Source organism: Sciurus vulgaris (assembly GCF_902686455.1).
Source record: "Sciurus vulgaris genome assembly, chromosome: 8".
Taxonomy (NCBI): Eukaryota; Metazoa; Chordata; class Mammalia; order Rodentia; family Sciuridae; genus Sciurus; species Sciurus vulgaris.
The window spans coordinates 60,746,243-60,890,421 of record NC_136468.1 but is presented as its reverse complement, the minus strand read 5'-3'; the positions used below and the strand labels follow the sequence as shown (position 1 = coordinate 60,890,421).

At 34.8% G+C, this 144,179-nt stretch overlaps 2 protein-coding genes across 3 annotated transcripts; one reads left to right on the top strand and one right to left on the bottom strand.

The window, feature by feature from the left end:
• Positions 1-40,979: 40,979 nt before the first annotated feature.
• HGF (hepatocyte growth factor) lies at positions 40,980-129,081 on the bottom strand. Of its 2 annotated transcripts, XM_079150558.1 has the most exons (19): positions 128,943-129,081; positions 128,563-128,724; positions 121,579-121,744; positions 117,520-117,632; positions 115,838-115,952; positions 110,655-110,797; positions 104,221-104,341; positions 102,627-102,745; positions 79,458-79,632; positions 77,237-77,364; positions 68,012-68,114; positions 60,016-60,149; positions 53,885-53,923; positions 52,590-52,686; positions 49,469-49,543; positions 48,375-48,521; positions 47,774-47,880; positions 47,505-47,650; positions 40,980-44,748 (listed from the first exon to the last, which is right to left on the bottom strand). In XM_079150558.1, the coding sequence occupies exons 2-19, from the start codon at positions 128,648-128,650 to the stop codon at positions 44,572-44,574; spliced, it is 2,193 nt and encodes a 730-aa protein (XP_079006684.1). In that variant the 5' UTR covers positions 128,651-128,724; positions 128,943-129,081; the 3' UTR covers positions 40,980-44,571. The 2 variants fall into 2 exon arrangements, with proteins under 2 accessions (XP_079006684.1, XP_079006685.1); XM_079150559.1 differs by lacking the exon at positions 128,943-129,081 and having other exon boundaries at positions 110,655-110,782; positions 128,563-128,818.
• LOC306667790 (casein kinase II subunit alpha-like) lies at positions 62,554-65,230 on the top strand. Its single transcript, XM_079150570.1, has one exon. It carries the CDS (start codon positions 62,776-62,778, stop codon positions 63,949-63,951), a length of 1,176 nt encoding a protein of 391 aa, XP_079006696.1. The 5' UTR covers positions 62,554-62,775; the 3' UTR covers positions 63,952-65,230.
• Positions 129,082-144,179: the final 15,098 nt, after the last annotated feature.

The window sequence follows — 144,179 nt, the reverse complement described above, 5'->3', positions numbered from 1 at the left end:
ATATTAGGATGTTGGAAGAACAATATCTAACAATTGGAGAACACATACACATATTTTCAGGCTTATTTAATTGTATACATAATATAGTTTCATAAAGTAAATAAAAAAATAGATGCATGCATAGATACATATCATTGATGACTCTTGGTGATTGCATCATAATATGTTAATAGAATTTGCCTCCAGGTGACAAATATCAGTGATAAAAATTCTGACATTTTTGGTTTGTTTTCTGATAATTCAAGATATATAGAAAAGTAATAAAGAATTAAGGCCAAAATATGAATTGTTTGGGGAGGATTGTATATTCTGTCTGCTAAAAAAAGATTTTAAATATTAATTCTTTTATTTTTGTTTTTCTTCCTGCCTACTTTTGATAGAGATGAACAGGATGAAACAAATTTATTCCCTTCTGAAAGATTACCAACTCAACCCCTTTGTTTTTCCAGTGTTTCCCTGGCACAAACTTAGAAAAGGAAAGAAAGCTGACTGAAAATTAATTTGATAAAAACAATACTAATAATACTAGCTAAGATTTTTAATAACACTAACTTAAGTGCCAGGTGCTGTCCTAAGAATTTTCAAGTACAATTTAATCCTCATCACACCAACATGAGGTTTTACTCTATTGAATGAGTTAAGTACTTTGCTCCAGGCCATGCAGCTGTTACTGAGAAAATTATTATTAGAGTTGGGACATCATTGTGCTATGCACAGAACTTGATAAAAGACTTTTCAATTTGCAGGACACAGCTGGGCATTTTTGACAATGTTGTTATATGGTTTTGGTTGTACTTTCTATTGTATTGTTACAAAAGAAAAAAAAAAAAAAAGAAAAGAAAAGTTTTCTAGGATGATTTGAACTTGCACCTAGTCTAACAAATTACTAGTGGTGAGATCTTCCGCAAGTTCATGAATTGATATTCACTCATTCAATAAAGTTATCTGGCACTGAAGATATGATCAAAACAGAGCAAGGTCTCTGCTCTCCTGAGGACCACATTCTAGCAAGGAAGATGTATAATAATTGAACAAACAAAATGCTAAGTGAGATCACTTTAGGTACTAAATACTCCTTAGCCTCAATTTTCTTTTCTATGAATTAATGCTACCTACTTCATTGCCGTTGCTGAGATTTAATAAGATAATACTTGGAAAGCTTCTAATGCAGCAAAAAATTATAGTTCTCCTATGGCTACAAGAGAAAACCTTTATTTAACTTTTGTTTGAATCCTCTCTGTATATATAAGTTTTCTTTTTCTACTTGTAAACACAAACACACACACATATTTAACAAAATTTAAACAGCATAAATGACTTTCTTAAGTATTTTATAATAAGAATCTCAATTTATCCTTGAAAATGTAGCCCCCCCATGCCTTGTCCAGTGTCTACAGTGTTAACAATATTCCATTGTCTGTTTGAAATCTTTGCCTTCATTAGTAGCTTTAAGGAATTTAAGATAAATATTTGCATAAGAAAGAGTTTTTTATTGAAATGATCCCAAATCAACATATGCTTTGTCATTTGCCATATTCCCCCTAGGAAGCAGAATGAATAATAAATGGCCAACCAGATGTTGGACTTATTTAAGTACTTAATAGAGAGTTTATATTTGAGGCATTTAGCCGTAACCAAACTTCAGCTGTGTTTTTGTCTTAAAACACATATTTTCTCTAACTTCATGAATACAGAGAGCTTCAAACATCTACTTGACTCTCTTTTTTTTGGCTCAAATAGCATTCAGTAGTAAGAGTGTACATAGTTAAAGTATAGTAAAGAAAACTCAATAAATTTTGCTTTAATCTGACATGATAAATGGCATTGCTCCTATGGAACTAGCTATAGGTCAATGGTTGGTTTATTGCAAATATGAAAACAGTGAATAATAAATTATGCCCAGAGGCATTTAATCCTAGTCATAATCATACAAGTATTATAATTTTATATATAATAAAAAAGCAGGTAAGTTCACTGTATATTTTTAAAAACAAATATACCAAAGTTTCTATTAACAGTTTCAAAGAACTTAGTGTATATCAGACCCTGTTTTTAGCAATTTACAAATATTAATTTACTTAATATATTATAAAAAGACTAATGAGAAATATTCTAAGACAACCCTTATTTTATAGAAAACTGAAGCCAGAGAAATAGAGGAAATTTCCCAAGGTTGTATAGATGATAAGGGGCTCCAAGCTGGACTTAGCACCAGCCCATGACCTTGAGTCAAAGCTCTCGATGGTAGCCTCTTGGTTGCCTCTTACTGAAAAGCAGGTAGACAAGCTAGCTTTTGGATAGTAGAAGAAAAATCAAAACTAGTTGTTAAATACTATGAATCCCTGAACTTTTGCTATCCTATTAAAACCATTATTTCCAGTAATAATAGTATTCTAAATAAGTATCTTATTTTTCAATAACTGTCATTTGATCCACTTGAACTTGCCATGACTGTGCAAAAGGGAATGAATTGCTACTTTCTAGGAGACAAAAGATACAGCCACATTAATCCCAATATTGAGGTATTTTTTTATCAGGTATATTTATATTTTGAGAATATAAGGATTTAAGGATTTTATATAACACCAGAAACAAAATTCATTTTGAGTCTTGGCAATCAATAACAGTCACAAATAACTGCAAAAAAAATGTTCTCAAAGGCTGAGTGTACTTAGATATCAACTTTTAAAGTTCAGGTCTGTTTGTTCCCTTTGTGACTCAATGTAGTTTCTTAGTAGATTTTAACTATGATGTTTATCAGCAAAAACATAATGAGAACCATCAGTTTGATAGCCCTAGTTCATACAATAATTTATTAAAATGTCTGGAAAAGGAGAAGAGAAATTGTGTAATAGAAAAGAAAGCATATTTTTAACTAATTTATAAAGAAAGGAAAAGTCAAGAACCACTGAACAAATTACATTTCACGCTATCTCTGGATAATTTTGCCATTGCAAAGAAGAATTAAATTGCTATTAACTACTAATACTTTTCCACTATCAACCATAGTAATTTAGATAAATCACCAATCAATTCCTCTTCAGGTCACCTGCTCTAATTATAACATATGTAATTACAACATAAATAACTGGCCCTCAATCCAGGTCAACAACTTGTCAAAGCACAGAGCTTTCCGACTTGACCATATTTGATTCAGACAAAACCCAAAGACTCACATAGATACTTGGAAGTTTAATCTCGAGTTCCCTTTATTTAATGTCCTTCAAAACTTCATAATTGAACAGTAGCTGATGAATCTGCACCCCATTCCCTTTTTAAGTCTGTCCCTCAGGTAATCTAGATAATCAAGGAGCAGCCTACCCAGACATTTTTAGGGACATACTCTCCTTGGAAAAGCTTCCCTGAAATGTTTTTTTATGCAATGGTATTAGTTAAATTTTTTAATGTTGTAACAAATAAAATCATGAACAGTCACTAAAAGGACATTGAAAAGGACATTGTTCATTACTTTAAACAATGCCTCTTTTATTGGAACACAGAAAATTTGTTTCCAGAACTGGCATCAAGAAGAGCTGTGACTCTTCTGAGTAATCTGTGACACTATAAACTGTGCAGTTACCTGTATTTTCCTCTTCAATTTGTTTAATAAGATGCTTTAGAAAATAGCTGGCTCCATTTATCAAGCTAGTGTGATTTGAGGTACAGTTTTGTATGCTGGACTCACCTTTGTTCCCTTTGTGTTCCCATCATTGCTTTCCTTTTGTCTTCTCTCTGTTGCCACTTTTAATTCACTTTCTTGTGTCATTCCTGGGCCTCTCACACATACCTTTTATCATCTTCTCCTGCTCTGGGTTCCCAGGCAGTCTGTCCCCTCCAGGATCACTTCCATCTCTCTTCCACTGATTGCCCGCTGGGTTCAGTCAAAAGTGAGCACTCTGAGGAGGCTGGAGACCAGAGGATTCGAGAAGCCAGAGCACTTCTTCTCATGTCTGCTCCTCTCCAGAGATGTCATCAGCAACTGCATCTTCCCTCAGGTCCTGATCCCTATCACAGGGGCCTGCAGTAGTTCTGGCTTCTCTGGGCAGATGCCAGTCCTTCACTCTATTCTCACACCTTCAGCACCTTTTCCCTTCACCCAAAGGGTGGCAGCTGCCCCCTACTGTTGCTAATTTGTTCTGTCTCAGTGTTCCCTATACAGTGGTCTCACTTCCAATATACTGGCTATTTAAAAAAAATTTTTTTTTCTAGTAAAGTTACTTCATTAAACATGAGTAATGCAGTTTTTGTTTTCCTGGATAGACCCTGAGAATTTTCTTGCTAAATATTATCTTATTTTCATATGAAATCTCTTTATCTCTTTCCTTTTAGAACACTGCAGGGAGTCTGGATGGATAAAAAGAGAGGGACAGGAAGACAGAATGAGAGAGACGGAGGTAAAGAACACAAAGGCTCTGTAAATACTCCAAGTTTATAATGGTCATAAGTAGATTTCTGAGGAATAATTGCCTTCAAAATTGCGTTTCTCAGACCATCCCTTTGTACTTCATTCAGGTTTTTAAATTCGCTTTTGCTCTCTTAATGTTTTCATAAGATTATTATGAAAGGATGTTAAGCTTTTTAAGTGTTTTTTATATATATATTCCAAATATTAATCCTGTCAGAAGAGTAGCTGGCAAAGATTTTCTCCCATTTTGTGGGTTCTTTATGTTCTAGTTTCCTTTACTATGCAGAAACTCTTCAATATGATGCCATTACATTTATTAATGCTTGGTTTTATTTCCTGAACTTCAGGAGTCTTATTAAGGAAGCCAGTACCTGTACCTATATGTTGGGGTGTTGACCCCACTTTTTCTTCTAGCACATAGCAGAACTTCTGGTCTACTTCTGAAGTCTTTGGTCCACTATGAGTTGACTTTTAGGCAGGGTGAAAGATAGGATTCTCCTTTCACATATGAATATCTTCTTCTACATATTAATATCCAGTTTTCCCAGAACCATTTGTTTAAAAAGCTGTCTTTTTTCCAATGTTATTTTTGTTGTTGTTTGTTTGGTATTTTTTGTTTTGTTTTAAAACAACTTTAACATATGTTTTTGGTACGTTTATCAAGGATCAGATGACTGTTTCTTTGTGGGTTTGTCTGCATGTCTTCTATTTTGTATAATCTGTCTGTTTTTATGCCAGTACCAAGCTCTTTTTGTTATTGTAGCTCTGTAGTATAATTTGAAGTCAGGTATTGTGATGCCTCCAGAAATGCTTTTTGGCTTAGAATTTACTTGGCTATTTTGGGTCTTTTTCATTTATTTATTTTTATTTGTTCTAATTAGCTGTGTATGACAGTAGAATGCATTTATACATTTTGATAAATCATACATAAATGGAGTATAATTTCTCATTTTTCTGATTGTACATATTGTAGGATCACATCAATCATGCAGTCATTTATGTATATGAGGTAATAATGTCTGTTTCACTCTACTATCCTTCTTATTCCCCCTACCTGCCCTCTCTTCACTACCCTCTACCTAATCTAAAGTACCTCTATTCTTCCTTAGCCTCCCTTATTGCGAGTTAGCATCCACATATCAGAAAAAACATTCAGCCTTTGGTTTTTTGGGGTTGGCTTATTTTGCTTAGCATGATTTTCTCCAACTCCATCCATTTATCTGCAAATGCCATAATTTCTTTCTTCTTTAAAGCTGAGTAATATTCCATCATGTATATATACACCATAGTTTCTTTATCCATTCATCTGTTTAAGGCTTGGTTCCATAGTTTAGTTTTGTGAGTTGAGCTGCTATAAACATTGATGTGCCTGCATCACTATAGTATGCTGATTTTAAGTCCTTTGTGTATAAACCGAACAGTGGGATAGCTGGGTCAAATGGTATTCTTCCAAAAGTATTTTATGACACTTTTTTCTAGTTCTGTGAAGAATGTCTTTGGCATTTTAATAGGCATTGCATCGGATCTGTAGATCACTTTTGGTAATATAGTCATTTTAACAATATTAATTCTGCCTACCTATGAACATAGAAGCTCTTTACATCTTCTAGCATCTTCTTCAATTTCCTTTTTTAGTGATCTATAATTTTCATTGTAGAGGTCTTCCATCTTTTTAGACAGATTTATTTCTAGATCCTTTGTTTGATCTATTGTGAATGAAATTGTTTTTCTGATTTCTTTCTCAGTGTATTCACTTTCCATGGTATTTAATAATAGAATTGTCATTATCCTTAACTATAAAAAGGTATCTTAGGATTAATTTTAATTATTCCAGTCTGCTCAACTAAAAATTTTCAAAAGATACAGTCACTATTTATATGGTTAATTCTTAAAGAATCTTTCCATCAGGTAGACAGTATGATAGTAAATCAATATAGAAGACTAAGATAAAGTACACTTTGCTTTTAAAATATTATTACTTAATATTTCAATAGAACTTGCAAATGTATTTAAGTGGATAATAAAACATGACCATTAGGGTATCCTGAAATCTACATCTTAAAAATAAATGTTTGTCAGGTGCTTAATGAGCATCAAGACATGACTGAATCCTGTGATAACTCTATTTCATTCAGACATGTTGACAAAGTGAAATTCGTGTACTCTGTATAGACAAGCAGGGAAGAGCAAGTCTTCATTACACTTTAAACTTTTAACTATTGGGTATTTAATTTCAGAGACTAGTCAGATTTGCTACAGGCATTATACATTTGTACAGTATATACATTATATATACTGCAAATGTATAGTTTTTTTTATTTAGATCATCTTAAGTACTTTGAAAAATCTCAAGAGTATAAATTTTAAATCATAGGTGTTATGAAAGAGTAAAACCAAATAGGTAACTTCAGCTCTGTATAACTCAGAATGTCCAAATTGAATAAAGGAATTATACCAGGCCATGGTGAATTAATGAAGGCTGGAAGAAAGATTTGACACTACTAAATCTACTGGTTTAAATATTGAAGAGCACATATGGAATGTGGTCATTCTTATTAATCAGAACTGATACTGAGATGCCTTTCAAGACCCCAATCAGTCACCAAGCCCATTCTCAACATGAATCCACTACCCAAATGTTCCAGGTATGAACAGTGATGCTATGTTTTTACATCTTTATTCAATTTCACTAGGAATTAAAAGTGATTATAGAATAAATAGCAAAAAGATGTGAAGGCATAGTCATTTTGAAAATACTTAAGGTTGGAGTTATGTTATGTAAAACATGAAACAGGAATGTACAGAATAAAGGATAGCTAGTACGGATTAAAAATCAATGCAAATCTGTGCAGAAAGAGAAAGAATGAGAAAATTAGAAACAATGTTGAAAGAATTGCCTTGGTAAATTCTCCTCTGTTGGTTAAACTAGAAGACTAGTTCAAGGGGTTTCATGGTATTGTAAGAAAGCAGAAAATAATAACTAGTTTGTGATACTTTCACATAAAATTTTGGTTAAAATCAAGGCTTTACATGATAACTACTAAAAGGCACCTTGTTCTATTAAACCCCCTTATAACTGGTTTAAAGAAATAAGAAAGGAGATCAATTCATTTGGCTGGATAAAACTTCTTCCAAAACTATATTTACTTATTTACAATTTTACAAGATCTCTATATTGTGATCAAGTAATTTTTTATTCTTAATACCTGCTGAGAATATAATGATTCAAAGAATGGAGAAGGAATTTTAAGAAAGTTTAGTCCTTTTCTTCTTATTGGCATCATTTAAAAAGATAAGTCCTTAAACAACTTCAGTTGTGGTGATAGTAAATCCTAAAGATTTTTCTCTGAGGAATGATTCTTTCGTTTTCTCACATAAATTTAACTCCCTTGCAGTCAACCTTCAGTTATTTCCACCCAATCCTGTGAATCAGAAGCACCCTACCCCCACACTGTTACCTGTTCTAAGAATTTTATTTGGAAAAAAATCACAAATATGAAATTCATGGTAATGCCAAGGAAAACTATTTTAAACTAACAGTATTACTTAATACTAGTAATAATTTTAAACCAGTAGTATTACTTAAATTCATGGATTATATATTTTTATTCCATACAAACTAGGACCACAAATATAAAACAACACCAAACACGAACTCCTCTTCAAATCTGGTAGTCCTCCAAAAGAAAAGATAGGTAAATAGGTAGCATTAATCATGATACTAACTATGAAATTAAATAAATAAGAGACATTAAATTTGCCCAAGAAAATCTCACATTAAAGTTAGTTATTTACATGCACAGAGCAGAATCTTCACATTTCAAATGCTTAACACTGTGTAACTTTAGTTCTAAAGTAAACTTTGAAGGTCATTAAAGATAAAATGTGTGTCCTCAAGCCAACGTTGAAAGAGTTATAAAGTGCAACAGGAACTTAGAAGTCAAACTTGATGACTTCCTTTCTCTAAAGGGAATAAAAAATGAATCCTCAGTACTTAGATTCACAGCAGTGTATGTTCTAGTTTAAAGCAATTTAGGTTAAGTAAATATTTGATCTTATCATATGATTTGGTTAAAAATATATTTTTAAATTAACTTCTGTGTGAAGAAAAATAATTTTTAGTCAGCTGGACAATATTCTCTTCTGCCCCACCAAAGAAGAAAAGAAGGAAGAAAATTTGAAAATTTAATCAAAAAATACATTTAAAAATAAAATACATTTTATTGTATATTAGCCGAATATTTGTAGGAGGAAAAATTTGTTATTAAAACTTCCAAATGATAAGTATTAAGAGAAGATAATTAGAGTCAATTGGTTTGTGCATTTCAACTGGGAAGGTCAGGACAATATGCTCAGTGTAGCAAGGAGGATTACATTGAGGTGACAATTTCAAATTTAACTATAAACTTCTACCCCTTATAATACAAAAAGATTTTTTAGCTGACTTTTTCACTGTTAGTATTATATTTTCCCCTTCTTTCACTGATTTGTTTTTTTCTTTTTCAGTCCGTTCTAAAAACGAATGGTAACTCATATTGTGTTCCTCCATTAGGAGCCAAGAATCCACCCTAAGAATTTTATGGGGAACTCCCAGTTGCTGGAACATAAGTTAAAATCTAGTAAATGAACTTATCAATTGAAAAAAATAACATTGATGTTTATAGGCTTAATAGCCTGTAGTACAACATTAGTGCCACTTCCTTGATCAGGCTAATGGAATAGACTAGACATTATTTCAATAACCACCTTAGTTCTAGTGCCAAGAGAACTTAACTTGAAAGGGTCTTATATTTATAACAGATAAGTATGCACAACAGTTGCATTTGCACTTGATTGAAAGTTACATTGGATTGTATGTCATTCTTTTGAGAGAATTTTACTTTTAGATTTATATTTTATTTTAAAAATATCAAACAGCTGCTTTTAGTTTAAATAGTTTATTCTTGCTAAAAACCATGGCAGTCCAGAGACATTTTTCTATCAAGGTTTATCTCCACTTGTTAAAGTTTAGATAAGAGACTGCCAGATTTTCTGCTTCAAAAGAGATAAGAACAAATGTAACCACAGACTGCTCATTTATCATTAACATGTACAATTTTACAGAACAAAGTAAAAATGCATCTATCTCTGCTTAGAAAGAGGATACATTTGAAATAGACAAAAGAGGAGACATCAGATATTTTATTTCAAAAGATAGTGACACAGATTTTGTAAAAAGAAGAGACTACTTCATAACCATAATACAATAATGAAAATTTAAAGATAAAGTTTATAAATTAATTTCCAGCTTTACTAGGCTTGGGTATGTTAAGGGTTTTTGGAGAAGATTGAATGGTTTTTAAATGGTCACTCATCATTATTTTAATGCTTAGGGTTAAAACAGTGATTTCAATTCAAGATTTGAAACCCATACATAGAAATTGCATATATTTATAAGGAACTGTGTCATGCATCAACGCATCTATACATTGTATAATGTCCAAATCAGGTTAAATCTACCTTTTTATCTCCTCAAATATTTATCATTTGTTTGTGGTGAAAACATTTAAAATTCCATTTTCAAGCTTTATTAAAATATATATATAGTGGGGCTGAGGTTGTGAGTAGAGCAATGGCCTAGAATGTATGAGGCACTGGATTCAATTCTCAGCACCACATATAAATAAATGAATAAAATAAAGGTTCATCAACAACTAAAAACTATTGAAAAGTATATATATAGTATGTTGGACGTATCTGTACAACATAATGTGCAATAGAACCCTGGAACGTTTTTCCTCTGTCCATCTACAAATTAGTGTGACAATCAACCTTTCTCTATCCCCTCCCTACCACTTCACTCTACAGCCACTGGTAAGCACCATTCTATTTATAAGACCACCATTTTTCATATCTTAGTATACAGTGCTACTTGTCCTTCTGTGCATGGCTTATTACACCTAACCTAATTTCCTCTAATTCCATGACCCATGCTGTCACAGATGACAAGTTCTCAACCCTTGTAATAGCCAGATAGTATGCCCTTGTGGATATGTAAAAAACTTTTATTCACTCATCAGATGATGGACACCCATGATTGTTTCCATTTCTTGTCTTATGAATAGTGTTACAATAAATATGTGACTGTCTCTTCAACATACTGATTCCATTTTCTTTGGCTGTATCTCTCAGATACCCAACAGTGCTATGAATCCTATTGTTAGTTCTAATTTTTTAATATGTTTTAAGAACTTCCATTCTGTGTTCAATGATGGCTGAACTAATTCACATTCCCACCAACAGTGTTCAAGTGTCACCTTTTCACTCTGTTCTCACCAGCACTTGTGATCATCTGTTTTTCTGAAAAGTAGTCATTGTATTTGGAATGGGGTGAGATCTCATTATTGTTGTGATTTGCAGTTACCTGATGATCAGTGATGCACATTTTTTCAATACCTTTTGGCCATTTGTATGCTTTCCTTTGAGAAATGCCTAATTTAGATCTATTGCCCAATTTATAAGTGGATATTTGGTTGGTTTTGTTTGTTTTGTTTTTCTTTCCTCCTTGTGGAATTGAGTGATATATATTCATCAGAATATATATGTTCATCCGAAGTATAGTTTGTAGCCAGGTGTTGTAACACATGCCTGTAATGCCACCCATTCCAGAGGCTGAGGCAGGAGAATCTCAATTTCAAAGCCAGCCTCAACAATTTAGCAAGGCCCTAAGCAACTGAGCAAGACCATGTCTCAAAATAAAAAAATAATAGGACTGGGAAAGTGGCTCAGTAGTTAAGCAAGTGTCCCTGGGTTCCATCTCTGATACCAAAAAAAAAAAAAAAAAAAAAAAAAAAAAAAGTATAGTTTGCAAATATTTTCTCTAATTCTGAAGATTATCTTTCACTTTCATGACTACTGCTTCTTGGTTTGTTATAATCCCATTTTTCTATTTTCTACTTTCTTTCCTGTGCCATTAGGATCCTTTGTTGTTGTTGGTGGTGGTGGTGGTGTTTTAATTTTTTTTGTTCTAATTAGTTGTACATGACAGTAAAATACATTTATACATTTTGATAGATCATACATAAATGTAGTGTAACTCACAATATGTATAATTATACATATTGTAGGATCACATCGGTCATGCAGTCATATATGTACATGAGGTAATAATGACTGTTTTATTCCGCTATCATTCCCTCCCCTAACCCCTTTCATCCCTTCACTCCCCTCTACCTAATATACTCTAATATACTCTATTCTTCCCTATCCACCCCCATTGTGAATTACCATCCGCATATGAGAGAAAACATTAGACCTTTGGTTCTAAATCTTTACCATGTTGGCCTAGGATCTTAATTCCTTAACAAGACTCCTAAAGCACAAGAAGTTAAATCAAGAATCAGTAAATGGGATGGAATCAAACTAAAAAGCTTCTTCACAGCAAAGCAAACAATCAAGAATGTGAAGAGAGAGCCTACAGAATGGGAGAAAATCTTTGCCACCTGCAACTCAGATAAAGCATTAATCTCCAGGATATATAAAAATTTCAAAAAAACTTAACACCAAAAAAAAAAATCAATAAGTGGGAAAAGGAACTGAACAGGCAGTTCACAGAAGAAGAAATATAAATGGTCAAAAATATATAAAAAATGTTTAATATCTCTAGCAATTAAAGAAATGTAAATTAAAACTACACTAAGATTCCATCTTACTCCAGTCAGAATGGCAATTATCAAGAATATAAGTAACAATAACTGTTGGCAAGGATGTAGACATTCATACATTGCCTCTGGGATCTTATTAAAAAACTTGCTTATTTCAATTCCCTGAAGCATTTCACCTTTGTTTTATTTTAGTAATTTCATAGTTTTGGGTCTTTAATATATTTTTAAGTTTTTTTTTTATTTTTACAGACTGCATTTTGATTCATTGTACACAAATGGGGTACAACTTTTCATTTCTATGGTTATACACATTGAGATTCACACCATTTGTATAATCATACATGTACATAGGGTAATAATGTCTGTCTTAGTTCACTATTTTTCCTTCCCCTACCCCCTCCCACACCATTTCCATTTACACCATCCAAAGTTCCTCCATTTTTCTCTTGCCCTCTCCACCACCCCCATCCCCTGTATGTATCATTATCCACTTATCACAGAAAACATCCAACCTTTGTTTTTTGGGGGGCTTGGCTTATTTCACTTACCATAATATTCTCCAACTTCATCCATTTACCAGCAAATGCCATGATTTTATTCTTCTTTATGGCTGAGTAATACTCTGTTGTGTATGTATACCACAGTTTCTTTATACATTCATCAATTGAAGGGTATTGAGGTTGGTTCCACAATCTAGCTATTGGGAATTGAACAGTCATGAACATTGATGTGACTGCTTTACTTTAATATGCTGATTTTAAGTCCTGTGGGCATAAACTGAGGAATGGGATAGCTGGATCAAATGGTGATTCCATTCCAGGTTTTCTGAGGAATCTCCATACTGCTTTCCAGAGTGGCTGCACCAATTTGCAACTCCACCAGCAATGTACAAGTGTGCCTTTTTCCCCACATCCACACCAAAGCTTATTATTGTTTGTGTTCTTGATAATAGTCATTCTAATTGGAGTGAGAAAAAATCTTACGGTGGTTTTAATTTGCATTTCTGTAATTACTAGAGATGATGAACACTTTTTCATATATTTTTTGATCATTTGTTTTTATAACTGGTGACATATAGAGGTCTAGTTTCTTTCTTCTATGTGTGCATATCCAATTTTCTCAGCACCATTTATTGAAAAAACTCCTTTCTGCAATATGTTCATAATACTTCTGTCAAGTCAGTTGGCAAAAGATTTATACGATCTGAAGAGAAACCAGAGTATAGGTGATCAACAAATATATGAAAATGTGCTCATCACACTAGTAATTAGAGAAATGCAAATTAAAACCACCCTAAGATTTCATCTAACTCCAATTAGAATGGCTATTATTAAGAACACAAGCAATAATAAGTGTTGGCGTGGATGAGGGGAAAAGGCACACTCGTATTTTGCTGGTGGAGTTGCAAATTGGTACAGCCACTCTGGAAAGCAGTATGGAGATTTCTCAGAAAACTTGGAATGAATCACCATTTGACCTAGTTATTCCATTCCTCAGTTTATACCCAAAGGACTTAAAATCAGCATACTATAGTAAAGCAGTCACATCAATGTTCATAACTGTTCAATTCCCAATAGCTAGATTGTGGAACCAAACTAGATGCCCTTCGTTGATGAATGTATAAAGAAACTGCGGTATATATACACAATGGATATTACTCAGCCAAAAAAAATAGTAAAATTATGACATTTTCTGGTAAATGAAGTTGGAAAATATCATGCTAAGTGAAATAAGCCAAGCCCAAAAAACCAAAGGCCGAATGTTTTCTCTTATAAGTGCATGACAATATATAACGATAGAGGGTGGCTGGGGGAAGAGAAGAATGAAGGAACTTTGGATGGTGTAGAGGAAAATGGGGTGGGAAGGTGGGGATGGAGAAATGGTAGAATGAAACAGACAGTATTACCCTATATAGGTATGATTACATAAATGGCGTGAATATACATTATGTACAACCATAGAAATGAAAAGTTGTACCCCATTTGTGTACAATGAATCAAAATGTGTCTGTAAAAATAAAAAATATTTTAATAAAAAAAAAAGTCAGTTGGCTAGGCTGTCTATTCTGTTCCATTGGTCTGTGTACCTGTTTTTATGCCAATATCATGATGCTTTATTTACTATGGTTTTGTAGTATATTTTGAAGTCAGGTAGTATAATTCCTCCTGCTTTGTTCTTTTTACCCAAGATGGCTTTGATTACTGAGATTTTTATGGTTTCATGCAAATATTAAGACTAATTTTTCTAGTTCTGGGAAGAATGTCTTTGGTGTTTAATGGGGATTGCATTGAATTGGTACATCACTTTGGATGTTATAAACATTTTAACAGTATGTATTCTTCCAATCCATGAATGCAGCAAATGTTGTTTATACCTCAATATAGCATCCTTTTTTATTCAGTCATTATTATCTTTATGCACTTACTGAAATATTAAGCAAAATAACTTTTGCAAAGTATTGTGCAGGTTATTTAGTGTAGTTATTGTACACACAGAGGATTAATAGAAAAGAAAGAATAAGAGAGAATTCTGTAGTGAGGAGAAAACCAAAGATGCTAATAATTAAAATGCTGTATGATAGGAACTATTGGAGAAACATGATTATCTAACTTATGAACCTGTCAAGAGTCATCAAGAGAGGAATTTGAAACTGGGACTTGAATAATCAGGATTATTCCGCATAGAGAATGATAATGGGGAAAAGACATTGTTTATGGGGGGCATAAGCAAAGATACTGAATTAAAAAAGGATATTAGTAAAAGGATATATTATGACTTGGTCACACATCATCAGTTGTTGGAATGGTCTGGTAGGAAACACAGGAGATAGAGATTTAGGCCAGTTTGGTAGAAGAAATTTAATTGATGCATTCACAAAATCACATGGTATATTTATGTCATGGAAAATAGGTCAAAATGCATAAAATATATGTCTTTGTGTAACAAGAACAAAAGAGGTAGAGGAAAAGATTGGAGAGATGTGTAATTACCTAAATGAGAAGAAGAGTCTTATATATTGTGCTAAAATAATTTAGCACAAAAACAATTGTTTTTGACTCTGGTCAGTGAGGGGCCACTGAAGGCACTTGACCTGGGAAATGGAGTGGTAAGTTGCATCATTTGAAATAACTGGAGTGATTCTGGGTTGTATGAGAAAAAAAAAGAACTGAATTACATAAGACTAAGGGTTGTTTAATTTGCCTTCTCATCGCTCTTCCCTATTTTAGTGAAAGCACATTCTTTGCTTCCCTATTTAGGGAACAAGGGGCATCATACCCTGGCTAGATTATTACTATGATTTGGATGTGGTCTGTACCCACTAAAACTCATATTGAAGTTGGTGCTAACATAGCAGTGTTGAGAGGTGTGGTCTTAGGAATTAATGTGTTTCTCAGAAGACTGGATTAATTCTTGCAGGAATGGATTAGTTTTTCAAAGAGTGGATTGTTATGAAATGTCTGGCCACCTTTATCCCTTCCTCTCTTCAACACGTGCCCACTTGTTTTTCTGCTTTTACCACCATGCATGTTTGTCTCTCCCCAAAAAACAAACAGATGGCAGCTACCCAATCTTTATCTTTCAGTCACCACATAAACCTCTTTTCTTTGTTAATTACCCAGTCTCATGTATTATGTTATAGCAACAGAAAATAGACCAATGCAGTTAATTATATGTGTTAATAGTAATATCATATATTTCTAGCTACAGAAAAATGATTGGAGTGGATATGTATACCTTGCAGAGAATATTGGGATTTATCTCAAGATAATTTTTCAGATAGTGCTGCTAAAGATTCTTACTTTCTTTGTAAGCACAGAACTGCTTGTAACTTTCAAGACAGTTAGGTAGGAATAACTGGCCTAAAAATTATAGATAAGAACTAAAGAGGGGCTGAGGTTGTAGCTCAGTGATAGAGCACTTGCCTAGCACATGTGAAGCACTGGGTTTGATTCTCAGCACCACATAAAAAAATAAAGATATCGTGTCCATCTACAACTAATAATATTAAAAAAAAAGAAGAATTGAAGAGAGGAAGAAAGACTTTGATCCCTAATATAATTTTATCCTCATATCCAATCTTCTCTAAGATCAGCTTCATCTCATTTCCAAATTTTATTTATGTGACTATCATTGTTTTAGTGGAAAAAGGCCCTAGTTCTTCCCTTTCCTTTACCTGTGCCCTTTGCAATGTGAGTGTTTCCAGCTCTTCACTTTGAGAAGTGTGCCTATTTCTTACTTCCTTGTATTCAGAATAGCTTTGTCCATCAGAATGAAGCAGAAGCAACTATGGGCTACCTCTGGGCCTAGGTGTCAAGAACACTTTGTAATCTTGGAATTATGCCATTGCCATAAGAATAAAATCAAGCTAGCTTTCTGGGAGTTAGGGACCATGTAAAGGAAAGTTGACTCATTCCAGGCACTTGGCAGCTGACCTGCCATAGTACTCAAATACTTAAGTAGCCCTGACAAGATTATCCAAAATCAGTTCCATCAACAGAATTGCTCACCTAACAATAGATTTACAAAGCTAAGTACACTTTATAGTGCTACGTTCCACTGAGAATTTATAGTATTTCTGATGCAGCATTATTATAATTGACACAATTAGACAATCAAATTCTCCTTTTTTTGAATAATTTAGCAGGATTTGAGATTCTGACACACAAAATGAATCCTCATATGGCCAGTTAAGAAGTTATTTCAGTCATCTAGGTGAGATGATATGCACATAGCCTGAAATACTGTGATATGCACAAGACTTAACCAATAAAAACAAATTTGAAACTGGCACAGTGACACATGCCCACGATCCTAGCTACTCTGGAGTCTGAGGCAGAAGGATCACAATTCCCAGATCAGCCAGTTCAATTTAGTTAGACCTTGTCTCAAAATATAGAATAAAAAAGGCTTAGGATGTACCTTAGTGGTAGAGTGTCTCTAGGTTCAATTCCTAGTATTGAATTTTTAAATATTAGAAAACCTAAAACATTTTAGCAAAAAAATAAGCCTTTAAAAAATTCTACATGGTAATATATATATAGTTTGTTATATAATTGAATGAAGTTTAAGAATTGGGTGCATAATTAAAAATGGTGCTAAAACTTCAATCTGGAAAAGTTGGCTGGTAAGTAAATAGGGAATAAAAAAGCAGAACAAAAGACTTAGCATTTAATATTTCAAATGATTAGAGAAATGTAGATAAAAGTAAATGGAATTTATAACGAAGACTTTGGATTTGATAACGAGTATGGCATGGTTGAATTTCCCAAGGCAATTTTAGTGAAAATATAAGAGAAATTGAAATGTACTAAAATTATTAACAGTAATTATTACATTCTAAAATTCGATTTAAAGGTACATATATGTTTATATGTTTCAAAATGCAGAATGCATATGCTTTTGCTCATTTCCTTCATTCAATATTTATCTAATTGCATGCTTTTGCCTTATTTATTCCTATGGATAGGATACAGTCTCTGATCATATTCCATTGAAGGGAATAACATTTGGACATAGACATGAAATGCATCAGAAATGATGGAAGTAAACACAAATATATAATACCACATTATCATACAAAGAGAAATACTTCTACTTTTCACAAGATTTCCTAGGAAATAACATATTTATTGGATTTTGAAGCATTAATCTAAATTCTCCATTTGAATAAGCAAATACCTGACCATCTAGGCAAAAAGAAGCAACCTGCTGGAATGAATACACAGAGTTGTAAATTGTACGGAGTGTGATCAAAGAAATCTCAACAGGTTGATTTTGATGGAGCACAAAGTATGCTGGGAACGTTGCCATCATTGGAGCTGGGACAATGACAGGGGTCAGATCATGAAGAACTTTGTGTTTTTGTAAGATTGGGATCTGTCCTATAGAGAAGACTTAGAGTAAATGATACTTGAGGCCAGGGTACTGCAGGATCAGATTTTTGTTTTAGAAAGATAACTCAGAGTATAGAATGGACTGGGAAAACAGAATGAGGGTGGAGAAATTAGATGGCCCGGATAACTTATTTTCTTTACATCAGTCATTCCCATAAAAACAAGACTTTTTGCATATAAATGTATTACTGATATATGTCTTTAATTATTGCTTTATAACATATCGGATTGCTTTAAAACCCAAACCTCATTCATAACAAAGAGTCATAATCTTCAAATAAATAACTTTATTTTTATGGTTTATTCTCATGCAACATCTAATATAATCTTCTGTATACTGATGCCAAGGGAACAACTTGGAAAGCAGTGCCCTCTGTCATCAGCAGTAATGAAAAAGAGGGGACAGACTGAGACACTAAGAGAATATTCACCAATGCCTGATAACTGATTGGGTGATGGAATTAAAAATAGCTGACTTTATATTATGCACTTATCAGGTCCTGAGAACTATTGAAAGCACTTCGCCCTATGAGAATAGGAGTGAATTCTTTCCATTTTGTGGAATTATCCACATTTCACAGATGAGAAGGAGGTGTAGTTTGGTAGAATGGTTCTGGTTTTTCATCCCAGTAAATTTCTCTAAAACTTTAACTGGATAGAATAAAGAAAGATTCAATATCCTTATGAATAAGGAAAAATTAATTGGGCACTGGTATTTTATGGTATTAAATCCAGGGTCAGAGTAATAACCAAACTGATTAGTTTGTCCCACTACTATAAGAATTCCAGTGTGGGATTATTTTTAAAAATGGGAGAAAATTGAAGTTTAAGTAACAGTTGATTAAGAGCTGAGGTAGTATTTCATATCCCCAGGTAGAACTCTGGAAATATTGAGTGGAATGTATGGTGTGGGATCTTCTGTCCTTCTATCTGTAATTTTCAGTTATTGAAAAGTACATATTGAGTAACTACTCTGTGGAAAATATTAGGGTTACAGGATTGAAAAGACAGGGCTGAATCTCAGTGAATCATTGAATCTCAGGGCTGGGGCTGTAGCTCAGTGGCAGAGTGCCTAGCCATGTGTGAGGCACTGGGTTTGATCCATAGCACCACATTAAAAAAATAAATAAATAAAGGAATGCTGTCCATCTACAACTACAAAAAATATTTTTCAAAAGGCACCTCTCCACCCTTGTGGAGTTGATTGTCTATCATGAAAAAAGAAACAATTGGAAAGTAAATTAGAAATTTATAGTATTGGATGATTATAAGTGACATGGGATATTTTAGTCCTCTCTTTTGATGTTGATACTAAAAGACCTGACAAGAACACTTTTAGAAGAGGAAAAGTTTATCTGGGGGCTCATGGTTTCAGAGGTCTCAGTCCATAGAGAACTGGCTCTATTCCTAGGGCTTCAAGATAAGGAAGAACATCATGGCTGAAGAATGCAGCAGAGGGAAGCAGCTCACATGATGATCAGAAATCAGCAAGACTCCCCTTGCCAGATACAAAATATACACCTCAAAGACACGACCCCAGTGACCCACCTCCTCCAGCCTCACCCTGCCTATCTTCAGCTACCATTCAGTTAATCCCATCAGGGGATGAATTTACTGAGTCATTAAGGCTCTTAAAACCCAATCACTTCTCCTCTGAACCTTCTTGCATTGTCTTATATATGAGTTTTGGGGGGATACCTCACATCCAAACCATAACGTGGGGAAATAAATAAATCAGTGAAAACTGACAGGGAGAATCAGAAGTTTTGGAGTATGGTTTGTGATGGGGTGTACAAGGGAAAGTCTCCTTTAGAGTTTTGCATGATCTGAATTAAAAAAGTCATGAAATAACTGAAGAACATATTCTATGTAGAGGGAATGGAGATAGGAAACCTCAAGGTGTGGATAGGCATGGGGAAAAATGTGTTCAGCAGGGTGAAGTAGAAAGAGAGTTGAAAGTCATTGCCAGGATCCACAATGAGGAAGCAAAAGAGAAAGAAATGGCCAAGGGCAATTGCATTTTTAGTCATAATGACTTCATTTGGTAGTTACTGTAGTTTGTAAAATACTGGAGCTCTGATCAGGCAGATTGGCAACTACATCCTCCTTAAGGAAAAGCAGGGATGTTTTTAATAGAATGAGATATGGTATGAGCAAAGGGCTTAAAAGGGTTTAAAAGTGTTCTTTCCAGTGGTGGTCTTAATTATAGAGGTAAATAACACATGCATGCATCTGTATTATTTCATTCATACTTACATGCAATACCTATTTTTTACTCTGATATGGAATAATTAAAGATAGGAAGTTTATTTTTTAATTTAACTTTTTTTTTTTTTTTTTTAAAAGATAGTGTTGCCCAGTCTGGCCTTGAATGCACAATCTTCCTTCTGCAACCTCTTGAGTAACTAGAATTACTGGTATGCCCCACCAAGCCCCTCTAGGATAGGAAGTTTAGAACCATAATAATCAATTAATAATCATTTCTTCCTTAAATGTAACATTATTTTTAATGAAGTATTGAGTTTGTTTATAGAAATCCATACCTGATTTGAAAAGAATTTTACACCAGTATAAATATGCATACAACCAGTACAGTTGCTCATAAGAGAAAAACAACTTCCAAATAGAGAATGTTATTGAATGATTTTCTTCCATCTCCCACTGGAAAGATTCTGTTTCTAAAATCATAAAAGAGGGTGCTTATAAAAACTGACCAAAAACAGCTCAAATGTCATCAAAAGTCAATAAAAGAGCGCTAGAATGACTTTCCAATGTTGGTTTTACCAGAACTAGAATATAAATGGAGAAAGTATAGAAGTCACGAAGTTACAGAAGCCTCTGTTTCCTTAAAAGGAAACTAGAGAACTTTCCCTAAGACTGCTTTACCCAAAAAAACAATGTGCATGATTCAAACCCAAGATCTGAGGATCAAACCCAGCGCTTCACACATGCTAGGCAAGCCCTCTACCACCCATTTTATATCAACTCTAGAATAACAAGCTACTGTAGTGGATAAGACTTGGGACATAACTGGTGTTATCCATAGGTTCAAAAATTTGCTCTGAAAGATGCAGATTTGTTTAGATTAAAGCTGATTGATATTTTTTTTCTAGAGTTAGTAATTTCTTATTCTGCAGTCAGAATAGAAATCTAACCTCTAGGCAGGTTATTCGGGTGTTCACTCAGCTCTCATTTCTTAAGCACTAAATACTTGCAGTCTAAGGGGATAGACTGTGGAAAAGCTAAACAGACACCCTAAACACAAAGGTTACTTTCTGGAAGTGTGTATTTTAGTGAAAATAGAAGTGTATTATGGTATTTTGATTTGTTCTATGTTAAAGGCAAGTCTAAACTGCTGTAGCAGTTCACGGTAGAAGATGATTGTTCTCTCTGAGGAAGTGTAGGAGGGCTTCCTAGAGGTATAAGCAATTTAGTTAGATGTAAAATATGAATATAAGTTTAACATGTGCAATAGGGAGTGGAGTAATATCTGAGAAAGGATATGCAAAGTTCTAAAACAGTATGTCACGTTCAGGGAATGAAAATTAGCTCTGCATGATGATGGTATTGGGCAACAGGGATGAGTCTTTTAAATGATTTTTATCTATTTATTTATTTATTTATTATTTATTTTAATTTTTACAACTGCATTTTGATTCATTGTACATAAATGAGGTACATCTTTTCGTTTCTATGGTTGTGCACAATGTAGATTCATACCATTCGTGTAATAATACTTGTACTTAGGGCAATGATGTCTGTCTAATTCCACCATTTTTCATACCCCACTCTAAGGATTTAAGACTAGTTGCTATAGAGAATTGGAAGCTATTGGAGGTTTGTAAGTAGGATAATTAATATGCAAGAGATATCTATCTTACACTAAGACAATAAGCAAGAGACAGCAGCTCCTTTAACCCAGGACCCTGGCATACTAAAAAGCAAAGAGGAAGTGGTGGCTTTACCTTAATGAAGATGAAACTGACACTGAGGAAGTCCAGGGAAGGGTCACCCAGGAGACCAGTGGATCTATGCCTTCCCTTAAGCTCACCGACTACCGGCAGTCCTGGCTGCTGTGCATGTACAGCAGGGGCAATCTGTGAGACTTAAATTTGAGTAAACAAAGATAAATCCCCCCCTTTGTTCCACACAGAATTAGAAGTTAAAAGGGATCAAGGCCCATAATTATAAATAATTATCAAATTAAACTTGGAATATCACACCTATGGCTATACAGGATACATTTTCAGAGACTGCAGCTAAATTTAAGAAAGTTTATATAATTTCTAAATGATAAATTAAAGATTATGAAATGGGTTCATATTGAGTCATAAAGACTCCCATTCTACCTTGCATTACAAAGTAATGTTGGCAGTATCAGGATATTAATATTAATGCCATTTTTCATGTGCATGAGATTTTGGATTTTTTAAACACTTTATGTGCATTTTTATGTTTATATGCATTATGTTTTCTGCTTAGATGAATCTCAAGGCTGACAGGGAACATTTGGAAAAACACAAACTAAAATATCTTGCTAATCCAATATATTATGTTTTAATTTTTTTCTTCTCTTAATTAAATCTTGTTTTTCTGAAATCATCCATAGAGCCCTTCCTGCTAAATCCTATAGGCCCTATTTTATTTCTGTATTAAATGTGTACTTAGTAAAACATACCAAGAATAATTTAAAATCACTCCTTTGCCCATAATTTTATGACTGTACATGTTATCATTTGGTTTCCTGTCATCAGCAGTTTTCTTGTTGACTTTTATTTCACTGTATTCATATCTGTATATGTATTCATGCTTATACACACATATATGTACTTAGAATCATAAACACTTTCATATGTAACATCAGCAATATAACACTTTGATAGCAACAAAATATATCTATGACTTTGAACCATTTATTAAACCCTTCTGAAGTTGGATGTTGGGTTATTTCAGTGTATGTGCTTTATAAAAATGCTATCATAAATCTGCATACTTTTCTTCTGTATATATAACTGTTGCCTTGCACAAGATGAGTTAGACTTCTCAGGCTTTCTCTCTTGAATCCATAATACTACTTAATAGCAAAGTCTCTGGCATAACTCATCTTGGCCCAAACCATAGCTGCCAGTGAAAGTCAGAACAACTCTCAATCAATACTTGCTCATTAAGAATTACTCTCTTTCTGAATGTTAATTTTAGTGTCAAATATGAAATCACTTTTTTTCTAAGTCCATAGAGTTTTAATTCTTATTATGTGCTCTTACTGATTAACTGGCACTTGAGTGTTATAGTTACCATATAAATATATTTCAATCCCGTGAATATAATTATAACAATGCAGATAGGTTGTTCCACAGTTATAAACACCATGAATATCCTACTGGTTTTTAAAACAAAGGTGTATTCTCTTCATACCACATATGCCACATATCTATTGCATATAGAAGAGGCCAAGAAAAAGACCATTTTTGCCTTTAGACAAAAACATTAGAATTCCAGTTGTACCTGGAAGTCAAAGCCATTGTCCTTTATGAAGAAACCAATACTCAAAGAGACAGAGTACAAGCCAATGATGATGCTTCAGTGACACTTAAATTCTCTTACTTTGTTAATGGAAGATTAAATTCATGTATCCCTCTTTTGAAGGCATATTGATTTTATATTAAAGAACTTCAGAAAACATCATCTCTATTTTAATTCAGTGATTCTTTTTTTCTGGATGTGTAAATAAATAACAGGAAATTTCAGCTTCCTTTGCTCACCTTTTTTTGATTCAATAAGATAGGGGTTTTTTTTGGCAAAATGGGGAAAATATATTTTTAATTGTATGATTTAAACTTTGTTATAAAGAGTATATGAAATATATCAAGAGATCCTAGAGGACCCTCAAATTAACAGGAGATTACTGTTAGAAATTGTGCTCTGCCCAAATATTTGTGGAAGATCATACTATCTGTCTCACTGATGCAGGCTTGGCCATGTCACTCTCAACAATGAACTTAGACACAGAAGTAATGCTGATTGCCTTCAGGCAGCCACTTTAGGTCCCCTCTGCAATGCCAACTGACAGTGGGCCAGCATGAGGCTACTCCATCAAACTGAGTGATCAGAGTTTCCTAACAAACTCCTCTGACCTACAAAGCTCTCTATACATGAGCTAGCTCCTGTCTACCTCCAAACCAGGCTCTGATTCTCTGCTACTACTCTCCAAATTCATCCAGACATGCAGACCTTATTGCTCTAAAATTCTCCAAGCATGTAACACTCAGTCTCCTTTATCCTCGCTCTCCTTCCCCAGGGAGATTGGCTTTTTCTTCTTCCTGTTTTCTGTCTCTACTCAAATATGATCCTCATAAAGAAAAAGGAACTTCCCTAATCATAGATCTAATACCCCAGGCACTTCCTCTGATTTATCTTCCTACTTTTTTGGGATTCCATTTCTAAAATAATTGAAATATGTGTTTTTATTTTTTTTAATTAGTTTACATGTGTCTTGCCTGAATCACTCTCTGCTTTATTCTCAATGGCTTAGGAAGTTACCTGACACATAACATCTGTTTAATAAGTGTGTGCAAGCTAAATTAATGAATATTATAACTTAGAGCTTGTCTGAATTTTACATTTGTGAATAAATGGTTTCTTATTTTGCTGCAGTGAATTTCCATAAACATTAACAAGCAGAAAATTAACTAACTCCCTAAAATAAATACTTGAAACCAGGGAGGTAGAAAATGCAGAGTCAGCAACACCTTTAGCGTATTTGTCAAAATAGATATTGTAGCTATCTCATCCCAGTGTTATAAAAGAATGAAAATTAAGTACAGGTCATAGTGTAGCAAGATATAAAATCTGTTGTAAAGAGAGCAGATTAGATGTACATCACCTAATACATATTGTTATGCCTGCTGCTTTTTGTTATCTTGTTGGTATAATGAAAATACAAAGATTACCATAAGTACTAAATTTGAAATTCGTATTCACTTCTTAGGACAGTACTTATCACATGGGAACCACTCAATAAATATTGACTATTTAATATTAACAAAATATACTTTGAATTTTGAGTATTTTACACATCATTATTTGGAAACAACTTAATTATAAATATATTTCAAATAGGAATTCTATTTAACAACAAAAAAGTAGACATTACATTAGTTATACACGTTAAGAATTTGACAACCATAAACTAAACTCCTCTTTCTCATGAATATATGTAGCCCATATAAGAAATTCCTGTAGAACAATAGGTATTACTGGTAGTTTTTAAATATTGCCTCCTTAAATCACAGGTAGATAAATACATTTAATTTAATTTGAAGCAGTTGCTAGGACATGCATAAAAATTATTATTCCAACTTTCTTTCCTGTATAAACTCTAACTCTCATAATTATCCAATACATCATCAAATCACATGAGTGTTACTTGAAGTACTCAGGACCAGATGTTAAGTATAGTTTCGTCTTCCTAATTTTAACAAAATATTGTTTAGTTTTTTTCTTGTTCTTTTTTGAAACTTACTGATTGATTGCACATTTTCTTCCCACAAAGTACACAAAGTTGGTTACAGAAAAGTACACATAATAAAAAATAGATCTGCATTAAATATTGAACTTTCAGAACTACAATTAGATGAAAACAGTAGAAAAGGAAGACAAAGAGAAATTTGTGGTTGTGAATTTTATTTGGCGAATATTCCCATACTCACTTTGGATCACTGGGAATACTTACTTGAACCTTTTCCAGATACCTACTTGTCCCTTTATATAAATCTGATCCTGTTATTTAAATAAAGTGCTATTGTCGCTAGGTGAGTTAAATAATTGTTTAATTCACTGCTGAAGTATTACAATAACACCACTCCTCCCACTCTCACTCTCTATGCCTTGCTACAAAAAGAAAACTGTGCACTAGGTTTTCTTCTCAAAATTATTAACAATTCCAAATAGTTGAGAATCAGGAATGAGACAGTTTAAAGTTTTTCTATGAGAAAGTAAATCCCTTCTATGGCAGTTTGCTGTGCTTCCCTAACATAGAACCTCGAATTCAACTGGGCACTCGGAGCCTGAATTATAGCTACTGGAGCATAAGCAGAAGAGCCAGGCTTAGGCTCCAGGATGTGTCCTCAAAGGGTGTGCACTTCCTGCCTTACTTCCTCTTCCTGGCTGCCTGAGTCACAGACTTGAAGGCAGGAACTCAAGAAGACATTTTGGACATAAAATGGAGCTGAGTGCTAACAACGATGCCATCACAAAACAGACTCCAAGTCTCTGCTGTCCCCGAAAGTTACCATGCCAACTCTGGACTCCTATCCCCAGACTGCCTTTATGCGAAAAAGAAATAATTTTTATTTTGAATTTTTGCCAATTGTAGCCAAACTTAATTCTAACTGACAAATCCACATCCATGGGATTTTATTTTATATTCATAAACAAAATAACATACAAATACATTGCAAACAACAACAACAAAAACCTCACAATGGTGTAGAGGGATTTCCTTAACATCATGCAAGTGATGTTAGCAACTGGAGGGAAATATAAAGAGAGCCAACTACTGCTAGAAATCTAAAACTAAGATAAAACAAAACGAGGGGCAGTTATTTTTATGGGCCTCTATGTATACATTGTTCTAAACTGTTTTATGGGAGGGAAGGCAAAACTATTCGAATCCATGGTCCAATGGTAAACACCTGTTTCCCTGCAGTTAGTGAGCACACTGAGTAAGTTCTGACGTGGAAGCCGAGCTCCAAAGCCAAGGGACCAGCTGTGAGAACAATATTTACAGAGTTTTATATGCAACAGTTTTCAAGATCTAAGTAGACTAAGCCCAGTAAACAACTACAGAGCTAAAATCCTGTTGCCTGAGGGAAAGTGGGTTCTTTAAGGATACCCATGTAAAAACAGATGAAATAAATCTAGAGCAATGTTTTTCTCCCAGACAATGGGGGTGGTAAGAACTGAACAAGAAAGGCAGGGCCCGGCCAGCCAGCTGGATAGGATAAAGGTCAAGAAAATAGCTACATCTAGAATCAAACTGAAAATACAAGTTGGATTTAGCAACAAATGGAAGAGAGGGTAGGCAGAACTATTTCAAGAAGACAGAACACCATGAAAGTTATGGAAGCAAAAAACGAAGGGAAGAAAAACATCAAACAACATACGACAATATTCTCTCAAGGAACTACTGGGACATCTCTTTGCCCCAAGCAGAGCTGGCAAGGAAGGAAGAGGGAAGAGGGACCTATGAGGTCACTCACAAGTTTCCTCTCTACCCTGGCAGATGAAGAGTCATAGGATGTAGAATGGGCTGTTTTTTCAATTGTGCTTTTTAAATGGATCTTGCTAATAGCACAGGGGAGGATGGCTTGAGGGGGAATCAATTTGAATTTAACCTTTTAGGACACTGAGGCAGTGGAGATAAATAATGAGGGTTTCAAACAGAGTAAAGGAGGCACCTAGGAGGAAGAAGGCATAATTGTGAAGAAGTGGGAGGAGAATGAGATAAGCCAGAGCTCTTAAGGATTCAGGGGTCCAGTTTTGGTGATTTGCAGATAAGACTATCATAACTGAAATAGAAAAGAGCATATATTAGAAACAACCCAGCTTTAGCAAGGACACAACTTGATCTGGGTTTGGAAGATAGTATTTGAAGGACCTATGAGGCATAGAGGTGGAGAGATTATGCAGGAGTTGGTCTTTCTGAGTAAACTTCTTAAAAAAATTTTGGACTCCAAATACACTGAACTGCAGGCATAACAGTGTAAGAAAGGTCCAAAAACTTCAGCTAACTGAATGCAGGCCACATTATTATGATGTTAATAAAAACATTTTCCAGTTTGTCTTTACTGTCACAGTAAAGAACATGCAAGTCAAGATAATGCAGCTGTACATTACTGATGACCAGCTAAACTGATAAAACTTCCACTGTTCAGTATACTTCATTTTTTGAAAGAGACTGCCCTGTCTCCAAAGGAATCGTTAGACTAAGTAGAGCATTTGTTATGTTTGTAGACATGTGAATGTCTTGAGAATACTCCTGATGTTCTTTGATACCTAGAGACAGAGTTTGAAGAGTCAAACTGAAGAATTAAGGTGCCTTAGGAATACATAAATCATGCTCATAACATTGGGAACTCTAAGTACTATTTAGGAAGCCTTTAATCCTAACATATAACCATGTATTGGTGGAACTCCAAGCTAGAATTTTAAACTCATCTATTGAGAACTCATCTTCTCACAGGTTACATGACCACAGTATACCCTGGCCCCATATGAGTAAGTGAAATAAATTCTAAATCTGCACACAAAGCCATCTTCTAAAGCTGTTTAGACAAATGAAATTGCCTCTGTAAGTCAGGAACTCTTGCAAGTTCTGTACTGGTTAGCCCAGGCAGGGTTATTTTCCCAGGAGCCATAAAGGACAGCCCTGCACTCATTACTCTGTTTTATACTAAGGCATGTAAACTTGTGCTATGTATTGCTTATTCTTTGCTCTGCATTTCAACTCCATTTCTGCCAACAAATCATTTCTCCAGGTTCCCTGTAGGAGGGCTCCTTCCCAGTCAGGAAGGAAGTCAGATCACAAATGGAGTTAGGGAAGGAAGCCAAATGAAGATCCATGTTGGCTTGCTCCTTATGTAGGAGTTTGCTAGAACTGCACCTGGATTGGCTGTCTCTCCAGGCCTGAGGCCAGATCCTTTTAGGTTGGTTAGCCCATTTTCTGCTCCTATAACAAAATGCCTGAAACTGGGTGATTTATAACCAACAGGAATTTATTGATTCACAGTTGTAAAGGTGTGAAAGTTTAAGATTGAGATACCGAATGTGAATGCGGTGAAGGCCTTTTTGTTGTGTGGCAGAAGCTATCTGTGGTGAGAAAGAGACAGAGAAGGAGGGAGAGACAGAGAGAGAGAGAAAGAGAGAGAGAGTAAGATCATGATCGTGATCTGATCATTTCTTAAAAGTCCTGCTTCTCAACATAATTGAATTAAGGATTAAGTTTCCAATACAAGAACTTTGGGGTACACATTCAAAATATATCAAACTTTAAGGTAATGGAGATTGGATCTCTCCTTTTCTCAGACAGTATTTAAAATTGTTTTAATCATTCTTTTCAAAAAAATTTTGAAGTCCTTCAATTCTTTCAAGTTTTTAATTAAATTTCAATATTACATATTTTATTTGTGTTACCTCAGTTTAAAAATAAGTGAATAATAAAAAGTAAGATTTTGAATTTAAAAAGTTGTAAACCATGTTTCCAAGACTGGCTCTGTCTCTAGATGTGAGACCCTGGACAAGTCATTAAAATTTTTGGATCTCTCTTTGTTATTTGTAAAATGAAAGGTGATTTTTAACAGCTGTCAAAGTCTAAGATTCCATGTAATATATTGAAAAATGACTCCATGTAAAAGATTATAATTTCCTTTGAAGGTGTGTCTCTCTTACATAAAACACCCTTATTGCATAAGATGCTCTCTGGGGTCTGCAATAAATGCAGGAAGCATTATTGCTTTTCTTTGTTTCAAAATAAATTCTGAGCTTTTCTGTCCATTGGGGCCCTTAAGAATTTTTACCATTACATGTTTCTCCACAGTTCTTACTATTTCTCTCACAAGTTTTGTTGCTTTTCTTTGTCAAAAGCCATATGCCTCATCCCCCATCAAAGATAAAGGAAACTCCCCTGCTAAACTGGCCCTAACCTGCTTTTACCTCCACAAAAATGAAGCAGCTTGTGTTTCCATCCTTCATATTTGATGACCAGGAGGCCAGGTTCTTACAGTTGATGTATCACAGAGCTTTGAGCAAGGCCTGCTCAAAAAGAAGTTTGACCTCTGAGTAGCTTCTTGCTCATATCCTGCCTAGATGATGGCAGTGTTTTCTTGTTTAAATAAGTTTTCCCCTCTTCCTACTATTCTGGAAAATAAATGAATCAAATGTTCAGTGGACAGGATAGAGCAAAGGGGTCAAACAATATTGAAAATCCACCCCCAAATGTGCTCTATTACCAGTTATTTGAAAACTTTGCTTTCTTTAAAGTGGATATAGTCATAGAACCTGCCTGTGTGAGGTCGTAATGATGATTAAAAGAGATAAAGCAGAGCCTGGCAAATAGTAAATGCTGAAAAAGTATTACGTTATCAGATCATCTTCAAATATAATCAAAAACTTACTATGACAAAACATTTGTCAGTCTCATACTAGGAAAAGAAAATTTTATGCAATTCCATCTCTAAAATTGATAATGTTCTATCAGAGAAACTATATTATTCCCTTGATAATAAATGCATAAATCCTCTAATCCTCTGTATCTACTAAAGGAGTCAGAAGATTTAGCGGACCATAAGGAAGAAGGGGTAAGATTTAAAAGCTTAGAATCTGGAAAACTCAAAGAAAAAAGGAGATTAAAGAAAAGGAACTCTAAACTTAGTTAAATAGTACCATGATAGAAGTATTCATAAGATGAAAAAAATGATATTTGAATTTTTGGGATTTAAGATTATATTAATCTTCAAAGGTTAAGAGAGAATGAGTCAAAAAAACATGATAAAATCACACTATGTTCTTCAGAAATAGTTTTCACTTTTTAGTTAATACTCTGATTCCTGCTTCATGCCAGTCTTCCAGATTTGTGTGTATTTACCAAAAGGATCAGAGTCAAATTTTAATTCCTCTTGTATTCTCAGTACCTAACACTCTCATAGTAAGTGCTCGACAAATACAAACAGATTTCAAGCAGAAATATTTGTTCAGAAGCTAGTAGAAACCTCTTCCCCTGTATCACCACCAAAGGAACTTGTAGATATTACTATTTAAAGAGTTAACAGAATGTAGAAATTATGATATATTTATATTTTAAAACTGATTGAAAAAAAATCCTGAAAACATAGTTACTTATACACTTATTTAAAAATATGTATGTGTGAACTGGGATCCTAATTAATAAAATATGATCGTCTTTATATAAATATGTCAAAATGGACTCTTCTGTCATGTACAACTAGAAAGAACAAATAAAAAATATTTATGTGTAATATAGTTCCTAACCAGTATTGAGAAATAAATGTGTTCAAATATAGACCTAGCCCATTTCTCATGGAGCTTATAATCTAGTAGGAGAGATAATATTATATATATAAATATGCATAGATAGAGATATTATTATAGAGATAGATATACACACACATATATATGCATATAATTATTCAATGAACTGAGTAAGTATTCTGAAATAGAAGCGCATGGTACTTTGGAGTGTGTAACTGGGTCAGGAGGGTGGGGTCAGGGATAATTGGTATCTTTTTAGCTGAAGGATGAACTACGTATTAGTCAGGCAAAACCTGTAGGTGGGGGAATAATTCTAGGCAGAAAGAGTAGCAGATGTGAAGGTTTTAAGGAAAAAAAGAACTTATCCTGTTCTCAGAACCGAAAGGTTCCAAGTAAACTGGAATACAGTAGGCAAAAGGAAGAGGCGAATGGTCAGAGGCAATTCATATGGGTATTGGTCAATGGGAAACTACGAAGGATTTTAAATAGGAAAATAACATAGAGTTCCATTTTTTAAAAGCATACTCTAAAAATTGGATAAAAGGTGGAATATATGTGCAGAAACAAAATTTGAGATTATTGTAGTGAATGCAGATGAAAATCATGGCTTGGGTGAAGGTGGAGGCACTGGATGTGGACATATGTGATTCAAGACACATTCAGGAGATACAATTGATTCCTTTGTGATGGTTTGGATGTTGAAAGATAAACACAAATAGGTAGAAAGTGATTTTCTGAATTCTGTTTTGAGATACCAGGGATGTTTTATTGTGAAGGTGGCAACGAGTACTTGAGGTTCAGTTTGGAGTACGGTAAGTTTAGAATCTGAGAGCACAACCCAGCCTTGATGTCAAGTGGACTGTTGAACATTTGCCTTTGTCTCCACCTGAAACTTCAGTGCTTTCCTACTGAGCTGCCTTGCTTTAATTTCAGCCAACTTCACCTCTAAGTTATGACTGTGGAAAGATGATGTAGTCTTCAAAGTTAAGAAAGTTGGTCAAGAATACAAGCAACAATAAGTGTTGATAAGGATGTGGGGAGAAAGGTACACTCATATGTTGCTGGTGGGACTGCAAATTTGTGCAATCGCTCTACAAAGCAGTATGGAGTTTCCTCAGAACACTTGGAATGGAGCCACCATTGGACCCAGCTGTCCCACTTCTCAGTTTATACCCAAAGGACTTAAAATCAGCATACTACAGTGATGCAGCCACATCAATGTTTATAGAAGCTCAATTCACAATAGCTAAACTATGGAACCAACCTACATGCCCTTCAACAGATGAGTGGACTAAGAAAATGTGGTATATACACAATGGAATATTACTTAGCCTTAAAGAAGAATGAAATTATGGCATTTCCTGGTAAATGGATGGAGCTGGAAAATATCATGCTAAGCAAAATAAGTCAATCTCCCAAAACCAAAGGTGGAATGTTTTCTCTGGTGCAGATACACAATGGGGGCGGGGCTAGGGAAGAATAGAGGAACTTTGGATTGGGCAGAGGGAAGTGAGGGGAGGGAAGGGTTTGTGGGGTGGAATGAGGTGAACATTATTACCCTATATACATGTATGATTGCACAACCACTGTGACTCCACACCATGTACAGCCAGAGGAATGAGAATTTGTGCTCCATTTGTGTACAATGCATCAAAATGCATTCTGCTGTCCTGTACCACTAAGTAGAACAAATTTTAAAAATAAATTTTTTAAAAAAGTGGTTTAGTATTTTAGAGAGCAACCTAAATATAGAGAAAGCTTTGCTTTTACTATTATTGATCAAAGAAAACAAACCTTGTTATTAGATGAGTAAGTATTGAAAACAGCATGAGGACTGTAGTTAATAACAATAAAAAAGTAATGATGTGAGGTGATGGATATGTTAAATAGTTTGAATATGGTGATCATTTCACAAATTAAATAAAGTAAAATAAAAAACATCATGTTTTATGCTCTAAATATATACAATTGTCATTATACAATTCTACCTCAATAAAACTAGGAGAAGAAGGTATCATTGAGAAAAGTAACTGGGAAAAAAGGAGCTATGGAGCTGAAAGGGTGAAATGGATCCTTTGAATATGGAAGATCTGCACTCATACACTATGCAACTTTACTATGACTTGTTTTGTTTATAAGTGGATGTGGGAAGTACAAATGATTGGGATTAAGAAGGAAAGTGGCTATTAAAGGAGGGTAGTGCTATAGACCTTTCTTTAAGGAATCTGTACATGCCTTCAGGAATTTTTTCTCAAGTCCCTTCCAGTTTTGAAATTTTTTCTTTCTTTTTCTCTTACAGTTCTTTTCTTTCTTTTTCCTAGTTCTGTACTTCCAAAGGTGTGCCTTTCAAAGATGATGGAATATTGTGAGGCCCAGCGTGTTAATCAACTTTTTGTCACTTTGATCAAAATATCTGACAGTAATTTAGAGGAAAAGTTTATTTGAGGCTCACAGTGTCAAGGTTCAGTCCATGGTAGGTTAACTGTATTCCTCTGGGCTCAAGGGGAGGCAGAACATCATGGCAGAAGAATGTAGAAGAGGAGAGATGCTTAGCTCATGACAGCCAGAGCAATGGAGACGGCTGCTCAGTAACCTACTTCCTCCAGCTACATCCCACCTGCCTATAGTTACCACCCAGTAGTCCATTCAAATTATTGAGCAATCAAATGGATCAATGTACCAAATGAGGCTACAGTTCTAATGATCTAATCATTTAACCTCTGAATATGGGTGTATTGCCCAACACATGAGCTTTTTGGAGCTGCTCCGTGTCCAAACCTTAATAACAACCAGCAAGATTGAAAAAAAATGAAGCTGTATTTTTTAGCTTTATTAGCATTAAAATAGGACTACCTCTGTATAACTGTATAATCAATTTTACTATAATATTAATGCTAGGAGAGATCCAGTAAATGATACATGCACATACATTAAGAAAAGAATAGCTCCTCCTATGTGTCTGAATTTTATGCAAGTTCAGTATGAAAAATAAATCTGGAAAATTTACCAGAAAGATTTTCTGGGAGATGTTTTTGTAGAGGAAAAAAATTGAAGATTATAAATACAATGATATCTCAAATGATGTAGTTACCATAGTCTCCCATTCAAAAAGCAAATATGCAAGTCGAATTTTCCTGAACTGCATTTAGCAGAACTCCAGGACTCAAAGGTGAAATGAAATAACGTGTGTATAATTTTTAAGGGAATTCTGTAGAACAGTTAATTTGCAGAATATGCCACATCATGTTTCTTCATGGAGCATCAATATATACTTGAATATCCCAAGGCTCTTACCTATCCTGCTGCATAGTGATGTGTATAAACCATGCGAGCATCTCAAAAATTATTCAAGTCCTGAACATTTAGCTCTTCATACATGGCCTTTATATGTCCCAAAGAATGGTATTCCATAAGAGACCAGTTTGTGTAAAGCTTACCAAACTCATTGAAGTAATACTTTCTACTTTAAGGAATGTCCATGGTTAGACGGTCTGTGAGTTTCTTCTTCATTTATGTATTTCACAACCTTCAAAATTGAGAAGTACTACCTGGCACCTTAACTATCTGACCAAAATGTCAATCTTATTTTCCCAACCAAAAGGACTTGAGCATTCCTTCTCAGAATGATTCTTTGGACTACCAAAGAAAGATATATAATCGTACTCTTTTACTTCCTCTTTTCCAGTCTAGAGATCTGTAATCATTTATCATTTCATAAAGTCAAATTTCCATTTATTAAATTGTTGGGGGCTGTGCCATGTTGACCGCGCCAGGGCGGCGCCTGATCACATTGGCAGTGAGGAGGTGATTGACATAAGCACACTCAGGTGATTTATCCTCCACGCACACAATGTATGCGCATGTGTTCTCGAGCACTCCTAATTGTGCCTGCTCGAACTTCTAGCGTCTGGCCTAATCTTTGCGTAAGAGGCGTGGCCCTACTCTCTGCCTCCTGGAGGTGATATAAGCGTAGGTGGAGCGAGACAGCACAACGCAGCAGCAGCCAGAAGAAGGGAAAAACACACATGCAGCAGCAGCTAGCAGGAATAGGGCAAGAAGAAAAGGAACACAGTGGCAGCTATTAGAAAGAAGCGGTGGAAGGCAGATCACAGAACGGAGAACTGAGAGCATCACTAAAGCATCTTAGGTAGACACACCCTTAGTTCACAGGATGCAGGATGCACCAGTAAGAAGCAGCAGGCCTTAAGTGAGGCATAGCAAGTCTCTCTTCCTCTAAGCTCTAAGCAAAGCCTGTCCTTCTCTCAAAGTCTCTCTTAAGCAAAGTCTCTCTTTCTCTCTGATAAGCAAATCTCTCTCTCTCTCCTCTCAAAGCAAGTAAACCTCATATCCTCTATCCTCTATAAACAAACAAGCAAGAAAAGCAGTGCACTAAAGAGAAAGATAGAAGTAGCTCAGTTTCCAGTCCACCACCCATAAGACCCGTGCAAGTTGTTGCTGCAAGCGGTGACAAATATCCACGGATTTTGTACCACAAAGAGCCAGCGACATTAAATCATTCATTTTTATAGGTTGTAATTATTCTTATTTTGGAGCATAATCATATATTCTAAATTACCACCACGTTTATATTATGAATCATTTGAAAAGTCAGAGGTTAGAAAACTTAACAGTATCTTTGTAAAACTTTAAGAATACTCAAAGAAATTTATTTGAAAATCCTGCCATTTCTTCACCTCATTTAATTGCTTCAGGCTACCTATGCTGATTTCTCTCAGTTAAGAAAACTCATCAAATGAAAACCTTTTACTAATTAACATTGTTGATGTTGTGAAACTTTATAATGCACAGCAGATGAAAAACTTGCATATAAGTAATGAGTAGACTATTGTTGACTCAGAGTTTTCGAAATAGTTGATGTGATCCTTTTCCCCTCAATGTTATGACCCTTCATGGAAAAACCCAGATGGGAAAATGTTCACCAACATAATATAAACTGTATTAGTTTGACAAAGTAAACACCTTTATCCATTAGCAAGCTTAAATATAATTTTCCATTTTTACTATTTAAAGCCACATTTACAAATGTAAATATGTAATCTTTCTAAAGTTAATAATTCTTCTCTTTTTGGTAGGAATTCTTCCAAACTTATTTACTAAAGCAAGGATTACCCGGATACCAAAATCAGACAATGACACAAACAAAAATAAAACTGTAGGATAACATCCCTAATGAACGTATATGCAAATATCCTCAACAAAATATTAGTAAACCAAATCTAACAGCATGTAGAAAATATTATTCACCGTAATCAAGAGGGATGAAAGATTAGTTCAACATACACAAATCATTAAATGTTATACACCATGTCAACAAGATGAAGAACTAAGATCATATGATCACTGTTAGAAGCAGAAAAAGTAGTCAACATCCCTTCATTATGAAAACTCCTAACAAATTAAATATAGAAGGCATGTACCTCAACATGAAAGAAGCCATTTATAACAAGTCAACAGTTAGCATCATACTTAATGGGGAAACACTGAAAGTTTTCTATCTAGACCAAGATAGGGAAGCCTACATCACTTTGATTCAACATAGTACTAAAAAGTCCTGGATAGAGCTATCAGGCAGGAAAAGAAAGGGCAGCCAAATTTTAAAGAAGGAAGTCAAATTATCATTGGTTGAAGATGGGATGATCTCTTATGTATAAAATCTGAAATATTTCACCAAAAGTATTAGAATTAATAAATTCAGTAAAATTGCAGGGTAAAAAATCAACATACGAAAATCAGTCAGGGGGCTGGGACTGTAGCTCAGTGGTATAGCACTTACCTCACACATGTGAGGCACTGAGTTCGATCCTCAGCACCACATAAAATTAAATAAATAAAAATGTTGTGTCCACATACAACTATTTTTTTTAAAAAGTCATTGTACAAACTATTTGAAAAAATAAAATTCAAAAAGTAATCCCATTTATATTGCTACAAATATAGAAAACACCCAGAAATAAATTTAGAAAACACTACAATGAAAATACTGATGAGAAATTGAAGGGAACACACACACATACACACACAAGTGGAAAGACATCATGTGTTTTTGGATTAGAAAAATAAATGTTAGTATATCCTTACCAACCAAAGTGATTTCCAGATCCAAATCAATTCCTATCATAATACTAATGTAATTCTTTACATAACTAAAAGAAATAATCCTGAAATTTATTTAGAACCACAAAAAAACCCTAAATAGCTAAAAACCCTCTTGGGCAAAAATACAAAGCAGGATGCATCGCAGTATCTGACTTAAGACACACCACAAAGCTATTGTAATTAAAACAGAATGGTATTGACATAAAGAAGAAACAGATCAGTGGAACCCAACAGAAGTAAAACCTCAACTGTAAAGCCAATTGATCTTCAACACAGAGATTAAGAACGTGCTCTGGGGAAAGGAAAGTCTCTTCAATAAATAGTGCCTGGAAAATTAAATATTCACATTCTAAAGAATGAAATTAGAGCCCTAGCTCTCTCATGTTATAAAAATAAACTCAAAATGGATTAAAAACTTAAATGTAAGCCTAGAAAGTATGAAATTGCTAGAAGAAAACATAAGGGAAACACTTCAGGACATTGGAATGGGCAAAAATTTTGGCTTAGATCCCAAATACATACAAGCAAATATGGAAAAATTGGATTGTAACAAAGTGAAAAGCTTCTGCACAAAGAAGGCAACAATTCTGACTTACAGAATTGGAGAAAATATTTGCAAACCATATATCTGACAAAGGGTCAACACCAAGAACATGAGGAATTCAAACAACTCCATAGCTAAAAAACAAATAACTCAATTTAAAAATGGTTAGTGGAAGTAGACATTTCAGAAAAGACATGCAAATGGCCATCTCGTGGATGTACACACACACACACACACACACACACACACACACACACACACACACGTGTAAAGATCAGCATACCTAGTCATTAGGAAAATGTCCAAGTCACAATGAGTATCATTTTATCCCAATGAGTATTACCCCTCAATCCCCCCAAAATAACAAGTGTTGCTGAGGACGTTTCAAGAACGGAACCCTTACATACTGGTAGTGGGAACTAGGAATTAATTCAGTCATTATGGAAAAAGTTAAAATTAAAATTAAAATTAAAAAAAAGAACTATCATAGGGTTCAACACTCTCACTACTGAGTATATATCCAAAGAAAATGGAATCAGTATGTCAAAGAGACGTCTACACTCCCATGTTCTTTGTAGCACTTTTCACAGTAGCCAAGCAATGGAACCAACCTGAGTCCATCAACTGATGAATGCATCAAGAAAAATGTGGAATATTTACACCATAGAATACTATTTAACAACAACAACAACAACAAAAAATAATGAAATTTTGTCATTTGAGACAACATGGAAGGCACTGGAGATCATTTTGTTAAGTGAAATAATCCAGGCCCAAAAGGCAAATGCCACATGATCTCACTTAAAAACCTTGACCTCAAAGACTTTGAGAGGAGCATGGTGCGATGGGAGTGTAGACAAAGCAGGGTGGAGAACAGCAGTCAGCAGGAACCAACCTGCAGTGAGATGGCAGTAAGAAGTCCCGGTGTGCTACTGCACAATAAGGTGACTGCAAATAAAAAAGATGCACTGTGCATTTCATAAAAATTAGAGTGTTTTACCACAAAGAAATGCTAAATGTTCAAGGAAATATTATTTGAACATTATACCACATATAGAATCAAAACATCACATGGTTCCCCGTAAATGTGGACAAATTTTATTTATTAATTTAAAATATAGAAAAAAATCTTTTGCAAATATATTGCCAAATGCATGAGATAACTCATTTAGCCCCAGGTACTATCAAATTAAAATAATGCAATCAACTATAACCCCCTAATATTCTTAACCCTGAGAGCTATACAATTTTTACTGAAATTAAAAATCTCTTTCAACATTAAACCCTCAAATAATTATGTAATATTGATTAGAAAGTGTACTTGTTACCATTATCCTTGTGAAACACTGCGCAATAATACCAAAACAATGCCATTATCTCCAAGGAGCACAAACTCAGTGGAATTGACTATACATTAAAAAAACAAAACAAAACTACCCCAAAGCTGTGTCAGGCAGTCTCGTTTAACAAGCTTGAAGGAAGCCAGAGCAAGCGTTGCAGCAGCTGAGGAAGTGACGACCTTTGTAGGGATAGAAGGATGCAGCCTCTGGGAAATTAAGGGACAAAGCCAAGCTTCTGAGGTGCTGAGGCACACAGGCATGAAGTTTAGACACAAAGATGCAGTCAAAACAGCACTGAGGAGTATTGCAGAGTGATAAAGTTTCAAAGGTTAGTCTGCAGTTAGACTATTTGTCAGTTTCATAATTTATATTATCTAGTGTTTAAAGCATAAATACATATATATAGTCCAGAACTTCTTTTGAATTACATAAAGCAAAAGTGTTTCTCTTGTAAGTATTTTCTGTCCTGTTTTAGGTAAGATTGTGCTTTAGGCAATATCATATTCTTCATAATACCACAATCTCTGCCTCAATTACTACAATATTCTTTTTATCTTGAAGTTACCTTTCAGTTTCAGCTTTCATAAATAACACATGCAATCAAGATATTTATAAATTTAAAGGACAAAAGAAACTATAGGCTGCTTGCAATGAAACTTTTTAATGTTTCTTTTACATGACAGATTTGTAACTTGGTAAAAAGGATGCAGCAAGATCCTGTAGAATTATGCAAGCAAAGAATGCTTCCTTCATAGGAGACTGATACAACTCCTGAACTCAAACACAGAGGGAATGCAGACCAAGGTGACTCAGGAGAGTGACAAAGAGTGACTAATTAGAGCCTCATAACCTCTAACAGTAAATAAACAAACTGTAATAGAAAACTAACGGCAATATTTTCCAAGCATTTTTAATCTGACCCCAGATATTTACAAAACTTGCTGTCACACTTCATTGAGAACCTGTCCAAATGACATGTCTTACTTAGAGAGGTTTTCCTGACTATTCTACTTTTTATTTGGGGCATGGGTACCAGGGATTGAACCCAGGGGCACTTAACCAGTGAGCCACACCCCATCCCTTTCTGTATTATATTTAAAGACAGGGACTTACTGAGCTGCTTAGGGCCTCACCAAAATTGCTGAGGCTGGATTTGAACTTGGGATCCTCCTGCCTCAATCTCCTGAGCCACTGGGATTACAGGTGTGTTACCACCACAACTGGTCTGACTATTCTACTTAAAAGAGCAGAATATATGTTTAGAACTTTATGAGGTTCTATAAAAAAAATTTAGAAACATCAACAGATAATATCTTACAATATCACAAGTGAATTAGTATATCTTCTGCATTAGTCATAATCATTTAAAAGGTCAGATATTTTACTATGGACTGTCAAGTTAGATACATGAGTCATTACTTGAGATCAGTATCTATATCAGAATAATTAGTAGAGTTCCCATTTTGGTGGAGAGAAAATATAATTTGGAATAATCAGTTATAGAGTTCTAGTTGGTTAGATCATTGACAATTTCATTCAGTTTGAATTAAATGAATCTATTTGACTCATGTTTATTCTGAATTTAATAAATATTATGAAAAGATATCCACAGATGATTAACTGAATAATTTAAAATCACTTGTAATATTGAGTGATATGGGAAATGAAATTAAGTAATCATTCATGATAATATTTTGCTGCATATAGTGGCAAAGTACCGTTCTAGCAAATATAAAGAATAAAGAATTACATGTTACAATTGGAGAGACCAAAATGCACAGAAATTGTTTATTGAAGACCACTGATATCACTATGGATAGAGCTGGAATAGAATAGATTTCTTCTCTTAGTTCTGTAAACAACTTACACGTTTCTTGCAACAAAGTATATGTAATTTCTGTCATTTAAGTAAATGTTATTGTTGTTTTGGACATTAAAGTCCTAGGACGGATGCAAAAATGTCTGCATAAAATTATAAAAGAGAAGGGAAGCATTTTGATAAAATATTTTATTATTATTAAGAATAATAATATAATCATGGTTATAAAAATAACAACTTTATTAACTACAGAAACTTTATAATACAAGTCATAACCACAGTGTTCCCTTTTTTTGGGTAAGCATTCAGCTATACCACTCAATAGGCAGCTTATCAGTTTCCTATTTACACACAAGACAAACAATCATAATATCCACAGTATTCCATTTTCAGTTTCCTAAAGATAGAAACTTTCTGTGCAAATGGAAATGAACCTACTTAAAGTTACAATGTCAAGAGTTACAGGGTCCACAAAATTTTAATTGTTTTTTTTTTTAATTAGTAAATTCTTGGTTCTAAACTCAGTTGAATAAGTTGAATATTGAAGATAATTTTTTGGACTTAGTCATGGAAAGTATTTCATCAAAAATTATTTTACAAAGATAAATATATCTGCTTATACAAATTAATTTCATTTTTCAAATTACTTTTTCTATGAGACACAATAATTGAAAGCAGTCATTTTTTGAACCTTGGTAAATCAACCTAAGGCTTTTTATTATGACAGCTTATTAAAACTCTTTACCTGATTATCTCTATGTTGTAAAAGCTAGTATTTCTTTTTAAAGAAAAATATTTGGAAAGAAAAAAATACCTGACAGCAATTTCCTACTTCTTGACAGTGTTCTTTTCAAGAGAATGCTGTGGCTATAACATTCACTTTGTACAGTACCATTGGTACCAACAAGAAATATTCACAGGAATAAGTGAAATACAATTTTGCTATCACATGCCATTATTGTTATTTTTCTTGCCTTCTACTGTCTCGCCTTTCCCGTAGTTTGAGACACTTAGATGGCAAGCAAGAGCCTGTTAATACTACAGATTGACTCGATATAAACCATTTTACTGAGGACCTGCCCACAGCAAAGAGGTAAAAGTCATTATACATTTTACAATAAAATTAAAGAAGTATACAAAAGGCATATCATCCCTTCTGCACGGCAGAGGCATTATGACAAATATTTTAATTTTACATTTCTATTCCTGGTAGACATAAGAAAATGTCTACAAATAAAACAGCATATAACCATTACTCACACAGCCAAAACAAAAATAGCATTGAAAACTTTTTTAATTTAAAAGGACTTTTTGTCCATGATGCAGAATAAAATGGATTTCTGGATAAACTGATTTTACCATTCTCTCTTATATTTTATTCAGAGAAAAACACACAGTAAATAGCATCTTTCACCAGAGAATAAGGAGATGGTTGCCCCTGTCCTACCACCTAAAATAACATGGGTCCTGTTCACCTGATTTTCATTGTCAATGCCATCCATTTCCTTCTATCCAAAGGAAACTTCCAAAGAGAGAATCGCTTTGTATACCATGTTTAATGACTTATTAATGTTATTTTTACCCTTTGATGAAATGGAAAACACTGAATACAGAATCTCTAAAAAGTTAGCTGCATCTTGTATCTAGGTAATTCCTACCTCTCTTTGTGTGGAAAATTACAGGAAAAGACATGAAAAAAAAATAGTTTAAAATGTAAGTATTTTAAGTTATAGCAAGTGTTTCAAGGTTTTACCAATATGATTAGTATATGACAATTTTTAGCCAGTTCAGCAAGAAGAAACTATGAAAAGTACTCTAATATTTTGACAATATGGCTTGAAATTTTTATGTCTTTATTAAAATGGTATATTAAATAAGGGAAAGAAAAAACACTCAGGATGATGTGGACTGGCATCTAGTTGGCTCTTTCTTTGCTTCCACCGTTTCTTAATACCAGCACTTATCCTCTCTATATTCTTTATATATACTTTTTTCACAATGTTTATAAGCATTTTTGAATTTGCTACCCCTGTACTCTGTGGACCGAGCTCTCCAATACATTTAAAATCATTTTACTTCAGATTGAAGCATATACTAGAGAACTTTTAGGGCATTGTTTCAATCCTTGGCCTTCATAAAAAATGATTTAAAGAACCAAATTAGAGAAATGGGAATACTGGCTTCAAACATTCAAAAAATAATTATTTTTAATTATTCCTGTTTAAATACAGGGGGATTTTGTGAAAATTCAGAGCCTATTTTATGAATCTTTGTTATCCCATTTCTTGACAAATGTGTGATTTGTTAGCTAGTCATGGAAATAGAATAATAAATATGATAATTTGGCTTTTATCATACAGAATACAAAATTTAAGTGAATATTTCCTATGGCACTAGGAAAGGGGTATGTAAAATGAAATAAGATAAAGTGAAGGTCTCTGGATAGATTATCTGATTCAGCAGATCCAACTCCACTTGTTAAAATATAGTTGAATATAAAAGTTTAGACAAACTAGTTCCTTTCCTTACTTTTTATATATTGTTTTTCCTTACCTGAATAAAAATTTAGTGAGCTAAAAAGTTACCAGTTTGAGGAAAGTATTTTCCTTTTTCCTCAAATATACAGTTTAATGCATGATTTAATTAAGAGCTATTAGGAAAACTTAAGGGACATATGGAAGTTTTCCTCTTAAATAATTTTTAAATATTCAAGGAGAATGAGTTAGAATTCAACTACAGTGACAATTCTTGGAATTAACCTATTTAAATACAATTTTAGTGACCAAGACACTTAAATTTCTTCAATCAGATATGAATTTGAGAAACTAGGCTATGTTTTAGGAAAATAGGCCTACAAATATCTTACATAAATAAGTGGCCCAAAATTTGGAGGAAAGACATATACAAATATACCTATTTCTGTCCCCACTTTAATAGTTAGAAACTACATGAAATTACTAGGATAATAAATATATGTAAACATCTAGATTAAGCATTTTGTAACTGCAGGTCCTGATCTCACTTTAAATGCCTGTCAGTAGAAGTCATCTGTAGTTTATGTACAGAGGCTAGTCACTTCTATCTTGTACCTTGCCTTAAATTTCTACTGATCTTTAGAAATGTCTACATTATTAAAAATTGTGGATATCCCTCCAATATTTAGGGGTTATACTAGATATACCACTACTTAAGCTGTAGTGCATGGCACATGTGTATCCTGACATGTGTAATGGGTATGTGTTTTTATAAAAGGGTGTTTGTGTACTAGCTTGGTAGGATACACAGAGAGGAGAAATGAATGAATTCCAATATATGGCATATGAAAGGTAATATAATTTTATATAGAGTTACAATTTAAGAACATAAGGTATAAATTGTTAGGATGAGGTTAAGATAATTTTTAACTTATGGTTTATTTATCATTATGAAACTAACCTTGGAAAGCAGCGTAGAGAGATTAATTGAACTTTCCTATTAAATCCTTTATCATCCAGCAATTAAACCTGTGCACTTGTAATCCATTCAAGTATCTTCAGGAGATATGTTACTGCACTTGCATGTACCTTAATTCACTTCAACATTTAAAAAGTAACACTGACAAACAGAACAACAGAAAACACCCATATATATTAATGAGTATCTTAACAAACATGACACTCAAGTAGTTGTTTTAGGATTATTTTAGGGAACATTTTCATTCCACGTTCTCTGAAATCTTGTAAAAATCAACATATATTGATGGACGCTTCAGACATATTTCAGCTATGACTGTGGTACTTTATACGTTAAAATTATTTTGTGTATCCACTTTGCATAATAAGCTACTCGGACAAATATACCAGGACGATTTGGGATGGCACATCCACGACCAGGAACAATGACACCAAGAACCATTCTCATCTTGTGTTGTTCACAAACCAGTGGTCCACCATAATCACCCTAGGAAGAACACATGTCACAACAACAAAGTATTATTTAAGAAATTTTTAAAAATACAATTTATTTACATAATTCTATGCTGATTTGCAACTCTAGGGCATATAAACAAGTAAAAGGGAATAACTGAAACTGGAATAGGAATAGATAAAAATTGGCGTGTTGGATAACTGCTTGTCTTTCTGTTGAATAACCATGTAAGATTATAAAATTCAAAGTATTCTGTCACATGCTATAATCACTTTAGCATGACTCACACAGGCTGGGTACAGGTCAGTAACAGAGAGCTTGCTTAGCATGTGTGAAGTCTTGGGTACCATCCCCAGCACAGTGAACACAAACACACACACACACACACACACAATGACTTGATTTGATTTTTCCAGAATATTCACTCTTTCTTTGAAGTTTTCTTTTCTTTGTTAAATGCAGAAAAACAAATGACCATTTATTTAATAAGGTCAATTTTATATTTATTTTGATCTTCTGATAATGCAAATCTTCTTTCAACATAGAAAGTTTGGAAAATGTGTAAAAATACTTATATACGTGAAACCCTCTTGTAATCATATGATTTTAATGCTTCAATTATATTAATATTTCTCTTATTTCTAACTTTTTCTTCCTTCTTCCAACTTGTCCCTAGATGATCTTAACAAGGTAAATAAAAAGCTTAGAGTTGATAAAATAATCATATTTATTATTTGTAAGTTGTCTTTCCAGGCAAGTAGTATCCCTCCAGTTACAATTGCAATTAGTAGTTAACATATTTATATTTTATACCAACTTTCTAGATGGTTTTGCATGATTTCATGGCATTTCTTATATGGCAATATTATTGTATCAAATATAGATGAAATGAATATAGATTGATAGATTGATATGGGTATGTTTCTATAAATACATATTCGTATATAGTTATATACATACATAGTTGTATATATATCCACTTATATATATCTACATATATTCTTATATATAATCATTATAACTGTGCTCCATCACCTTTGTTTACCATGCAGTTTCCCAAGAATGCAATGACTGGGCATCTTTATATAGAAAAAAGGGTTCAAAACTATCTTAATTTTACTATAAATGTGATGGAGTGAGATAAAACTAAATCACTGCAAAATGTAGTTGTGCAATACAGGTGAAAAGAGAGCCATCAGTATTCTGTGATGGGGAAAATTGAAGAAGTAAAATGTCAAATAGTATAGAAAAGACTTATTCTAAGAGACTTTCTATAAACTGTGTCTTCAAGGCAATAAAATTGATTTCTAAAGAAAGGAACTAGTGATTCCTAATAACTCTTGGAAACACTGTTGATGAGATACTGTTGATAACATAAAATTTCAGAGATTCTTCTTTCAAAGTTCTTTCAGTGGTTAAATTACCTTCTTTTAAATTCAACTATAGATATATTTATATGTACATATACATACACCTATACATATACATAGACATTCTGGAGGATAAATTTATTTTAAAGTAGTAGCAAATATTTAAAAGCAAGTCTTATCAATAAGGCTAAAAATAGCCAATATGGAATAAAGGCTTAATGTCAAAGTAAGGAAATGAAGACTGTATAGATGAGAAATCACACTGAAGGCTATATCTGAAGAGCAGCTGTCAAGTCATCCGTGGGAATGGCAATAGGTTGTGAAAAGTACCTGGCTTTCTAGGTGTATGTAAAATTACACCTAGCTGAAAACTTTAGAGCTCATAGAATTATTAAAGCTTTTTTTTAAAAAACATATTTATTTTAGATGTTCCCTTTTTATAATTTGTTCCTTGTGATAGCGCAGTAATACTCATTTGCTGGAAAGACACCAACTTTGAAATTGTTTATAAGCAAGCACATGGTCTGTTTCTAACCATATCACTTCAAAGAAGTTCTAAAAATCTCTTTAACTTAGTAAACATCTTCTTTTTAGGTATAAAATCTCAGAGCAAGGCATACAATACATGAATTTCAATACATGTGTATATCCCATACCAAGGTTGTACATTTTTTTATATATCCCTGTGCATTTCACTATCATTGAACTCATTTTGTGCTCTAGTGCAGAGTATCCCACAATGCCACAGCTCTGAGGTTGAAGAACATGCCTCTCACATTCAAAATACATCTAAAATAGCAGTATAACAGCTTGTCTATGTAAAATTGGGATAGGAATCCTGCCAAGTTGAAAGAACAGTTGCCTAACAAATGAAAATGTCCAAGCTCTTAAACTCATAAACTTTGACCTTTAGTTTTTTTTTTAAGGAATTTGTTTACACACACACACACACACACACTCCCACACACACACACACTCCCACACACAGCACACACAGTCTACCCCCAAACATATTTAAAGTTTAAACCAGGAATGTATCTCTTAATATTAATGGGGTTCATTTAGGGAGAATTTGGGAGGATCAGCTAAATTGAGAAAAACATGACAAAAATGTAAGTTGTATCAAACAGATTTGGATACTTCCACTCTCTGCAGTTTTCCCATAGCCTTCTCGCTGTATTCATTTATTATCATTTTGAGAGGCAAATGTCATCAGTTTGCTGTAAATGAAGCATGGGTTGTCTTACTGTTTAATGAACAGAAATGTGTAAAAATAATACATGGCTATCCTTTGCAGTTCCTTACTCCTCAAACAGGTTGGTTTTCAATTATTTGCTTTGCAGAAAATAAACAAACATAAAGCATGTAAGAAACTATGCTATCAATCATATATTCTCTATTAAAGAACTTCCATTTTACCTCGCATGGTCCTGATCCAATCTTTTCAGCCCCGGCACATATTTCAGATTCATTCAGAGTTACCTTCCCTTGGTGATGCTGACTGCATTTCTCATTTCCCATAATATAGAGATGTGCTACCCGTAATAGACCATCAGAGTTGATCACTGGAATAGTGCAAAAAATATATAGCTAATGAGCATAGGGTAAAGGTGAGAAAAAGAAGTAAATACAAAATTTTATAGATAAAATAAATATGATATTGCCTCATCTTTTAAAAAGTAGCTTACATCCAGTGTAGCCCCAGCCATAAACACTGCAAGTGGTCTTTTCAGGAATTGTGCATCCATAATTAGGTAAATCAATCGTACTAACAAAATCATCCAAGATAGCAGGCCTGAAAAGAGAAAATATAATGGCAAGTACTATCAACTGGATTCAACACATTAGCATTTAAAATGTGGTGTTCACGTACAATGTACTATTTAGGCTAAGGCTTGGGAAATTAAATATTGTTTATTTAAAATCAGAAGACTGCCTATAATGAAAAAATTTGAAGTAGATAGTAAAGAGTAATTTTCTTGCTGTATTTAAGAATAAATGGTCACTTCATTTGTTTAAAAAATCATTATTTTTATTTTAAAATTAACAAATAACTGCTCACTAACCTTCAGTTTCAAAATACACTGACCAGACTATGAGCCAACTCTATATATTCATGTTTGAAAATTCTGCAAGTAGTCACACACACACATATCTACATATATATGACACATGACATGGGAAATAATAAATCCACACAACAGAGGAAGAATAGTCACACAACTGAAGAAAAATGTTTCAACAATTCTAGTCTCAGTTAAAAATACAAAATCTTCCAAAGGAACTAACCTAGCAAGCTTCAATAAAACCAGATCTGATCCTTCAGGTCCATATACGAGCTGGGAAACATTTAAAACCTGTTTGCGTTTCTCATCTCCTCTTCCATGGACATCATGAACTCCAAGCCAAGCTTCATAATCCTTCAAGTCTTTATTTCTAAGTAAAAATATAAAATATAATTCATATAAAATATAACTCCAAATTGTATAATAGCATATATAACATATATAAATAGTATATATAGTTTTATATATATATATATATTTAACTTAAAAGAGTAGATAAACAAGTTTAAAATGTGACTCAAAGTATAATAAGGAACAACATATTTATTATAGAAGATTCTGAATACTACAAGCTTGAATAAGTAGAACTTTTATTAAATTGCTGGAATTCTAAATGACTTTTTAAAAAAATATTTTTATATACTTATTACAGAGCAAGTCACTTGTCAAAAATTCTCAAAGTTCTTTACATGAATTTTAATTTTACTGAAATTTTTGCTTTATCTGAGCTGTGTATGCATTCGGTTTATTTATAAGGGTTGAAGTTTCAAACAAAAAAAAAAACAAAGTGAATTTGATATGAAGCTTATATTTTGGGGAATCATAATTTGGGGAAGCTTACAAATGCTGTCTCCTTATCTTTATTTTTTAAATTTTTTTTATTCATTCTTGATCTTTTCTTTAGGCTAATTTTCATTGAAATTATTCCCAGGATGATTCTAAGTTTGGCTGTATACATGAGAGAAAGTGAGAACTGAGAAAGGTTTGTTGATAATTTAGAAAGAAAAAGAATTTCTATCTAGAAATACCAAAAGCAGTTGGGAGGTTGGGATATTACTGATTTACATAATTCAAGTAAATATTTTCCCAAGTGAGAGTTCTGCTGATCATGAAAAGATGTAAACTGAACGTAGCGTTGCATACAAAAATATCAGTGAAGCCAAAGTTTTGTTCGTTAGATTAAAAAAGAATGAATATGTTCACCCCATGTTGTAGCATCTCTGTAAAATAAAAACACACTCTAAACTTGAAAGCTAAGCAGAAAGCATACATATTTTTATATTCTCAGAACAAATACTGATGTAAAATACACTTTACCTAGCAGGGAAACATTGTCTTGCAGTAAGAACCCAACTTTCCTTTATCAATGATCCTCCGCAGATATGTTTATTTCTGTGAGAAAGAGGAAAGAGAAACAAGTAACGTCTGTGCAGAAAGAATGCCTGCTAGTTAATGTAAAACCTGTTTCTTCGTTTGTTAAAAATAAATGCACTGGAGAGGAAAGCATAGACATTAACCCAACTGGAATAAAATGACTAGCAGTTCTTTTATCTGAAGGATGATATTTGGGGATTGCAGCATCAACAATTTTGTTTTCATGATGTAATTACAATCTCATTAAATCAATTTTATGGTTTAAAGAACCAACACATACATCTATGTGTACATGTATCTATCCTTGTGAGAGAAATTATGTGCTCCATACAGAATGATTAGAATGAAAACACGTGGACCTGTTTTAGATTCAGAATTTGATTATGAAAAATACAAACTGGAGGTTTTCTTAGAACCCTGAAAAAAAAATCCAGTGGTAGTAATATTTGTCATTTTTACACTACTTCTTCCCCTACCATTACCTAGTGTTAATAGGCTAAAATATTACAGTGTTTGAACAAATTGTTCAGTATAAGACCATCCATATAATATTTAATTTGTAAGAGGAAATTAATTCTGCAAAACAAACCATCTAGGAAACTGCAAAATGTTTGTAAAGAATAAGCATGAGTACATTTATTTGCCAATATATAAAATCTTAGATTCATTCTTTTTGGCAGAAACATGGGGAAAGTACAACTTTTCACAATTCACATTTTTTAAGAGTACAGATGTTCAGTGCTTCAGAGGATAATACTAGAACATTTCCAGAGTAAGACCACAGTAATTTATGGCCTTTACCACACAGGAGGACAAGAGTATATGTTGAGTTTTAATTTCTGTTCCTCTCAATACATATTTTGGAAGAATAACTAAACAGCTGGTGTTATTAAGAACTTGGACTTAAAAGAAAAAAAAATTCTAAAAGTTTATATTACTTTAAATTCAAACGGTTTCACTTGCAGCCTCTAAGAGGGGTATTACTAGAAGAGTCTCCTTGTATATTTTCCAGTTGATAAAAATCAGTCCAAAGTATATGTATTTTTTCTCAGGGGTTATGAGTTAACAAAGAATCACTAATTTAATTAAGATATTTGGAATCTTAGAACATTTTTTTATGATAAAATTAAATCTCCAAATTTAGTTTAAATTGTATAATAAAGAACATTTTTCTATAATAAAGAAAATTAAACACTTCGAAAATTTTGGTGTTTATAAAATCTTCATAATACTCAAGCACCTTCCTATTCTATTTAGCGTCATAATTCTATTTCAGTACTACAAGCCTAGGACAGCTACATCATAATTACATCCATAAACATTAAGTCTCATGAGTTAGTCCTTAAGAGGATATACTAAAAACGTCTTTAGGCCATTTCCTACAATGCTGTGGTGACCTGAAGTCAAAGGACATAAACCCCACTCTTGCCAAGAATTGATTTTTTCATAGAAGGACTTCAGTTTCAGGTTGTCTCTATTCTCTATCTCTAAATATGCTTGCTCTACTCCAGGAGGCCAGGGGTGAAGGCAAGTTTCCATGAAAGTGGAGATATTCAAGTTGAGATCTGCAGAATGAGGAGAAATTTTCAGAAGGAGAAAGACCACAACAAGCAGTAGGAAAAAGTGCTTGAAGGCTTGGAGGGAGAAACGTAGCATGTCTCAAACACTGGGAAAAAGTGTAGCTGGGATTCAGGTACATTTTGGGGGAGCTGCATGAAATTCAGATGGAAACAGGTATCTTAGCATTCTAAGAACTACACGGACTAATGCAAAGAGGACACAGAAAGATGTAAGATGAGACTTTAAGTTAATTCATATTTTCAACATATAATTTTTTTTAGGCACTGGGAGTGTTATGGCAGAATTGTTTGCAATGGAATTTCATAGTGACTTCCCTAGAAGTAGGGAAATAGTGTTTATGGAAAAATGAAATGACAACCAATAGTTTCTATTAGTTGGATAGACCTTTCATGGTCTTAATTTTGTTTTGTTTTGTTTAATTTTTTTTTTTATTTTTTACAGGCTGCATTTTGATTCATTGTACACAAATGGGGTGCATCATTTCCTTTCTATGGTTGTGCACAATGTAGATTCAAACCATTCGTGTAACCATACTTGTACATAGGGTAATGATGTCTGTCTCATGCCACCATTTTTCATAACCTGCCTCCCTCTCATTTTCTTCTACATAATCTAATGTTCCTCCATTCTTCTGTCACTCCACACCCCTATTATATATTCTTGTGGCACAATAACTAAGCTTATTTTTCTATTATGAGATAACTTGCAAAATGAATCTATTTTTTTTATTATTTATTTATTTATTTATTTATTTATTTATTTATTTATTTATTGTGGTGCTGGGGATCGAACCCAGGGCCTTGTGCTTGCAAGGCAAGCACTCTACCGACTAAGCTATCTCCCCAGCCCACAAAATGAATCTATATAGATCATGTCATTGATATTTAAAAGCATTGAGAACTAAGCATATTTAAAATTCTTTAGCCACACCAATTATTATAAAATCGAGACTATTCAACTATTTAAAAGTTTGTTAATTTTTCTCATAATAAAATATTCTCAAATTTTAAAAATATCACTTTTCATTTCAATAACAAAGTAAAAAATAAAAACAAAAATTTCTGAGATGATTATATATACACGTTAGAAAATAAAGTCATAATATTCAATAGTAGAAGATTAGCAACACATGTATTATAATCACTATGGTGATATTAAGGTTTTATAAGTTCTTGTGGTTGTCTTTAATCAAAACTAAACTGTCACTTGGAATCAGGGACATTGGCTGCATATATGGAAATTTTGTGAACAAATTTAAGAAGGCTAGCTCTGATTTTTAAAAATTAAAATAATAAATCAATGAATAAAATTACAAGATCCAGTTCTTATAGTTTGGCAAACATATGATAAGACCATTCATTGACCTCCCTGGCTAAGTCCCCTGTGGAGGGTACAATCTTCATGACCACATGTGACCATACTGCTGAGAATCTGACTCTGCAAATCAATTGAATATATATGATTTGTGTCTGTTAATAATTACCTGTATTTCAAACTAACCATCCATCCTACATTTGTTCGCGTTGGAATCCCGTTTACAACTCTCAATTGTTTTGTTTTAGCACAGGATATTACAGGATCTGAAAACAGGAGCAAATATAACATTTTAATATAATATTTTAAAATAATCGATGACTGTTGGTTTTTTTAAGTGCAATGATACCTAGATAAACGTATCTACTGTAATTGTATCAGGACATTTTGGAAAAAGAGTATTACAAGACCAAAGTTCAGAATCAAGTCCCTAACGTTTGCCATCCTCATCTTTTTTCTTGAGTGCCAAAAAACTAGTCAACTCAAGGCAAACAGGACTGTCATCATAGTGACAATGGCTGTGCTAGCCATGCACCAAGAACAAGTTTTTCAAGCCCAACACAAAAGTATTCCCCTCGCCAACCTCAACATAAAATGAAAAATATGTTATTTGCAGTGGTTATTTCTAAATGTCAGTAGCAATCCATAGGTTGATTGAAAACAAAACAAAACCATATTTGGTTATTATGAATCGGTACAGGGAGAATGTAGAGCTATTTTGAAACATGTTACCAACATTACATTTATTGAAATTATATCCAAATGGCATTCTTATATCCAAATCATTATGTCAATGACATAATTCAGAATTCTTTGGAGTAAACGTTTGCCTAACCCTCCTCTATGTTCCTTGTCTTATCCTTTGTACTCTATCCATGGTCTAGAATAGATTTCCATTGGCTTCCTTGCCTGGGCCACAGCAAGCGGTCTTTTAAAACAAAACACTTGAGTAACTTCTTCTCGTTCAAAAAGTATGTGAAAATCAAAGGCAAGTAGCTTCCACGGATTCTCATTTTGAGGATTAACTGAGCTTCTTAGATGATGTCCCCTGCACAAAGCTTTTAAGAGAGCAGAACAGAGGCACTGAATAACTTTCCAGTCCCTGATTTCATTTTTTCTGACTTTAGCACCCTGACTTCATCTGGAGGGTGGGGTTTATAAAACTGATCCATTAGATACATTGTGCCCCAAATTAAAAGTAGACATAAGTCCTCTTTTCAAAGTCATATGGAATATCTTGGAAATTTTCTGACAGAGTTGAATTTCATATTTAGAATGCAGTTGCCTTTGACTATCTTACACCCACACGTAGGAAAATACATATTTAAAAATAAAACAAACAGATTGACTTATTTTTATAATGGAAGTTGTTATAGTAATAAGATGTTTTTATAAGAAAATAACAACATCATTTGTGATACACAGAAACTCAGATTTATACTTTATATTTTGAAAGGTACTTACGGTCTAAATTGACTATGGTAGGTGTGGTGTCCCCTTCACCTGTAAATATAAATATTTAGAAACATACATAAATCATATATGTTTCTCTGTGTAAAACCAAAGCTATATATTAAAATCCAAGTTTTGATGAAATGGAGAATTTACCAAAATCCTTGACATTTTAATAAAAGATAAAATGTAATATCTTACTGAGCAATTTTATATCACTTTTATCAGACAATTTTGTGTGTATGAGACTATTGGTAGTACTTAACATGAGAAAAGTCCTCTATTTTATGATTGTGGAGACTATCAGGTGTGTAATTGGATGACCCTTGGCAGATTAAATTATACTGCTAACTTCAGAGAGCTGCCTCATTCTACCAAGATGCTCAATATTGTACCCAGTGGACTTTCCATTAATAGGATTACTGTTCATTACTGCTGTTGAGTCTTTTAGATAGTTAGAACATTTTGTTTTTAGTGTAATTTTAAGCTATTTAATTTTTTTCCTAAAAACTGCTTTCAGAAAAAAATTGGGGGTTGAGAATAATTGAAACTATACATGTTTAACAAGTCTCTGCAGAAAATTCCAGAAGATAGAAATCTGTGTCACTCTTGGAAAGTGAAATAATAAAAAATGTTTTGTTGTTAGCATATTCCAAAGATTGTTTTTTCCAGATGTTAGTTTTTAAAAAGTATGAGAAAAAGAAAACACAGGAAACTACACCTTATTAATTCTACCTAAATCCTCAGAATTTACTCCTCCTTCATGGTCTCTCTATTGGGGTTTAATTGCTGAAAAAAGAAAAGCTTAGAAGATGCTAGGATTTGGGAAATACTTGTGAATAATGAATGAAGCACAAGACATTTCCTAAAACTTAATGTCTAACTGTTCAGAACTGATGGCACAGAGTTCAGTCAGGCACCATCTATACCCAACTGGTTGTTAATTTCTATAAATGCCCTGAACTCAAATAAACCTGCAACAAAACAATAATGGTACATGAATTCCTTTGGAAGAGATGCAAATTTGATTGCTATTTATTAGGATACTCAAGGGAATTAATTCATGCTAAACAGTTTTTATTTATGTTCATTTTCCAAATCTTTGCCACACACACTTCAGATAGAGCACTAATCTCCAGAATTTATAAAGAACTCAAAAAAACTTTACACCAAGAATACAAATCAATAAATGGGCTAAGGAACTGAGCAGATACTTCACAGAAGAAGATCTACAAGCAGTCAACAGACAAATGAACAAATGTTCAACATCTCTAGTAATAAGAGAAAGGCAAATCAAACTACCCTAAGATTTCATCTCACCCCAATTAGAATGTCTATTATCAAGAATACAAGCAACAATAGGTGTTGGCGAGGATGTGGGGGGTACGGTACATTCATACATTGCTGGTGGGGTTGCAAATTGGTACAGCCACTCTGGAAAGCAGTATGGAGATTCCTTAGAAAACTTGGAATGGAACCACCATTTGACCCAGCTATCCCACTCCTTGGTCTATACCCAAAGGACTTAAAATCAGTACACTACAGTGATGCAGCCACATCAATGTTTATAGCAGATCTAAATGAATAAAGGTAAAGGCAAACATGAATTTCATTACTTTGCTTTCCTTTTCCTTATCCTGGGGGAAGGTTGTTGTAGAGTCAGCTGAGGTCAGTGTTTCAGTTTGTAATACAAGGTAGGATTGAGGCAGAATATATTAGAGTATCAAGGATGTTGGCTTTTTCACTCAAGTCAATTAGTTAAATTTTTTTAATAACTAGGTATTTACTCTTTATGTTGTAATAAGAAAGATTAAACTACTCATTCTATCCTTCATGGGCTATGAAGTCTTCTGTGTTTAAGGATTCAGGTTAATATGTCAGCAAAGTGATAAATTCATTATTGTATCTTACTAAAATATTTAAAGTTTTAAGCTTTTGCAGATATTACAGTTTTGGTGTTTAACAATTAATAGTTTTATAATAAAAAATAATAAATATTAAAGTTAATAATAATAAAACTATTGATAATACAATATTTCTCACACTTCAGAAAAACTGTAATACCATTTAAAACCAGATTTCTGGAGATTCTAGGCTTCTGAGTTTTTAAGAAACACCACAGGTTCTTCTGGCGTACATTTGGAGCAAAACTTTGCGACGCTGATCTCCAGGCCTTTTTCATTTCTTTCAAATACTGTCCTCACTCCTCCTTGTTTACTTTCCCCATACTCTCTACTGCATCACTCATGTCAGAACAATATATGTGATATAAATCCAATTTTTACTAGTTCAACTGAAATTTGATAAAGGAAAACATATCTATGATAAGAGCAGGTGTGTGTGTGTGTGTGTACATTCATCTTTGTGCCTCAGAATTAAATTTGCACACTTATGAAAACCATAAAGCTTTCTTTCAGTATATTCTTAAAGTTTCAACTCTCATTCAAAACTTTATGAACATTACCTGTTTCTCCAGGGAGACAATGAAGCTCATTCTCTTTTTATATACTAATATATATTTACTACATGATTGTATTGCCTTGCAATTGTTTATATAAATATTTTTCTTCTATGCTATAAAACATTTGAGATTAAGAAACTGTGTGTACATGTTTTTGTATGCATAAAATTTTTATAGAACTTTGTATACAATAGTAGTTCACTTAAAATTATAAACAAATGAATAATAAAAAAAGAAATTAAGTTTTTAAGTGCTTACTATGCAATAGATGCTATTCACAATAGCCCAATGAGATAGGTGCTTTTATTGCACATTTTTAAATACAGAATGAGTCATAAGTGGTTAAGTAATTTGCCCAAGATAGAACTGGGAATCTTACTCAGGTAATCTGAATTGAAATTCTTAACCACTACATTCTCTGTCATAAATGCTTATGATTTTGCTAAGATATACGAAAGTGTGTGTGTGTGTGTATGTGTAAACAAACATATAAGCATTTGTTCATTTTATTTTTGCATATTCGATAAGCTTAAAAATATATGTTAAGCATTATAAGTATTTTTAAAGAAAATGAATAAAACCTTTACATGTTTTGTGAAAGAAATGTACAGTGTGAAAATGATTAACACAGTCTCTGAGGTTAAATAAATAATAAGAACTCAAATCCTCTAAAGATAAATTTCATTAGCCTTTCACCAGAGAGAAAATGTAAATAAATCCTACCTATAAATACTAATTGAAAAAATGACAGTGCAAAAATATTTATTGAAATTAATGTTCATTATACTTTGAAATAAAAATGAGTTATCTGCAATAGCACTTAATCAAATACAGCACCCTGAAGTCTTTCAACAGCACATTAGTGCCTTTTAGTTTTAAAATGCTGGTTGAGAAAAGCTTTTGGAACCTTTAAAATTATTAGAATGCAGTCTCTCTTAGTTAAGTTTATAAACCAATCACAGGGCTCTGAGAGCATTTTACACCTAACAATACATATGTGCTGATTTGCATAATTAGAAATTCAGTTAGGAAAGCAATATAACCTGTTTTAGAAGGCAGATTAGTTTTTCATTCTTCCTCAATCACTCTACCCTCTATGAGTCTCCATTATTCCTAGTCATAGAGACATCACAGAAAGGCACCTTGTGGTGCAACTGGTATTTAGCTGAGCTGGGATGTTGCTCAATAGTAGGGTGTTTGCCTATCATTCTGGGGCCCTGGATTCAAGCCCTAGGACCACAAAAAGAAAAAAATAATCCTTTAATTCTGCAAAATAGTTTTCTCATATGATATTCTCTGGAGAGGTAGGTTTGTTTTTTTGTTTCTTTGTCTATTTTAGTGTTAGAACTTGGAACACATCTTCCCCAGCAGAATATTTTGAGGATCTATGCAAACCCTAACATGGAAAAAGAGGCAGAACATTAGGAAAACACTAATTAATCTGAAAGGTTCTGGTTATAGCTGAGGAAATGCAATATAACAGGAAATACCATTTATTCGCAAATATATAAGGTGTTTCATTATTTATTATTATGAAGAATACATATTAATAAAATCAGTGTAGTTCAATGGGGGTCATTTTGCCTACCCCCTGGAGAGGAGGGAACATTGGCAATGTCTGGAGATATTTTTATTGTTATGATTAGTGGTGGGGCCAAGGGAGGGGAGGATGTTGCTACTGGCATCTAATGGGCAAAGGCTAGGGCACTATTAAACCTCCTATGGTACACAAAAGAGACTCCTAGGATAAAGAATTATCCAAACCCAAATGTTAGTAGTGCAAAAGCGGAAAATTCCTGGTTCACATCCATTGTATTGCTTTTGCTACAACCTTCCAAACTGACTTCCAGACAGGATTTTTAATGTTCTCAAAGTAACATAGTATTGAGAGAGCATGACTACCCATGCTTTCACTAATATTAATGATCATTTCATTATTTGTCACTCTGATAAGTAGATATTATTTCTTGTGCTTATTAAATTCTTTTTCTTTACTAGTCAATATCTTTTCATTTATTCATTTTTATTCTTTTTTCACTTTTTAATGTTTGTGATCTTTTCATTATATAAGTAATAAATATTCTTTATAGAAAATGAGAAAATATGACTATGCAAAATGAATAAAAGTCATCCAAAATTTCCCCACCAGAGGTACCTGCAAGAAATATGTTGGTGTATATCTTTGCAACAGTGTGTAAGCATCTTTTGATATCACTGAGTATTTCATGGCATAAATCTGGTGCCTGCTTGGCATTCTCTTTGTATGGGAGGCCATGATTTATTTAATTAATCATCGATTTTTTAATTTGTTCTAATTAGTTATACATGACAGTAGAATGTATTTTGACACATCTACATAAATGGAGTATGACTTCTTATTCTTGTGGTTGTAGAATCACAGCAATCATTGAATCATATATATATAAATAGGATAATAATGTCCGATTAATTCTACTATCCTTCCTACCTCCATGTTTATTCTTAAAGATTAATTTTCTTCATTATTCTCTCAATTTCTCACATCTTTTTCTTAATGTTATAGAAGAACTCTTTATGTGAAATAATTTACTTCAAATTTTATATGAAGTAGATCAAACATGTATTAAATATTTTATATCTACCTTTTACTTTATGCACTAATACACTTTTTTGAAATTATTTTTTTATTTTTACAGACTACATTTTGATTCCTTATACATAAATGGGGTACATCTTTTCATTTCTATGGTTGTACATGATGTAGATTCATACCATTTGTGTAATCATTACATATACATAGGGTAATGATATCTGTCTCATTCCACCATCTTTCATACCCCTGCCCCTCCCCACCTCTCATTTCCCTCTACATAATCCAAAGTTCCTCCATTCTTCTCTTACCCCCCACACCTCCACACCCCCATTATATATCACTATCCACTTATCAGGGAAAACATTTGGCCTTTGTTTTTTTGGATTGACTTATTTCACTTAGCACGCTATTCTCCATTTCTATTAATTTATCTGCAAATGCCATATTATTATTTACGGCTGAATAATATTCCATTGTGTATATATACCACAGTTTCTTTATCCATTCTACCAAAGTCATGTTGGACTCAGAGAAGTGGGTGGAAAATGCTATGCTTATCCATTTGGGGTTAAAGAACCGATAAAGAGATGGAAGTGCTACCTCAGGTCTTTCATGGGTTTTTTTAGTGGGCTAGGGACCTTGCTGAGGACTCTTCTATATTTAGAGGCTGACCTGGAATTCTGGGGTCCCTGGCTGGAAGGATCTTCGTAGACTAATCATATTAGACCAGAACCATTTACTGCTTGTGGATTCCAAGTGGGAATTTTCTCAGGGAAGAAAAACTTTACAATGTTAGCAAATTCATTCTAATCCAGAAGAGGTGTGCAGAGTGTGTGTGTGTGTGTGTGTGTGTGTGTGTGTGTGAGAGAGAGAGAGAGAGAGAGAGAGAGAGAGAGAGAGAGAGAATATGAGAATATACAGGGCACATCTGTGTGGTGTATATGGTGTATATGTCTCTGTGTGTTGCTCTGTCGCTCTCTGGAGAACACCCTCATATTGTAATTAACTCGAGTCCTTTATTATTTTCATCTCTGGTTAGGAAATTGTATTAGTGGATATGCAGTATATTTACACTATTTCAACTGAGAAAAGAACACCAAATGTACTTACAACGGGAAATAGGGCAATAATCCCAAGGGATGAGAGGATTCCCTGTGTAACACCAGGGTCCATGAGCATCATCATCAGGATTCCGGCAGTAATTCTTATTCAGCTTACTAGCATCTGGCTCCCAGAAGATGTGACTGGGTAAACAGAAAGCTGAACATCAGAGGAGGCTTATTCCATCCAAGAGAAACAAAATGTTACAAGAAGATATAATCCTAGCACATCATTGATTGTACATGCAATACAAGCTTCGACTTGGTGTGAATTTTAGTTGTTTTGTTGGAGATCTACTTTGTTGCTGTTCTTACAGTTGGGAAGCACATTTTCTAACTTGAAAATATGGCATAATTCTAGTGCCCCACAATTAGCCTATACAAAATAATAAGGGGTTTTATGATTTTGCTTCTGTTTAATAATCATAGTGGCAAAGTAACAATATCTCCATGCATAGAAATAGAAAAACAATGTCTCAAAGCAAATAGATCCAAAGATCAAAATTATCAAATACCTAGGAAATAGGAAAAAACTACTAAAAGTTTTTCATGTTTCAGGTGTATATGAATTACCATTAGCAATATCACAACCACAAAGAACAGGAAAATATGCTAAAAGTTAATTAAGTGCCAATGAAATGATTAAGTTCTAAAATTTTATTGGTCATATGGTTCAAAATATGATTTTATTACAGGTAACTAACATTTCAACCTTTGCAATTTATGTGCAAAAATTCATTACAAAATAAAAGCAAAAATTCTGTGTTATTTTCTAAGACCATTTCCCTATGTAAGTGTATATTTACTTTTACTTCAATAACATGAAGTTAAATTCTACATGGCCATTTCTGACCAAGTCATGAAAACCATAACTGAACTTGTTTTGTGTTATTATTATTACCATTCTTGAATATAATTAATGTGTGATTTGAAATTAAATTCAGAAGAGCTTGAATGTGGAAACTTGAACTATCTTTCCAGAATCAATTTCATTTTTTCGCCAATAGCAGCAGCAAATACAGGCTTTACAGTATGCCAGATTATACTATAAGTTATTTACAGATATAAACTTAGATCAATCTTATAAAACAGAATTTAAGTCTACCCTATATCTATTTCATTTGAGCAAATTGACAAGCAGAGAGGACAAGTAATTATTCTAATGTCACATGGCTAGTAAATAATAGTGCTGGAATAGGGTTGGAACTTATGGCTCTTTCCAGAGTAAATGCTCAAAATCACCATGCTTTACCTCCTCCTTGCAAAATTTATTCTTAAAACAAAAACTTGATCACATCAATTTCCTACAAACTGTTTTCAAATTACTTTTAACTACTTCAAAGGTAAGCCTAAACTCAGTGATCTAAGAATTATTACCATTAAGATCCCTAAATTAATATATCCCATATTTCTAGCAGCATGCCAGTAAATATTTAACAAGTAGTCCTCTAAGATGTGTGTACCCTTGGAAAAGAGAGACCTTATTTATAGGCCTGTTGACCTTTGTGCCATAAATACTTCTATCATGAAAATTTCAAGCTTCCAGTGTGAAATCACTGAAGGCAGTGTTGGGAAGAAATGGAAAGTATTATCTTTCAAAAGTTGATAAAAGTCCAGCGTGATGTCACATGCCTGTAATCCCAGCAGCTCAGGAGTCTGAGGCAGGAGGATTCCAAGTTCAAAGCCAGCCTCAGCAACTTAATGAGGCCCTAAGTAACGTGGTGAGATCTTGTCTCAAAATAAAAACTAAAAAGGGCTGGGGATGTGGCTCAGTGGTTAAGCACCCCTGGGTTCAATCCCTGATACAGAAGAGCTGGATCCATCCCACCCTCCAGTGGCCATTACCATTACTGAAAATGCTTTAAAAATAAAACATGAGTAAGTCTAACCAACAAGGTAAAACATATCTATAATGAAGTTTATAGAGCAATGAAGAAAGAAATTAGATGATAGACAGAATTTATATTGTTAAAATGGCCATATTATCAAAAGTCTACAGCTCCAGTACAATTTCCATTTAAATACCAATGACAAGTTTCACAGAATTAGAAATAATACATATGCAAGAATAAAATACCCAGAATAGTCAAAGCAATTCTAAGCAAAAAGAGCAATGCTGGAAGCATCACAATACCATTTTAAATTATACTACAGAGCTATGGTAACAAAAACAGCATGATACATACAAAGAGACACATAGAACAACAGAATAGAATACAAGATACAATCCACACAGAGACAATCATTTGATCCTTGACAAAGGTGCCAAAAACATACATTGTAGAAAAGATAGACTTTTAAACAAAGTGGACATTCATATGTAGAAGAATGAAACTAGATTATTATCTCTCACCCCAGATAAAAGTCAACTCAAAGTAGATCAAAGACCTCTAAATTAGGTCAGAAGCTCTGCTACTGCTGGAAAAAAACACTGCAACATATAGGCACAGGCATGGACTTCCTCAATAAGACTCCTAAAGCTTAGGAAATGAATCCAAGTATTAATAAATGGGGTGGCATCTGATTTAAAAGCTTCTGCACAGCGGCCTCGCTCTGGTCCCTGCGGCTGGCGGCCGAGCCGTGTGTCTCCTCCGCCGCCGCCGCCATATTGTCTGTGTGAGGAGAGGGGAGAGCGGCCGCCGCCGCTGCCGCTTCCACCACAGTTTGAAGAAATAGATCTGAAATAAGGTCTTATCCCAGCTATCTCTGCACACAGTGACTGCCAGATCTTCAAGCCTCAAGTTCAGCTTTGTCCGCCAACCTGTCTGACATGTCGGGACCCGTGCCAAGCAGGGCCAGAGTTTACACAGATGTCAATACACACAGACCCCGAGAATACTGGGATTATGAGTCACATGTGGTGGAATGGGGAAATCAAGATGACTACCAGCTGGTTCGAAAGTTAGGCCGGGGTAAATACAGTGAAGTATTCGAAGCCATCAATATCACAAATAATGAAAAAGTTGTTGTTAAAATTCTCAAGCCAGTAAAAAAGAAGAAAATTAAGCGTGAAATAAAGATTTTGGAGAATTTGAGAGGCGGTCCCAACATCATCACACTGGCAGACATTGTAAAAGACCCTGTGTCACGAACCCCTGCCTTGGTTTTTGAACACGTAAACAACACAGACTTCAAGCAATTGTACCAGACGTTAACAGACTATGATATTCGATTTTACATGTATGAGATCCTGAAGGCCCTGGATTACTGTCACAGCATGGGAATTATGCATAGAGATGTGAAACCCCATAATGTCATGATTGATCACGAGCACAGAAAGCTACGGCTAATAGACTGGGGTTTAGCTGAGTTTTACCATCCTGGACAAGAATATAATGTCAGAGTTGCTTCCCGATACTTCAAAGGTCCTGAGCTACTGGTAGACTATCAGATGTATGATTATAGTTTGGATATGTGGAGCTTGGGTTGTATGCTGGCAAGTATGATCTTCCGGAAGGAACCCTTTTTCCATGGACATGACAATTATGATCAGTTGGTGAGGATAGCTAAAGTTCTGGGGACAGAAGATTTATATGACTATATCGACAAATACAACATTGAATTAGATCCACGTTTCAACGATATCTTGGGCAGACACTCTCGTAAGCGATGGGAACGCTTTGTACACAGTGAAAACCAGCACCTTGTCAGCCCTGAGGCCTTGGATTTCTTGGACAAGCTGCTGCGGTATGACCACCAGTCACGGCTCACTGCAAGAGAGGCCATGGAACATCCCTATTTCTACACTGTCGTAAAGGACCAGGCTCGAATGGGTTCATCTAACATGCCAGGGGGCAGTGCACCTGTCAGCAGCGCCAATATGATGTCAGGGATTTCTTCAGTGCCAACCCCATCACCCCTTGGACCTCTGGCAGGCTCACCAGTGATTGCTGCTGCCAACCCCCTTGGGATGCCTGTTCCAGCTGCCGCTGGTGCTCAGCAGTAACGGCCCCATCAGTCTCCTGATGCCTGAGCAGAGGTGGGGAAGTCCACCTTCTCCTTGATGCAGCTTGCGCCTGGCGGGGAGGGGTGAATACTTCAGAAGCACCGTGTCTGAACCGTTGCTTGTGGATTTATAGTAGTTCAGTCATAAAAAAAAATTATAATAGGCTGATTTTCTTTTTCTTTTCTTTTTTTTCTTTTTTCTTTTTTTTTTTTTTTTTAAACTCGAACTTTTCATAACTCAGGGGATTCCCTGAAAATTACCTGCAGGTGGAATATTTCACGGACAAATTTTTTTCTCCCCTTCCAAATTCAGTTCCTCATTACTAAAGAACAAAGATAAACCAGCCTCAATCCCAGCTGCTGCATTTGGGCGGAGATTTCTTCCCATTCCTACCGTTGCTTCCCCCACCTTCTACACTTTGGGGGGGTTGTATCTCACACTCTTCTCCAGAGATTACAAAAACGTAACTTCTCAGGAGGCAGGAAGGAAGAGAGGCATGGCGGACCCAATCTAAGAGCAGTGTACTGCTGGTCACTTGTATCACTTTACTCCAGAAGTGCTTCAGTGGGGTTATCCTGGCGACTCTAGTGGAAGCGTGTCTTACTTATGTTGAGATGTTGAAAATCTACACAAAGTGCAGACAGATCTAAAAACTTCTGTTTAGTATGAATCATGTCTTACTGACCTAACCCTAAATCCAGCTCACTTATAATTTTAGTTTTAGTTTAGTTTAAAATTGTGATACCTTCCCTCCCAGGCTTCTACCTTGGTCTTTCCCCTTTTCGTCTCCCAACATGCTGTGCTCAATAGCTGGTAGGAGGGAGAAGGCAAAAACTTTTTCGTTTTCTTTGACTTGGCCATGTTGAAGTCAGTTGGTTACTGGACATAACTTACTGCTTTTCTCGAAAGAAACATTTTCTATATAGGTTTCATGGTAGTAACTCTTAAGAACTGACGGGAGGTGAGGCCACACTGAGTTTCATTTTAAGCTGTCTACCTTCTTTTCCTCCTACCCTTCCCTTCCTTTACATGCCATCCAAGGAAAAGACCTGTTCCTTGGTCTTGTAAATGTATCTAAGAGGCAGGAGCAGAGCCACTGTCTCCAGTGAAACAGAAATGGTAGACCTGTAATTGTGGGCAACTATCAACTCTTGTTACAGCCCTGCCACCCCTTGCTGTGTGTATATATATAATACTTTGTCCTTCATATGTGAAAGATCCAGTGTTGGAATTCTTTGGTGTAAATAAACGTTTGGTTTTATTTATCAAAAAAAAAAAAGCTTCTGCACAGCAAAGGAAACAAGAGCATGAAGAGATAGGTTACAGAATGGGAGAAACTCTTCACTAGTTATTCTTCAAACTGAAGATTTATATCCAGAATACATAAAGAACTCAAAAGACTTAACACTAAGAAAAAAAATAATAATACAATCAATAAATTGATAGATGAACTAAACAGATATTGCTCAAAAGAAGAACTACAAATGGCCAACTAATATATGGAAAAAAAATGCTCAACATCTTTAGCAATCAGGGAAGCAAATACATTTCATCTCACTCCAGTTCGAATGTCAATCATTAAGAATATAAATAATAATAAATGTTGATGAGGATACAGAGATAATGGAATATTTATGCATTGCTGGTGGGACTACAAATTAGTATAATCACAATGGAAATGAATATGGAAATTTCTCAAAAAACTAGGAATGAACCCAGCTACACCATTCCTTAGTATTTATCCAAAAGAACTAAAGTGATTATACTATAGTGATACATGCATACCTATGTTTACAGCAGTGCAGTTCACAATAGCACAGTCATGGAAGCAGTCTAGGTGTCCATCAACAGATGAATGACCACAGAAAATGTGGATGTTTTTCAGTCATAAAGAACAATATATATTTTTCAGTGTTAATAAAATTATATCATTTACTGAAAAACAAGTGGAACTGGAGAAAAATCATGCTTAGAGAAGTCAGACACTGAAAGTCAAGATTGAATGTTCCTCTCATATGTGGAAGGTAGACATAAAAATGGGGGAAAATAAAGTTTGGGGAAATCTCATTAAATTAAAATAAAGACAGTAGAGTAGAGGAAAGGGACCTGGAGGCAGGGAGGAAGGGAGCTAAAGGAGGTACTAGGGAAAGAAATCAACCAAATTATGTTCTGTGCATATGCAAATATATCAAAATAAAGCCCATTTTTATGTACAATTATAATGCACCAATAAAATATAGTAGTGTTGAATCAACATTTAATTTAAATCATGTTAATTTTGCTTAAATGTCTTTAATGAATTCTTTTAATGCTTAGGATAAAATTCAAACTTCCTAGCTCCTTTTACATGATTCTCCATATGGTATTGCTGCTGGAGAATCCCTTCTCTGTGGACATTGACCAAATTATGCTCACAGCGCTACCAACATTATTTCCTATTTTCAAATGCTTTCATCTTTAGGTCTTTGCACAAGCTATTCCTTCTACCTAATGCATTCTTCCTATTGCATTTCTCTTGACTCACTCATTCTCTCATGTATGTCCCAGCTAATGTCCTTTATATAGGAAGGGACTTCCTGATGGTTTCAGTCTGGATCAGGATTTCCTCATATTTCCATAGCATAAAATGTGCTTTTTCATGTTTTTTTTTTTTTTTTTTTAATAATATGGCACCAACATTTCCTGTTTGCTTGTATCCTCTTAAGCATGAGATCCATGGGGGCAGAACACTGCTCATCTTTAAAAGTACTAGAACTAGTGTCCAATATAATAGCTATTATCACACGTCTCTTGAGAAACTTCTTTATACTAGCTCAAATACAGAGGCGCTATATGTACAAAATATACATTGGATTTCAAACAGAGTATGAAAAAGAATCTCGAAGATCTCATTAATAATGTCATGTAGGAAACATTGAAACAAAAATCATATATAAATAAAATACATTAAAATTAACTTTTGACTATTTTTGCTTTAAGTGGCTATTGGGAAATTTACATGTTATGTATGCGACATATTTGTGAGTTGCATTATATTGATATTCACAATGCTTTAGAACTGTTAATATTTATTTGTGAAGTAAATTAACTAAAATAATACTACTGAATACATTCTGAAAGAAAATACAATTCTTTAAAATTAAAGTAGAACTGAATCAAAGTGACTCAAGTTCTCTGATCCCTTAAGTTCTTATTCACATGTAGAAAAATCTTCTGTATTAGGAATACGGTAGCCAAATGACATAACAACTCACATAAAGCAATTATGTGTGGGTACTTGATCAAACGACCTTAACTTAAAATTTTCTTTTATTCTAGTGCACATATTCTAGCATGTTAACTAAAAGTTTGTTTTAGGTTTCAACTGCTTATACTTCTTTTACAATTTAATAAACTCTAGCACTATTTCTAGGCATGAGTGAATGCTACCCATTTTGTGAATATGCCCAATTAAAAGTATGTAATTCTCTGAAACGTCTAGATTTTTAAAAATTACACACACATTCCTGGAACTATTGCAAATTTTCATGTTAAAGCAAGAAAAATTTGTTTCTATGAATATTTAGATTAGTACTTAAATAGATATTTAAGGTAAATATGTATGTGAAAATGATCACATGATTTTTTAAAAACTGCTTTAACACTCACTATTTGAAACACCAAATATGCCTCTTAATTATACACTAACTTTTTCAGTTATATAATGGTGTTTTAATATGACCATATCCTCCTTGAAGTTTGGAAACAAAATATTTTATTCACTTTTTGTTGGTATTCCCATAATACCAATTACAGTGCATAAAATGTAGGGAATGCTCAATGAGTATGTGCAGGATTAAACTACATATTTAAAAGTTTGCTTTATGCAGAGACAATGTAATGAGCTATACAGAAAAATCAATCTAGCATTTTCATTAGCTTACTGTGATGGAAAAATATAAAGAAATAACATTGTGTATATTTGAATACACACATGCAAACACACACACACACGCACACACACACACACATCTGCTGTTACCACTGCATGAGATATACTAAAGGAAAGAAATTTACACACCGATGTAAGTCTTCCATATTCTTTTCCCACATTGAACATGTAAGTCCAGATCTTGTTTTGGATAAATTGCCCATGTAGTTTTTTCCATTGCCACGATAACAATCTAGACATAAAACATACAAAAAGAAAGCTAATGAATATTACGGAGAATAAAACAAAGACATTTTTACCACCACATAAAATCATGAAAATAAAAATTAAGACAAAGCAACCTCAAGTCTGTATAAACTAAAGCTTAACTAGCTTAGATTAAAATGTGTCCATTTTCAACCCAACTTCTACTTCCTTAAAATGAGTGCTTCTTCAAATTCAAATAATACAAATAATAATAAGCCAAAATTAGATTATGTGATCCTTTAGGACACCAAATAAATGAGAATTTCTAGAATGACATATATTTTTCCCAGATTTTCTTCTGAAAAATTATATTCTGTAGAAAAATTGCAAGAATAATGAAAGGAAACTCATACCAGTCACATCACTTGTGTTTTGATTTTTGCTTCTCATGACATGACATCCTCAATCACTCAAGATAGCTGTTCTACAAATGCTTTGCAATTTCAATATTTCTGCTCATTTTCATATGAATGAAATCAAGTTAATGATATTTGACAGGAAGATTACATAGGTGATGCTTGGTCCTTCTCAGAGCATTACAGCCTGTGTGACACAGGATGCTACTTTGTTCCATCACTGGAAGCAGTGATCATTTTGATCATTTTGGTTAAGTAATATAAAGGAAAACCTTCTCTTCATTTAAAAAAAAAAAATTTGTAGTTGTAGATGGACAGAATGCATTTATTTTATTTGTTTATTTATTTATTTATTTTTCATGTGGTGCTAAGGATCAAACCCAGTGCTTCACATATGCTAGGTAAGTGCTCTGCCACTGAGCTACACAACCCTTCTCTTCATGTTTAACACAACAAAAATATCTTTTGGGGCTTTTGCTACTGAGTAAATGTCCTATTGCCAAGGAAATATTCACAAGAAGGTTGCCACATACTTTGACAAATTTTTCATGAATCAGTTGTTACTGTGCTAATTGGTTATGGTTGATAAACGGTTATTTTTCTACTTCCACTTCTTTACATTTATTAGGTTGGCATTCTTTTATATATAAGCTTCTCCTTTCCCCTTCCCTTTAGTGATTAGTAATAAAAGTTCAACAATTGTAATAGAGTAGTAATATAAATGTGGACTCATGGATTTTCTTTTTATTCAATGTTATAAATAATCTATTCCCGTTATCTATTTTTGGTCCTTGAAATTTCATTTGGCCAATGGAAGGCACTTTGAACTAATTCCTTACCATATTCCAGGAGGTTTTATTTTCCCTTTTTTTTTTTTTTTGATTGAGTAATTTGTATCCTCTAAAACATTGATGGAAGTGTCCATATTCTTCACAAAAAAAAAAAAAAATCAAGTTATTCTGAAAATGTTCTTCTGTATTTAAAAATAATTATTCTGTGATTTTATATAATACCAAAAACACATAAAATGGCTTTATCTGTTAAATGCTTCTAATTTTTCATGAATAAAAATGTAGATTTGCCTACTAAATGTTATCTACAAGTGTAAATCAACATTGTGATTGTTCTGTGTTTAAATTTGGTAAACTTTGCATATTGTGATTGGGGGTTTAAATACACTATGAGATTATAATAAATAATATGTTATAAATCATAATAAAATTGATGGAACGAACAATTTTATCATTTGTCCAGGAATCAGTTAACATAGTTTATTAAAAATATAGTAAGTATATTCAATCATCATGTCCAGGGATCACATTTACAACAGTGCTATGAAGAACTTCAGCATAAATACAAAAACCCAAACTGGATAGAATTTAATATAGTTCAAATTACAGTAATTACAGTAAATGATCAAATTATTTTCAGAAAGTATAAAATTTTACAATCCAATACTTGCACACTTGAGGAACATCCCCATTAAAACATTTTCCTCTGACAAGGCTCTTTTTTGTCATAGGAAATTTTTAAATTTTGTAGTAAATTCTTTAGATGGGTTTTCGCTGATGAAAACAAATATTCAATGCTGCATGTTGGTTTCCTCCTTTGTCTATCTTTGCTTTGGCCATTTATTTGTATTTTCTGTCTTACCACCATCACTGACTACTTTTCATTGAAAATGGTCTATCAAGTAGGTTTTTCATAGTAAATGCTTTATTTTAGAAGTTTTTGGCTTAAGAGCAAGCTGTACAGAGTTCCCACATACCACACAGTTTCTTCTTTAATACCTTACCTTGCTATGACAGATTGTTTACAACTGTTGAACTAATATTGATGCATAAACTGAAGTCCATAGTTTGTTTACATATCCTTCATTTTTACCTAATATCCTACTTTGTGTTCCAGGAAACCATATGATACAGCATTATCTTTACTTACTATGTTTCCTAAGCTTCTCTAGATGTGAAAAATTTGTTTTTGATTACCTTGACAGTGTTGAAAAGAATTAGTCAGGTATTTTGTAAAAAAATTAAAAAATTAAAAAACCCTCAGGTGGGTTTGTTGTTTTCCTCTAGATTACATGAGGGTTATCAGTTCTTGAGAGGAAGATATGAGTTTTTAAGCACTTCCTAATTTCGCCTCCCTGTCATTTGATATAGCTATGCTGTGTGTGTGTGTGTGTGTGTGTGTGTGTGTGTGTGTGTGCCTGCGCACATGCATTTTTATTTTTACTAATTCCTCTAACTCTTCTCTAATACCACAGAGTTCTTCCTCTCCTACATCTCATTTTGTATCTCCTTAATTTTTCCAATGCACAGAAAATAATGTTAAAGTTGCTACGTCCTAATATTAACAACATACCTATAATTTAAGGGACAAAATGAATTTACAGTTAATTTACCCTTGAAATATATTCCAGTGAAGGTGTATACCATTGATGAATTGTATGCAGACATTATCTGGATTTATTTACTTTCTCCATCATAATGGTATCCATTTGATTAACAGATTGACACATTTCTGTGTTTTCTCCATTCTTTTTTTTAGTGTCACTTTTCAGTTATTTAAAACACTAATGTGGGACCCGGGTTGTGGCTCAGTGGTAGAGCGCTCACCTGGAAGTGTGAGGCCCTGGGTTCGATTCACAGCACCACATAAAAGTAAAATAAGGTATTGTGTCCACCTACAACTAAAACATACATATAAAAAAAAAAATACTAATGTTGATTAATTGTCAAAACCATATGAAAGGGTGTACTCAGAGAGGTGTCACTTTTCTTCTAGGACATTTCAATTCGACTCCTTATCTGCCATATTTATATTCATAAAATATGAATATGTATTTTAAGGAAGTCTCTATGTATAAATAAACATTTTAATGGTTATACTATACATATGTGCATACACACATGTACACACCTATGTACATCTTATAAAACTCACAAACTCTTACTGAATTTTATACTTGTATGAGAAGTAGGATAATTTTGTCATAGGAATTTGAGAACTCACTGAGATTTATCACGATTGTTTTCCTTACATCTCAGATGAGTTAATCATTTGTAATATGGAACCACTTTTGTATTCTTGAATTTCAGTCAATCATTATGTATTATTTTCCTAATTCCTTTACTGGACTACTCATTCAAATTTCACTTAAACTTTTTATATTAATATTTTCAAATGAGATGGGTTTATAGTTTTTATTCCATGCTACATTTATCATATTTAGGTATCAAAATTATAATACATTATGAAAATAATTTGGACATTTTATTATATTTGGTATTATCTGAGTAATTCTGGTCCTAGTTTATTCCTAATACAGTAGCACTTTTCAAAATTCATTTCTTCTATAGATATGAATCTACTTCTGCTTTCTTTCTGTACTAGGGTCAAATAATTTGAATTTTCCTAGAAAATTACCCATTTTTAAAAAGATTTTGCATGAAGTTGTATAAAATAGACTTTATACTTTCTAATTTTCTCATTCTAAGTTATTTATCCTTTGATAATTATTATTTTAAATAGTTTCACTTTATTTCTATTTATTTATTTATTTATTTATCTATTTATTTATTTTTGGTACCGGGGATTATCCACTGGGATAACCCCCCAGCTCTATTTTATTTTATTTTATTTTTTTAATTTTATTTCATTTAATTTCATTTCATTTTGACACAGGGACTTACTCAGTTGGTTAGGGCCTTACTAAGTTGTTGAGGCTGGCTTTGAACTCATAATACTCCTGTCTCAGCTTTCCAAGCTGCTGGAATTACAGACCTGCAACTCTACACCCAGATATCTCTCTTTCTTGAGTCAGTTTTAGCTAGTAGTTGTCTATTTTGTTAATTTTTAAAATCATCCTTTTAAATTATTTGTTAGTTTTATCCTTTTTCTTTTCTCAGTCTTGTTAATGCCTAATATTATGAATTTTTTTAAATACACATGACAGTAGGGTATATTTTGACATATTATACATACATGGGGTATAACCCATTCCAATTTTGAGCCCATTCTTTTGGTTGAACGTGATGTGGAGTTACACTGGTCCTATATTCATATATAAGCATAGGAAAGTTTTGACTGATTAAGTCTACTGTGTTTCCTATTCCCCTAAACCCCTTCCCTAATTCCCCTTTGTCTACTCCAATGAACTTCTGTACTTCCCCTCCCTACCCTCCCTTTTATGGGTTAGCATCCACATATCAGAGAGAATATTCAACCTTTGGTTTCTGGGGGACTGGCTTATTTCACTTAGTATGATATTCTCCAGTTCCATCCATTATTCAGCAAATGCCATAATCTCATTCTTCTTTATAGCTGAGTAATATTCCATTGTCTATATGTACCACATTTTCTTTATCCATTCATCTGTTGCAGGGCACCAGTGTTGGTTCCAAAGCTTGGCTATTATGAATTGAGCTGCTGCAAACATTGATGTGACTGTGTCACTGTAGTATGCTAATTTTAAGTCTTTTGTGTATAAGCTGAGAAGTGGGATAACTGGGTCAAATGATGGTTCCATTCCAAATTTTGTATGGAATCTCCATACTGCTTTCCACAGTGGTTGCACCAGTTTGCAGTCCCACCATCAATGTATAGGGAACCTTTGTTCCTACATTCTCCCCAACATTTATTGTTACTTGTATTCCTGATAATTGCCATTCTGACTACAGTGAGATGGAATCTCAATGTAGTTTTTATTTGCATTTCTCTAATTGCTAGAGATATTGAACATTTTTTCATATATTTGTTGACCATTTGTATTTCTTCTTCTGTGAAGTGTCTGCTCAGTTTCTCTGCCCATTTATTGATTGGGGTTATTTGGTTTTTGGTGTTAGATTTTTTGGTTTGGATGTGAGGTATCCCCCAAAACCTCAGGTGTGAGACAACACAAAAAGGTTTAGAGAAGAAATTATTAGATTATAGCCTTAACCTAATCAGTGAATTGATCCCTGATGGGATTAACTGGGTGGTAACTAGAAGCAGGTGCGATGTGACTGGAGGAAATGGTTCATTGGGGGAATGGCTTTAGGGTATATATTTTGTATCTGGAGAGTGAAGACTCTCTTTTTCTTTCTGCTCTCTGATCATCATGTGACCTGCTTCCCTCTGCCATACTCTTCCACCATGATGTTCTGCTCCACCTCAAGCCCCAAGGTATGGATCAAGTTGTATATGGATTGAGATCTCTGAAACCATGAGCCCTCAAATAAACTTTTCTCCTCTATAATTGCTTTCGTTGGGTCCTTCAGTCACAGCAATGACAAAGCTGACCAAAAGGCTATTGATAATGGAATATTTTTCCTGATTTCTCTTTCAGCTGATTCATCATTGGTGTATAGGAATGCAATTGATATAAGGGTGTTAATTTTGTATCCTGCTACTTTGCTGAATTCATTTATGAGTTCAAGAAACTTTTTGGTGGAGTTTTTTGGGTCCTCTAGAGAATCATGTCAGCAAATATGCATGGTTTGAATTCTTTTTATCCTGTTTGTATCCCTTTAATTGCTTTCTTTTAATTGCTCTGACCAGAGTTTCAAGGACGATGTTGAATAGAAGTGGTGAAAGAGTGCATCCCTGTCTTGTTCCAGTTTTTAGAGGGAATGCTTTCAGTTTTTCTCCATTTAGAATGATGTTGGCTTTGTGCTTAGCATAGATAGCCTTTATAATGTTGAGGTATGTTCCTACTATCCCTATTTTTTCTAGTGATTTGAACATGAAGGGGTGCTGTATTTTGTCAAATGCTTTCTCTGCATCTATTGAGATGATCATATGATTTTTTGATCTTTTAGTCTATTGATGTGCTGAATTACATTCATTGATTTCCATATTTTGAACCAACTTTGCATCTGTGGAATGAACCACACTTGACCATGGTGCATTATCTTTCTAATATGTTTTTTGTATACAGTTTGCCAGAATTTTATTAAGAATCTTTGCATCTATGATCATAAATTGGTCTGAAGTTTTCTTTCCTTGTTGTGTCTTTGTCTTGTTTTGGTATAGGGTGATACTAGCCTCATAGAAGAAGTTTGGAAGAATTTCCTCTTTTTCTATTTCATGTAATAATTTGAGGAGTATTGGTATTACTTCTTTGAAAGTCTCATAGAACTCTGCTGAGAATCTGTCTGGTCCTTGGCTTTTCTTGGTTGGTAGACTTTTGATGGCATCTTTTAGTTCACTGCTTAAAAATGATCTGTTTAAATTGTGTATGTCCTCCTGATTCAGTTTGGGTAGATCATATGTCTCTAGATATTTGCCCATGTCCTCAAGATTTTCTATTTTATTGGGGTATAAATTTTCAAAATCATTTCTGATTATTGTCTGTATTTCAATAGCGTCTGTGATGATATTTCCATTTTCATCACTATTTCTTTTCTTTTGCTTTTCTTTTGCCTCAACTCTTAGCTGGAAATTCCATTCACTTATTTTCATTATTTTATAATACTGTTATAAATATTTCAAGCTACATTTTTTTCTTTTACTGATTTAAGTATATCATATAATCTAATAAGTATTGTTTTAACATTTTTAAAAATTCTACAATTTCATTTTTGTTTTCTTTTAATAAATATCTAATATTCAATTGGAATGGCATTTGTATACATTTTAATCCAGATGTTCTGAAAATTGAAAGAAGGTCTCCAACTCATTAAACTATATGTGAAGTTTATATTTCCTATTCCTCTGAGAAGTGTAAGAGCAACATCCTTTTTATATATGTATATGCTTATATAGATTTATGTATACAGAAAGACAATGAGAGATGGAAGTATATATATATATAAATATACACATATATATGATGAATGAATGGATGGATACATAGATAGATATATAGATAATAATGCATTTAGTAGCTTGATAGTGTATCATATAATGGTATAATAGTTGGTTAAAATTTCACAGCTGAATGTTGAATTGTCTAACAATTTCCTAAGTCACAGGTTTGTGTCTTCTTCACAGAGTGTACCCTATCTAGTCTAGCACATTTGCATTGATCAGGTAGACTATATTGTTAAAAAAGTGAATTAAAGGGAGAAAACAGGGAATACTTTAAAAAGACCTTATAAGGAGAGTCATATTCAATACCAGCTGTGCCAATTTGAGATTTGGACAAATTTTTTAAATTTCATAAAACTAATTTTAAGCTGTTATTGAATAGATTTATTAGATAAACAGTAACATCTGCTTAACCTCCAAAATACAAAAATTATCATATTCTATTACCTGATCCTTTTGTAAGTGGCATATATGTATATAAAAACATTTTAATACACACCAGAAGCTTTTAAAAATATTCTCATTTTTCAATCACTCAAATTATCGATAATTGTTCAAGTGAAAGAGACAAGGATGCAGAAGCCTCAGCTGGTACCAAATGTTCTTTAATTATTGGTTTCCACATTATTTCCAAATGACCTTTAAAGTCTGCCAAAGAATAGTGAAATTGACTGAAAAGGGACTCATCCCCTCTTCCCTCTACAACTCTATTTTCAGAGTTGCTCAAGAACAATGGCACTGGAGAAAAAGTTAAAGGCTAGAAGATATATGCATGGGGCAATTATCTATGAAATAACTGGTTTTTTTTTTTTTAAGATGATTTAGGACTGACCAAGACCATAGCATTTAATTTTTTTTTCTTGAAATAGAATATGATCATGTAAAAATTATAATTTTCAGTTAATTATATACCAACAAATGCTAAGTGTTCAACATTAATAATCGTTAACAGATTATTTCTTTTTAAACAATTTCAATCTGACTTTTCTATTGTTCCCTGAAACAGCTATCTTCAGAGCACCTAAGTTTTCAATTACAGTGGTCATTTATCCTAAACCCCACCACTGCATCTCCACCACTTACATCCAGGTCCAAGACATTCTCATCTATTGAAACACCTACTTCTTTGGTTCTCTTGTCTTTACCCTTGTCAAGAATTCTGGCTACTTTGTATAAGACCACCAGAGTGATCCAGATAAAACTTAAGTCAGATCACATGGCTTTTCAGAGCACTCCAACACAGTCTCCTCTCCCTTTTGGAATGAAAATGCAAATCCATCTGGGTCCTACAAGCTTGATGGAATTTTGACACAACAGCCTTTACAACCCCATCTCTTGCTGCTCTCCATCTTGCTCATTCTGTGCTAGCCATCGTGATGTGCTTATTTTATTTCCTTTAACTTTTCAAGTACTCCCTCATCTCATGCCATTTGCAGTTATGGTTTACTTTTCTAGAAGGGTCTGTACATATATTTGCACAAGGCATATGCCACTTCCTCACTTCCTTCTTGACCTCCTTAAAGGTTACCTTAAAACCTGACATCTTCCTGACCATTAAAATATAAAAACCACCTCCCTTTCCTAGCTCTAAGCTGAAGATCCCTGTATTGCTTACCACAAACTTAAAAAAACGGCCCCATTACTTTTTTTTTTTTTTTTTTTTTGCATGTTTTCTGTCTATTGGAAGGTAGTTCTTTGGGGTCAGATTTAGTTTATTTACAGGTACATCTCCAAGGTCTAGATTTGTGCCCAGCACTCACATAAATAAGTAAGTACATATGCAAATCAAGGCTAAGTCAATGAATACATAAAATAAATCCAACTTCAGACTTGGTGATCTTCATAGCTAACCAGAAAGAACAGTGCAAAAAGAACTAGATCTTCTGCTATAAAATGTACTCTCCCTTAGGCATGTCCCCTGAATTTAATCATGCCCACACTGCAAATTGTCAGTTATTACCTTGTCCACTTGACACGTCACATTTTGGAATTTGGGAGCAGTAGCCAACTCGGATGTTTGGATCAGTGGTAAAACACCAGGGTGACTCAGCCCCATCTGGATTTCGGCAATAATTTTCTCTTAGGTCCCTATTAAGAATAAGCATAGTAATATAAATCGTCTGAGTTCTTACATCAATAAACTTAACGCTATTACATTCCTAGAAGCCCAGAATGCATGTTTGCAAATTGAATTCTGCGTTTATGGACTTAGGATGGTTGTGACATTTTGAATTCAGTATACATGACTAACAATGCCCGAGTTACTGAAATAAGTGCTGTCAGATGTCACTTGTCCTTTCCTTGACAGGCCCGGAGTTCCACACAAACATTAGTGCTTCAAGAAAGAGAAGAGCAGCTCCACCATATTCCTGTTACTCATCCTCAAGGTTTGAACTCTCAACTGATACCATTTCAAAACATCATCTGTAGAATCTGTATCTAGAAGCACTTTGTTAGCCTAGATTAAGCAAAAATGAAAGTAAAGAGATTTGCCCCAATATTTTCCCCAAGATTTTTTATTTTATTTGCAGAAAGAATTATTTATAAATAACCAAAATGAACTCATAATTATGAGATTCATAATACATGCAGTATTATTCAGTTATGGTTATAACTGTAGTTTCTCTATTTCAAAATTGTCACTTGTATGGAATCTTAGTATTAGGGCAGATAGTGCTTAACAGAACCAGGGACACCTGACCAGCACTCCCCTTTTTGTTAGATCATAGGTAGTAAAAAACATTAGAGCAAACTGTTGAGTTGCATTTTAACAGTAGACTAACACATCTCATATTTTGTTTTTTGATGTTTATGTTTAGTTATTTAAGCCAAATACTAAAATTAATAAAGAATGGTTTAAATTTCAATAATCTATAACAGTTAAACTTTTAATAATTAGATTTGAATTGGGAACTCTATGATTTCAGTTCCCAGAATCACTCTTTATTTCTTACAGATAAAATTCATTGGATATTCACACATACACAACTTCTTATTTGTATATTACCAATTATTAGAAGTTAATTAGTGTGAATGGCACAGACACTGTCCCCTTTTGTACCTTTTAGCTAACATTTTATCATTTCCTTTGCTTTCTTTAATTTGATATTTATTTCTGAGGGGTGTAACACATGGGTCAGAAATAGAAAATAAATTGCTCTGGAGGAAATAAGGGAAATAAAACCAGAATGACAACTATAAATTTTATTATTATAAAATAATGCAAAAAATGTGACATATATGTTCATGATCAAAACAAATTACTGAATTAGCTAATACACACACACAAACACACACACACAAAACCACATATACACCCATAAACATCTCTCCAGTGTATGAGCCATTAGTTCCCAAAGTTCTTCATCCGTGATGTTTGGTTATTTCATTAAAAGTTAATATATGTTATTTATAGGTGCTATTTCAGCAAAGCCACTATGAGTGACATGTGTGTTATAAATTCCAAAAGCAATCATTTTACATTCCTCATAACAAGGTGGACAATTTAAAAACAGATGGCATGTGGCTGTGCCTGTCCAACAAAAGACCAAGTGGTGAAACCAAAAGTACCCATGGAGAAGGCACTTAACAACTACATAACTGCTTTCCTGGGCCAGTTTCTTTGCTTGGTTCATCTAAACTATTGTTCCACTTCACTTTCCACAAACCCAGAAACAACTAAAACCTTCATTTAAGCTATTAAAAATATTTTTCACAGATCTTTATGCTATAAACTTATCATTTGAAGAGTTAACTGAAATCAAGGTGTAAGAGAAAAATATATGTAATCCCCTTCTCCTACATTAATATAAAAATTTAAGAAGGCACTAGATTCAAACACACATAGTTATCATTACCACTAATTGATTCATTAAATTGACTTTCAAGAGCAAAACTGTGATCTGAACAACCTAGAGATGTGTGCCTAAACATAGTCCTTCAACTCTCTGAATCAGAATTACCTAAAAGACTTAAAAATGATTACGTGAGGTCAAGTTCCAGACTGAAGAATTAAAAACTCTGACTAGAGGACTAATCTCCCACTTTACTACTCTGATACTTGGGCACACTACTGTTAGAGGATTGATGACACAAATCAGTAAAAAGTAATTATTTTGCCTCATTCCCCACCTCCACCACAGGGTCTGCTACAATTTGCAACATTAGTCTAATTTACTTACTTGCACTTGAAATTTTCAGGAGTTATGTCATGCTGGTGAGGATACTGGGAATCCCAACGCTGACATGGAATTCCATTCCAAATGGTATTGATCGTTCCTCTATAACCTTCTCCTTGACCTTGAATGCATTCAGTTGTTTCCATAGGGACATCAGTGTCATTCATAGTACTGTGAGCTATTGGTAGAAAGCAATATCAATTTATATAAAATATTTCAAGATGTCATCCACCTCTTAACATTCATTTGCATTTGCATTACTATAATGTTTTGTTCACTTTTATTTTTATAATAACTGGAATAAGAAATTTAACTTAAAATTATTACTGCCTCTCATTGCAACCCTAAATTAGTTTATTCTTGAATAGTTCTTTAAAGCATTTTACTTTAACATAACACTATAACTTATATATGCTCAATATGTATTATTTCTGAAGTGACTGTACTGTTATTCCTAAAATCAAGTTGCTTAAATACATACAAAGTCAGTAATGCAGTTAATCCTGAGTTTTCTCTATGATAAATACTTTTGAAGTGGATATATAAAATTTTTCTCTTAAATCAACTTTTTGGTATTAAAAATCAAATCAGTTCCTAGGAAGACCTATTTCCTGCTTTTTTCCCTATTCTAACTGCAATGCTTACCATTCTTCATGAAGATCATGTAACCTTCCATAATTAAGAAAAAAAATTCCTAAAATAAAATTTTTGGTGCTCTTTTGATTTATTTTTCCATTTTTTATCGGTACATAATAGCTGCACATAATGATGGTATTCCTTTCATATCTGTACACGCACACTATGTAACAATATAATTTGACTACTCCCATTTCCCAGTATTTCTCCTATCTTCCCTCCTCCTTCTTCCTGGTCCCTTTCATCCACTCTAATGATCTCCGGTCAGTTTTCAATAGAGCCCACCCCCACTTCTGCCAACTTTCTTTTCCTTTTTCTTCTCAAGTGTCCACATGAGAGAAAATATGCAACGCTTTATTTTCTGAGCTTGGTTAAAAAGGTTACCATAATGTTCTCAAGCTCCATTCGTTTTCCTGCAAATAATATAATTTCATTCTTCTTTATGATGACTAAAACTTCATTGTGTATGTATAAAACATTTTCTTTATCCAGTCATCTGATGACACATACCTAGGCTGGTTCATAGTCCAGTTATTGGAAATTGTGCTGCTGTAAAAGTGGGTATGCATGTATGACTATAGTATGCTGACTTTAATTCTTCAGGAAATAATACTGAGGAGTGTTATAGCTGGTGGTTCCATGCCCAGTCTTTTGAGGAACTTTATACTGATTTCTACAGTGGTTGTACTAATTTACAATCCCAGGGACAGTAGAAAAGTGTTCCTTTTTCTCCACATCTGCTCCAGAATTTATTATTGTTGGTATTCTTGATGGTGGCAATTCTAAGTGGAGTGATATAAATGCTTCATGCAGTTTTGATTTGAATTGCCCTAATAGCTAACAGTATTGAACACTTCATTTTGTATTAATTGACCATTTGTAGTTCTTCTTTTATTGTTGTTGTTGTTGTTGTTGTTTGGTGTTAAGTTTTTTTAAGTTCTTTATATATTCTGTATATTAATCCACTATCGGGAAAGTAGCTAGCAAAGATTTTCTCTCATTTTGTGGTTTCTTTTTTTACATTCTTAATTGTTTCCTTTGCTGTCCAGAAGCTTTTTAATTTGATACCGTCCCACTTATCAAGTCCTGACATTATTTTCAGAGTTTTAGAGGTCCTATTTCGAGAAAGTCCTTGCCTGTGTCTATGCTGAAGGGCTGACCCTATGTTTTCTTCAAGGTGCTACATAGTTTCTGGTTTAATTCCTCGATATTTGATCCACTTTGAGTTGTCTTCTGTGCAGGGTAAGAGATAAGGAACTATATTCTACATATAGATAACCAGTTTTCCTAGTATAATTTATTTAAAAAGATTGTTTTTTAATCCAATGTATGTTCTTGGCATCTTTGTCAATGATCAGATGACTACATCTGTGTGGGTTTGTCTCTGTGTCTTCTGTTCTGCACCATTTGCATATGTCAGTACCATGATATTTTTGTACTATAGCTCTGTAATATAATTTGAAGTCAGGTATCGTGATGCCTCCAGCATTGCTTCTTTGGCTTAGAATTGCTTCATCTATTTTGGGTTCTTTATTCTTTCAAATTAATTTTAGGACCTTTTTTCTAGTTCTGTAAAGACTTTTATTGGTATTTTGATGAGTATTGCATTGAATCTGTATGTTCCACTAAATTAAATTGGACTCTTTTTTTTGGGGGGGGGGGGGGGGACTGGGGATTGAATCCAGTGACACTTTACCACTGAACCACATCCCCAGCCCTTTCAGTCATTTTTTATTTTAAGACAGGGTCTTGCTAAGTTGCTTAGGGCCTCACTAAGTTGCTGAGACCGGCAGTGATCTTGGAATCCTACTGCCTCAGCCTCCAGAGTCACTGGGATTACAGGCATGTGCACCATGTTTGGCTGAACTCTCACTTTTTGTGTTTTTTATTCACTCAATGAAAATGTAACTCAAAATATTCTACAGCAACTAAAATACATATGTTTTCTCAGAGACAATATGATTTGATAAAGCAAAGTTAATATCAACTTCCCAGCTACTTTTATAAATTAAATGGACATAAAAGATGTTTCTAGATAAAAATCAAGTTTTTAATCCATCTAGAATGGTTTAAGATTTAAAATAAACTTTTCATTCATTCCATACTAGAATTAGATGTACCTCCTTTACAAAGAATTAGACATGCCTTCAGAGATTAGGGATGCCTATGAAAGTTTTCTATATTTAACAGTGCAAATTTATTTAAATGGCTCTTAAATTGCATTTAAAGTTATTTTTCTCATACAAATAATGATTACATTATGTGGCTGAATATTTTGTTTCACTAAGTTTCATGAACTATGCATGAGCAAACTAAGTATAACCTAAGTTTAAAGTTTCCTATGAAGCTTTGTGAGTGAACAACATGAGAGAAGATTACATTAGTGACCACCCCAACCACTGGAATATGCTGTGTACATAATTCTCCACTAATTCCTTTTAAATAACTTTGTTTCAACTCATTTAAAAATGTTTGAATTTTCTTACTTGAGGATAGAAACAGGGTTCAGAAATATCCTAAATTAAAAAGAAATTCTAGTGGAGATAAAAATATCCAGAGATTAAGCTATAAAGAGCTAATTGAGAGATGATAATCTAGAAAATGAAAATACAGTGGTATTGTTGTATGCATTGATTCAGGAAGACCAGATTGTCAGACTAGGAGAGATTACTCGAATATACTTGCATAGAAAAAGTTGATTGTAGTTACCCAAGTCTTTCATGGGTTTAATTATCACCTCAAGGTCTTTGATAAAATATAAAATAAGGTGAATTTCATAGATTCCGAGGACTTATATTTCATCAAAATAAATGTTATTAAGTTAGGATATTTCTGACGATTTGAGTTAAAGTGATTAAAGATTTGAAGAGACTGAATGTATGGGGAAAGGTTTTGAAGGGTGATAACTCTAAAATGGGTCAAGATTGTCATGATGTCATCTAGTTATAAAACTATGATAGAAAAAAAGAGAAAAATAAATTCATTCACTGGATATTATAAGAAGTCTTGATTCTCCCACTGCTATGGTTCAAATATGGCTTATTTCCTCTGGAATTCATGTTGACTTTTTGTTGTTGTTTTCAGATTAGTTATACATGACAGTAGAATGCATTTTGAGATGTCACACACAAATGGAGTATAATTTTCATTCTTCTGGTTGTACATGATGTAGAGTTACACTGGTCATGCAGTCATACATGCACATAATGTAATAATGTTTGATTCATTCTATTATCCTTCCTACCCTCATATCCCCTGCTCCCTTCAATCCCCTCTAACTGATTGACATCATGCTAGTGCTGGGGGGTAGGGGTTTTAAGAGGTGATTAGGTCAGTAGGAGGAATCAATGCCTTTCTGGCAGGAGTGGGTTCATTCTCTTGAGAATGGGTCATTATAAAGTACAGTTTCCCTTGTGCTTTGTCTCCTGCCCCTGTACCCACTTGTTCTTGAGGTCTTCCATTTTGTTTTGCTGTAGTGTGAAGCCATTTCTTAGATGCTGCCTCTCAATCTCAGACTTCTGGTCCCCAGAACTGTGAGCCAAAATAAACCTCTATTTTCTATAAATTTCTTAGACCACGGTATTCTGTTATAGCAACAGTAAAGAGACTAAGACACCTACTTCCTGGGCACCAGCTCTTGGACAGCAAATTTGTGAACTCTGTCAAGACTGAAAGAGTCCTGACAAGGAAAAGGAGTTCATAGCAAGGGTCAGCTAATATAAAACACTCCAGTGAATTTACCTCAAGCACCTCAGATCTGTTATTTCCCTATTTAATTGTGTTATGTTTTGTATGTTCACTACAGAATCCTTCCTCTTAAGCATTATCCTGGTATGTTTACCTATAATCCACAGACCCAATTTCAATGAGCCCAGATGTCAACCAGGGCTGCCATTGGCTAGATGTAGACACTCCTGTCTGAAAACCTAATTCAGGGATAAGTCTATCATAAATTAACATACTCTGCTCCTCTGACCTTGGTATGACTTGCTGGATAACAATCAAGACAATGAAACAAAGAAAAGAACAGAATAATTCAGATGTAATTGGGGATTTGGTCACTATGTGATGGAATTTATAAACAGGGAAACATGTTCAGAGGGCTGTTTCTTATATGTGAAGGTAGCTTCGAATTGAAAAAAAGGGTGGGGAAGGAGTAACAGTCTACCTATAGTGTTAATATCAGGTCAAATATCAAATTCATTTCTGAAATTTCTTATTTGACAAGGGTGATTGGCATTTCAAGGTAATTTTTTCATAGATAACTTTTTAAAGTTCTACTTTTTAAAGCAATATATAGAGCCTTAAATTCAAAAACAAGTTTAAATATACTTCATAAAAAGGGAGATTATTAAGATAAACAAATTATCATAACTCATGAGAAAATCAAGACCTGGCCTATGTAGTGAGTAACTTGAGCAACCACATGAATATCAGAAAATATGGAGAGGTCAAAATTTAAAGACTAGTAGAAAATACATATTTTCCTCATTAGAAGGTAAATTTTTTTAATTTTAGAGGTCTCTAAGATCTATATTGAAAAATCCTATCTTAAAGAAAAGACCCCATCTGTACAAAAATATTGAAAGAAATATATCTTGTCTAATATAACCACCAAAATTTCAATGTCAAGTTCAGAGATCTGTGCAGTTGGTGTTAATTCTGTATCTCAACTGCAGAGGTTTTCAACCAAATTTAATTAGACTTTTTCACTTTTATACACAGCAAGTATAAAATCCTCATCATTTGAATAACTATGTTTTTTTCTAAAACTTTCATTAACATATTTTAAAACCCTTGACATAAAGAGTCACTACATAGTCCCTAAAATGAACAAAGTATGTTGACATGGTTAAATACAAAAAAAAATTGAATTCAGACGAAAGAATTTGACATATTCTAATTTGGAAGTAGAAAATAAAATTTTTTGAAATTTCCAAAATTATACAATACAAAGATCACTACATATGAATTCAAAGACAATATTATATCAAATAAAAATACATTTTCCTTAGGCCTCATTGAGATGTAAAAAAGCTTCATTAAGATATAATAAAATCTAACTGGGTGTTGTGGCACACGCCTGTAATCCCAGTGGCTCAGTAGGCTGAGATAAGAGGATCACGAGTTCTAAGCCAGTCTCAGCAATGGTGAGGTGCTAAGCAACTCAGTGAGACTCTGTCTCTAAATAAAATACAAAATAGGGCTGGGGATGTAGCTCAGTGGTTGAGTGTCCCTGAGTTCAATCCCCAGTATCCCCCAAAAATAAAAAATGAATAATAAAAAGATGTAATAAATCTAATAGCAGTATTATTTTTAATCTATTACTTTAATAAGCATTTAATAACTTTATATTACATATGTATATATATAGATAGATAGATAGATAGATAGATAGATAGATAGATAGAGATAGAGATAGAGATCTCTTTTCTTTTCTTTTCTTATTATTTGTTAGTACCAAGGATTGAACCCAGGGGTGCTTAACTACTGAGCCACATGCCACACCCTTTTTAAGTTTTTTTATTTTGAGACAGAGTCTCACTAATTTGTTTAGGGCCTTGCTAAGTTGCTGAGGCTGGCTTTGAACTTGCCATTCTCCTACTTCAGCCTTCCAAGCCTCTGGGATAACAAGTGTGTGCCACCAAGCCCAGCTAACTTCTATTTTTTCTTGTGTTTTAATTCATTAAAAATATTTTCTCATGATTTTGACCACCAACTAGCATTATTCATTTAGTATTTATAAGAACAAAGTACTTGCTGGAAATCAATGTTACCTGTATTTATCTCATTTGGCATTCAGGTGTTAGAAACAACTTCATAAACAAAAACCACATAATTCTGGTGACAATGTGTAGAATAAATAATATAGGTGAATAAAGATAGATTAGTATAACTATAAGTACAATATTAATTTATTTAGTTTACTAAATAATTCATTGCTAAATAAGAGTTATGATAAGACTTTGTGAAGTTATTTAATAAATACTATCTAATGAAGACCATGGTGAATGATTTATCCATAGACAATTTAACCATGATATAAATGTTAGATCTTTGCTGCGCACATATGTACTATCCAAATAAAATGAATTATTTCTTAACTGCAGTAAAATAGACACCTTCTGCTGCCCTACCGTATAAATATCAAAACCTGGTGCAAAAGCAAAACAAATACTTCATGATAATTGATTTGGTAAGGGCTGTTAAATATTGGGAAGGGCATTCCTTTGCACTTAATCTTTTAACATGAGACATGAACAAGGGAGGGTTTTGAAGAGTCTCCAGTGGCCAAACTAAGTGTTAGAAAAGCACAGAAACTTCTCCAAATGTCAGCTGAAACTGATCAAGTTGAGATAAAATAACATGTTTTCAAAATACAACATCCCCAAATACACAAATATTTTTCCAAGTATGTCTACCAAGTTCATACTGAAAATACCAGGAACTCTTCTGAGAGTTCTTCACAGATAAAATATTTTGCCAGGGGTGTCAGTAGTGGCCATGCTTTGGAAGCAGATGTGAAGATATTTATATGATCCTCCATGGCCCATGAAGAAGAGAATGTTTTCCTTTGATGATTGACATGAAGTTTTCTGTCTGGAAATATTTTAAGGAAAACAATATTTGCTATTGAAAATTTTCACTGTCCTATTAGCAAATGACCGAATACAAGGGTGCCTCTTGAAACACTTTGCTTTGCTGGTTGTATTATTTGAGTGCTGTCATAATAGAAGGGAGTTTTAAAGTTTGACTATATATGTATTTTAGATGAAGAGCATTAACTGTTATCTCATTCTTTGGACAAGCACCCCCAGAGAGACAGAAATCAGTAAAAGAGATCACTAACAATAAATCTGATCACTTTTCTCTGTGAAGGGCTGGCCAGGCCTTGCATCGAGGCCATGTGGCCCTAATGGTATCTGTGAATCAAGCTTTGTATCTGTGAATAGCAGCTTGAGAGAACAAGTGCACATGTATGTTACAAAGAGCCACACCTGGGCTCTAAAGTTTTATATGGATGATAAGTAAATCCTTATGCTTTCAGTCCTTCCCCACATCCCAACCCTGCAAAAAGAAAATTCAGATTTCCCAAATGGAGACAAGCTGCTGCTATTCTTTTTTCTATAGCTAAGAACAAGTTGCTTCACAGTCCAGTGAACAAATACCTGACTATCCCTTGGACTTGTTCAGTCCAACTCACTGCTTCTTATTCTCAGCTACTGAAGAGCACAGGATTTGCTTTGTGATGGTCCCTGGAGAGCAAGAATAGGGTATAAAGCCACTCTCCCATCAACAGTTCTTGTGCTCTTTGGGCCACAAAGGGCAGGATCAGGCTCACAGTAAATTTAAAGAGCTTTTTTGTTTTAAAATTGACATGGGAAAGTAGTAAAGACCTCCAGTATACAAACCTCAAATTGCTTGCACGTTTGCCTTCCATGTGAAGCCAGGATTCATATCTGAAACTTTTCCCTGGACTGTGTCCAAGTCTTTTCTGGTACAAAATGCTCAGGAGACAAGACTTTCATGAAAGGTCTTCAATTCTATAGTCTTATTCCTTAGAAGATGACTTGGAAAAGACATCCAAGTAAAAGATTTTTCCCTTGAGAAAGGGTATTGATAGTATTATTTCTTCCTGACTCAGAGACTGTAAGATTTTCTACACATCTCTATTCTGATCTTGGATTAATTAATAAAATTCAATGAAAACAACAACAACAACAACAAAAACCTGAATCACAAAAAAAAGTAAAAAAAAAAAAAAACTCAATGAAACAATCATCTTCCTCTAAGAAGGAAAGTGATTTGTTAAAATTATTTTGCTAACAGACAGAAACACTGAATTTTGAAAGATAACAATATTCTCTTTAAATGAGGCTGAAATTCATTTTCACTAAGAGGAATTTTCTTATTTATTAACAATGGCAACAAACCTATACTAATGTGTTCATGATGCCATGGCAAAGTACCATAGACTTGGTAATTCAGACAATAGTCATTTATTTTCTCACATTTCTAGAAACTGGGAAATCTAACACAAGGTGCCAGTCAACTGACTCCTAGTTTTTTGTTCTTTATCTGGCTTCCTCTGTCCTCACATGAAGAAGAAACAGAGAAATCTCTCTTCCTGTAGTTACAAGGCCATCATCAATCCTACCAGGTCAGGGCCTATCCTTATAACTACATTTAATATTAATTGCCTCCTAAGATTCCAGTATCAAAATATAATCACATTGCGGACTACGGCTTCAATATTTCACTTTGGGGGCAATACAAATCAGTCCATTGCAATGCCTCCAATAGAAACCTTTGCTATAAAAGTTCTGCCTAGGACACACCTCTAAAACTGCTCTGCATACCTAAGCATCTGGAACATTCAAAAAACAAAAAGGAAAAGGAAGGAGAATAGAAAAATAGAGGTAAAATAAGACATCTATTTTTGGTAGCTAAAAAAAGGAAAGCAATAAGCAGCCAATAAAATAACCATCCCAGGAAAGCATAAAACCTATGATGAGTTAAGACCAGGGGAGGAAAGTTTGAAGCAAACCTTTCATTTTTCCATATGAAATTCAAGAATTTTGGAAGAAATACCAATAAATTTTTTAAAATAAGAAACTTTCTAGGAAAGTAATATTCATTCATTTGATCAGTATTTGTTGAACTCTTATGATGACCAAGGCAATGTGATATACACCAGGAGATAGAACAACAGACACAGTCCTTGCTCTGTTGGAACTTGCTTAAAAAGTTTTGGTAGTGAGAGCTGTGTTAACCAAAAAAAAAAAAAAAAAAAAAAAAAAAAAAACCTCAAATAAATTTAAAATCAAGGCTCTGAGCAGTACTTGGGAGGAGAAGTTTATGATGGTATGAATATAAAATAATGTATTTAACCAAGTCAAGTAGTCAAAAAAACTGATAATGGAAGAAATGATAGCTAAGTTAAACTTGAATGAGTAGCCATAAGTAGCTGAGGAAGGAGGAGAAAATTTTTCAAGACAGAAGGGACAACAAGGGTAAAGAAACTATAATGAGATCATGGAAAATGTAAATTGCAGGAATAAAACCACTGTGGTGAGAAATAAAGCAAGAGAGCACAGAGAGAAAGGTGGAAGTAAACAAGGCCATGTTTAGATTAGAGATGTGGGAGAGGAGTCAAAGTTTTGTCTTTTCCCTGGAATCAAAGGAAATCATTGAAGTGTCTTTAAACGCATGTGTATTTGTGTGGTGTATGCTAAGGATGAGAAATATTAGCATCAGATTTTTAAAATATTCTCTGTGCAGTGTGGAAAAGGGATGCAAGGGGGAAAACAGAATATATAGAGACAAGTCAACTCAGAAGACCATTCAAATATTCTCAATGAAAACTAGAACTCTCTTGCATAACGAGGGTAGCGATGACCTGAAATGGCCATTTTTACAGGGTCCTTACGTAGAAGATGAAATTGGCAGCTCTTGGTGATGGATCGAATGTGAGGCATGGAAAGGGCTACATCTAGGATTTTTCTAGGCTTTTGGTTTTTAAACAAGATAAATGGTGGTACCAGTCATGCCAAAGAGAGTTCAAACAGCAGAGTAGACTCTGCTGCAGGATTATTGAAGAAAATCAGAGAAAAAGGTAATGACAGAAGTCTCCAAACTGAAAGGCTGCTGGTAGTGAAAGATGGAGAACAATCGGAGCAGCCAACAGGTGTTTCCTGGTTAGTGTGCTCTAATGGAACCATAGCAGCATTACTAGGTCTGACACCTAGCCAAAAGTTAGGTGAGAGAGTCCAGGGACACTTGAGGTTCCAAAATCCTTTAATGGACCTAAGAGATCAAAACTATCTCTATAATAATGTTAAGAAATCATTTGTCCTTTATACAGTAGAGTTTCCAGGTGTCATGTATCCCAAAAGACTGAAAGACTGATGGCAGAAGCAAATGCAAGATACCCAGCAGTCTTCAATTAAGATAACATTAAGAAATTTGCAAAAATTCTAGATTTGCAAAAAAACCTACAATGTTACAGTTAATAAGTTAATGTTTTTTTAAGTTTCCATTTTAATTTCTCATATATTAAGTATTGAGTCATATCATCCACACAATGTGGGGTTCCCAATATTGTTGAAGAGTATACATGTAACTTTAATCCAAGAAATTTCAGAAATATTTTTAAAAATCAGTGAAATTTTCTAAGGGACATCAGTCACAGGGAGATTTTCAATTGCTAGCAACCTATTATAGTTCAGCAAATACTATTTCTCCCTTTAAAGTACTGGACTAAAATACAAAACAAACATCTATTTGGAATATGCACTGATTAGAGGGGGAAAACATAAGAAAATCAGTAGATTAAGGACCATACAGAACTTTCAACTTGTTCTGTTTGCAATATCTTAAAATTCCATCTTCTCAGAACCCTGTTAAAAGTTTTATATAGCTGAAATATTTGTGACCTGCTGACATTTGGGGTAATAACCCCTTTTCAAGAATCTAGCAAGAAAGGAGGCTAAGAAGCCTGTGTCCAGTGCAGCTTGTGACATATTTGCAGACAATGAGCAACATTTATCCTTCAGTAGTTGTAAGATAGCAATTTCAGTGATTGTAAGATAGAAGCTCAGAAGCAAAGTGATTTGAACAAATTTGTTGTTCCGTCTGCAGAAAAGGAATCAGAGGAGGCCGCTTGGCACAGCGCTGGGACTCGGAGCAACCACTGGGGCTCCGGCGGCTGCCCAGGGGAGGAGTGGCGAGGAGAGCCCAGGGGAGGTGTGGACTCAGAACACCGGGGCCTGCCCTGAGGAGGAGGAAGAGGAACGTGGCCACTTGGATTTGGAGTGACTGCACCAGAGCTACAGGTGGTTGCCAGAGGAGAAGCTGCGCGGCGAGCTGTTTGGACTCTAAGCGACCGCTTCCGAACCCCGGGGCCTGCCCTGAGGACAAGGAGGAGGAAGAGGAGCGCGGCCGCTTGGATTCGGGGTGACTACACCAGAGTTACAGGCGGTTGCCAGAGAAGGGGCTGCGTGGCGAGCTATTTGGACTCAGACCACTTCTGAACCCCGGGGCCTGCCCAGAGGAGTAGGAGGAGGAGGAGGAGGAGCGTGGCGGGTCGTTTGGACTCGCAGTGACTGCATTAGCGCTCCAGGCGGCTGCTCAGAGGAGAAGGCGAGTGGTGAGTTGTTTGGACTTAAAGTAACAGCGCCTGAACACAGGGGTGCTGCCTGGAGGATAAGCGTGGTGGGTCGCTTGGTCTTGAGTGGCCGCACCAGAGCTCCGGGCGGTTGCCCAGAGGACCCGTGCAGCGGGTCACGTGGATTCAGAGCCACTCAGAGCGACCGCTCCTGAACACCCGGGGGGTTATCTGGAGAAGGAGGAGGAACGGGGAGGATCACTTCAACTTGGAGTGAGTGATTGCCCAGGGCTACGGGTGGTTGGTGGGAGGAGGAGGCACGAAGTGAGTTTCTTGGACTCCTAGTGACCACACCAGAATACTGGGTGGCTGTCTGGAGGAAGAGGCCTGTGGCGGGTCTCTGGGACTCAGAACGATTGTTCGGAGCCCCAGGTGGCTGCTCAGAGGAGGGGCCACATAGCCAGGCGATTAGGTGCAGAGCAGGGTCCCAGGATCTAGGAGGCTTCTGGGTGGAAGAGCCGCACAGAGACAGGCTTAGGGTAGAGCAAAGGTTCCAGGCCTGCGGGCAGATTCTCTGAGGAGGGGCAGCCTAAGGAGATTCATCTGCGAAGGGTGAGGCTCCCAGGCCCAGGAGGTAGGGCCGGGCCCCTGGGAACTTTGCAGAGGAAGGCAGCCCAGCCCAGGCGGTAGCTGTAAATTGAGGGGAACCTCTAGGAGGGAACTGACCAGCAAGACCTCCCCACTGGGTGAGTCTTCCCTGCTGGGTGAGGTTTCCCCACAAGGACGGTAAAACCAGAGACTCAGGCCCAAATAGGCCTTGCCTCAGCCCGCAGCCTAGGTCCCCTTTGGATGACCATTGGTCAACAAGTGGAGGCACCTCTGCCCACTAGCAGGGATTATACCCCACCTGAAGGACACCACTCCTAGAGAGGCAGCTTCCTTGTGGAGCGCTGCATTATCAACTTCCTCCAAGACTTCAGCCTACTGAAGGCTAAGGGGGCATATATATAGAAATCTTCAGGGACATTGTAAGTCAATAGAGCAAATCTGCAATATCTCAGCGGTCCACTGATACCTGAACAATATGAGAAAACAAGGAAAGAAACTGCTGCAAACAAATCTAGATGTTACATCAATAAAACCCAATGACAGCATGGCAGAAGAAATGACAGAAAAGGAGTTCAGAATGTACATAATTAAAATGATCAGAGAAGCAAACGATGAGATGAAAGAGCAAATGCAAGCATTGAATGATTGCACCAATCGACAGTTAAAAGAGCAAATACAGGAAGCAAAAAGATCATTTCAATAAAGAGTTAGAGATATTGAAAAAAAAAACAAACAGAAATCCTTGACATGAAGGAAACAATAAACCAAATTAAGAACTCCATAGAAAGCATATCCAATAGGATAGAACACCTGGAAGACAGAACCTCAGACATTGAAGACAAAATATTTAACCTTGAAAACAAAGTTGAACAAACAGAGAAGATGGTAAGAAATCATGAACAGAATCTACAAGAACTATGGGATATCATGAAAAGGCCAAATTTAAGAATTATCGGGATTGAGGAAGGTCTAGAGAAACAAGCCAAAGGAATGAACAATTTATTCAATGAAATAATATCAGAAAATTTCCCAAATCTGAAGAATGAAATGAAAAATCAAGTTCAAGAGGCTTATAGGACTCCAAATACACAAAATTACAACAGACCCACACCAAGGCACATTATAATGAAAATACCTAACATACAAAATAAAGACAGAATTTTAAAGGCTGTGAGAGAAAAGAACCAAATTACATTCAGGGGGAAACCAATACGCATATCAGCAGATTTTTCAATCCAGACCCTAAAAGCTAGAAGGTCCTGGAACAACATTTTTCAAGCCCTGAAAGAAAATGGATGCCAACCAAGAATCTTATACCCAGCAAAACTTACCTTCAAATTTGACGATGAAATAAAATTCTTCCATGATAAACAAAAGCTAAAAGAATTTACAAAAAGAAAGCCAGCATTACAGAACATTCTCAACAAAATATTCCATGAGGAAGAGATGAAAAACAAACAAGCAAATCAGCAAACGGAGGAATTATCCTAAAGGAATTGTCAAATAAAGGAGGAAACAAGTTGTGTCAAACAAATAAATAAACAAAATTTAAAAAATGAACCAAATGACCGGGAAACCAAGTCATTTCTCTATAATAACCCTGAATGTTAATGGCCTGAATTCATCAATCAAAAGACATAGACTGGCAGACTGGATTAAAAAGAAAGATCCAACAATATGTTGCCTACAAGAGACTCACCTCATAGAAAAAGATACCCATAGACTAAAGGTGAAAGGATGGGGAAAAACATACCATGCACATGGACTCAGCAAAAAAGCTGGAGTATCCATCCTCATTTCCGATAATGTGGACTTCAAGCCAAAGGTAGTCAGAAGGGATAAAGAAGGACATTTCATACTTCTTAAGGGAAGCATAAATCAGCAAGATATAACAATCATAAACATCTATGCCCCAAACAGTGGCTCATCCATGTATGTCAAACAAATCCTTCTCAATTTCAGAAACCAAATAGACCATAACACAATAATACTAGGTGATTTTAACACGCCTCTCTCACCACTGGACAGATCTTCCAGACAAAAATTAAACAAAGAAACCATGGATCTCAATAACACAATCAATAATTTAGACTTAACGGACATTTATAGAATATACCATCCAACCAAGAACGAATACACTTTCTTCTCAGCAGCACATGGATCCTTCTCTCAAATAGACCATATATTATGCCACAAAGCTAATGTTAGCAAATACAAGAAGATAGAGACACTAGCATGTATTCTATCAGATCATAATGGATTGAAGTTAGAAATAAATGAAAGAGTAAAACACAGAAACTATTCCAACACCTGGAGATTAAACAATATGCTATTATATGATGAATGGATAACAGAAGATATTAGGAAGGAAATTAAAAAATTCTTAGAGGTAAATGAGAACAAAGAAACATCATATCAAAATCTCTGGGACACTATGAAAGCAGTACTTAGAGGGAAATTTATTTCATGGGGCGCATTTAATAGAAGAAGTAAAACTCAACAAATAAACGACCTAACACTACAGCTCAAAGCCCTAGAAAAAGAAGAACAGAACAGCACCAAAAGTAGTAGAAGACAGGAAATAGTTAAACTCAGAGCTGAAATCAATGAAATTGAAACAAAAGAAACAATACAAAAAATTGACAAAATAAATAGTTGGTTCTTCGAAAAAATAAACAAAATTGATAAACCTTTAGCCACACTAACAAAGAGAAGATGAGAGAAAACCCAAATCACTAAAATTCGAAATGAACAAGGATATATCACAACAGACAGGATTGAAATACAAAACATAATTAGAAGCTATTTTGAAAATCTATACTACAACAAAATAGAAAATTTCGAAGACATCAACAGGTTTCTAGAGACATATGAATTGCCTAAACTGAACGAGGAGGACATAAACAATTTAAATAGACCAATTTCAAGTACTGAAATAGAAGAAGTCATTCAAAAACCTACCAACAAAGAAAAGTCCGGGACCAGATGGGTTCTCAGCTGAGTTCTACAAAACCTTTAAAGAAGAGCTCATTCCAATACTTCTCAAAGTATTCCATAAAATAGAAGAGGAGGGAACCCTCCCAAACTCATTCTATGAAGCCAATATCACACTGATATCTAAACCAGACAGAGACTCATCAAGGAAAGAAAATTTCAGACCAATATCCTTAATGAACATCGACGCAAAAATTCTCAACAAAATTTTAGCAAATCGCATACAAAAACATATTAAAAAGATAGTGCACCATGATCAAGTGGGTTTCATCCAAGAAATGCAAGGTTGGTTCAACATCAGGAAATCAATAAACATAATTCACCATATTAATAGACTTAAAGTCAAGAATCACATGATTATTTCAATAGATGCAGAAAAAGCATTTGATAAAATACAGCACCCCTTCATGCTCAAAACACTAGAAAAAATAGGGATAGTGGGAACATTCCTTAACATTGTAAAGGCCATTTATGCTAAGCCCATGGCTAATATCATTCTAAATGGTGAAAAACTGAAAGCATTCCCCCTAAAAACGGGAACAAGGCAGGGATGCCCTCTTTCACCACTTCTATTCAACATCGTTCTTGAGACTCTGGCCAGAGCAATTAGACAAACCAAAGAAATTAAAGGGATACGAATTGGAAAAGAAGAACTCAAACTATCCCTGTTCGCTGATGACATGATTATATATTTAGAGGAACCTGGAAATTCTTAGAACTCATAAGTGAATTCAGTAAAGTAGCAGGTTACAAGATCAATGCCCATAAATCCAACGCATTTTTATACATAAGTGATGAATCTTCAGAAAGAGAAATTAGGAAAACTACCCCATTCAAAATAGCCTCGAAAAAAATAAAATACTTGGGAATCAATCTCTCAAAAGAGGTGAAAGACCTCTACAATGAGAACTATACAACACTAAAAAAAGTAATTAAAGAACACCTTAGAAGATGGAAAGATCTTCCATGTTCTTGGATAGGAAGAATTAATATTGTCAAAATGGCCATACTACCTAAAGTGCTATACAAATTCAATGCAATTCCAATTAAAATCCCAATGACGTACCTTACAGAAATAGAGCAAGCAATTATGAAATTCATCTGGAAGAATAAGAAACCCAGAATAGCTAAAGCAATCCTTAGCAGGAAGAGTGAAACAGGGGGTATTGCAATACCAGATCTTCAACTCTACTACAAAGCAATAGTAACAAAAACGGCATGGTATTGGTATCAAAATAGAAAGGTAGATCAATGGTACAGAATAGAGGACACGGACACAAACCCAAATAAATACAATTTTCTCATACTAGACAAAGGGGTCAAAAATATGCAATGGAGAAAAGATAGCCTCTTCAACAAATGGTGCTGGGAGAATTGGAAATCCATATGCAACAGAATGAAACTAAACCCATATCTCTCACCATGCACGAAACTAAACTCAAAATGGATTAAGGACCTTGGAATCAGACCAGAGACCCTGCAGATTATAGAAGAAAAAGTAGGTCCAAATCTTCACCTTGTTGGTCTAGGATCAGACTTCCTTAACAGGACTCCCATAGCACAAGAAATAAAAGCTAGAATCAACCACTGGGATAGATTCAAACTAAAAAGCTTTCTCTCAGCAATGGAAACTATCAGCAATGCGAAGAAAGAGCCTACAGAGTGGGAGAATATCTTTGCCAATCATACTTCAGATAGAGCGCTAATCTCCAGAATCTATAAAGAACTCAAAAAACTCTACTCCAAGAATTCAAATAATCCAGTCGATAAATGGGCTAAGGAAATGAATAGACACTTCACAGAAGAAGATCTACAAGCAATCAACAAACATATGGAAAAATGCTCAACATCTCTAGTAATAAGAGAAATGCAAATCAAAACCACCCTAAGATTCCATCTCACCCCAATTAGAATGGCGATTATCAAGAATACGAGCAACAACAGGTGTTGGCGAGGATGTGGGGAGAAAGGTACACTCATACATTGCTGGTGGGGCTGCAAATTAGTGCAGCCACTCTGGAAAGCAGTGTGGAGATTCCTTAGAAAATTTGGAATGGACCCGCCATTTGACCCAGCTATCCCACTCCTTGGCCTATACCCAAAGGACTTAAAATCAGCATACTACAGAGATACAGCCACATCAATGTTCATAGCTGCTCAATTCACAATAGCCAGACTGTGGAACCAACCTAGATGCCCTTCAATTGATGAGTGGATAAAGAAACTGTGGTATATATATACAATGGAATATTACTCAGCCATAAAGAATGATAAAATTATGGCATTTGCAGGCAAATGGATGAAATTGGAGAATATCATGCTAAGTGAGATAAGCCAATCTCAAAAAGCCAAAGGACGAATGATATCGTTAATAAGTGGAGGATGACACATAATGGGGGGGAGGGAAGGGTTAGTGTTAGGGTTAGAGTTAGGGTTAGGGAGGGGGGCAAGTATGGAGGAAGGAAGTACTCTATAGAGGGTAAAGAGGGGTGGGAGGGGTGGGGGGAAGGGAAAAGAAACAGAATGAATCAAACAACATTACTCTATGTAAATTTATGATTACACAAATGGTATGCCTTTACGCCATGTACAAACAGAGAAACAACATGTATCCCATTTGTTTACAATAAAAAAATAAAATAAAAAAGAAAAATGAGAAATTATACTTCATTTATGTATGATTTATCAAAATGTATAAATGCATTCTACTGTCATGTACAACTAATTAGAACAAATAAAAAATTAATAAAATAAAAAAAAAAAAGAAAAGGAATCAGAGCAGTATCCAAAATTGAAAACTCTGAAAGGTGTGACTACCTCAATATCAAGATAGTGTCAGCTTTTCTTTACTAGTTCTTGTTAAAGTTCTGAGATTTCAATTTTCTCATAGGCCTTGGTCCATTTTGTTCATTTCTATATCCCCTGGGGTAAAGAAAAGTGTTTGACTTGTAACAACTGCTCAGAATATACTTATTGAATGGGTGCCCTGTACAAAGGGACAAACCACCCTGTCTATGTTCTCTGTATGCTTGCTGGAGTCTTCTGTGCAAGGTTCTTGCTGTCACTGTTCCCTCATGACATTCTACAACATCACAGAGAAAAGTGAATTTAGATGTTCTATGAACACAGATGCCAAGCACCCCATCTCAACATAAGCACAATTAAATATTATATGTCCTCTGAAAACAATACCTCTAAAATATGCATCTATCCACTAACTTGGAAAATATTTTAAGCTTTTCTCCTTTCCCATCCATTTCCTATTATATCCAATTTGTCATTATATCCTGTACATTCTATCTCTTTAATATTGCCCATGTATCTCATTTAACATTCCATATCTTGTTTTTGTCACTACTGACTACCTTAAATTTGTACTCTTATTTCTTATTGACCTGTATTTTATGTGGGAGGGTCTTTTATCCCTCACTTCATCCTAGTGCTCTGAAAGATTTTCATACATTACAGTTAAATTTTAAAATTCCCTGTGACCACAAGGCTCTAAGAGATAAATGCATGCCTGTACATGCACATATACACAGGACACCCACGCAAGCACATATGTGTGTATTTGTATATTTGCTGGATAGAGTTATACAACTATTAGTGATTCATAATGACAAACAGCATGAACATATGTTTAATATATTTTCAAAGATATCTTTGTTTAGAGTCCCAAATGTTTTTACAACCCAGGGCAATGTGCTATAGTAGAATTCAAGAGGAATAAGAAATCTGACTTTATCCAGTAAAGAAAAGGGCAGTAGTGGATGGGAAAGTAGCTGTTGAATTTTCCCAAATTCTGAGGAGCATGCACATCTCAGGCTGAGGACTTTGGGAAATAATTCATACACAGATAAAAGAGCTGAATCATAAGTCTATACCACAGACTCTTGGAAGAGTCTTTTTGTTCCCTGGGTTTCATGCACATCAGTTTGGAGACCACAATTCTAGATCACAAGCCAGATAAGACCACTCCCCCTGCTTATTCTCAGTGTTTCCAATGGTAACTTTTTGGCTACTCTTGAATCCTGCTTGATCTGCCTTGTCAATTTAGTTTTACTAATCATCTTCCAGTTTCTGTTCTTGCCCCACAACCTGCCCCCATCAACCTAGTTGCCATGTCTTAAATACCATGAGGCTGCTCTTCCCAGTCCTGTGGTAGCACCTTTCCTCACTAATGACAAGTAAATCAAAATAAGAATTACTGATACTCAATGGAAAGTACCCCTTTTTTTTTTAAATAAACACCTTATTTTTTTAAATAAATAATGACAAATTATGAATCAAGAGTTTTAAAACCCCTCTTCAATTTTCAAGAGAGCGAGTGAAACAATTACCAACTCTATTATTTTCTTCAAACATATTGAACACCCAGAATGAGTTTAGCTGGTCCAGACCAGGATAACCTGAATGCTGTTCCAAGAATTTAATAATACAAAAAAATCAATTGCAATCAGATAATCAATTATTTGCTACAAACAGGACACACTGGCATGTGTGTTCTATGTAATAACTTCCCCTTAAGTGTGGATGAACTTGTGAATACAATAAGACCAAATACAAGGAGACTCGTGATTAGTTTTCATCACACCAATGATGAAATCTCTTCACCAGGTGAAGAGATTTTGCATATATGATTATAGTTGCTGTAAATTGATTTTAAGTTAATCAAAAGACATAATAATCTAGGTGAGCCCAACCTAATCAGGTGAGCTCTTGGAAAAAAGAGGGTATAGAGGTCAGAAACCCAAGGCACCGGAGAAAATATGATTTTTACCTTGGAGAAGTAAACTGACGTACTACAGAAAGGGTCATGTGTCAAGGAATTTATAGAGAGTGAAGACTTTGTGCATCCTCACATCCACAAGAGGCTGAATTCTACCCACAATCAATGAACTTGAAACGGGATGCTGAGTCTTAGATGGGACCACAAGTCTGGTGAGCACCTTCATTAGAACCTTGTGAGACTCTAAGTAGAGAATCCATATGAGTTGTGACTGAATGTCAGACCCAAAATACTATAATTTAATAAAGGTAAGTTGTTTTAAGCCACTAAGGTTTTGGTAATTTATTTCATCACAACATGAATCTAATACATGATTGAAACCACCACCAAATTTCTTAGTTTTGCACTGGAGGCTTTATTACATAAGTAAGCCAAAACATTTGAAAAGCTATTCATATCCTTCTTACTTAACAAACTAGGAATGCAACCACCATATGACCCAGCTGCCCCACTCCTCAGTATTTATCCAGAAGAACTAAAACCAGCATACTATGGTGATACAGCCACTACAATGTTTATGCAGCACAGTTCATAATAGCCAAATTATGGAATCAACCCAGGGGCCCATCAGTAGATGAACAGAACAAGTAAACGTGACATATACATACAAAGGAGTTTTACTCACCTATAAAGAGGAATGAAATCATGGCATTTGCTGGTAAATGGATGGAACTGGGGATAATCATGCTAAGTGAAATACGCCAGACCCAGAAAATCAAGGGTCGAATGTTTTCTCTCATATGTGGAAGCCAGAGCAAAATAAGGGAAAGATGGCAATAGGGGAGAAAATTGAATATCATAAAGTTAGAGGGAAGATCAATGGAATAGAAGTAGGAGAATAAGAGGGAAGAAGGAAGGATGGAAAAGGGAGAGAAATAGAGAATGAATTTAACAAAATGATGTTATATGCACATATAAAGGTACCAAAGGGAATTTCACCTTTATGTATATGTAGAAAGTATGAATCAAAATAAATAAATAAAGGCGTGAAGGGAAGGTTAGTAGAGGAGGGAGACTAGCAAGAGGGGAGAGAAGAGGAAAGGGGGAGAATGATGATTGAAATCAAATATACAATTATATCACAATGTACCCAAAAACTCTGTATAATTAAAATACTCTTAAAAAAACCTTACCTCTCATCTCTCATACTTTCTAGAATGACAACTTTATGTTATTATTTTAATAAAAGTGTAACCTTTTCCTATCTCTATATGAGCAAACAAATAATTCTTAAACTAAAAGTTGTCCTTCAATAAAACAAAAATTTAAACATTTCAAAGCTCAGATTATTTTCATTTGAAAGACATAGGTTTGGCTCCCAAATTGTATCATTTTATTAAAAGCAACATCCTAAAAGCACCACACTCTGTTTAACAGAGTCATCAGAATTATGGCATGTTACTTACATAACTAGCCAATTCCCCTTTAGACAGAAAAGAAAAAGAAACCTATTTAGTATTTAGGAAGTATCCATTTTCTTTCTTTCATATCCCAATCTCTTTTAAAAGTATCCAAAAGATTCATTTAGAACCAAGGAGAAAGGCAATGCTGGACTTCTTTTTTTATTTTAATATATTTTAGATGTTGATAGGCCTTTATTTTGTTCATTTGTTTATATGTGGTTCTATGAACCCAGTGCCTCACACATGCTAGGCAAGTGCTCAACCACTGAGCCCCAATCCCAGCCCCCTGAACTTCTTAATGAATACAATCATGCTACAGAATGAATGTGCACATGAACATTTGTGCTTTGTCTGATCTTATTCCAGACAAGATTTATAAGAGTACCAAACACACACACACACACACACACACACACACACACACGGGAAATAGTTGGTTTATTGTACCTAACTGGGAAGATTTATATGATTAAATAAGTCAATGAATGGAAGGAACCCAATCCATACAGAGCAACACTGTCACAGGAGTCGTCTTTTTTTAAAAGGACAGAACAGATGATTCGGTTTCCTTGGAACATTGTGTTTCACTCTGACAGGTTTTCAGATTCTGTAGCTATATCACATATGCCACGCACATCGCCTTTCTATGGGCTTTATGAGTTGCCAAAAGGTTTCCGTTTATTAGTAGCTCTAAAGGAAGAGAGAGTCACCTTGGTGGAACAACAGCAAGAATAATACTGAGTTAGGATTCTTCAGAATACTAACCACACCAGGCTGCTACAGGGAAATATGCAAATATCTATCCATGTCCTCACAATTGTGTTACTTCAGCTGCTGGTCCCTGATCTCCTATATTTATCTCTCTATATCATACCTATATGCAATGTTATGATGCCAACTTAAACATTATCACATCTTAATACATTCATGCAACTCTATTGATCTGAATGCTTTTTAGGTTCCAGTTGAAAGGAGAAGAGCTTTATTTGTGAAAACAAAAATATATCTATATCTAATTACTCTCCAGTATAATTTTAAAGAGCAAAAACAAGGGAGTTAGCCACGGAAGAGAGGACCACATATCCAAAGTTAAAGGGACACGAGGAGTAGGAAAATTAAGTTTTTGGCATAAATTCAGGAGAGCTGGATAAAGGTCTGCACTTAGACTTAGCCTTCTTCATTGCAACCTCCATCATTCACAGCCAGCATACAACTAATGTTCTGTCTCTAGGGAGAAAAGGTAGGGAAAGGATCCAGGACTAGGAGGAAAGAATCTTAAGGTCCAACTTCTACTATCCCAGTGACTTTACAATGCTCTGTAGATTCGCCGATCTTTTTCTCCCCCTGTTTTTTTTTTTCCTCTGTGTTCTTAATAACATTAGAATGTTTACATTTTTACCATATGTATAAAATATTTTTATATGTGTATATTTATGTATGTACCCCTTTCAAAATAACAACTCCTTGAAAATTGAAAAGATTGGGTAGGATTATGTAACACATTCTTAAAATATTAAAACCTGCACACATTAAAGCATCAAGTCAAATAGTTGTTAACCTGTCTCACTAATAATCGCCTGCTTAGATCCAGTCTGTGAGAGGAAAAGGAAGCAATAAATTTGACCCTAACTTACCACACATTTTAATTGCACAGTACTCCCAAGGGGTGTCAGGGTCAAGAGTATAGCACCACGGCCTCGGCTTGCCATCAGGATTGCGGCAATAATTATCATCAAAGCCCTTGTCGGGGTATCTGCAAACCACACCAAGAGAAGTGTCACGTAAATCTGCCTGGGAACACACCTAGCCTTCAGCTCACAGGATAACTTTCTACTTAGTTTGGATAATACTAGCTAGGGAAGTGCAGGTTTTTCATCTTTTGCTTTACAGGGGGACTGCTGATCATTAACTATTGAATCTACTTGTGTATTCCACTAAGTATAAAGTATCATCCTCTGTGCTAATAAGTTAGATCCATTTGGTACCTGTTCACCAATTCAGATCCCAAATGAATCCCTTTCTCATACAGCTCAATTAAGGAGACTGCAAAAAAACATGACTGCATACAGAATGCTCATTAAGAAAACAGGTCCTCCTCTAGGGCTTAAAGTTCAATTGGAAGTTTGGTTTCAATTGCTCTGTTACTAATGATAGCTCAGTTTTAAAATGGAGCCTTCTAGGGTCATGCCCTCAACTCTACCAGGGCAAGAGACAAACTCCATCACACCACTTTCTCCACATCCCACCTCCCTTTAAATTAACAGAGTCCTGAATTGGTGACTTGATTTTAATTGCTACCACATCCCTTCTGCTCTCACTTAAAAGAAAGACATGCATTTAAAAAAATAAATCAAAAGTTTTAATTTCATTTAAAAGAACAACAAGAGGCAAAAACTAATAAACAGCAACTACAAAAAATAGGAGAGGAAATTCCTTGTAGCAATTTCCAAAGGATGGTAGGGATGAGTTTTTCTTTGCAATATTTCAATTTTTATTCTTTCTACTAAAAATAATTTTTCTTTTCTTTTTTTCACCTTATTTCATGTGAAATGAACAAGCAAAAGACATAATTTGTTGTTGTTTTCAACTATTTAATTTCAAAACATTCTCCTGGAAAAAACTAACCCTATTGGCAATTTTTAAATACACCAGGATAAAACAGCTAAAGAATTATTGGCCCCCATTTTCATTCACCTACTACAGGCATATCCTAAGTTCAAGTATCACACATGATGACCCACAGAATGTGAGTCTCTGAAGATGCTGCTCTAGAAGGATATGTGCTTGCATTTGGCAGTAACTAGCCATCTCAAGGGTTGAGCCTATCAAAAGTGTCATCACTGAATTGGCCCTTTTTTCTTTTTCTTTTTTAGCTATGAAAATCAAAAAGAAAGCTCTGTTAGTGCTTCTGCTTTGCACCCAACTACGATCTTGCATTCAAGACCTTCCTGATTTGGGGAACTCAATCTAGTCAGTCAAGACCATAAAAAGTGTACCTAATATTCACATATACCTCATCACAAATCCTTTTGCCTCAAAAGACACCTCTCCCAAATGTCCAACTTCAGCAGCACTGTGAGAAAAAGGCCATATGATCAGGGGCATTCTAAACTACTTTTATGCCCCATCATTAAAACATCATACAAAGAGTTTTCAGGAGAATTTGTGATGGAACAAATAACAGATTGTACAGAGATTTGTTGGAAGCAAGATTCATTGGTATTTTACCTTTCGGGCAAGAATTTGTGTCGGTGTGGTGTCTGATGATCCCAGCGCTGACAAATCTTTCCTGATTCTGTATGATCCATGGGACCTCGATAGCTTTCCCCATTGCAGGTCATGCATTCAACTAATAAAATTAAAGTATGGCATGTTAATTGTTTCTGACAGCAAACTCAAGAACACCACTGTTTCACTTAAAGAACAGCAAATCAATTTTTTAGCAAACAGATTTTTAGACAACCCTACAAAGCACCCTAATTTCAAATTGGGGCCTAATATCCATAAATAGGGGCATAAAATACATGCTATGGAACCCATCATATAATTTAAATGTGATTAGTGTCATGCAAATTTATCATAGAGGCAGGATGCTACCTGCAAAATTTTTCACAACTGTCCAACTGTATATCAGTACAAAGAGACTGAAAATATAAGATGGACAATTAGAGATTTTTCTCTTCTTGGTCTAAAATGCAAGGATCTCAGTGTCTCTATTTTTAGCACAATGGTGTTTGTCTCTCAGTTCACCCTTCAAATACACACACATAGTTGCACATTTCAAAATGAGTACATGATATATTCCTAGGGTTAATGCAATAATCAGGATCCAATGTATTTAAGGAACCAGTTGCAGACAGAAATTAGGTGCAATTCAAAGGACAGAGAGAGAGAGAGGAGAAAGAGAGAGGAAAGGAAAGGAAAGGAAGGAAGGAAGGGGAAGGAAAGAAAGAAGGAAGCAAGCCACAGCTCTTTTCTGTTAGTGAACATCCATGTTGTATTGGCAGGGCAAGCTCACATTCTCATCTAGCATAGGATAGAAAATGACCTACTATTGAACTCCTCGTACCCACTCTTTTTTTAAATGTATAAGCTGATTTAATTATGCAGGATCTTATTGATGATTCTGTGAGGTTAATTAATTGTTCTCTTCTGACTGGTCTCTTAGGTCACACTGAAAACTCTGAATCATGTCAACTAGCTGAAAATGAGACTTCTCAAACAGAAGGTTGATTTGTAGCACAGCAAGCATCCTGCAAAATAAATCATTGCTTGACTCTCCTACAAATCCGGCAAATTTCCCCAGACACATCATTTGTATCTTGTGATTACTGATCATCTAACTTTAGCTGAAGTGGGGAAAGATATCAATGTTTAGTTTTATCCACTGGAATCTAGCCTAATGGATATTGGTAGTAATTTGGAATATAACATTAGAATCATCACTTTTGAACCTTTTATTTTTATAACATAACAGGACATTAACTATTCACTTTCTGAAACACATGATCTATCTATTGACTTGATCCATCTACTTCCTTTCTTGTAAATTAGTTCACAAACTTAGACAAGGGACCTATTCAACTTCCCCTCATTTGATCCTGAGATTCCCCAGAATACAATCAATAAGCATCTGAACTGTAAACCAGAGGGGTCCAAGAGCATATTGATAAAGGTGCTCAGGTTAGCCAAGGTCAGAAATAGGTTATACATTATCGTATTTCAGCTTTCAATTTGAATGGAGTACAGATTTATTCGGTTCCCTTTTTTTTAAAGAACACATGATTTGATATCTTCAAGGAAAAGGATGCAATATTTATCATTGTTGTTTGCTCCTTTGTACTGAATGAAAAAGTAGGATAACTATGGTCACTCATAAAAGATAAGCATCCAAATGTCTACTTTCTACTCTTGAATAATACTCAGGAATCAGAATGTATCTATTAAGTTTCCTTCTGCACATGCAGTTTGTAATAGTATATATCCTTCCAATAAGAGACAATTTAGAATTATTTTCTGAGAGCAGTACTATAGACATTATTATAAAACACTTTTCTCAGACTTATTGAATTTTATTGGTCTTAGGAAAAAAATAGCTACACACATTAAACAAACAGATGATTCCATAAGATGACTATTTTTCAGAGCGAGTGTGGTAGGTCAATTCCTCTTCAATCATTAATGTGCGTAAAAATCTCCTTCAGATCTTGTTAAAAGGCAAACTCTAATTCAGTGTTCTAGGTTGGGCATTAATAATAAGCTATCAGGGGATTCTAATGCTACTGGTACTTGGACCCTCATTTTAAGTAGCAATTTTGTAGGTGCTGTGAACTTTTCTAAAGTTCTAAATATATGATGGCAATGGCTTTTTAGAAGAGACTGAATTTTACTTGGACCTTGAAAGTTAGATGAGAGTTGGATAAGGTATAAAGGAAAAATTGCAATAAAATGGTACAAAAACATGAACTAGTATGTTGTGTTTGTAATAAAGTGAAGAGAGAGTTATGGCTGTGGTTGTGGGCCTAGTGAGATAAAAAATAATAAATACAAGTTAACAAAAATAAATAGATTTTGGAAGGCAATGAAAGTTGTAAGAGTAGGAACTAAATAAATGTGTCCTATGATAGAACTGAGATGCTAAAATATTACATCTGATCACTTATTCTATACTGTTAATATATAAGATATTCCTTGATTACTACAGTGAAGAAAACAAGACTCATAAATTTTAAGAGACTTACCTAAAACAGAAAATGTCAACCCTGTGTCCGGAACACAGGTCTTCTGACCCATAGTCTAGAGTTCTTTCCATTGTCCCAAATTGCCTTTTGTCCTACATATTTTACAGGTTTCTGAAAAAGTCTCACTGGCCATATTTTAAGATAGACTGACAATTTTAGGAAGTCAGTATCCTTCCTTTATTCAAAATTGTCTCCATTAGCCTCAGCCTTCTTCAGAAGAGTAGGTTACCCTCCCATTGAACTCTTACCTATTGAAGGATGGAGAAAGGAGACCATGGGAGAGCAACTAGATTGTTCAACTTATGCAAGGTAAGGGACCAAAAAGTTTGTTGTTTTACTATTGAATCAAACTCTCAAGTTAGTCACAAAAATTACCTTAAGAAGGCCAAATCTTGAACTTACTTATCAAATTTTAGGAATTCTAAGAACCTTCTAAGTTTTCCCAGCTCAAAATTAAACATTATAGGTGGAAACCAAGTCCATGTACACAAGCAAACAGGTGCAAGTATGGATTATGTAATGGTGCAAGGGAGTTGAAGATTGCCCTTGAACTCTCTCAGTCACTGCCAGTTCATTATTTAACCCTTCTCGAAAGTTCTTCTCTTTAAAAAATAAAAATAAAAGCAAAGTACTATCCTAGATCACATAAACTATTCATAAGTACAATAGTCTGTAGTTCTGACCTAAATAATAGAAAACTATAAAAACTACACATAAATCGTAATATAAGTAGGATTAATTTAACATTTTTATTATCATACCAACCCAATAAAAAATCATGTACTGTTTTTCTCAATCATAAAACCACATGTGTTGTGAGTTTGCAGACTAAAATAATTACTCAAAATATATGAGTCACTGTTTATTTTTTTTCCAGTAAATGTACTCCCTCAGAAAAATCCATATATACAATTTTTTTTCAGCAAAAGTGAACAATTAAAATATGAAGTTTCACAAATCCACACTTACAGAAAATTGTTTTATTTAAATCTTTTTCTTAAGGACTTGCTCCACATGAAGTATGGAATCATACACATAAAGTTAAGTTGTATTGTTTAGGATTTTAAAGTATTTTAAAAGTAATGATTATAACAATTAATATTAATTGAATATGTGGCAATCATTAAATGTGACATCTGTTTCAGTGACTGATGAGTATTTTAAATTCCAAATACCAAAGCAAGAAAACAGATTTTATGTACTTCAACTTTAGATAATTTTAAATTATGCATTAATTGATATATTTTCTTCATATTGTGTAATGTTTTCTTTTTCTTATATTGACAGATAAAATTATACATATTTTATTATTTATGATATGAGATTTTAAAGCATATTGTAGATGGACTAAATGTAGTTAATTAATATATGTTTCAGGTCAGTTATTGTTTTTGTGCTGAGAACATTAACACCCAATCTCTATTTTTCAAGAATATAATACATTGTTATAAACCACAGTAACCATGTTATATAATAGATCCCTTGAACTTATTCCTTCTTTCTAAGGAGAGATTCTAAATGTGAAAAAAGAAGTTATTTTTGAATGATTAATATATTTTAATGTTTTAAATTATAAGAAAATAATGTTAAACTGGATATCATGTAATTATTTTATGAACCAAAATTTTAGACAAATTTCAGGCAATCACTCAATCAAGAGTTTAATATAATTACAAAAATTCTAAATGCATATACTCTTCTATATATTAAAAGAATAGTCCAAAAGTTTGACCACAGGTTTTTTTTGTCTGTAATTTTAAATATATAAAATGATGATTACTTCCTCATTCATAACCTTTAAAACTTGCCAGTTAATAAATTAATATCCATAGATAGAAATGGCCCACCCACTATACCACGTAAGCATTTTGGCTTGTGAGATATCTCCATCATATATGTATTTTAGTAGAGATTTACATAATATCTGCATTCTTTTTTCTATTGTATTTTCCATTTTATAAATACTCTTTTTCTCTTTGAATGTATTGACAATGCTGCTTATTTTGAATTCCCTTCATCAAAATCCTAACCCATTGCTTGAATTTTAAATATCACAGTTCAATTCACACTCCCTGAAATATGTTTAGCCTACAGGGCAGGTGTCAATTCATTTCCCCTGAAGGAAAGGCTATTCCACCATTGTCAGACCTCTAATTGTTTCCAGAAAGAGGTATCTGCAACCTTTAGTGCCAGGGTGACAGAAAACTTCATGGGCCTTTAATACAAATGAGCAATGCCCTTTTCTGGGGAGGTTGGATGACCTCAAATTATTAAAGGACATTACAGAATTACATTCTAATAAGGATAACTGGGAGTAGGAGTTTTTAAATTACTTCTTTTATAACACTTTTATTCTACATCACCTATCCATCAAGATCTACATCAATGTGTTCTGATAAAGGTTTTTCTTATAAACCAGGGATTGAAAATCTCATTCCCACAGGACTAGGTAGGTCCTGTGTCCACTTTTAACTCTCCCCAAAGAGCTGTCTCAGTATATGTGCTAAACTGTATAAAGTTTGATCAAATTACCTACCTCTGAAAATACTTTGCCAGGTCAAAAAGAAATAAATAAATAAATAAACAAAGCTCCTTGCCAATGATTTTCAACCTCAGAAAACCATAATAGCGGAGATTCCCCTAAAACAGGGTTTTTTCGTCCATGTTCAAATTTAAGACAAATATTAATTACAGACTTATTCATAGAAAACAGACTTGTTCATAATGTTATCACAGATAAGTTTATTATTTTTAAAAGAAAATAAAACAATGAAGAACAGAATATGACATGGAATGAAAAGTAAGAATTTACAAACAGATGGAACTGGCTCCACCACATGAAGTCAAGGATTATAAATTAACTAACAACAAAAAACATATTCACCTTCTCTGTGACAATTAGCTAACAATGCCCTTTACTTGTTATTTGATAAATATAAACCTAATATAAAAGGATACTCGTGGAGGATATATTTTGAAAAAAATATTTGGTTAATAAACAGGTAAGATATCTTACTCTAAAACTTGGGCAGTATTCCAGCAGTCCCTTCCCCTTTCCAAGTACTTCAAAATCCTAATGAACTTATAAAATAATTTAATTCATGTCTCATTTGGATTTGGAGAATTATAGATTTTTGACAGAGTTGAAAAACCCAGCTATTCAGTAGCCAAATAACTAAGAAAACTAAAACCACATACAATGCTGAAATGGTTTTTCTTCCATTGTGTCAATCATTCAGTTTTCCACTGCAAATATAAAGACAGTGCCCTTTTATGCTGTGAGAATCGGTAAAGGCATGGGTTTAGGGTGCCTGCCCTCAAGACAATATGGGACCCACTGCTTCCATCTCTTCAGATACTATTTTGAGTGGCGCTCGGTCCCAGTCTGTGTCCAATTTGGTTTAGTCACATTCATTAAAAAGTACATGAGCGTTTCAAACTTCCATTCCAGTGACTCCCTGTTATTTTCTCTTCTGGATGCACAGACCTTGGCCACACCATATCAGAGCAGCTTTGACCAAATTTAGACAGAAGCGGGTGCTGGATGAACAGACCTTGATTTACTACTAATAAAGAGCTAATTTCATTCAGCTCCTTTCAGGTGATCCATAGGGAGTAGAGTTGGAGGTAGGTGAGCTTAAGACAGCAGGTAAGTAAGCCCACTTTTAACTCTCCTCAAAAAGATGACTCAGACTGACATTTAAATTCAAATGGATTCCTTTCTCCATTATTGTGCATTGATCTGGTGATCATCAGATAGTTTGCAAAACATTGTGTAGGAATGCTCAAATAATTATCTATGGTTGCATTTGCATGAACAAGATGTTTATTTGTAATTGACTTGCTTCTATAAACCTTGAATGTGAGTTACAGTTCTACACAGGGGAATAAAGTCCCCACACGGCATTCAGGTTCATTTACCTTCTGAACACTGAGGAATGTCACAGACTTCGTAGCGTACCTCTGGATTGCTTGTGAAACACCATGGTCCCCCTTCTTCCCCTCGAGGATTTCGACAGTAGTTTTCCTGTAGGTCCTTACCCCGATAGCTCGAAGGCAAAAAGCTAGTTTTAAAATGATAATCATTACAGTATAAGAGCATGCAACTTTATGTTTGGCCTATTAATTTTATTAATTAATGGATAAGTTTTCTCTGAAAGTAGAGAAACCCTTAAGTCTATTACATATACTTTCATATATCTTAAATCCTGTCATTTCCATATATTCTTAAAATACTTGGATTTTATCGAAGTTCACCTAAATGAACTTCTATATTCAACGTCAAGAATTATTAGTTTCTGGATTTTCTAAGCTGCAAATACTGAAGCATATAATCAGTGTATCATAAAACACAATTTCAGAGCTCCTCTGAAAGGCAGCCAGTGCTTGGGCAAGTCCACTTAGGAGAGAACTGAGAAATCACTGCAGTCAACTTTGATGTCTCACCATTAGTCTGCTGATACAAGGTCATAAACTGTATGATCACTGCTTTTCTTTTGATGGATAGCCCCCCTCTTTTTATATAATTGGAAAACAGATTGATGAAATGAACAAAGAATACAAAACAATCAAATCTGGGCTCCAAATCAGCGCTTTCTCTTACTATGACACCCAAGCAAGAATATATATATATAATATATATATATATATATCAAGTACAAACATAACCTATAAATTTAAGTGGTTGTTTTGTGATGTTCAGAAGGATGATAGAGTAATTGATAGTTAACAAATGATGTCCACCTTGTAGTCACTATGATATCATAATAAAGAACATAATTGCTTTTTCTCTTCAAAAAATTTCATAATATTAATTATGACTGGGACTTGGTGCTACCAGATATAGCTTCTAATAGGATGCCATTGAGTGCTGTAACTTCAATACATTACCTTCACCTAAAATTTCTAGTGCCTTTGTAATAATTTTGTTACCAGCATAAAGTATTCCAACACATCAGAACAGGCCAAAGCCTTTTTATTTTTGTTGTATTGCTCATGGTATGGGACTCAATGATGCTACATTTGTCTGCTAGGCTGCACAGAAAAATTATTAATAAAGGAATATATGTCCATAGGTTATACCAGTATACCAGTAAAGTATTTTTGAAAATCAGCTCTCATTTTCACCATTCTATTGCATATTTGCAAAAAAAAAAAAAAAACTTTATTTCCACTTTATTGATCTCAGACTTCTACATGTATTTAAAGTCCAAGGATTTCAACCTCTCATTAAATATGATTCAAATGTGTTCCCTACTCAATGAAAGTTCTAATTAAGAAATGAATATGCTAATTACCTTGGGCTGGTCATTAGCCAATATATACATGAACCATCATGCTGCATCTCGTAAACACACAGACATTACGTGTCAATCAAAAAGAAGAAGAAAATAATTTTTAAATGTTGCGACACAGAATGAATACAGGCCGGTTAGATACAAAGCAACATTTTGCAATAAAATTCTTTCGTTTGGACTTGAATGTATATACACCAGAGTCAAATTCTCAGAAAACATAAATTAGTGGTCAAAGAGAAATTGTCTAAGAGATTCATCATTGAGTAAATATTTTCAATGAACCAAGTTAAGTATTATAAACATTACACAATTCCAAAGTGTCTTTAGATAGTTTATATCCTTATATCACGGGCATTTTAAGGATGGAGAAATGAAAATATTAAGTCATATGACTAACAAAAGTCACAATGTAATTAAAGTTCATCATAATTTCACAGTAGTTTCTAACAGTTATTAATTTTCAAAAAAAAAAAAGAAGCCTTTTATTTTGTCATTTTCTTAGCTCCATCATTCCCGAATTTTTTAGTGGATTTTTTATTATTTATGACATTACTAAAATTTATTTTCTTTCATTTTTGGCTTGTCCTCAAATTTTCATAGTAAATTATATAAAAATACTCATTTTTTTCTGACAATCAAAACTGACTTTTTCTTTCTTATTCTCATGAAGTCATATTTATTTAAGGAAATTCTACTGAAACTCTACAGTATATAAAAGTAGAGTAGCAAAAATAAGTAGTTGTTAAGCACAGAACCATATCGTTGCCACTTATATTTCACCTGACTAGTAGTGAATGTTATGGTCCTTAAGTGATTTATCTATTGTTTCAGTTTCTTCACTTAAAGGATAAATGGAATGAACAAGATTATTACATGTTGCATTTTCTGTCCTTTTTTATTAAGTTTACTTAAGAAACTAAATAGTGGTTTAGCATACCTTCAATATACACATATTCAATATCCATAGTCTTAAAGAGGATTTTTAAATCCATATGCAACACACACACACACACACACACACACACACACACAGGGGGAGAGAGAGAGAGAGAGAGAGAGAGAGAGAGAGAGACATGCTTATATATACATGAATCTTTCTAGTGGATTTGTAAAGCTAAAGAGAAGTTACGAAGTACTAAATGTGTCAATCAATAATTTAGTGGGAAAAAAACAAGTAGAAAGGAAAAGAGCTAAAGAAGAAATTAACATAAGACATGGTCAAAAGATGAATAAAGTTTTCCCACTAGACTTTATAAATGAAAAATGAAAAGTCGGCCTTCTTTTCACAATTCTGAATCAATCCATATCAGATTTCTCTTTAGGACATGGAGGTTAAAACAGTCTGGGCGTCTCTTTTCTTCATTCTTTGGTGTATTTTACCCATACTGGTTTTCTTTTGTGACTGTTAGCCTGACTTTCCTCAGCACCCCATACTTGGACAAGGGATGAAGTCTGGCCCTGCCTTTTCACCTGTGGGTGTTCTTGTGACAAATATTTACAAGAGCCTATTATACACAAGGTCTGTGCCACTCTGTAGGCTCTGTAATAAGTTTTTGGTCACACACATACTATTTTTAGTTCTCTGTTCTTGCTGTTAGCAAGGCTTTACAAGAGATAAGTGAAGAAATATTTGAAATTGGGTTATATCCAAATATATTTTGAAATTTAAACTAGGTCTTCTGGGTGCTAGCCTTCCTTTCTTTTCTTTTAATATAAACTTTGCTCGCAGGAAACTTGATCTATTCTATCATCTGCTCCCTTAATGAATGCTGGAGGGTTAATGAAGGATATAGATGTAGATATCAGGTCATCTGATTTTCTGGTTAAGCTTCTATACTAATTTCATCATCTATCATCGTCTTTTCATTAAGCCACTTGTAAAATATTTCAATTTAGGGAGTCAATAATAAATCACTCCTTCAGACACAAACATAGCTCTTTTTCTATTTCTCACAAAATTGGTCTTTAGTTAACACTTAAAGACAGTAAGCTATCATGCAGATATTCCAATGAGCTGCTAATTGATGAAACTTAAATGTTGCTCCCATCAAATACAAAAAATGATTTGATCAATAATACATGATCCCCTTAGCCATAAACTTCTATACCACAAGGAAACGTTCATTGGTAAAATAGTTGATTGGACCAGGAAGCCACTTCTCAGGGAGATCCATTTCACATTTACTCTTCTAGTAGAAAATCACAATCATAGAAAATTTGGGTTGAAATAAGACCTCTGCTACGTCAGCTCAATGCACTCTCCTAGACTAAGTAAGGTAAGATTGATTTCAAATGCTATTCCTGTTTGTGAAAAACTTCCATCTATCTATTTAAGTAAAATGTTTTCTTCCTTATGCAGACTCTTAAGAAAAAGTGAATTATATTGCTCATTTTGTAATATAAAGGTAGTTTTCTGAGATATTCTCATGGAATTGTTAGTAATTAACTTAGGAAAATTGTTTTCTATTATTGAAATATTGTCAACCTGTTCAGCTTGGACACTAAACTAGGTGGTGTTAACTAGACAAGATCACAAGTTTGGTCCCATTGAGAAAGAACACTTTTTGTTTATATGTGGGTCAAATAACTCATCTCTGTTTACTAAAGCAAAATCAACCATATTGTAAACTTATGCTAAACAAAAAAGTAGAATGAAGTGAAAAGTGTATTCATCAAGGCCAAGTCATCACTACTATTGCAACAATGTGTCACAGACTATGTCCTACTCATAAGCCAATAGTTCATGCCGTACAGTTGTCACAAGCATAGGTTACACAGTGATACTGGTTGGCTTATATTATCACTATACCACTTACTGATCACCCCGACATATACAAAGGTTCTTTGTGCTACAGTTTCACCATGTATATAAAATAGAACTAAGACCCACCACATTGTTCTCATGACCGTGTGAGATACACCAGCAAACTTCTCAGCAAGGCACTTGCCACCGTAAACTGAATCTTCCAATGCATTTATTGGCCAGGGGAAGGCTGTTTTAAAACAACTTTATTTCCCGTTAAAATTATTTGTGAAATAAATTTGTAAACTATGGCTATATTTAGTTCTCCAGTAGGTATTAGACACATATATTTTTCCTCCATGATGATTAAAAGTCTTAATCTAATGAGACTTTGAATATTATGTTTACTAGTCTTTAAATAATACTCATCTGTTATAATAAGCACAATTCTCTTCAGTGTTGACGTTTAATTTCCAATTTTCTCTATTCTTTAGGCAATAGTGGAAGAGGTCATTCTGAGGCATGAGCTGTTAGTGCTTCTCAGATTTGGTTGTACTTTGAAATCCTCTGGGAAGCTGCCAAAACTACACTGATACCTCATTGCCCCCAGGGCTTCTGATTTAACCACTGTTTCTCCACGTGGTGGGATTCTTCAAGGGCTTGCAATAGATGATTTTAATGTGCAGTCAAGGCTGGGATCCACCAAGGTTAAAGTACCCTCAGCTTACGTAAGGTCAGAGTCTGAGCCACCTTGATAGGTCACTGTCAATGTCTTTAGCTACATAGTGTTTTCTCAAAGGCAAAAAGAAGAAAAATATTTTTTCTTGACTGATGTTTTCACTATTTGTTCACAAATATCGAGATCAATAAATTTGAGCATTAAAATAAGAAAACGCAGGCCACATTTAATAATGTTTGTTAATCTTTTGGTACTTATCAGTCATAATCCTTGATTTCACACAATTCAACAATGTTGACCAAGTTTTCATTCAGATGGACTAACGTGAGACTGTTAACACACAAAAGACAGAGGCCACATCCTCTTTTCTTCATGCTGTTCTTACCTGTGTTCGTGTGGTATCATGGAATTCCAGGGCTGGCACTTGATGCCACTCTTGGTGATAGAGACTGTTCCCTTGTAGCTGCCGCCTTTACCAATGATGCAGTTCCTAATGTAGTCTACCAAAGAAGCAGAAGAAAATGTTGTAAAGATGTGTCTTTTTTTTTTTTTTTTTAATCTCAGTAAAATTGTGTGGGTTTTTGTATGTTGTATTTATTGAAGAGAAAAAATTAAAATTCCACTTAAATCTGTAAGTAATTAACTCTGGTCAACTATTTCAAATAACACAGACATTCTTGCCTAAAGCTTCTAGTGTTTTCAAAATAACATATTTCAGAATAATCTAAAACAAACAGGCAGGCTATTGAGAAGCTTTAATTTTGTGAGTATATTAAACATAGATTAATATAAATATTAGTCTCTATGTTTCACACAAAATAGTCTATGTTCTCAAGTAGCCAGGTCATTGTGATTTGCTCACATGTATAGTCTTAAGAAAATGTTAAAAACAAAAATTAAGTCATTTTTAAAACCTATTTTGAATTCAGAAGTTTAAGATAACAAAATTTATTTCTTTTTTTAACTAGGTAAAATTGTATAGTTTTGTATATATATGCATACATGCAATAATTGCATTAGTTTGATTACTATTTTCCATATTTTTTCTAACATTTCAGCTGCTAAGTTAAAGGAAAACTGAATTTTAAAGAACTATATTTCTATCAAATAATAGTACATGCAGCTGTTAAACTAAATGAGAGAATGAATTAGAATGCTCTTGGGTTAGATTATGAGTTGTCTGTGCTTTGCAGAATTATTAGAATATGTAGAGAGATTACCTTATTGTCTACCATCAATTTGCTTTTAATTTTACTTAAACATTAACCTTATCAACTTGAAAAATCTATATATATTGTCATATAACCAAATTTATTAGGATGCAGCATGTTTTTTAAAAACACTTTAAAATGAAAGTTATTTTCATGGATATAATCCACAATTATTGTTTTCTGTGATGGCAGATTTAATTTGTAAATTGATATTTATTTTACATTATATGATTTTATTTACATAGTCCTGCTTTTGAATAATGGAAATATATTGTGAATACAATATCAGACCACCAAAATAGTGAAATTAACAAATAATCTATTCTCAATTTCTTTTTAACAATGTTTTAAACTATTTTTATTGGTACATATTAATTACCCTCTTTTAAATTTTTTTAAAAATATATAATTAGGTATAGATCCAATTTATTTTGTCCAAAATCTCCATATTTTATTTTTATCAATGATTATCACTATGGTAGATTACATATCCAAAGTTATTAAAGTTAAAATTCTGTAAGCTCAAAATATGCCACAATACAGGGAATCTTAATCTAGTAAGATAAGGCAATACTTCCTAAAATGAACAGGGAGAATATCAGTTCTTGGAAACAGCCCTTTCAAAAATGTCAAGGAGGAAGGAGGAAATCTAGATGATAGGAAACCGGGGAAATACTGTACAGCACTGTACTAAAAATAGGGTACTCCTTTCATCAGTCTTAATGGATGAATTAACTGCATAATATAGCAGCATATAATAGAAGCATCAGTGGGAAAAAGCAGGGAGGCAGGAAGTTACAAATGTATTATTTCATATTCCATTTCATTTTGAAATATTTAGGGAGACATCAGTTACCTTTGTTTTCGTAGAGGTCAAATTCATGGCCAAACTCTTTTTTCACTCCACTTGACATGCTATTGAAAGGGAACCAGAGGCATCTTTTCCTTGCTTTATCAAAAACAAAAGCCCTGAAAAAAATATCTGAATGAAAAAAAAGTAATACTACTATTTATACAAGTTTGAAAGAATAGCATCTGGTTTATCAAGGAGAACAATACATAAAAACAGATGTATTACTGTGTAGACATACTAAAAATATAAATGATTTTGAACCAACTGGTTTGGTGGTCAGAAAAGAAAAAAACGAAGTTTTGCAGGTAGAGATTTTATATAAGCTCAAATACTATTTGGAATGTTCTCATGTTATTCCCAATTACTTGTAAAAAAATAACAGCTTCAACCAGCAAAATCAATATGTAGCACAACTACCTGGTTATCTGTGAAGACTTTTTATTAAATAACCACCAAGTTCGATTTTATTTGCAATTATATACAATTGATTATATATCATGATGAGGTTGCAAAGTTTGTAATTATACAAAATACATTTTTAAATGACATTTCCTAAGGTGCATTAGGCAAATGACCACCTCTGAAGATTCTCCTAGGAAAGAGTGTTCTGAAATCAAATGTTTAAAGATTCTCATGACTCCCTCTTGGTGAGTAATGAAATACTAGAGATTATTAAAGGCTATAATAGGTTTTCTTGAATATGCATTTTAATTTTAAAAAAGTTAATATTAGAGAATATGCTTTTGATGTATCATCTTAAGGAAAATTTCTAAAATGTGTCACCCCTACATAACCATTCCAATAACTAAGAACTATACCTGATTTTTTAATTCTTGTTCATAAAATTCTTATCTAAAACAAAATGATAAATACCAAAAATTGCAAAAAAAAATTAAATACAGATCAGAAAAGTGGGTAAACACTGGGATCCTAATTAGAATGTCATACTCCTAGGTATATTATGTCAAAATACACTGTACTGTCATGTATATCTAAAAGGAACACAAAAAAGGAAAGAAAAGTGAGTACAGGGTTTCCAGTTGCTGATCTCATTAACCCTTTTCTCCCATTCCATTACAGCAATACATTCTCTCAGAAAAGCATTTTAAAATATTATCTTATTCGTCCATATGGAATGTTTGAGACTTTCGATTCAATGGGTGATATTTTCTTTCAAATTAGACTTTACGAGTTTTTTTGTTGTTGTTGTTGTTGTTTTTGGCGCTGCTGAGGGTTGAACCCAGAGACTTGTGCTTACAAGGCGAGCACTCTACCAACTGAGCTATCTCCCCAGTCCACGAGTTTTTATCTGAGCTTTATTTAAATTACCATCTTCATTTTAAAAATGACTTTTTTAAAATTTCCTAGTCGTTTTATGTCTGGAGGGCAACTTCAATTCCAGGCAGTCATGGTTGGAAGAAAAACTTCTATTTTCTTAAGTCAGTTCACGAATCAGCCATTTTCTGAGGAGCTTAGAACCAGGCATTTTCATCTTTCTACCTAGCAAAGAGCAACCGAGTTCCTATAACATTAAACTGTTGATTCCTGCTCAAGAGGTGTTTGAGAATGTCCCACACCTCTCTCTCCCTTCACACAACTTTCTTGATGTTTTCTAAAGAATGTAGTGTGTTTTTCATTGCATTTTAGTCCTTATGACAACTTTAGAAACAGGATTTTTTGTTTTATTAAGAACCAAATTTTAGGGCTGGGGATATAGCTTAGTTGGTAAAGTGCTTGCCTAGCATACACAAGGCACTGGGTTCAATCCCTGGTACCACCAAAGGAAAAAAAAAAAAAAAGAACCAAATTTCAGAGTATCATAATATGTCCTTTCAATTCTGAATAACTGCTGTACTTAGTGACATGTGAAGATTTTACCATTAATGGGCAGAAGAACTTTGGCTGTACATAAGCAATATATATGTGTTTTTCTGCATAGATCAACATATATTTGGATATAAAATATAACTAAACAGGAATATGGTAAGAAAATCTGAAACTTTATATAAATGGGACATGAGTATTTATTAATAAGGCCATATGATTTTTTCAAAGCAGCAAAATTATTTTAGCCTCTACTAAATAAAACAAAATAAAATGATGAATGTGAAAATTCAATGGTAGCAATACTCTTCTTCCTTATAGATCAAGGAGAATATGTTTTCAAATTCATAGTTAAAAATCAACCATGAGAAACAGTTCTCCCTTTCAACCCTGATAAAGGGAAATACAATGCCAACCTGCTCAACTGTCAAAAGAACATCTAGACAAATCTATGGAGCTGAGATATTGACTGAAAGTAATTTTTCCTAAAGTAATTTTTCCTAATTTATTTCTAACAGTCTCAAGGCTTTTATACAAAAGTCAAGCAGAATTAATGGTGAATTGTAACAATTATACATGCAAAGTCGATTCTCACTGCCCTTGCCAGGAAATATCTCCCTGAAAGTGGTAGCTTGGCTATAAAAATAGAAAGGCGATAGTCCTTCTTATATCTAAATCTGTGAAGACCTTCTCTGACCATGTCTGTGAATGGTTTAGATATGAGGTGTCTCCCTGAAGCTCATGTATGAGACAATGCAAAAAGGTGGTTTAATCCACTGATCTGGATTAACTGAGCTGTAACTCTAGGCAAGTAAGGTATTTCTAGAGAATGCGGGTCATTGGGGGTGTGTATCTGGGGTTTATATTTTGCCCCTGGTAAACAGAACATATTCTCTCTCTCTCTCTCTCTCTCTCTCTCTCTCTCTCTCTCTCTCTCTCTCTCTGTTTCTCTCTCTCTCTCCCTCTCTCTCTCTCTCTCTCTCTCTCTCTCTCTCTCTCTCTCTCTCTCTCTCTCTCTCTCTCTCTCTCTCTCTCTCTCTCTCTCTCCCTGGTTGCCATGTGATGAACTGCTTTCCTCCACCATGCTCTTCTGCCAAGATGTTTTGTCTCACCTCAGGTTCAGAGCTATGGAGTTGGTCAACCATGGACTGCTCAACTCTGAAACCATAAGCCAAAATAAACTTTCCCTCCTCTCTGTTGTTCTTGTCAGATCTTTTGGTCACAGTGATGAAAAAACTAATTAAAACAATGTCCTATCCCTGCAGGTCCACAATGCTCAATTCCTCAAAGACTGACAAGATAATAGTAGGACCTCTTGCCACGACACATTACTAAACCCTGTGTTCACACATTGGATGTCACTATTCAAATGTAATAAACTAGGATTCAAAGTTTCAGAATTTTATACACAATCTTATTTTTAAAAGGAGATAAAATTAGGAATGAAAGAAGAAAAAAAAAATGAAGGGAGAGAATTACTAAATGAAGAATAAGGAAATACATCTCTTCCTGGCAGTTTGGAAGACTACTGAGATGAAATCATCACCTTTATGGCCCCAAGCTATGTCTTATCCCCTGGGATCACTGGCAAAGTAGTAAAGAATTCTTCCCTATAAGATCACATGAAGACTGGTAAAAGATAAGAAACAGTCTCGTTCAATTCCCTCCAGCCTCCTTGAAATGCTCCATCACTTTCACGTGAAACTTCTTCATCACTGCCCCCTAACTTCTTTTAAACAGCCTCTGCTGCTGACACCAATCCCTCTAGTTTTTTATCTAATTCACTCAACACCTTTTATTTAAATCCCTGAAGACAACTATATAAGTTGCAGTAAATTTTGGCTGTTGCCCAATTTCCTTCACTTCTCTTGCAGGGGAAAAGAAGCAGTTTATTCTGAATAGAAGATTTTAAAATGTTGGAGGATAAAGGTCAATTTAATTTGATTTGAGTTCCTTGAGTTCCATTGCTCATAAAATAAGCAAACAGAAAAAATCCAAAATCAAGATTTTGGAAGGCAGTTTTTGTACTCTTTCACTCAAGTCAGAGCTCATCAACTGAGAGATAGATCTTCTGTTATAATGAGGTAAATCTAGATTTAAATTTAATTTAATGGGCAAAGTACATATTTTGAATACAAAAAAAGAGAAAAAGAGTAAAAAACATGATTACAATGTGTATACATTTATGTATGCGCTATATTTGGAAACGTATCCTAAGAACAAAATTCAGTAACTTACTTGCAAGTGAATGGAAGACCTTTATTCCTAATACATCTATTGGCACATTGGTCTGGAGTATTCATTTTTTTGGTTTTAATCTTCAGTAATGGGTCTTCTTTGATCAGAGTCGTCTTTGCTGACTTTTTGAATTCATGGAGTGTATTTCTTCTTTTCTTCTGTCCCTCTATTAATGCAAAATTTGAAAAATAAACATAGGAGAAATGCTTGTAAGGCTTATGTTGAAAAAAAATGTGCTTAAGGATCACCTGTACGATAATGATTTTATTCAATAACATACTAGGTCTACAGCACTGGGGCATGGAGTGAGGTGGGGAATAGTTAAGAGCAAGAGAGGACTAATGTAATCAGGGAGAAACTACTTGTCAATTAGAGTCACTCTTCTACATTCTTTCTTTCAAGTGAAGGATGCATTTCAAAACAGGAATAGAGTTCACACTAAAAAAATAAATAAATCACTCTATAGAGACAATTGTTGAACAATTAGGGCAGAGTTCATCCTAAAGAAGTGATATTCTCCAAACAGTATGCAAGCAAGCATCAGTGCCAAGACCATACCACACCATGCTTCATAATTAAATTTTTCATTTTCTTCTACAATTGGTTCTTCTGTAAGTTAGAGTGTTAATCAGTAAGACAATTCAAAGCGAGAAACTTTTCACTAAAAACCAGAGGACAAATCTTCTGACTTGCTTTTTAAGTTGTCTCATACTTTTCATATTTTAGCCCTTCTCTTCTCATTTACTACATAAATGTTTTCTGTGCTTTAAGGCATTATCTCTCCCTATCACTGAATTGTTTGTCTTGAGATCAGGCCAAATGCTGTAAATCAAATGTATGTAAAACTTCATCCTTTAATGTAGCAATATCATTTTTCTTCATGAAAGTATAAGACCCTAAGATAACATGAAGCCTCCTACTAAAAACCTGAAAAACAGAACCAAAACATCCTAAAGTCTTAATTTTATGGATAACTTGAGAGTTCAAGAACTTGTTGCTCAGTTTTCCCCAAGTCTAGTAATGATCACCATCTTTCTAATATGGATCAAAATGTTTTATAGATTACAGTTGTCATATAGTAGGTATGGAAGAGATTGTGTCCATTTGCCTGTCAATTCACTTGAACACCCTTAGAACAAAGGCAGTAATAATGCCGCCTTTTTTAAAGCAAAGAAACCAAGATACAGGGAAAAATTAATTGACTATTTAGAAGATATCAGATTGAACACCCAGCTGCCTGCCTTCAGAATTACCACTCTGCGTGACTTACCATGCCATCTTTATCTAAGCATTGCTAAAAATGTCTGCAGAACTATGATTTATAAACATTTTCTGAAGATTTGGTTCAGAGATATCAACTGAGAAAAAACTTGGATGGTAGAGCAGGACATGCATTCCTGGTCTTCATGTGGCACAATTTGTCAAGAAAAAATGGTGAAATAGTCTGTGCAGAAAGTTTGGAAATCTGGCTAGCAGAGTGAGGTACCAAGAATGGCATCACATCCTAAGTTTGCCAGCAACCACTGGCTCCAGTTGGTTTACTAAACATGCAGATGCAATTTATTAAGGTCTGCCTAACCTGAAGTCCACAATAAATAGGACAAAACATGAAGTATTTTAAATTTTGGTTCTCTGTAAAACTTTCAAACAATCTCCTAAACACTGGTATAATTTCTATAATGATGTTTCCTTTTTTTTTTTTTTTTAACTTTCCTTTACCCTATAAGATGGAATGGCTATGGTACAATATGGTAGATATAGTTTAAAATATATTTTAACATAAAAATCCAATCAACTAAATGATCTATCAATGCTATTCAATGAATATGGGGCCAAATGCCTTGCATAACATTGCCAGACAGATGATAATTCTGGCCAGAAGATTTGTTTAATTACCTGAAACATTAATATACCAATTACTCTACAAAATAAAAATTATATTAACAGTGAAAAGTTAGTTATTTAAGCTATAATAATTAAATAAATATTTGGAAATCAATTTATAAATTTGATAAACTGATGTGATATGCAAAGTTTTAGTTTTAGTTTTGAAATTGCACCCTCTAGGTTCCTAACACCAAAAAAGGAAAAAGTAAAGAAATTTTATCCTTTAATTTCTGACATAAGAGAAGAAATTCCTATTCTGTCAAGCAAAGAAGACATAATTCTTTCAAAGTTTGGTTTCTGTCACAGACCATGTTAATAGGAGATAAGTTTTTCCATTTAGGACTTTTTCCTTCTTTGATTCTATATCACTATTTCTTTGGTGATCTGAAATAATTCATAGCATGATAATTTGATTTCCCTTGCAAGTTTGAACTTTCCCAGAAGGGGCTGGGGAGATAGCTCAGTTGGTAGAGTGCTTGCCTTGTAAGCACAAGGCCCTGGGTTCGATCCCTAGCGCCCAAAAAAAAAAAATATATAGCAACTGAACTTTCCCAGAAATAAATACTAGTTGGTTAATGGAGAAAAATCTATTTAAAATCTATTTCTAAAAACACTGTTAACCAAAATAGAAAATACATACATATTCCTCAAATGAATTTTGTTAACTAAAACTACAAAATTAGAATTGATCTGATGTATAATGTATTTATTAAACATATCAAAGGATAAGAGAAATAAAAATTGATTCAAAAAACCTAAGACCAACATAAAATTCCTGATATATTTTAGCAATCATCAATTAAAATAGAACCCCTGATCAAGGGTCTTGTTTGCTTTCTCAATACCATGCAATATGAAGATAAATAATGAGGACTATTCTGAAGAACAGGGGTCACTGTGCATTTCTTGTTTGTGTTTAATTCTACAGATCCTTGGCTATCCTTTTGAGCGGTGTTCCTGCTATGCCTAATAAAAATAGTCTATTCTCGCTTGCTGGTCAGTTTTCCATTGCTAAAGATCAGAAAGTATTCTGAAAAACAAGTCCATCTATAATTTTTCTTTATTAGATAATAAATAGAATAAAAATCTGATCTGGGGCTATGAAGCTCCAGGGACAGTTAGAACCAGATACCACGTTTCCCTCCTCTCTATTTACTTCTCCTAGCATGTAAACTTTCCCTTTTACTCTAGGTCAGTAACTAAGTACCAAAAATATGAAGTTCAATCTAGTTGTATATCAGACAACCCATGTATCTATAAAATTAATCATTTATTCAATAAGAGAAAATTCAAAACATAAGTCATTCAAAAACAGCATCTGAAAATAAAATTTCTTTGCTGAAAATAGTTGCAACTTTGTCTTCCATATGTATTAACAACTGATGCTTGCTTTACCAAAAACGGTTAAAAGCCAAGCTTCATTTGGGAAGAAACTCAAAAATATCTTTGGATCAGATTTTTTCCTATTATTTTTGTGTGTGACTTAGTTGAAGTTTATAAACAAAATATTGAAATGAAATCAAAGGGTAAGAGATCACTGCAAATTTGTCATGCTTTCCTGTATTTTAAACTACAACTCTTTTTTTTCTTCTCCCAGTATGGGAAAATATTCTGGAAGCTATATCTCCTGAAGAACCTGAAGTTCCTATTTTAGATCTGAAATCATTAGGATGCTAGTGAAAACCTACAAACAGAAAGCAGGGTCAAAAGTATCAAGGTGCTTGAAGAAAGACACATTTCTCCCTCTGGTCCCAGGGCCTCACACTCATTTCTCTCAGTACCTCATATATTTTCCTCTATATGGACTAACCATTGACTTCAAAGGAAAATCATGCAAGGAAAGGATTTGCAGGGTATGGAGAGAAGCAGGAATTTGGTTCCACATATTCTGAGAAACCTACCCCCATGATTAGTGATTAACAGTTTGAAGTGGCAAGATGTTAAGATGAAAGTATTCTGAGAATTAATGGAAAGAAAGGGTTATGGCTGGAGACAAGAATCACAAATACAAGTCCACATCTCCACTATTATTTCTAGGATTCAGATGTCACCAATCTACAATTATCTCCCCTTCTTTAGAAAAGGTAACCATATCACAAATAAGGATGATAAAAGGAGATTGGTCAGATTTAACCAAATGTTGCTTTTTGAAAAGCAATATCATAATCTCTTCCAAGGAGATTTATAAAGTGAAGTGATCAGTGCAACATGCCATGCTTCCTTGATATTTCCCTCCATCTCCTTCCTTGTTCAGGGTTTCATTGCTATAGAAGCCTCATCCTGGTCTCTGACAGCACTGTCTACTTGTGCCTACAACTCTGTCCACATAGCAACTGAAGCAACTACACTGAAGTAGGACTTCAGTCAAGTATCTTGTCGATGCAAAACTTTCAGCTGCTGCCCACAATATTCACTATAGGGACCACATGGTATAGCCCAACACTGGAGGCTTTTCAATCTATCCCATCTCACTGTTCCAATCGTAGGCCAGGCTCCCCATCAGGTTCCCGAATGCCTACCTTGACTTGCAATGTGGGGCAACACTGATACTTTCTCCCCTCTACACTTTTAGCCACCTTTGTTCTACTAGTGTAGGAACCAACCATGCTACCACTCATCTTTCATACTCTTGGGTACCATATACCTCCTAACTCTGCTTTGATTCACTAAGCTAGGAATGAACTCTCAATAGTAATATAATAGTGTTTCTAAACAGAGGGACTTTTTATCTATCTTAACTAAATGATTTTTCAAAAGTACATTTCAGTTGATTTCACTACTGGCTTCAATATAAGTAAAAGAAAAAAAATGACATTTTCATTCACATCGACTTGGTGGAATCTGAGCTCTGTCCCTTAACTCACCAAGATATTAAGACAATTAAGGCCTTTAAAACTTCAATTTTCCCATGTAAAATAAGTCCAATAATGCCAATCTTATTAGAACAAAATAAAATTTACTTTAGAACTTGGTCCACAGCAGTTGCTTACAAATATAGGTCCCTTTCCCATTTATTTATCTCTATATTACCCAAAGACTCTTGGACATTAGGTGCTCATTTAATGCTTCTTTTGTTACAGAAGATTAGACATTTGTTTCCAGTGTACATGGAAGTGAAGAGAAGGTAATTCTATCTAGAATGACTCCAATAAGGATCTCTTGTGTCAACCATATTGAATATTTCCTAAGAAGCTTTTTAAGAAAGCATCTCCAAAATGCATATTGTTCGTCATTGCTATGAACTCATCGTACCCACTTCTTTTCCCTCAATGTGTTAGTTTGATAGAATACATGAAAAAGTATAATGAAAATAAGTAACAATTGTACATGTTCAATTTTAGAATACATAAAAGAAGAACAAGCTTTATATGCTCTAAAGGCTATCCATTTTCCATTATGGAAGTTATTTAAAAAAAAAAAAAAAACTATCAAATTAAATTTGCCACCCAAAAATGGTGGACCCTCTTTTGAATATAATTTTAACATTATCCACTTCAGGAATTATTCATAACATATATCTATAATCTCAACCGGCCTCTCCTTGCCTGCCAACACACTCTTGGGCTGCTTTCTCCCTATAGTCAGGAAACGTAGTCATTTCAACATTAGCCAAAGTGAAATATAATTACAAATGTATATCTCCTGCCAAACCTTCATAATGCATGCCAAAAACAAATAGACATTGTCTATGGTTAATCTACTGTTTGGGTTTTCCACACTGTGCTTTCCTTACATTAGCACAGATGATTTCAGGTAACTTGTATTCCACTTCAGCACAGCAATATTATGATATTTTAAAGGGAAAGCCATCAAAACACTAGCCATGATTTCAACTTGTGTTCGACATCCCCTAAAACAGCAATGACTTATATGAATGCATTTTAACATGACACATCGCAAGAATGATAACCTGCCTGATTTGACTTAACTTCTTTCTCACCTCCTCACAGATCTTACCTACATGAATATAAACTGACATTTTCCAAACAGTTTCATTTTCCAAAAGGGCCATTTCCCCAAATAGAAGAAAGCCAGGTGAGCTAAATAATTTTTCTTATCACTGAGCAAATTCTTGAAGTTTTCAACTGTTGTACTGCCTCAGAAACTAGATCAGAAGTCTGATAAATTTCATACTTTACTTATCTCAAGAGATACAGCCAGTTCTGTTTTGTATTGTACAAAGTCATGTCTGCCATCTGGGCATATGTTCCACTCTTTATTCCCCTCTGCCTATCCTGGACGTTCACTGCCTTCTCCTGTTGGCACTCCTGCCACTACAATGATAATACAACCAATACAGATGTTTCCTCTTGTCCTGATAACAAGCGAAAACTTCCCAAACCATAAAATGCTATCTCTAAACTTCCAGGCACTGTGAATGCCCAAGCAACTCCTGACCAACCTGTAAATCCAAGGAAGAAAGTGGGTGCCTGAGAGGAGCAATACTGCAGCTTTGATCTAAGTCACACAGTTTTTGCCTCCCAGGCACTGCAGTTTCAGAGGCAGGCATTCCATGCCCAGAAAGAATGAGAACTTAGAAGAGAGGCTTTCTCTTTCATTTTTATAACATGCATATAATGTGAGTTTAATTTATCCGATCTAAATGAAAACCTGTATAACGTCATAATTTGGCTCTGAATCTTGACTAGATGATGTGGGGCAGTGGATTGTCTTGGAAAATCGTCCTCTGGAAAAAGATGAGTCTCTGTTGGACTGACCATTACTCTCCCCTCTTCAGACCAGACTCTTCAACTTCTTAATTTGTCCAAACCAACAAAGTTCCAGCCAGTCTTAGCACATCATTCCTATCCCATAATTCACAACTGTTAGGCTAAATGAGATGAAGCTGGGCTGGTGGGGGTAGCGGGGAGAAGGGGCGCTCTGGGGATGTTAATTATCATTTTAAATGCTTTTCAAACAGAAAAGGAATGTCAAAAGAAAGCATAATGAGAGGTTTGGAAAACCCATACCACACACCGAGTTAAGCCAGGATGCTGGGAATAGAACAGAGAGTGTGTTAGAAGGAAAGGGGAAGGTTAGCAAGACAGAGTTAAAATCATAATCATAATAAAGAAGAAGAAGAAAAAAAAAACTAACCTGCATAGGGGATGGCGATGGGGAGCAGAAGGAGATGTAGAAGGACATGCTGCAGCAGGAGGACTGGCAGAAGTTTGGTCACCCACATGGTGCAGCAGGACGCGCTGGTGGGTCCCACTGGAGGAGATGCCCGGGTGAAAGAATCCTGTTCGCAGTCAGTGCCTAAAAGAGCCAGTCGGCTCTGAGCTGCTTTTTATTGCGATGAGCTAAGTTTGTTGTGTGATTAACTGGAAAGATCTAGGTCTGAACTCCCTCTTACGGTAAGAAACTGTTTAACAACAGCCCTTTACTCTCTTCCAGCCCCTCCCTTCCTCACTCCCCCCACCACAACACCCAACAGATCCCACCCCCCACCGCTCCCCCCTAAGAAAGAAACTTACAAAGAAAAGGTCACCTGGCCTGAGGCCAGCTCCAATTTGGAAGCTCAGGCTCCAGATCCTAGTGGCTCCTATCCGAGTAGGGAAGGGAGGAGCAAGGCTCAGCCCAATAGCTAAATCAAGGCACAAGCAGAGGACCAATTCGCTCAATTTAAACAGGAAAATACATGTGTTTACATATCTATTTGGGAAAAGAGGAAGGGGAAGCAACATAAGAAGAAAGCAAAGAGCTGCCTTTAGCCAAATGCGCCCCGGCTCCTAATCTGTCTAGTTTCACTGCTGGAACAATCTAGGGATTCAAATCACAGACTGGTTCAAATCACACCGGTTCCCTGGGGTTTTAAAGACAGGGAGAGAGAGGGAGGGAGAGGTAGGAGCAGAGCCCAGGCACGTCCAGCCTAGGTAGAAAGAGGTTAGGTAAGAAAAGGGTGTGGTTTTGTAAGACAAAAATAAATAAAGAAGAACAACCAAAGCACTCAGATTGTCAGGTGGGACGATCGCCCTGTCTCATGGACTCAGGACAGGCAGTCTTTTTTAGACATCGTGCCAAACTCGGAAATAACCACAAATGTACCCAAAGTAACTTATTTGATTTACTGGTGATGTGTTCTATTAAAATGTCTAGGAGATAATCATTGTCAATTGCCTGTCTCTGACAGGGAAATAGTCCATTGACATTATGTCCTTGTATACATACACATTTATATAATTTACACACACAGATACATCAGTATGCATGCACTTTCTAAAAATAATTTTAACTGGAAATTCCTCAATCTATTTTAATTCCTGATAATGAATGTATTTTGTATTTCTTTTCTCCAGCTCTATTCTGCACACACCCACCAGCTTCCCCAAGTTGAGGTACAAGATTGCATGAGGGTGGATGGGATTCATAAGTATCACATTTTGGTGAGATCATTGTCTGGACTTCTCATTTTATTCAGAAGATATTTTCTTTGCAATTTGAGGGGGATGTTGTGATTACTTTAGGCAACAACTTGCTCTATTTCTAATGGATTTTGAGGAATAGTTGCCTCTGTGTATCTCTGAGATGGACACACATAAGAACCATCACCTCTGTAAGAGAGGACGAAATTGTAAAGAAAAATGTGGGAACGACTCCAGAGCAGAGCACAGCTGTACAGAAGTCATAGCAGCAAAACCAATGTCAGTCACAGAAGAGCCTTTCCTCCCCTCCACATGCAGCTTCCCCACCCCCACTTCCACAGAAAGCAAAAGAGTAAGAAAGCAGGAAGGAAGAAATGCAGAGACGAGAGAGAGAGAGAGAGAGAGAGAGAGAGAGAGAGAGAGAGAGAGAGAGAGAGAGAGAGAGAGAGAGAGAGAGAGAAACCCAGAGTAAAATAGAGAATGTAAAAGTGAAAGAGAAAGATAGGAAGGGAAAGAAAAAAAAAATCTGCCTGATACTTGCCCACATTTCTGAAATAGGATATTTAGGGAAGGATAGAATTATGAGAATTCCTTTTGAGGGATCCATTTTATGCTACCTTTTCCTAGTGCTCATCTTTTTCTTTCATCATTTTCTCCTCATAACAAAACCTACCTATGTACGTACCATTTTGTCAAAATGAACCCAACTACTATGTATAACTAGAATACGCTAATACAATGTTTTTTAAAAGACTCTGTCAAATTGTTAAAGGACTGGGGACCTGCCAGGCTGAGCCAGGCAGTCACCATAGTCCTTGGGTAATGGTTCTTGTGACTACACTGGAAAGAATTCCAGCAAAGCACACAGCAGTAAGCAAAAGGTTAATAGACTGAGAAGTGAGGGTAACACACACCATGGAGACGACTGCACAGACCACCTCCAAGAGAGCATGGTGTGCTCACAGGGTTGGAGTTTTTAAGGGAACTCAGTCCCTTGTTCTTGCCTCAATTTCCCTGTTCCCCTAAATTGGATTATTACCCTTTGGATGACCCTCAGCAAACTTGCTTTGTGAGGGTCTCAATATTCTGACGGGTGGGGTGATTGGGTAGTTGTGACATAGTTGTAGACATAAGGGAGGATTCCAGGAACTTGGCCGCAAGACAGGATGGTGACATTTTTCCGGAAACATTTGTGGTGGAGGTCTTGATATACCAGACCCCACTTGTCTGATGCTTCTCTGTGTCAGTTAGGAGCCCCAGGATTTAAGTAATGGTTTCCTGAAGGGGTTATAATTCTCCACATCTTGGGGAAGGTTGGGCACTCAGCTCATATTCCCAAATGCTTTCCTATTTAGATAAGGTTCCCTGCTGTTTCAGTTTTATGACTCCTGAATTTTTCTTGGTTCATAGGACTAATATCTGTCCTTCACTGTCTTTTCCCTCTACCTATCTGTTCATGGCTAACTAATCCACCTAACATTTATCCCTCAATAACTTGAACACCTAAATTCTTTAGGGTTAATTGGGTGTGACTAGTTCTACCTGATTCCTGATAGAACAGCATTTAGGGTAAAGAAACCCAAAGTCCTTGCTTTCTGCCAGGTGGGTGAGATTGGTCCAAGGGTCCACTGTAGAAGAAGGAGTTGTCTATTGATCATGGTGCCATATTCCTTGTCGGAGTTGGGGAACAACAATTACCAAGTAGTATTGAGCGACAAAGGGCAAGGCAACATGTGAGAATACTACCTAGGATGATTAAAAATCAAGACATGAGAAGGCTCTTCCACCAATGAGAGATGCTAAACAGAGATTTCCACTAGTTTAGTAAAGATAGGGCTGAGTCCTCCACCTGTGATACTTAAAGTTTTAATATCCTGGACAATACCAGAAATATTGCCTGGATTGCCAGAAATGTATACAAAACACTTAGTTTTAATAATAGTGCATGTCCTTCCTTGCATCATAGTTAAAGCATCAAGAGTCATCTGATTTTGGAGTACAACCTGTCCCATAATTGTGATTTCTGAGTTTGACAGTTCTATTCCTCGGGCTGGGTCATTGAGAGTCCTCTGTGTGTACTTAGGGTTCTACATGTCAAATTACCTCTTTGACTCTTAATGAAAGAATAACTGTAGAGGCCAGGTAGTCATACCACTGGAATACTCTTCTTGTCCCTTGGTGTTTTAAATTTGCAATGTTAGCAGGGTTGGTTAGAAAGGCTGTCCATCAATTCTGCGATTCCCATAAGTATTTCATTTGTTCATTCTAGAGTAACTATAGCAGTGAAGCATCAGCCATAGCCTGGAAGGGAAACATCCTCAATCTTATTGAGATCTGTTCCACTTCGTCCTGAATTTATAGCATCCACCTGTGGCCCAATATCTCTCTGGGATATATCTTTCTAGGGCTAGCCACTCTTGTCCTTATAAAGAGAAAACCCACCAGGACAACCCTGAGGTGCTACAAAGAGGCCCTAATCCATAGATTCAAAAATTAGTCTTATTAACTTACTGGGCATGGTGTTGGGCCCAACTTGTACAGGGCTAGCACCTTTCATTTAACTAAAGCTTGACAGGAGGAGAAAAAAGTCCACACTATTTATGTTTTAGTTCAATGATCCACAGTATAATACCTACTGTGAATGCTACGTTAGGTTTTAATAAAAAGGGATCATACAGCTTCTACTAGGGTGCAGCTGTAGTTGGTAGAGGGGGTCTTGTTGGGATCATCCTTTTTAGTCCACATCTTGACTCAAGAGTGATGGATCCAGCTGGAAATTCCTGGAACCTGGATAGCTATTAGAGTAGATAGTATTACAGGGAAAGACTCCTTCTAGATAGGGCATAATTGGGGCTTGGATTGATAATCTTTAGAGCACTTAATTAGAACTTGTATCCCAGGAAGAAATAAAGGTTGAGAAGCTGCATTAGAGGAAGGGAGAACTTGTTTCCCCAATTCCTTTAATTGTCATAACTCTGTCACAAATATTATTAATTGAGTTTGTTCTTCCTCTATAGCAATGTCATTTATTATTCATGGTAGATAACTTCATTGGATGAATTGATTACTACAGTGGCCTTCTCTATCCTTTTTTGGGGAAAACTTCAACCCATTCAGTGAAGTTATCTGTCATGACTAATAAATAATTAAATCCCTGACAGGGAGACATTCGGGAAAAATCTAATTGCCGATCCTCTCCTGGGTAATGATCATTTCTTTGAGCTGGTGAGACTAAAACAAGAGGTGTCATGCTTGTGGATTATTAAGGGTATATTCCTCACAGGCCTGAATTACTTATTCTATGGTCATAGTCCCTGTTCACTAAATAATTATTTGTACAGAGTCATTATCTTGGCTTGGCCAAAATGACAAGAATCATATAACTCTCTAAGGACCTTTCACTGAATATGGGAAAGGTGCATTACTTTACCTAGATATAGCCATCTTTCTGTGTCTTGAATGTTGCTGTTACTTATGGCTCATTCTTTTTCCTCTACGGTATAAATGGGAGTATAAGATTCTATTGCTGAGGTAGGAATTAGTTCAGCTACTGTCTCTGTTAGAAGCAGCTGCTTTAGCTGCCTTATCAGCCAAGTTACTGCCTTGGGCAACCTTCCTATCTCCCTTCTGGGGTCCCTCACAATGCATGACAGCTACTTCTTTGGAAAAGTGAATAGCATCTAATAATTCCAAAACCTGTAGTCCATATTTTATCATACTATTTTTATAATTTACAATATGCATGTAGCACTAAGAATGCATATTTGGAGTCCATTTATATTGTAGCTCATTTATCTTTGCTAAGAGTTAGTGCTCATTTTAGGAATATTAGCTCAGTCAATTGAGCCAAGGTTCCTGCTGGCAGAGATTTTGCCTCTATAAACTCTGTTAAGGATACTACAGAGTAACCTACTTTGCAGATTCACTACTGGACAAGGAACTTCCATCTGTGAACTAGATGCAATCTGCTATTATGGCTTAGATATGTGGTGTGCCTCAAAAAATTTATGTGTGAGATAATTGCAAGAAAGTTCAGAGGTGAAATGTCTGTGTATTGAGAGTCTTAACCTAACCAGGGAATTGATTCTCTAATAAAGATTAACTGGATGGTAACTGTAGGCAGGTAGTGTGTGACTGGAGGAGGTAGGTTACTGCGGGTGTGCCTTTGGGGTATATATTTTGTCCCTGTGAGTGAAAGCTCTTTCTGCTCCCTGATTGTCATGTCCTCAGTTGCTTTCTTCCACCACACCCTTCCACAATGGTGCTGTACCTCACCTGGGGCCCAGAGCAACAAAGTTGGAGATCTATGAACTGAGAACTCTGAAACCATGAGTCCAAATAAACTTTTCCTCTTCTAAAACTGTTCTTTTCAGGCCTTTTTGTCACAGCAGTGAAATAACAGACTCAAACATCTGCATTGAGTGTATGGCGGGGGCTATTATCTACTGAGTCTATTAGTGTAAGAGAGATTTATATTATGGATCTGGAGATTTTCTCAGGTGTAAGGAGAAGAGCAGGTAAGTTAAAAATATTACATCTTTGTAAGGAGATTCCTGGATTTTCAAAAAGCTTCTTTATTGGAGACCAAAGGGGCTTTTGACTCACCAATAACTGATTGCTCAAGTATCAAGTGCTGCTATTTGGTGATGGATATAGTCTGTTAAAAGGGTCCTCAAAGTTATCTTGGAGGCCTCCACCACTATGGATGTTGCTACAATTGCCAATAAGCAGATTGGCCACCCATAAACAACAAGGTTTAGATTCTTTTTTTTTTATTTATTTATTTTTTAATTTTTAAAAATTGTGTTCTTTTTAGATATACATGACAGTAGAGTATGTTTTGACATATTTATACAAACTTGGAGTATATCTTAGTGTAATTAGGATCTCAGTCTTGTGATTGTACATAACGTGGAGATTCATTGTGACATATTCATATATGTGCATACGAAAGCTGTGTCAGATTCCTTCCACTGTCTTTTTTATTCCCTTCTCTCACCCTTCTCTTCATTTGCCTTTGGCTAATCCACTGAACTTCTATTCTCCCCACTTCTCTTCTTGTGTGTTAACATTCACATGTCAGAGAGAACATGCAGTCTTTGGTTTTTTGGGATTGGCTTATTTCACTTAGCATGATAGTCTCCATCCATTTACTGGCAAATATCATAATTTCATTCTTCTTTATGACTGAATAACATTCCATTTTGTGTGTGTGTGTGTGTGTGTGTGTATGACATATTCTTTGTCCAGTCATCTGTTGAAGGGTATTAGGTTGGTTCCATAGCTTATTGTGAATCTACCTGCTACAAACATTGATGGTGGCTGTGTCATTGTAGTATGCTAAATTTGCCCTTTGGGTACAAACAGAGGAGTGGGATAACTGGGTCAAATGGTGGTTCCATTCCTAGTTTTCTGAGGAATCTCCATACTGCTTTCCAGTTTGCAGTCCTACCAGCAATGTATAAGTGTACCTTTTTCCCCACATCCTCCCCAGAGTTTATTATTACTTGTATTCTTGAAAATTGCCATTCTGACCGAAGTGAGATGGAATCTCAGTGTAGTTTAAATTTGCATTTCTCTAATTGCTAAAGATGTTGAACATTTTTTCATATATTTGTTGATCAAATGTATTTCTTCTTCTGTGAAGTGCATGTTCAGTTGCTTTGCTCATTTATTGATTGGGATATTTGTTTTTTCGGTGTTAAGATTTTTTAGTTCTTTATGTATTCTGGGGATTAATGCTCTATCTGAGGTGCGGGTTGGCAAAGATTTTCTCCCATTCTGTCGGTTCCCTCTTCATGTTTTGATTGTTTCTTTTGCTATAAAGAAGCATTTTAGTTTGAGACCATCCCATTTATAGATTCTTGATTTTACTTCTTGTGCTTTAGGATTATTGCTGAAGAGTTCAGTTCTTAAACTGACATGATGGAGTGTTGGGCCTACATTTTCTTCTAGTAGGTGCAGAGTTTCTTGTCTAATGCCTAGGTATTTGAGTGGAGTTTTGTGCAAGGTGAGAGATAAGGGTTAAATTTCATTCTGCTAAACAGATATCCCACAGGCCTAGAAATCAGCCCTATCTTTTAAGTAAGAATGCCTAAGGCTGTTGCCTTTGTTTCAGTTACAGAGTTGAAGAGGCTTGTCTGTCCTGGACAGTTCTAGAGTAGGGGTAGACGAAAGGGCCCTTTTGAAGTGCTTAAAGGCAGTTGTCTGAGTTTCTATTCATATCATAGTTTCTGTTCATATAAAGGGGTTTTGCTATATCTCCATAACCTAAAATCCATATTCCACAATACCTAGTTAAGCCTAGAAGCACACCATTGTCTGCAGGGTGTGGGGATAGTTAACTTAAATAGCCTGAATTCATTCTGGGGAAATAATCTTGGTTCACCTTAACAAAATAACTCCTAAATAGGTTGCTTCTCATTTCATTAACTGAGCCTTTTTTGAGATACCCAGTGTCCTCCATCTGCCAAAAAGTTTAGCTTCTTCTGCATAACTTTTTGCAGCCTCATGGGATGGGGAACATTATAGAAGATCATCTATATATTTTAAAACTGTCCTGTTCTGTAAATTAAGTTCTCTTAAATCCTTGGCTAATGCTTTCCCAAACAGGTAGGGACTTTCCCTGAATTCCTGAGTCAGTAGTGTCCAAATTACTTGCTGGGCCTCCATGTCAGGTTCTATCCAATCAAAGGCAAACAGATATTGAGAGTCAGAATGTACCAGGATGCAAAAAAGGCATCTTTTAAACCTGATACTGAGATCCAACCTATATCTGGAGGATCCTACTTAAGAATATACAGGGGTGAGCCACTATAGGGTGGATGGGAATGACTACTTCATTAACTATTCTTAAGTCCTGAACCAGGTGATAGTGCCCATTACTCTCTTTAACAGTACGAGTTGGGGTGTTACAAGGAGGGTTATAGGCACCACAAGTCCATGTTTTAAGAACTTAGTAATTAATGGCTGAATGCTGGTAAGAGCCTCAGGTTTTAGAGGATACTATCTCTTGTTAGGGAAATTAGTAGGGTTTTTAAATTTAATCTTGACTGCTAAGGTTCATGCCCTCCCTTGGATCCCAATGTCCCATACTTCAGGATTTACATTTAATATACAGGCATTATGGAAGCACCCTCAGGGGTTTTTGTTAAAGCCTGAAGTATCATAGGTGGCTCCTGAGGATTTTCAAAAATGATTTGGGTTCTCCTCTTTTATAATATATCTTGTCCTAACAGAGAGGCCAGACAGTCAGACATTACTAGGAAAGAATGAGAAACTGTCCATATGCCCTATATGCAAAACACCAGTTTGTTGAAGCATTGGGTCTGAGCCTTTCCATCAATTCCTGTTCATTAGCAAGAACCAGTAATGAGAGCAGAGAGGGCCTGTATCAAGTAGAAAAGTTTACCTGCAATACCCAGAATTCTCAGTTCCACCCCGTGAATGGGCATGGAATTGCCAAAGACTACAGAGTCCGAAGCCTTTTCATTGTGCAGCCATTAGGACACCAGCAGAGTCGGTTGTTCTGAAGTTCCTTCAGTCCACAGGGCAATCAGGTTTCCAGTGTCCCCGTTGCCCATTATGGACATGGCTTGGAAGGATCAAACACCTTTGTTGGAGCAGTTATACATCCAGTGGACAGGTTCTCAGCAAAAGTGGCACACCCCAGGCGGAGAAGTCTTTCAAGGGTACTGAAAAATGGATTTGCCTTGCGCTGGGGCCAAGAAACCAACTTCCCCATTTAACTGCCTTATAATTTCTTCAGGCTATTAATTCCTCCTGTTCCCAGTTATAACACACAGAGGTGGTGATTTTTACAAGTTCATCAATGAGAGTCTCAGGACACAAGGCCAATCACTGTAGTTTTTTACTAATACCTGGAGCCTACTGAATGGTAAACTTATCTTTTAAAATCAACTGTCCTTCTATAGAGTCTAGACTTGGAAGAGTATATTTAATAAGTGTTGCCTTAAGTCATTCCATAAAGGAAGCAGGAATTTCTTTATTTCCTGTTCTGTTATTACCAATTTTTCATAGTTTAAGCTTTCTCTGTACTTCATTTAAGCAGACAATTTAATGGTTGGACTTTTTTCTATCTTCTTCCTCATCATAATTTTATTTAGAGTCAGTGGTAGGAATTGCAATAATTCCTAAAAGATAACTCTGTTCCACAATATATAGTTGATCTTCAAATATTTGGGTTGCCTCTGTCACTCTGTCTTTTTGTAGTGGTTAAAGTCTGCCCAAATATTACATTTGTGTCCTTCCAAGTTAAGTCAAAAACATGAATTAAGTATTAAAAATTCTCAGTGTATTGGTCTGGGTCATCCACAAATTTGCTTAAATCTTGTTTAAGCTGTTTTAGATCCTTAATTGAAAATGGGACATGTACCCACATAATGCCACATTCTCCAGCTGTTTCTTGTAACAAAAGAGCATAATTTTTAATTAGCAGCTGGACCAGGGTATGGTGTGCTAGATTCTACATTAAGACCTGGGTATGGAGAAGCTTTGGGTTTTTATTATTTTGATCCTTCTTAGATTTAGGTGGGGAAGTTGAGGAAGAGTCCTCTTCTAACTCCTTTAATTCTTTGGGTGAGGAATCTTTTAAGGTTTGGGTACCCTGGAGGGATTCCATTCAACATTGAAGACCTGAATGGTCCCTCAGAAAAAAGAAAACTTATTTCTATGAAAGTTCTCCCTGTTTTCTGCAGAATGAATCTAACTGAAAAAGAGCATTATCGTTTAGACAGCCATTTTGTGGCCAAATTTCTCCATCACTTAGTGTAAATTTAGGCCAGGTAGTAATGAGTATTAGATAAGAAGACTAATGTTCTGTTTTAGAAGCCTGCAACTGAATTTGTCCCAGTTATTTAAAATGCATCCAAGAGGAGGATCTGCTGAAATCGACATCCGATTTCCCACTTGTGTAGAGAAGAAAAAACCGCAAGAAGTGGGCATTCCTGGGTCCTAAGTCTCCTTTTTTACAGAGCTGAATTACTGTAGTTTGTGGGTAATGCCTGCCCTGTGTTGTTCCTAATGCAGGATGCAGACTTTTTTAAAGCGTCCATAAAAAAAAAATCTAGAAATTGGCATTGCTGACTTCTCCAGATTACCTCCTCTGCAGCATAGTTCCTAGAACAGTTTAGGGACCATGGGAGGAACGTGTAGAGAGAGAGAAAGAGCCTTTCTATGCAAAGTTAGGTAATGGCAGTGAATCAAAGAAAGCTGCCAGCTGCGCATGAGAACCAAAGTTTAAAGGCCATATCAACCCAGAGATGGGGTGTATTTTTATGTCTTAGACCCGAGTTCCCACTATTGGAGCCCTGAGTGAAGTTCACTATGAATTTCTGCTGATCCATAGAACAAGATGAGAGGACAAGAGAAAGAGGTCTCTTTTCTCTAAGAGGTGCCAGGTTCCAAACACCTCATGTTCTCTTGGCCTTCTGTTTCTAGAAGGGAGTTGCCCCTGCCAAGAGCCTTTCAGAACTTGCCAATGGGCAAGCTTTGTCTCCCCAAAACACTGAGGGTGAAAGGCTCAACCCTTACCCCTAAGGGCTGCAGTGTCCAAGTTCCAATCTAGAGATCTTCAGGTTTTTACTGGAATGTGATCGAGTCAAAAATAAATAAATAAATAAACAAACACAAACAAACACCTATCGATTATCTCAAGATTTTTTTTTTCTCTAGTCATGAAGAATCTGAGGTACGGAAAAGAGAGTTCAGATAAAGCAAGTAGAAACAGGCAGTAACACCAAATATTACAGGGCTGGAGGCCTGCCAGGTTGAGCCAGGCAGTCACCATAGTCCTTGGGTAAGGTTCTTGTGACTACACTGGAAAGAATTCCAGCAAAGCACACAGCAGTAAGCAAAAGGTTAATAGACTGAGAAGTGAGGGTAACACACACCATGGAGACGACTGCACAGACCACCTCCAAGAGAGCATGGTGTGCTCACAGGGTTGGAGTTTTTAAGGGAACTCAGTCCCTTGTTCTTGCCTCAATTTCCCTGTTCCCCTAAATTGGATTATTACCCTTTGGATGACCCTCAGCAAACTTGCTTTGTGAGGGTCTCAATATTCTGACGGGTGGGGTGATTGGGTAGTTGTGACATAGTTGTAGTCATAAGGGAGGGCTCCAGGAACTCAGCCGCAAGACAGGATGGTGACATTTTTCTGGAAACAGATTGTGGTGGAGGTCTTGATATACCAGACCCCACTTGTCTGATGCTTCTCTGTGTCAGTTAGGAGCCCCAGGATTTAAGTAATGATTTCCTCAAGGGGTTATAATTCTCCACATCTTGGGGAAGGTTGGGTACTCAGCTCATATTCCCAAATGCTTTCCTATTTAGATAAGGTTCCCTGCTGTTTCAGTTTTATGACTCCTGAATTTTTCTTGGTTCATAGGCCTAATATTTGTCCTTCACTGTCTTTTAGCTCTCACTACCCACCTGTTCATGTCTAATTAACCTATCTTAAAATCACAGCTTTACCATCGTGTGATCTAAAATAAGATATACCAATAAAATTGCATATTAAATAATTATTCCAAATCATCTCACATAAAATAATTTTTAAAAAAAGCAAAACCAAGAAAACTTACACTCCATTTATCATTCTTTCCAGTGTTCTAAATGTCCACCTCACTTTCCTTTTACTGTCTGTTACACATGAAAGAAAATCTCAGTTTCAGTGTATGACTGACCATGACCTTGAATTATTCCACAGCATCTCTGGTGCTTTGTTAAGTACTAAAGGAGCTTTTAAAAAGCTAGATTTTTCTGTAAGTACATTCTTGTAGGTAAAGAGTGAAGGAAACCAGACTTTCTATTTACTTTTTTCTCTGTCTGAGAGAAAGTAGTCAGAGCTGAAAGCATAGTAACAATTATTACTACAAGTTTGGGGCAAAATGAATCTGGGATCAAAAATTCAGAGAAACATAAAAGGATATTGAATAAATTTATGTATTGGTTCAATTATTTTCACAGTTTTAATCACATTAAATATGGTAAACACAACTTAAACCTATTTAAAAATAGTAGGTTCATACTTCTTTTGACAGAAGATATTTGGCTTTTCTTCAGTTAAATCATATCATAACTAATATGTGCTGAGCATTTTTTTTTTTTTTTTTTTTTTTTTTTGCAGTGCTGGGGATCAAACCCAGAGTCTTGTGCTCGCAAGGCAAGCACTCTACCGACTGAGCTATCTCCCCAGCCCTGTGCTGAGCTTTTAAGTTAAGTACTCTTAAAGATTGTCTCTAATCTTTACAATAAACTTAAGAAAGTACTACTATAATTCTCATTTTATAGTTAGGAAACTTAAGTAAATTATTTTTGTTCTTTTTTATTTTAAAAATAATTTTATTTGTTCCTTTTAGTTAGTTATACATGACAGTAGAATGTATTTTGACATATCATACATACATGGAGTATAAGTTCCCATTCTTCTGGTTGTACACGATGTGGAGCCACACTGGTCGTGTATCCATATATGAACAAAGGAAAGTTATTTCTGATTCATTCTACTGTCTTTCTTATGCCCACTCCCCCTCCCTTCCCCTCATTCCCCTTTGTCTAATCCAGTGAACTTCTATTCCCCCAACTTAGCATGATCTCAACAACAACAAAAAATTACCAAATAAACCAATATACAAAACAAAAACAAAAACACACACACAAAAAAAAACATAAAAAAAACTCAATATACAAATAATTTTAAATCTTCCAAATCTATAATAGAATATCTAAGTAAAAAATTAAATATATATATTATTTATTATGCTCTTTTTTATGCTACAATTTTACTGTGTTGATAACACATTCTCTTTGTTCTTTCTAAATCATAACAATGGCATATCCATTCCCTGATAATTATACTTCTTAGGTGTTAATATCTTTGTATAAATCTCCAAAGTATGTGTCTGCAAAGTTTTTGACAAAATGGGAAAATTTTAGATGCTGCAATTTGTGTTTTTCCTTAAACACAAGATGGACTTTCATTGCCATATAATATCATTTTAAATCTGTCCTAAGATCTAGATCTGTCATATTTCTAAAGACTGTAGTTATATAAATACACACACACACACACACACACACACAAATATCTTCAAATACCTATTTTTTTCTTATCTACAAGTGATTCTTTTTAAAAGGTACACAGCAAATCAGCTGATCTGATGCTGTGGTCTACAGACCACTGATGAGTTCTATGCTCTTGGACTAATCATTTCATTTTGTAAGTGCCTGGCACATGCCAGGTGCTATTCTGTTTGCTGTTACTTCTCCCTGAGATTCAGTTTAATTGCGCATGCCTGCTTTCAAATCCCTGCTGAGTCATTAATGGATAAAGAGAATTTTGTCTCATACCTCAGTTTGTCTACCACCGAAATGGGACACTATGTTCCTGGTAGTATACTAAACACTTCCTCAGTATTATCTCTCTTATGCATCCCTTTTCCCTTGGGGGAATTAAAAAAAAAAGTATGCATATCTAAGAGGTATAAATTATTATTGTCATTGACTTATAGATAAATAAATAGAAATTTAGTTATGGCAACAAACTCAATTTAGGTTAAACTGTTAATAAAGTGTGATTCTAAGCCACCAACTATCCAGGATCAAGTTTTGTTCTATAGTGAAAGAGATCCAGATTAAGAGATTTCCACCACTGCTCCCAGCTTTATGATTTAATTATTCTACTTATCTGAATTCTTATGTGATTATCATATATCTATATACTTTTTACCTTCTCCGTCTAAGAAAGATCATCAGTATAATTTTGGTGCTGTTTATCTCTCCCAAGCAACTCTAACTTCTCATTCTTTCCCTCTTTTTGGTTATGCCCTTAAGTTGTCTTTTTACTTCTAGGTCTCCCCACTAAATAATTTATGTCAACTATACTTAATGTGGGAAATAATTGCAAAATTCATTACAATTTGAAATCAGGCAGAAAATATTTTTAAACCATTGAAGCAGAAACAAGGCATAATATGATGCAAAAATCAATGACGACTTATTTATTTTCAAAATGATTTAAGAGTGGGTCCAATGTTGATGGAAATAACCGTGCCACTCACTATGGTATCCACAAGGCATTTGTGGCTATGTAAATTCAAAGCTAAATAATTAAAGTTAAATAAAATTAACAAACTAAACTTCCTCTGTTGTGTGAGTAGCCACCTGTGTTGCTAGTGGCTCCCACAGTGGACAATGTAGATATATAACATTTCCATCTTTGTAGAAAGTTCTATTAGAGAATGTCAATCTACTCTAAGATGATGGGTGCCAATGTCATCTAAATGTGAATATGGACCCAACCAAAAAGGCAAAGCAGGACCATGACAGTTAATGATATAAAAGAATAGAGATACTAAAAGTTATTTGTATGTTGGTATCATTTTAATTTGAAATCGTCTATCGGTTTTTATCCTTATAATAAGGATACCTGTCTTACTGACCATATAATAAAAATTACAGAAGACAACCCATTTTTTGGAGGGTATGTCGAGTTCACAATTCAGGCACAAGGAAAATGACAGAGGGAAAATGGTCACGAGGAAAGAAAATGTCTTTAAATAGTTGTTTTTAACAAAACACTTATTTACTAAGGAATGTGATAGGATCTCTTTAGTCAGTGAGAATGTGGTAAGTCTTTGTCTTTTACCTAGAAAACTTGTCCTAACTGAAAGCAAGTGGAAGGACTTTAGGACATGTTACAGACAATGTAAATTTGTTTTTCTAATTAATTCATTATGGATTAACCACTGAAAGGACCCTCGTGATTACTTTATCAAATCATAGGCGAGGCCACTCACCCATGACTTTTGCCACACTCCCAGGAAATCTGTTGCAGAACTTGTGGTGAGACCACAAGGCAACATCCAGGAACATGACAGTAAGAGTTAAAGCATATCATCACAGGGTCGGAATTGTCAGGTGCATAAAAATAGCAGAGTTATTTTTTTCTCTAGAACTATGCCAGATTTACTTAGGCAGAAATAGCTTTTCCACTAGCGTCTGTAAAGCAACAATACCATAGGATATACTAGAAGACATTCTTCTCACACCAAAAGGACCATCATGACTCAAGCTGAGCTTTGCCTTTGGGAGTTAAGAGAAGATAGGCGTTGAGAACACCAGGAAATCTGAGCTAAAACTAAACTCTGATGCTGCATTTTCAGTTTTCTTTTCTGAGCCCCGAGGGACCACTCTTTGAATCCAGGGGGCCTAGTCAGCTGACACTCATCACCTTGTGCTTAGAGGACAGCTTTTATGTGTTTCCAGGTGTTGGCTGCTTTGTTAAATCTAGGGTGCCCTGTGCTTATAAAGCCCAAGCACTCCACA

What these genes read in the sequence shown, in the direction of transcription:
- HGF (XM_079150558.1), bottom strand. Translation starts at nt 128,650, where the DNA reads ATGTGGGTGACCAAACTTCTGCCAGTCCTCCTGCTGCAGCATGTCCTT. An exon ending in ATGATACCACACGAACACAG is followed by an intron (nt 110,798 to 115,837) that starts GTAAGAACAGCA and finishes TTTTAAAACTAG; the next exon opens with CTTTTTGCCTTCGAGCTATC. An exon ending in CACAAATTCTTGCCCGAAAG is followed by an intron (nt 102,746 to 104,220) that starts GTAAAATACCAA and finishes TGTGGTTTGCAG; the next exon opens with ATACCCCGACAAGGGCTTTG.
- LOC306667790 (XM_079150570.1), top strand. Translation starts at nt 62,776, where the DNA reads ATGTCGGGACCCGTGCCAAGCAGGGCCAGAGTTTACACAGATGTCAAT.